Source organism: Barbus barbus (genome assembly GCF_936440315.1).
Source record: "Barbus barbus genome assembly, chromosome: 21".
Classification (NCBI taxonomy): Eukaryota; Metazoa; Chordata; class Actinopteri; order Cypriniformes; family Cyprinidae; genus Barbus; species Barbus barbus.
In genome coordinates, this window is record NC_136749.1 from 12516562 (window position 1) to 12660740 (window position 144179).

At 37.1% G+C, this 144179-nt stretch overlaps 9 protein-coding genes across 20 annotated transcripts; 5 read left to right on the plus strand and 4 right to left on the minus strand.

Moving 5' to 3' along the window:
- The first annotated feature begins 916 nt into the window (after nucleotides 1-916).
- On the plus strand, nucleotides 917-6198 carry LOC306887019 (cellular retinoic acid-binding protein 2-like). The gene is made up of 4 exons (XM_079444477.1): nucleotides 917-1282; nucleotides 3562-3740; nucleotides 4053-4169; nucleotides 4301-6198. The coding sequence occupies exons 1-4, from the start codon at nucleotides 1201-1203 to the stop codon at nucleotides 4349-4351; spliced, it is 429 nt and encodes a 142-aa protein (XP_079300603.1). The 5' UTR covers nucleotides 917-1200; the 3' UTR covers nucleotides 4352-6198.
- An 8077-nt stretch (nucleotides 6199-14275) lies between these two features.
- LOC306887501 (integrin alpha-10-like) lies at nucleotides 14276-52812 on the plus strand. Its single transcript, XM_079445264.1, has 31 exons — nucleotides 14276-14641; nucleotides 15204-15386; nucleotides 19929-20040; nucleotides 20280-20389; nucleotides 20490-20578; nucleotides 26987-27101; nucleotides 27192-27319; nucleotides 29673-29821; nucleotides 35116-35266; nucleotides 40457-40622; nucleotides 41646-41719; nucleotides 42311-42455; nucleotides 42562-42710; nucleotides 43643-43786; nucleotides 43981-44184; nucleotides 46792-46922; nucleotides 47093-47259; nucleotides 47348-47490; nucleotides 47678-47788; nucleotides 47894-47979; nucleotides 48190-48331; nucleotides 48983-49075; nucleotides 49183-49259; nucleotides 49445-49534; nucleotides 49628-49712; nucleotides 49799-49912; nucleotides 50001-50108; nucleotides 50810-50923; nucleotides 51019-51114; nucleotides 51806-51919; nucleotides 52037-52812. Exons 2-31 carry the CDS (start codon nucleotides 15335-15337, stop codon nucleotides 52091-52093), a joined length of 3516 nt encoding a protein of 1171 aa, XP_079301390.1. The 5' UTR covers nucleotides 14276-14641; nucleotides 15204-15334; the 3' UTR covers nucleotides 52094-52812.
- Nucleotides 52325-59164, minus strand: LOC306887503 (DNA-directed RNA polymerase III subunit RPC3-like). Its single transcript, XM_079445267.1, has 15 exons — nucleotides 59041-59164; nucleotides 57807-57953; nucleotides 57421-57685; nucleotides 56467-56670; nucleotides 55477-55559; nucleotides 55281-55382; nucleotides 54981-55073; nucleotides 54712-54792; nucleotides 54544-54595; nucleotides 53957-54017; nucleotides 53731-53881; nucleotides 53522-53623; nucleotides 53390-53439; nucleotides 53159-53308; nucleotides 52325-53057 (listed from the first exon to the last, which is right to left on the minus strand). The coding sequence occupies exons 2-15, from the start codon at nucleotides 57951-57953 to the stop codon at nucleotides 52976-52978; spliced, it is 1623 nt and encodes a 540-aa protein (XP_079301393.1). The 5' UTR covers nucleotides 59041-59164; the 3' UTR covers nucleotides 52325-52975.
- A 474-nt stretch (nucleotides 59165-59638) lies between these two features.
- LOC306887505 (E3 ubiquitin-protein ligase RNF115-like) lies at nucleotides 59639-72026 on the plus strand. Its single transcript, XM_079445269.1, has 9 exons — nucleotides 59639-59764; nucleotides 60813-60871; nucleotides 62899-62953; nucleotides 63092-63360; nucleotides 64375-64443; nucleotides 68857-68929; nucleotides 69015-69108; nucleotides 69348-69463; nucleotides 70678-72026. Exons 1-9 carry the CDS (start codon nucleotides 59687-59689, stop codon nucleotides 70795-70797), a joined length of 933 nt encoding a protein of 310 aa, XP_079301395.1. The 5' UTR covers nucleotides 59639-59686; the 3' UTR covers nucleotides 70798-72026.
- A 12-nt stretch (nucleotides 72027-72038) lies between these two features.
- Nucleotides 72039-78880, minus strand: LOC306887504 (lysosomal acid glucosylceramidase-like). The gene is made up of 11 exons (XM_079445268.1): nucleotides 78698-78880; nucleotides 78437-78595; nucleotides 77149-77172; nucleotides 76382-76528; nucleotides 76162-76295; nucleotides 75012-75184; nucleotides 74652-74889; nucleotides 74318-74542; nucleotides 72655-72818; nucleotides 72240-72356; nucleotides 72039-72160 (listed from the first exon to the last, which is right to left on the minus strand). Exons 1-11 carry the CDS (start codon nucleotides 78750-78752, stop codon nucleotides 72070-72072), a joined length of 1527 nt encoding a protein of 508 aa, XP_079301394.1. The 5' UTR covers nucleotides 78753-78880; the 3' UTR covers nucleotides 72039-72069.
- A 217-nt stretch (nucleotides 78881-79097) lies between these two features.
- On the minus strand, nucleotides 79098-84270 carry LOC306887329 (small ribosomal subunit protein mS29-like). Its single transcript, XM_079444981.1, has 13 exons — nucleotides 84099-84270; nucleotides 83762-83803; nucleotides 83524-83649; nucleotides 82746-82847; nucleotides 82491-82599; nucleotides 82311-82403; nucleotides 82105-82235; nucleotides 81676-81756; nucleotides 81026-81199; nucleotides 80835-80894; nucleotides 79973-80062; nucleotides 79630-79747; nucleotides 79098-79267 (listed from the first exon to the last, which is right to left on the minus strand). Exons 2-13 carry the CDS (start codon nucleotides 83798-83800, stop codon nucleotides 79182-79184), a joined length of 1209 nt encoding a protein of 402 aa, XP_079301107.1. The 5' UTR covers nucleotides 83801-83803; nucleotides 84099-84270; the 3' UTR covers nucleotides 79098-79181.
- Nucleotides 84271-87298: 3028 nt separating this feature from the next.
- On the plus strand, nucleotides 87299-111584 carry LOC306887617 (histone-lysine N-methyltransferase ASH1L-like). Of its 9 annotated transcripts, none has more exons than XM_079445496.1 (16): nucleotides 87299-87795; nucleotides 91887-92585; nucleotides 93312-96801; nucleotides 101394-102084; nucleotides 102209-102303; nucleotides 103096-103169; nucleotides 103604-103649; nucleotides 104220-104322; nucleotides 104481-104583; nucleotides 104703-104770; nucleotides 104940-105145; nucleotides 107032-107160; nucleotides 107262-107316; nucleotides 108966-109080; nucleotides 109473-109721; nucleotides 110435-111584. In XM_079445496.1, exons 2-15 carry the CDS (start codon nucleotides 92079-92081, stop codon nucleotides 109578-109580), a joined length of 5790 nt encoding a protein of 1929 aa, XP_079301622.1. In that variant the 5' UTR covers nucleotides 87299-87795; nucleotides 91887-92078; the 3' UTR covers nucleotides 109581-109721; nucleotides 110435-111584. The 9 variants fall into 9 exon arrangements, with proteins under 9 accessions (XP_079301622.1, XP_079301623.1, XP_079301624.1 ...); XM_079445497.1 differs by having other exon boundaries at nucleotides 104940-105118; XM_079445498.1 differs by having other exon boundaries at nucleotides 104940-105113; nucleotides 110435-111578.
- Nucleotides 111585-114841: 3257 nt separating this feature from the next.
- trim109 (tripartite motif containing 109) lies at nucleotides 114842-121325 on the plus strand (the record flags this gene model as incomplete). Its single annotated transcript, XM_079444610.1, has 6 exons — nucleotides 114842-115288; nucleotides 118265-118360; nucleotides 118463-118696; nucleotides 119569-119660; nucleotides 119751-119866; nucleotides 120820-121325. The coding sequence occupies 6 exons, from the start codon at nucleotides 114842-114844 to the stop codon at nucleotides 121323-121325; spliced, it is 1491 nt and encodes a 496-aa protein (XP_079300736.1).
- Nucleotides 121326-138025: 16700 nt separating this feature from the next.
- LOC306887328 (farnesyl pyrophosphate synthase-like) lies at nucleotides 138026-143827 on the minus strand. Of its 4 annotated transcripts, none has more exons than XM_079444980.1 (11): nucleotides 143701-143769; nucleotides 143440-143493; nucleotides 143159-143314; nucleotides 142831-142971; nucleotides 142046-142126; nucleotides 139892-140014; nucleotides 139618-139706; nucleotides 139437-139509; nucleotides 139271-139348; nucleotides 139036-139170; nucleotides 138026-138950 (listed from the first exon to the last, which is right to left on the minus strand). In XM_079444980.1, the coding sequence occupies exons 3-11, from the start codon at nucleotides 143270-143272 to the stop codon at nucleotides 138750-138752; spliced, it is 1035 nt and encodes a 344-aa protein (XP_079301106.1). In that variant the 5' UTR covers nucleotides 143273-143314; nucleotides 143440-143493; nucleotides 143701-143769; the 3' UTR covers nucleotides 138026-138749. The 4 variants fall into 4 exon arrangements, with proteins under 4 accessions (XP_079301106.1, XP_079301104.1, XP_079301105.1 ...); XM_079444979.1 differs by having other exon boundaries at nucleotides 138032-138968; nucleotides 143701-143745; XM_079444978.1 differs by lacking the exon at nucleotides 143440-143493 and having other exon boundaries at nucleotides 143701-143827.
- Nucleotides 143828-144179: the final 352 nt, after the last annotated feature.

Sequence of the window (144179 nt, forward strand, 5' to 3'; positions counted from 1 at the left end):
CGCTCCCGTCGGGATCTCTGGAAGCACCGCAGAAGACCCTCTGTGTATCCCTCAGTCCCAAACCTGGAAGAGGATAACCACAGCGGAGACAGATCCAGTTACAATAGTTCTGAGTGTGCTGTGATTTGTACAAGAGAGAAGAGACTGAACTTGACAGAGCTCTGTTTTAGCTAGCCTAACAAATTGTCCTGATAGTTTTATGATCATATTCACATTTGTGTGTCCAACAATTACCGGCACACACTTGTTTATTTGTCACAGAGAGTGAGACGTGTAAAATACATCCCATCTTGTTGAATGTCTATTCTATTCTATTCTTTCATTTTCCTGTTGCTGTTTTTATGATGTTTTTTGTTTTTAATAGTGTATGTAAAACATATAGGTTTACATCCCAGTTAACACATCAGAGATTTGATTAGCGTCACATTTTTATATTAGCCTATAGATTTTTATTAGCCTATAGGCTATATAAGAGATTCCTGTATATGCCATATTTGTATGTAGCCTAAACAATTACATTGTCATTTTTTATTTCCTCTTTAATTTCGTATATTTCCTTACTGTATAACCTACCCTTTGACAATATTGTAGGCTAAATCATGTGTGTTTAAGTAGCTATATATATGAATAAAAAAACATTCTAGCAATATCTTGCTATGTACTTTAAGAAACAAAGTCTTATTCCTTGAAATCTTTCGGGGAGACCGTGCAAATAAATAAATTCATACATAAAACTGAGTGCTGGGCGTTTTCAAACGCGCACATGTTTTAAGATGGGCGTGGTGTGGGCGGGGCAAGACAATCATCTCGAAGTATCATTGGCCCCTTGATTTGACAGAGCAAATAGGGGGTGGAGTTTGTCGCAAAAGGGGTGTGTGCGCTCACGGATTAAACGTGATAACTGGCCCAAATTTTCGGTTCAACCTATTCACCACAGGCTATAACGTTCGGACGAGCTGAATGAAAGTCTGAGACGGGAAAAAAAAGCCTTGACATCTTAAGTTTCTCTTGCCAAGGCAGAGAGAGCGTTAGAAGGGTAAAGGAAAGAGGAAAATCAGATAGGCATTATCAGAGAACACTGCTTTCAGAATCAAAGTTGCAGGTACTTTTAAAGGGTGTCAGGTTCAAGGACTGTCACTCAGCCGCGCACCAGAGAGAATAATAGTGGGACACATATTCCAAGGAACGACAGAACGCACGATGGATGCCAAAATCCCCGATTTTTCTGGTACTTGGAAAATGAAAAGCTCCGAGAACTTCGAAGAGCTTCTCAAAGCACTGGGTAAGTTAATCATGATGCACGCGCCCGCAGAGAGAGCGCAAAGTTGACTATCAATGCACGGCCATGGATTGCTAGACCAACAAATTCACCACCTTTATTGTGCGCCTATGCAAAACCGTTTTAATATTGCTTCCATATAAATAGACCTGTTCTTATGTTACTACTATTTATTTATTTTACTATCAACTAGCCTATATATCCAGATAGTTAGGCTAAAGTATTTATCCCCGCTTTACAATTTAGCCTATTAGATGCAAATAACTATTTTTGGTGTACTAGTTTTAATTAAACCCAGCAAAAAGCAATTGGCACAGCTTTTAGACTGGGCAGGCTTGAGCTTATTTCGCTTAATTTCCTTGAGCAATTATCCTGACTGGAGCTTTAAGGATTCATTCGTCCACAGTAGCTACCTAATTTGTGTTTGGACATAAAAAAAAAAATTAATGCATGATTTCAGCAGTCTGTGTCGAACAAAAGAAGCAGATTCCCAGAGAAGGAAGAGTAGGTCCTTCATTTCACCAATCAAAAGAATGATGAAATGAAGCAGACAGGTTAAAGAGGGCGGAGAAGAAGCACAATGGAGAGAAAAAGCCCTGCTGTTTCTGACATGGGAACATGATGTATTATATGAATGCCCCAAATTGTAGGAGATGAGATCTAAATCCACACGAACCCCTCTGAGGACAAATGTCGTCGTAAAAACGAAGGGGGCGTGGCTACATGTGAGGAATGTGCATGATTGACAGATAGGTTGATTGAGGAATGAACTTTACGACTTGCTTTAATGTTTTGTACAGACACACATGCACATTCATATGTACGCACTCTTAATATGTAACTCTTAAATTCACACACTTTCAGCAACAGGACATTAAAATTCTATTCGCCACACAAATATTTCAGTGCACAGATGGGCCCGACCTGTCACCACACCCTGTCATCCACCCTCCTCCCTCCTGTGTCCTCATCGCCATCCCTCTATTCTGAAATACTTCCTTTGACCTTTAACCTATGACACTGACCCTGACCGTCTGACTCTTCTGACATCTTTTCTTGGTTAGTTTTCTTGGGGGTTTGAAGCAGTGCTTGATCTGACAGGAGTCCGTTTAACTTTATTAGCTAATGTTTTTAACAAGGTTCTGCCTGGATTACACTCTCAGAGTGTGGATGCCTTGTAAATGATTTGTGTGTGTGTGTGTGTGTTTATTGCACAAATAATGCATAGGTTTATGTGTGCCAAAGCTAAAATTGATTGGCGTAATTGACAATTTGTTTACGCGTCTCTCCCTGAACGTGCGTCTAAATTTTGGCCCCCGCTTGTCTGCCTTCATGTGTATATATTTACCCTTGGTGACAGGTGGGAATGTGTGTGAAATTCTACTCGATGCACAGAGGCTCACTCTCTCTCCCTCACACACACACACAGAGAGACTGGCCTTTAGCTGTCTCTTTCCACACTTGAGTATCATTTTTCTATGTCTCTGCTGTCGTTCTTGCTCCTTTGTTCTTCTCTTGTCAGTCATCTCACCCTCCCTCGACTGTGCCATGCTTTTTTCGTTGTTGCCTCTGCCCTTCCCTACTTCTAAACTGCGCTCTATCCATTTCCTGCCAGGAAGGTTTAATAGATTACAGCATCCCCTGTGGCTGGTTGAATAACTTCCCCTTACAATGCATTCATCCACCTACACTCACACACACACACACACACACACACACACAGCATGACTTCATTTGACATGTAGTATTTGTGGGTTTTAGACGTTTTATGTGTGTAGAACACAAATTATGTATTGACTAAATTAGTGTGTGTAATGGATTGACCAATAATTGGTTTGACCAATAATTTACCTTTTTTTTTTTTTTTACATTTATGCATTTACATGGCTGCTGTTTGTTTAATATTGGGCTTATTGATAAATCACCATTTGGTGGGTCTTTAATGAACAGCGCCAACAACATGACTACATGTCAATACTTTTTTGCATTCATTTTATTGTTTGCATGATTATTTATTTATCAAACTCATTCTCAAGTGATATACATGCAGCAAAACAAGACAAAAAATAGTACTAGTATTAGTAACTATTGTAATAGCAAATATACTAAAAGTAAATATAATGTTATAAATTGTAATATGTATTATATAACAGAAAATATTCATAATTATGTGGTATTATTCTTATTATTATTATATTTTTTTATTAATATTATGTATTGTTGCCAGAGTACTCACTGTTCTTCAGGAGATTGTTCTGATGTGCATGTGTGTGTTTTGTTAGGTGTGAACGTGATGCTGCGTAAGATTGCGGTCGCAGCCGCGTCAAAGCCATCCGTGGAGATTACGCAGGATGAAGAAACCCTGTCAATCAAGACCGCCACCTCTGTAAGGACCACCCATGTCACCTTCACAGTTGGACAGGAGTTTAATGAGGCCACTGTGGATGGACGTCCCTGCACGGTACATACACACCCACAGAAAAACACTTCAGTCATCCTACTGTACATATGTCTGTCTGTGACAAATATTCCTTTTCCAAAACATTCAAAAGAGCAAGAACCTATGAAATGTGTGTTTCTGCAATCCTGATCTCTGATGTGGATTCAATCACACCCTCCATCTCAGAGGAGCTATCAAACTGGACACACACCCATTCCTTCAACCTCCATCTCTGGCTTTCACATTCTCATGGGCACTGATCTGTTTCTCACTCTTTCCATCTCCAAAGAAAAACACTGCCTTCACATATTTGTCTGTCTCTGTTTCTCTCAGAGCTTTCCTCGCTGGGAAACAGACAGCAAGATTAGTTGCGAACAGACTTTGCAGAAGGGTGAGGGTCCTAAAACCTCATGGACCAGGGAGATAACCAATGACGGCGAACTGATTCTGGTAAGATTTATTCCTGCTATTATGTGTTATCCTTATGATTCCTACACACAAGGAATCATATTTTGGATCATATATAGGATCTTTGATCATATTTTTTCTTCTAATAGTCTTTTTCCTGCTTTTTTTGGCAGACCATGACTGCAGACGATGTGGTGTGCACAAGAGTTTATGTCAGAGAGTGAAAGTATGAGGAAACAGGAAGAATATCCATCCAGATCACTCTCTTTCCTCTTTAACCACAATGACTGTGATTTTATATAATCTCTTTCCTTTCTCCCACATCTCTTCTTTCATTTTTTGTTGAAAGTGTATTTGAATAATACATCAGAGAGCCATGCAAATAATTCATGTGAGGTTCCAGATTTTGGGGTCCTGATATGTCATTTAACAAATACATCATTTTGGGCTCAAAAGCACTTTTAAGGGTTGGTCTTCACATTGATGAAGACTTGGAAATCTGAAGCTTGGAAACCAGACTTTGGTGAAACACTTCATAATCATCACTGAAACATATCCGTAAAGGTGTGGTCACATTTACTATTGCAAATTTTCACTGGTGATATCCAGTCATTTTAATAGTTATCTCTATTAATGGGAATTTTGTGTAAGGGTGAAAGATTTCCCCTCTCAGATTTCAGAAAAGGTTCAAGTTGGGTTGAAATGACTTCTGTGTAAAGCTGTGCTTCATACATCACTACGCTAATGACAATAGACAATTGACCTGTTTTAAAGGGATAGTTAGCCCAAAAATGACAATTCTGTCATTATTTACTCACTCTCATGTCATTCCAAACCTGTAAGACCTTCATTCAGCTTTTGATGAAGATATTTTTGATGAAGTCCGAGAGCTTTCTGACCCTTCATAGACAGCGACGCAACTACCACATTTAAGGCCCAGAAAGGTAGTAAGGGCATCTTTAAAATAGTCCATGTGACATCAGTGGTTCAACCGCAATGTTATGAAGCTACGAACATACTTTTTTGTGCAAAGAAATAAACAATAATGACATTATTCAACACATGACTTTATACAATGAGGGTGAGTAAATAATGACAGAATAAAAATTTTGGGTGAACTATCCCTATAAGAATGTAAGCCTATGTACAATATGCTGTCAGAACATGTTATGTTTGTACTTTATTCCGTCATTATTTTTAATTTTTTTTAAAATCTTCTCAGTTGACCCTTCGCTAAGCTCCGCCATAAATTGTAACTGACCAATCCTACTTTAGCAACTGTTGCCCTCCTCCATTTTTTCAGACAGACTTTTGCCCTTTCCAGTGTAACTCTGTGGAGGACCTGTGTGTTTGGATAGTTTTTAAAGGTGCTGTGTCTAATTTTTTGACTGTACCAACAGATAAAATCACCATAATACATTCAGAGGTATTTAGGACAGTTCACATACCTGTTTCTCCAAAAAACAATGCTAAAAGCCAGTTATTCTATTTTGAAAATGAGCATTCCGTGTTGGAATGGTTTGTGTGATTCAGCCAGTTTAACCAATAGTATTTCGACACCCTGGGTTGCCAGTTGGTGGAAAACAGAATTTGGAAGCAATGGAAGGCAGCGAACAAACTGGCTCGGTGATTGCACATTCTACCCGACCTAAAAAGCCTCGACATCAATTTAAAAAGCTGGATATTGTCAATTGTGCTCACAGTTGGACTGCAGTACCAAAGCACCTTTAAATTCAAATTTATAGTTATTTTACAGCCAATTTTACTATATTCAGTTGACTGTGAGATTGAAATCTCCAATTCATTCCTATGTGAGGCTCTGTATTGTCTGATGTAGCAACAGTATAAAGGGGGTGGAGCTAAGCAAAGGTTCAGTTGTAATTAGAACCCCATGAAGCTCCAAACCCAGCCTTCTCTTTTCATCTGTTTTTTTTTTTTGTATATATTTTAATAAAACCTGAATCTGAAGTTTCTTTTCATTATGTTTTTTATACAAACAATTTCAGCAGTCATTACTTATTTCTGTGCATGGACAATAAAGGTTACTGCCAAGAGTGTGTGCTTTTCTGTCATTCAGTGCCATTTATCCACACAGAAGCTTACTGGCATTTCCATGATATTAATGGAACGAATGTCAGTTGATTTTATTTCAAAATAATAAGAAATTAACGAAACTGCCTTGACCTTTTTAACAAGCCCACGCTCCTTCTCACTCTCTTTTCTCACTCAGACACGCTGGTAGGTTCACGTCTTATTTTAGTATTTCTGCCAGCTGGCTGTAACTAGAATAACTTGTCTGTCCCTCTCCACCCCTCCGTCTCTCCCTGATTTTTCCATCTCAGTCTTTCTTTCTCATCACTATCCCCCTCTGTGTGTTTCTGGTTCCTGTCTTTCAGCTCACAGTTTTACAAAACTCTACGCTTTTAATGCACTGATCGTCATTGAAATGAATGGAATGTAAATGTATTGTAACATAAAAATGGATGGAAAACACTCATAAGTCATCAAAGAAATTTCCCCAGTAACCTGATCTTCCACTCAAAACATTAACATTTCTTTTTGCTATGCCAACAGCATATGATGTGCAGAACAGTGTCGACTGTGAGTCATTTAGATGCTGAACTAGCCAATGGGATAAAGCTGTTAAATAAAATAGATCCAGGCATACAAGTCAACTGTCCAGTCCAGGCAGGAAATGCCAGTTGGATTACAAGGTGAAGATGATTGACAGCAGATGTGCTTAACAAGGAGCAGGGAATGGAAACTCAGGGTCAAAATGAAATGAGGACCAACATACAGTGCACTCATATACATAATCATATATACTGTACATATATCTCTCATACACAGTACGCCATCACATCCAGGAGTGTATATACAGATTAATAGACATATTCAAGTGTATTTACACTTAAAAAAAGAAAATAACAAAGGTAGAGTGGAGGTGATGGTGGAATGTGGAGAGGTTTGGGGGTGATGCCTGCAGCTGTACTTGGTTACTGAGTGACCCTAATAAAACCAACCCCTCTCTACCTCCTGCCCCTATAAAAGACCCCAAATAACTGCCTCTCTTTCCTCCTTTATTACCCCCTGGGGCAGTAAAAGGCAGCTGTCTCTCTCCTTTCAAAAACCACCCGCACATTTGCACACATATCAAACCAAACATGCACATTCTTTTGAATCTTCACATGTACCATCAAACACTTTGGCCACTGTGAGCACAGACCATAAAACCTACACGCACTCACACACATTCCAGTGCCCACAGCTAGTAATGGGCCCTAATGTGGCAGAAACACTTGCATATTTGGTCATTAACTTCAAAGAAACACTGATTTATATCACCAAACTCATACACTGATTTTGCCCAGCTATGTGCAGGGCAGGTAAATCTGGAATTGCAATCTCTGGTTGGCAGGCAATTTGACAAGCAGATAAGCATTTACGCAGCAGAACAAACACACACACACACACACTCACACACATACATGCGCACACAAAGCCACTGTTGCAATTACAAACATAAAAATGACATTCAGCATAACTCAGTAGTGAAGTAATTAATTCCAAAATCACCCATAATCAGACTTTCAGTCCTACACTATGAACATTTCACAATAATATGAATTATCACATTTAAAATGATGTTTTTATCTACAAAAAAGTAAATTAAATATAAAGCAAATATGTTTTGTGTGAAAATGATTTATATCAGTTTTTTAGCATACAACTGTGGTGTTATTTCACCCACACTGAACAATTTTGCCCTTAATGTTTTTAGAAATATTATATTATATTATTAAAGCATAAAATAAAAGTTTAATATATTATTTCAACCACAGTTTTCACAACATAACAGAGGCACAGAGAATGAAAATGACATTTATTTGATTAAAAGCAGTACTTTTCATATAATATTATTTTTATATATTTTATATCATATCACAATTTTAAAAAATTTAAAGTTTTCTAATGTAATATATTTAAAAATGGTAGTATTTCAGTGATGGCAAAGATGAATTTTCCAGTCCTTAGTGTCACTTGATCCTTCAGAAATCATTTTAATACTGATTTGGAGCTCAAGAAACAATTCTTATTACTATGCCGAAAACAGATTTCTGCTTAATTTTTTTTTTTTTTTTTTTTTTTGGTGGAAACCGTGTTTCATTTTTTTCAGGATTCTTTGATGAGCAGTCTTTTTGATCAATCAATTTCTTTAAAAGATAGATAGATAGATAGATAGATAGATAGATAGATAGATAGATAGATAGATAGATAGATAGATAGATAGATAGATAGATAGATAGATAGATAGATAGATAGATAGATAGATAGATAGATAGATAGATAGATAGATAGATAGATTCTTATGGACTCCGATCCCAAATGGTATTTCCATTCCATAAAAAAATTCCTAAAACAACCTTTTAAAACTGACTCTAATCTCTTATCTCACATTTTTATGGAAGAAAGATTTGTAGCTGTAAATCATTTTGTGCGCGGCATAGACAAATCACTCATGGGATGAGCTGGCTTCAATAATCTTCGTTATTGAAAGATAACAGATATATCAGATCCATGTTAAATCTGACAGCACGGTGTGATTTGGGATCAGATATACGGACAGTCAGTTGGGTAATGATAATATTTAGTGCCCTGCAGCAAAGAATGCTGTGATAGAAAGATTTATGAGACTGTCTCTGTGTGTGTGTGTGTGTGTTTTAGCAAAAACCACTTTGTCAGGGACACTGAGTGGCAACAGAGAGGAAAACTGAAGCAGAGGGTGTGTGTGCAGAAACTGTGTGGGCACAGAGTTTTCCAAACATGACATGTACAAGCGTGTGTGTGTGTGTGTGTGTCAAACAGTTAACGGTGAGAAACATCCCACAGACAACACACTCCTAAAGGCCCTGTGGGCTTATTGCAAAGCATTATGGGGCAAACAAACCATTGTCACCTTACAGCTGATTGGTGGATTACAGCTGGCCCTGATCCATGCACCTCGAGGGCAGTCTGTGAGATACTTACGCACAAAAGTAAACAGGGCTAAGATCGACGATCAGTGTTTCTCACACTCATCAATCTACACGTTTCGCTTGCACACTAATAAAGACGTGATTCATCCACAACTCCGCACATGCACTCGGGCATCTACTTCCAGCAGAAAAAGACAAACAGTCTAAAACATTTCTCACAGTGGTGCTGACTCAAAGTGAGCTGGTGGTGAGGATTCCAAGATTCCAGACATGCGGAAAGAACGAGTCCTGCACCGAGGTGTGGAGAGAATCACACGGAAACAGTCGCATCTCATGGTCAGGGTTCTAGGTCAACTGTCAAGTTTAGACGAATATTGTGGGTTCAGGACAAGTTTAGTTCAATCGACAGCATTCCTCATTCACTTCCATTGCACACTAACCTCCTTTTTGCATTTTTAAAGAAAACGTGGGATGAGTCAAACTTATTTTTTGTGGTAGGACTAATCAACATAATGCCACAAAACCTGGAATAATCCTTTAGGCCTCAGTCTGGTTCATGGATAATAAAGAGAGGACATGTGCATCAGTTTAGCAGAGTGACACATTTTGATGAGACCATGTCCTTCCTGAAATTAGAATCAGATCCCTTGCAGTATTTGCAGCAAGAATAACGTTAGGGAAAATTACAGATGCCTGAAAGGGTAGATGAGATCAGCATTCATTAGACTACCAAAAGATCACAGCGTTGACCCCAATGACTCACTGTGGTTTTTATAGGGTAAGATATCATTACATGGAACTCAATGCATGAAGGGGGAGAGTGTATAGACATAATAATAAAGCAACATTTAGGCTATGTTCACACAGTCAGCATTTGGGATTGACAGCTATATTTAATAACAACTGTGTCTCTTAGAAACTGTCCTGCTCACACAACAGTTTACACACAGTAGCCTATTCGATTTGAGTCATCACTCTATGAATGAGTATTTGATGTCTGCTCTCTTTTTTTGTTCATGTGCTAGCCTATCTATAAACACTGTAAGAGCGAACATAAAAGATGGTGACGTCAGTATCACTGGACAAGTGACAGCGGTGTTTATACCATTTCAGCCGCATGTAAACTACAAAAATCAATGGCAGCAGTTTCAGTGGAAAAAATTACTGGATCTAAAACTTCACCCAGAAATGAAAATTCTGTCATTAATTACTCACCCTAAAATCTGAGAGCTTTCTGACCCAGCATAGACAGCAACGTAACTATCACATTGAAGGCCCAGAAACGTAGAGAGGACATCGTTAAAATAGTCCATGTGACATCAGTGGTTCAACCGTAATTTTATGAAGCTACGAGAATAAGCTACTTTTTGTGCTGTCTGGTCAGAAAGCTCTCGGATTTCATCAAAAAGGTCTTAATTTGTGTTGAGAAGATGAACGAAGGTCTTACGGGTTTGGTAAGTAATGACAGAATTTTCATTTTTGGGTGAACTATCCCTTTAAGATGACACATCTTCATTTTTGTAAGTTAAGCAAAACCACACATGAAAACATGAAACACACACCAATCAAGTTGTTCAAACAGTTGTGCAAATTCACAGGTGTGAATTCTTAGAATGCAGTTATGACATTCATAAATAACCAAACTTTATGTAAACGTAACCATATTAAGCACTCAAATATAGGACAGACTGCTGCTATGTAAACAAGGCTTCTCTCTTTTTTCTTCACACACACATCCACCCATTATCTCTCACATGCTGTACTCAATGGAGTCCCCATTTACAGATTTCATGCAATGCTGCATTGTACCATATCTACGGGAAGCCATATTGCTAGTAACAGCAGGCAGCTGCTGAGGTCAGGTGACTGCTGAGTTCTGATTAGTTCAGAGAATTGAGGCAGAAGACAAAAAACGGTCAAAACGCAGTTTCCCAACATCTGTCCCTTTGTTACAGTATGTTTTGGCCTCAATGGAGTGTGTACTTAGAGATGATTAACACCCTGATTATTATTTTTTTTATTATTATTATTACAGTGTGAGTCAGAAGGAAAACCCTGCTAGTCCAAGTCAAGTCAAGTCAAGTCACCTTTATTTATATAGCGCTTTTTACAATGCAAATTGTGTCAAAGCACTGCACAATATCAAAAAAGGAAAATAGTCCAGTTAATAACATTTGATTTGAATTGTAGCTTTTGCATGTACATGACTAGTGTTTGCGGGTATTTGTGTCCGTGGTGACATAATTTGTGTTTTAAGACCAGATTAATCTGCCAAAAATATGACAGTATTACAAATACAACCGTTTACTGCAATTATCTTTGTGTTTAAAGAACATATTTCACATTTAGCACAAGCTGTTTGCATAAACTTTTGCATAATCTTTCTGTATGACAGAGAGTGTGTGAGAGAGAGACGTTAATAACAGGGAGAATTTTCATTCGTTTCCACTCCCACATAACTGTTACCTGTATGACATTTCTTAACGTGACATAAGGTGCACAACCCCCAAAGGAGAATTACACAATTTTCTGCGGTTACAAATATTTAGATTTGTTGTGAAACTTAACACCCTTGGAAACGCTTAGTGCAAAAGGTCAACATACAACAAAGTTGATCATCAAGAAATACGTTCAGAAGAAAGTCATCACCTGGAACACAGCGCCGGAGGGCTCGGATGGGAAACGAATAGGGAAATTGCGTCCCCTTGAGGATCCTTGCTGAAATGTCAGAAGAAATTACGTGTTTCAAAATGATTTACTCTGTCGTCCTCTGTTGGATGAATATTGCAGGTGCATGACTGAAATTCATTCCATAGGCCTCTGCAGTCAACAACCAAAGGCAAAAATTGCACATAATAGTGATATTATGGTTAGAAATAACAGAATTTTAAACTCTTTGGCATGAAATATTTAATCAGAGTTGTTATTCAATAACTGCACTCAGAATACTTTGTTTACCAAGGCGACAACATTGTCAGTGAAGAGCATACTCAGATTTAAAATATGCCACATGATTTGTGAAGAAAACAAATAAAAATCAAGGTTTTCAAAAATCAAGGTCAGATTTTGTCGTTCATTGTTTTAATAGCTTTACTTTTGTCATGAATGCAAAAAAGTAAAAATGTTATTTAAAGATATATTTCATCAAAAATATGTCATCATTTAACTCGCTCTCATGATATTTTGACAAATGTTGGTAGAAAACAAACAGTTTTGGTTCCTGTTGACTTCTGTAGTTTTTTTTAATTTATTTATTTTTATTTTATTTTACTTTTAAAAAACAATTACAGTGGGAACTGTAACTTCTTAGTCACCAACAAAATATCTTCTTTTGTGTTCTGCAAAAAAAAAGGCAAAAAAAAAAGAGAAGGTCATACACACACATGCACACACACAGATACGTATATATGCATATATATATATATATATATATATATATATATATATTAGTGCTGTCAAATGATTATTTGCGATTTATCGCATCCAAAATAAAAGCTTTTATTTACCTAATATATATATATATATATATATATATATATATATGTGTGTGTACTGTATTTATTATGTATATATAAATACACACATGCAGTATATATTTTGAAAATATTTACATGTATTTGCATGTATATATTTATATTAATATAATTTATGTTATATATAAATATATTTAATTTAGAAACTTAACATATTTTTCTTATATATACATGCATGGGTGTGTATTTATATATACATGATACATATACACAGTACACATATATTATGTGAACAAAAACTTTTATTTTGGATGTGATTAATCATATGACAGCACTAGATAGATAGATAGATAGTGTCACGAATCCTGACCATGCACTTCCGTTCACTAGCCACCAGAGGTCACTCGTTCACCACATGGACTCATACACAGCTGTTCACAATGATCACGCCCACACCTGAGAACCATCTCGCAATCACCATCACCCAAACACACACTATATAAACCATGGACTTCCTCAGCATCGGGGCCGAGTATTGTTAGCGTATATCACTTGCATAGCGATAGCAACTCTACAGAGCCATTATCATAGTCTTAGTCTTGTCTTGCCTTGTTTATCTTGCCGTGTCTGACCCTGCCTTTGTTTCCTGGATTTACCCCTTTGCCTTGCCGTTTGGACTCTGGTCGCTCCCCGTTTGGATTATTGCTCTCGTCTCTGGATTCTCTCTCTGCCTTGCCCCTTTGGATACTGTTCGCTCATCGTTGACCCACGCTTGCTCCACGGATTGCTCTGTCTTGCCCTTGCCATACCTGTTTGCCCCTGTCTAACCCTGCCTGTTTTCTGACCATGTTTAGTAATAAAGCCTTGCATATGGATCCGCACGTCTCACGTCTCGTCAGCCCCGTAACAGATAGATAGATAGATAAGATAGATAAGATAGATAGATAGATAGATAGAATAAAATGCTGTTCCAAACGTAAACAGAATTTCCATCTCCTTCACAAAATGTGAAATGACAGTGTGACAGAAATTTGGTGATGGAGGAGAATGAACAGGCATATATATTTATAACCATATAATAAATGAAACAGAAATATGATATAGACTAATTGTTGTGTTTTTCAATGCTCTATTCCAGCAAAACTAAATGAGTTTACTGGGTTGTGGTGAACCCAGACATGACCCAAGGCCCTACAGTGTTTTGACAAAGTCTTAACATAACAGAGCTGATAATATCTGTGGCATGACTGTGGAGAGAGAAAGAACAATCTACCAAATCTGGCTTTTTAAAGAGAAGGTCAGTCTGCATTTCATGTTTATGATGATCTCTAAGACTTTATAATAGCTTATGACAAATTGGTGCATTGGATAAGAGCCAAAAACAAAGACAACACGATTCTGTCATAAAAATAAATGGTTTATTTATAGGGAAAAGCAAACTAATAGGTATCCGTTATCGCAACCAGAATCTGCATGGAGTTGCCAAATCCATAATATATCGGTTGGAAACTGTAATACTATTTTCTTTTCCCCTCACATCTTTCCAACAAAACCGCATCTGATGTACTAACTTCGCGTAAGATGAGAGTAAAATAGTGTTTTACAGACACACACACACACAGAGAGAGAGAGAGAGAGAGAGAGCGAGAGAGCGAGAGAGAGAGAGAGAGGATTTGTGGGCCAGGCTCAGAAAGAGGGTCCAGTTGACTGAGGGAGACGAAGGTGTTGCTACAGAATCAAGGCGCTCTTTCATTTGCTTGTAAATATTTTGGAGACTTGGAGACACGTTGCGGTCGAAAGAAAGCTGCTATGAATGCAATGAAATACATTTCAATTAATATTTAAGATATTTTCCATATTTCATATGCAAGGGATAAATGTTTCTTCTCTAAAAGCATTGACATATAATTCCGGGAAATAATTTTGACAGTTGTATTTATTTTGGGAACCGCTCGTTTGCAGAAGCTGGACTAAATTTACGCGCGCGCTCTTTTAACAACAGCAGGTGTCGGAGTCCCGCAAAACTGGATTTTTAATTTACGCTGTTTATGTGGAGAACAAGGCGGTAAGTTAACCTTTTTTTAATTTGTTGGTGTGTCAAGTTTTGCCAATAGCTACCGTTAAACTGCGAAATTTAGTCAAAAAATGTAAAAGTGATAAAATAATTCTCTAATTTCTCACCCTTTTCTTTAGTGAGACACAAAATGAGATGTTAAGACAGTTTGAGTCAGCATTCACTTTCTTTATATGAAAAGATAGGCTACTGTAAGTTCCTAATATTTTGCCTGCGTCTCCATTTCTTTTACACGAAAGAAAAACATGGGTTTGGATAAAAGTGAATCAGTAAAATGGCATTTTTGGGGTCAAATGTCATTGTAATCTGCCTTTATTTATCATTTTGTAATTATTAGCAACTCAGACTGAAAGTCGTTGTTGTTGTTGTTGTTGTTGTTGTTGTTATGAATTACACCTAAACATAGTGACCTGTGTGTAGCCTATAGTGTAGTGTTACTAATTTGAAACATGGACAAATATCTGAAACTATTTTTAGTACTTTTACTAAAACAAAAAGCGTAAAAAGTTGCGTCCAGGCCAAAAGACTATACAGTAATGTCTTTTATGCCCAGGGAATGTGAGAACAGGCTGCACTATGAGCGCGTGAGTGGAGGGTTCACGCGCGTGCGCGAGCTGTATTGACAACCACTGCTGAGAATTATAAATTGAAGGAGAAAAAGAAACTCATTCACCAAACTGAGTAATGGAGATTCACAAGTACCTGCTGCTGTTGAAGATCACTGTTCTTCTCAAAGGTGAATTTAACTAGTTTGTTTATGTGTTTAATTGCATTCATTTGTGCTGTATGCTTTGTCGTGTTATGTCATGTGATTATTTGACTTAGTTACACCTAAAAAACAATGCAAGTCATGCAATTTAAAGCTGTCATTTTGTAAAACAAGTTGTTGACTGTGACCCCAAAGATATTATTTATTTGTTCAACTGAAGTCCTTTTCTACGACAGATTTATGTTATAGGCTACCATGCAATAATTAGTGAAGTTTAATAGTGTAATGCATGAAAATCTTCTTTATCTAATCATAACTACATCACTTTCCTTGCAGTAGACATTTTACTGGAATTACTTACATTATAGAGTTACAGTAGCCTACTGTACAGTACGTATATCTTCTATTATCTGACTTCATCAAGACATGGAGATTGTGAGGGAGACTTTTGTTTAAATTCAACACTGGAAGAAACTAAGATTTTAGATAAAGTAACCTACTTATCATGGTACTATTAGGTATACGACATCACATATCTGGACAAATAGATAGAAATACTGCTTTAATGGACCACTGCATTTGCAGTCAAGATTAATGCCACTAGCCATTTTGTACACACCATACTATGTTTATACACGTTGTGTCGCCTAGACAGCATACTGTAGGTGTTGGTGTCTGTTTTTGAGCATATATGCTGTGGCCGCTGATGGGTTCTGCAGATGCTCTGTGATGAGCAAGCTCTCTTATGTTCAGCTATGTTCTTCTATGCTTTAGATGGAGAACACAGGTGTGGACTCTGGGAATTCCACCCCCTTGTCCCCTCCATTTCTCCTTGCATTTCTCACTCTAAAACCATCCACCCCCACCACTTACAGGAGAGTGGATTGAGACATAACATGAAAAATAAAAACAACATAAAGCAGAAAAGAAAAACACTTGATAGGAGCAATCCACTGAAAAGGTTTTCAATGGATGCAGTACATTAAATCTGTTTGAAAAGAAGTCCGATTTAAAGACAGAAATTGATGTGAGAATTTTTGGAATTTGCTTTACACAACATTGCAGAAAGCCAGGGTGAATGTGTGTCCGCTTGAAGGATGACATTCATTTTTGTTCTATATAATAATTTAAAAATAAACTAAATGCAATTTGTACAATTAGTTGAAAGGCATCTTGTATGATGAGCATGTTTGTAATTTCATAAGTGAAATTCAGTAAGCCTTTTAAAATATATACAATTTGATCTTTTTATGACAATTTAAGGTTAGTTCAGATTGTAAAATTGCATGTGCAGTGAATCCCCAAAATCCTAATAATATTTATTAAAATTAATTAATTTATATAATTAATATATTTATGTTAAGTAATAATTCATCATATTCGTAAAAAATATATACATTTAAAACAGTTTTTTGAGAATAATTATAATGTGTACACTCACATGTACTCAAGGCATGAGGAAAATGTTATTTATTTAATTTTTTACTCAATGGATTCATCCAACCCGATCTGATGTGAAAATGTCTTTTTTACGCATTGGTGAATTGGTGGCAAATTCATATCTTTTGAGTCGTATGAAAACTTATGAAACAAATAAAAATGAAACATGAAAGTCTACTCCTAAGCTGATCCCTAAACCTATCTCTCAATGGGCCGTAAGCATATACTGTATGAATGAGATTGTACAAATTCATACAAAATTAGCCACCAATTCGCCAAATCATAAAATATTAACACAAATTGTCTTGAGTTTACTTTGGTTACATCAATTTTAGTCATCTTAGGGTCTTTCAAAACTTCTTGAAAATAGTATAAATGTTCTTCAGAACTATTCATACATTTCTAAGAACCTGTGTTTTACACTGATTTTTACAAATCCTTTTCTGTATTGTAGACTTATATTTCACTGACCCAAAAATAGCTGACAAAAACAAGAGAGCTTGTGGAAAAGAGAGTTGGAATAACTAAACTGCACTGTTTTTAACATGGATAAAATTGTGTCCCATTTGAGTGTGTTTCTTAGTAACATGTTCTCTTTCAGTAATGTGTCCCATATGTGTTCACATATTAGTCATGCTGGCATGACTGAACTGTACATTTGCATTTCTAATAAGACTCATTCAAAGTGACGTCCATCCAGTGGTGGGTGAGAATGTCTATGAGACATAGAATGTGGTGTAGGATAGAATCTGGACTGCTTATCCAGACTGTTCACCACCAAGGTATATAAATGTTTACAGTTGTCATGACAGAGCCCTGGAGGCATGGACCAAGAAAACCCACAGAATTGAAACAGAGGACTAAAGATACTTTACATCTCTTTCACACATATAAAAACAAACATTGACGATTAAGAGCACAACAAGTGTAATTGAGAAGAGGGGAGTATTAGATAGTTTGGAAAAGATAAAAGCCACTTTTGAACTCTGAAATCACACTTAAACATGTTTGAATGTCAATGGATCTGATGATTGAACAGAACTAGCTTCACTTTTCCTACACATGTTTTCATCTTAGTGTCGTTTAAATTGATATATGAAGTCAGTTCACCTCAAGTTCGCACAATTGTTCTTCAGAGCAACCATTGGCCCCTGAAGGGCCCCCATTGCCCAACACAATGTTTAAAGGCCCCTCATACTAGTTAGAATATTTCCTCTTCTTTTTTCTGCTGTAATTAAGACAATGCTGTTTGTTCTCTTTATAATTATTTTAAAAATACAAGAGTGTTGAAAATAATTTATCATAATTAATTTTCTGATTCCAGAAGATTAGGTATGTTCTGCAATAAATAAATGCGGGATAAAATAGGGGGAAAATAATTCAGTGTATTTATCTTGAGTTTTTGGTAGTTTTTAAATGTCTTTAGTATTTTAATTAAGTTAAATATATATTAGTTATTATTAATTTGCACTGGCTACCGATAGCTGTTCGCATAAAATTTAAGGCACTGATGTTTGCCTACAAAACAACCACTGGTTCTGCACCCCTTTACCTAAATTCACTACTTCAGACTTATGTGCCATCCAGAAGCTTGCAATCGGCAATTGAACGGTGCATTATAAACCTTATTATAAAAACCTTACCCTTTAAAACTAACACTCCCTATTATTTTTTATTTCTCTATTCTGTTTTATTCTATTACATTTCCTTTTATTTATTAAAAACATGACCCTAGCACTCTCTATACTATTTCTATTCTATCTTGTTTTCTTTTTATTTATTAAAAAAAATATTAACCCCCTAACACTAGCACTAGCACATTCTATCTACTTATTTTCTATTTATTTATTAAAAATGTTCCTCTAAGACTAGCGCTTTCTATTCTTTTTCTATTCTGTCAACTTTTTTACTTATTATTTATTATAAAAAATGTGCTACGTGTACTGAGTTTAACTGGGTTCTGTCACAGCACTTACCTATTATTGCTCTTTTGTTGGTTTGATTGCTTCTATTCTCATCATTTGTAAGTCACTTTGGATATAAGTGTCTGCTAAATGACAAAATATAAATATTTTATGTAGAAAGCTTTGCGCTTAAATGTTACAATAAATAGCCATTTTTAGATTTTTTTGTTACATGACACAAAGACATTCATAAGTGTGACTTATTGTAGCTTCAACATAAAGGTCATGGGTTCGATTCCCTGGGAATACACAAACTGATCCAGCGTATACATTGAAAACAATGTATGTCGCTTTGGATAGAGTGCAAAACAGGGAAAAGAAGAAATAGGAGCACAAGAGAATTGTGGGAAGACAAGTTAGGTTTTGTGAACATTTTAGGGGGGTAACAAGCATGAATTACAGATCTTGTCCCATGTGTTCTTTGATCCATATGGATCCCCCTCCATGTTCTCATTCCATTGGAAAGAGAGAAACGCAGACACCCGGTTTGAGGTCTGTGGAGCTTGGTTCTCTGCCTGCCTCCTTTGTGAAAGCCTCCCCCTCTGCTTTCTGGGTAAACAATCCTAAGAAATCCACTCAAGAGCACAACTTCATCCGCAGTGAATGAGACCTCAGTGTACGTGTGGGTCAAAACCCATATCACACAAAACAGAGAAATCCCCTCAGATAGGTTTCAAGGTTGGTATTATGCTGGGAGTGTGATTGACTGGTCATCTTTGTTCCACAAGTCTGTTTTGGCCAATAAGGTTGTTTTGAGTTACATTTACATGAGCTACAAATCCACCGGTGAACTTCTGCTTTAGCCTCTCTCTCTCTCTCTCTCTCTCTCTCTCTCTCTTTCTTTCAGTCATATAAAAGCCAGGTCTGTATGTCATAATAGGGAACCACTATGTTCAGTAGTTATTACAACCAACGCCCTTCCCTCTCTTCCCTTCTCTCTTTTGCAAACTCTTTTTCTCTGGCCTTTTCCTTTCTGTCTGTCTGTCACTTTTAATTTTTGGTTTAATTATCCTTTTAAATGATCCCATTAAATAAATTCTGTTCATTTGAACTTTCGATTGCTCAAACATTCTCTAAAAAATGTGCCATAAATACATTAAGCAGCACAGTTTTATTTATGGTAACTACAGTGTGCATTATTTTACTCTATATTTCTCTCTTTTAGGGCTGTGTGAGTGTTTTAATATTGATGTGAAGAGGCCACGGATCTTCAATGGGCCTGAGGATGCTCTTTTCGGCTTCTCTGTGTTACAGCATGAGAACAATGGAGAGAAATCGTGAGTACTTTCAATACTTTTTGGTTTTTACTCACATTTAGAAGCTCCTGATAATAAATACCATTTGGATATTACATATGGACCCTGACAAGGTTTTAGTATATTAAGATATCATCAGGTGATCACAAACTGTAGCAAAACTTAAACTTATGAATATAAATAAATGTTTTGCAGTCCTCACAAAGTCTCATTTGTAAAGATTTTTTGATATTCTGAGTGACTCATTGTTTTATGAACAGAATTCTGGTTGGTGCTCCATGGGATGGACCACAAAATAACAGGAAGGGGGATATTTACAAGTGCGTTGTGAGCGATGAAATAAATTCCAATTGTTCAAAAGTTAACCTAGGTATTGGATCAACTCTCTGGCTATGAAAATTTACATTCAATGACTGTGTTGTTCATGGAGTAGTAGTTTACAACATGTTTTTGTGTTATGCCCTGTATAGGTGAAAATGCATTTCAGAACGTGTCTCGAAATCTTAAAAACTCTCATTTGGGGATGACGCTAACCCCTGCTGCTTCAGATGGCTTCCTGGTGAGATAATATTTGAAATTCTGTAATTTAGAGTCCAAAAACATCTCATGTTTGAGCACTGACATCACAGCAATATTTGGATTAAACAGTCATTTTGTGTTTTTCTATATATGTGAGTAGGCATGAGTGTGTACGTATTAGTGGTATGGCATGTAGAATGAATGGTTATGAAATCCCCTCCTCTGTCTCACCCAACCACCACCATCTGTCATGACCACCATCTGTGTGCATGTGACCACTTGCAAAACAGTGGCCACTATAGGAATGACACATTATAGAGTCAGTGTTTGACTAGATGGGTGTGTATTCTTAAAAAGATACATATGATTTTCTTTCTTGTGTGGAATACAAAATTAGAAATTTAACAGAATGAGGTCAGTCACCCGGTTCCATGCAATTACTTTGAATGGAGACTGCAGCCTGGAGCTTTCAAGCTTCAGAGAAGCACAGCATGATAAATTTGGCTGGAAATTTACTCACCCTCAGGCCATCCAAGATGTGAGTTTCTTTCTTAATCAGATTTAGAGAAATTTAGCATTACACCAATGATAAAAAAAAAATCTGATAAAAAAGCTGATAAAAATCTAATCTAATACAGTAATCCACAAGTAATGTACATAGGTACATATCATCACACAAAACAGTATATATATAAATATGAGAAAAGTCGTCTTGTCTGAAACGGGAGAGAAATATGCACAGAATAATGCACCATAAAGCAGTGGTAGGCAAAACAGTCTAAAACAGTTCTAAACAAATATGTCAGTGGAATTTGATTGAGGGGACAACAGGGGGTGGGCGTTTTCCACTGGGGAAGCATTATTATGGATTATTTTCTCGCATTTTAACCAAAATCTAATTATATTTAGGGGTGCTCCGATCAGGATTTTTGAGGCCGATCACCGATACCGATCTTTTTAAAGCCATCTTTTTATCATGTAGAATTATTTATAGTGATACTCCAATCAGTATTTGTAGACGTTTATTCAATGCCTGAATTTAATTTTTGAAAATGGGGGGGAATTCCCCTCTTTTTAGGCATTTTTTAGACATTTAAAAAAAAATATACATTTATCTCACCTAAGTGTTTGATCATCCAGTGCATTTTTGTTTTTACAATTGTGCAATTGTTGCAGAAAAGCTTACACACAGCACAAGTCTGATTTCACACAGGAGTCAACTACTGATCCATCTGTTTACCACAAACACAACATTTATCCATTATTTTGATTTCAAATCCAAACATTGTTACTGAAAATGCTTTTTCATTGTGATTCTTTTTTCTTTTACAGTAATACAATCTTTATAGACATGTTTAAATGCAGTAAATATAAGAAAAACATTATTCAGTGTTTTCTACTTTTGCATTTAGGCTACTTCTAGATTTATATATTAAGTTGCTCAAGCAAGTGGCAAAAAACAACTTTCATAAATTTGACAACACACGCTGCAAATGCTCACAACAAAACCAAACAAAGAAACGCACTGCAAATAAAATGTATTTGGTTGTGTTTTGAGCATTTGCAGCGTGTTTCTTTATTTGTTTGTTTTTCACCACCTGCTGTCAAACTGATGAAGATGTTTTCTTGATTTGCTGGTGCTTTTTCTATTTGCATGTGTTTTCTGAAGTTGCAGCGCGTTGAGCTCTCTCGGCCACGGTACTTTTCCTTTAAACCTCACCAAAAAGTCACATGTGATGACTCTGAAACACAGTAGACTTTAATTATATGCATTTTGTAGTGTAATTACTAAATTTTCGTGTCAATCCATGTTCATATTTACCGCAAACAATGCCCTGTCACTTTAATTCAGTGCGTGCGCAGCAAAGATAGACTCGGTGCGGAAACTATCTCTGCACTGCTGCAGACGCACCGTTCCTGGAACGCACTACCGGACCGCAACCGTGTGCAGTGTTAACGCTCTGACCCGTTAACATGAGCGTGGAAAAATACGCACCATACGCACTGCAAACGGAGTAATGTGAACCTGGCATTATGTGTGTGCGTTGCGAATGTGCATGAACGCACGGTCTCCACCCAGACAGCAAGCAGTGTCGGCCCAGATCCGGTCCACATCTGGCCCGCATGGATTTCACACGAGCCAGATGTGGGCCGGATCTGGGCCAACACTATGTTGCTGTCTGGGCAGGAGAGCGCGCGAGGGCTGAATGGTTAAACACTGGCAAGAATTAACAAGAAAAGCAATTTATAAACTTTAGTAACGATGTGACACTGCCTCTATTGTGCAAGTGACAATTCCTGTGTCAATTATGCAGCGTGCAGCTCGCTTATAATGCAGACGCGATGTGATTGAAGCCATTTGCACATTTTGAGACGGAAAGCGAGCGCGGTGATTCACACAGGCTGTTTATGAAATGATGTCTCACAGAAAGTTTCAAATTACTTTACATTTATTTATATTTATATTAATTAATTTATATTTATTTAAGGCGAGACACTGCAGGTGAATAGGGTAAAAACAATAACTAATAGTTATCACCTTACTTACCTAGTTGATTGATTACATTGATAATTGCAAACATTTTTTGTATTACAAGCTTTCTAAAATGTTAGGTTTAAATATGCAAATGAGGCATTATTTAATGAAATATGGGCTAATTTGCATAATTTCTAGAACAAAAATCTAAACACTGGATGAAGTTGGTTTCAAAATTCTTAATTTTATTGACATATTAGAGTCAAACGTTTTTACTGAGGGAATTTTGGCTATATCATTTTGTTACTCCATAATTCAGAAAAAACTTAGAACAGGCAGAAAACAATACATTTTCACAATTTTTGGGGGAATAAAATGTTGTATATAATCAAGCAAATTATATATGAACAAATCCCTCTGTAAAAACCTTCAGGATATAGACAGGAATAAAAATGTAAAGTTTGGTGTGTGTAAGTGCTACTGAAGTGGAGATATATGGCTCAATGTAGGAGAGAAAACTCATTTTGAGAAAACGGCTTTTAAAAATATGTATTGTAATTGAAATCTATTGACACAAATAGATATTTTTGGATGTTTTCTTTCCACTAGTCTGAAAAAATACTTTATGAAAAACCAAAAAGCCCAAAATCTCAAATTTGACAGGTGCATGAAAAAAAAATGTGTTTTTGCCTGTAGTGTCTCCCCTTAATGAATAAATATGAATTGTACCTCACCTTCAGCATTATAATTTTATCACCCGCGCCAGACAGAGACTGAGACTGAGACGGTGCCGCTGCATGTCATGCCAAACCTCTCACAGCAGGCAGGTCTAGAGATCGTTTTTTTGAGATCGGCCTTTCTAGAGACAGCCGATCAAACAAACCAAAGTGATTATCGGCCGATAATAATCGGTACCCGATCAATCGGATCACCCCTAATTATATCAAATTTTAAATGCCTTAATTATGGATTTGTTTCTTACAAACATGCAGCTTTTCACTTCACAAGACTGGATGGACTGGAGTCGTATCAATTACTTGTGGATTATTGTGTATATTGATAGGAAAGGATGAAGAATACGAAAAAACAAAAATGAAAAAACGCATACGAAAATTTCGGACTCAGTGTACAAGGACCTTTAGTGTGATGTAATGCTAAATTTCTTCAAATCTGTTCCGATGAAGATACAAACTACATCTACATCTAGTATGATCTGAAAGGGAGTACATTTTCAATAAATTTAAATTTTTTGTTAAGCTAAGACCCAATCTTCTGAAGAGCCAAGTTCAAGTTATATGTTGAGCAAGTTTTGATTCATCAAACTCAAACAGAACAAACAGTTTGATTCATATGGATTACTTTTGCAATCTCCTTTTGTATTTTTTTCTATGAATAGAATCATTGTTTTAGTAAGTTAAACAAGAGAACCACATCAATTTGTAAATGAATCATTCAGACTACTTTCATTGAAAAGATCTATTTCAGAACAATGCGTCATTCATAAACTGGACACTACTACTTCTCTTATCAATGTGCCCAGGAGAACTAGGTCGGATATCAGGATTTCTAATGAATAATGTAATTTTTTATCTGCTTCTCTATCAAAGCTATCATATGACCTTAGTAGTAGTTTTAAGGAAGTACAACGTCCTGATTTGCATAGAAGGAAAAGAAAGTCATGTGGATTTGGAACACCGTAGAAGATGACAGTTTTCCTTTTTGAGTGAAATATTTCTTTAAGACATATGGAAGTATGGATTGACAGATGGAGCGGAAGAGAGAGAGACAAAAACAAGCTAAAACCTCACCTGACCCAAAACTCGACCAGAACAGTCAGTCTTCCTCTTAATATTCATGGTTTCAGCCTCTAAATATCTTTTACCCGCACACACACTCTCTCTTCCAAATACACAAGGCTTTTTGTGTCGGGCAGAACGCAGTGAACCAGATCAGTCCAGTTCTGGAGCCGCTCTGCTGTGGCTTTGGTGGAATTGCTGGGTGGCTTTCGGCAGTAGTCAGACGTTTTATGAGAGCGAGCGAATGAGTCAGGCTATGTGTGTTCAAACAAAAATATGTTTTTGTGTGTGTTTGTATAACAGAGGGTTAAACGGAGAGCAAGTGAGTACAGCTTCTGGGATGGAGTCACACATAGTTCAAAGTGGCGTATGCCAACTTAAACTAGCACTCACAGCATGGATGTAATGAGCCCCACATTGCAGATTCAAGTATCACTAACCAAAGCGTTTAATTGAATGTACCTGTTTAGGGATTTGTGAGTCTGTGTTTGTTCCTTTGTTCAGTGCTATAACAGGATAGGAATGTGACTCAAGCCCTTTGTAATGACAGGCCGTGGAAAAGCCATAGCACCTCTCATCCTCATCACCATTTCAGTTCTGTCTCTCGCACTCATCTCCATCCTCCCATCCCTCTCTTACAGGCCTTCATAATAACAGGGTGGGGAGTTGGGAGAACATTTACCCCCCTTCAGTCTAACCAGTCCTTCCAAACACTTTTTCTTTTGTCTCATTCGCCGTCTTTCAACTCTTGGTATGTCTTCTTTCTCCATTCTTTGCCTCACCAATCCTCACAATGGTTTTTCAGGCAAATAAATGGCACGCTTTGAAGACGTACTATTTTTATGTATTTTTTTGCCCTTCTCCCCCAATTCCCTCCAAGTACGTTTAAATTGCTTCATTGCAGGAGCAGCCGCCAACTCTGTTAAAGCATTTATGACAATATCAACAGCTCTCCATATCGCTCCTTCTAATTTTTTCTTTCCCTTCTCAGTCTTCTTTTTCTAACCCATTTTGGTGATTATTTCCCATAACAAAACAAAATCACAAATCTTCAAAATCTCATTCTTTCTCTCTCTAAAGAGAAAGAGACCCAAATAATTCCACTTTTAAGTTTCAGAAGAGATCTCAACAATACTTGAACGCTGTTCAGACTAATATAATTTCAATATGAATCCAGATATTTCTTATCAAATTATTCCAAAATTATTTATTGTTTTCTTTATTCTTTTAAGAGAATCGTTTGAGACAAAGTTCAGAGAAGTCAATGGCACTACCGTTCAAAAGTTTGAGGTTGATAAGATTGTTAAATGATAGAGGTCTCGTATGCTCATCAAGGCTGCATTTATTTGGTCAAAAATACAGTAAACAGTAATATTTTGAAATGTTATAATTTAAAACAACTGATTTCTATTTTAATTCATTTTAAAATTTTATTTATTCCTGTGGTGGTAAATCTGAATTTTAAGCAGCAATTCCTCCAGTCTTCAGTGTCGCATGATCTTTCAGAAATCATTCTAATGCTGATTTGGTGCATATGAAACATTGATATGGTGCAATGAAACATTTCTTGTTATCATCAATGTTGAAAACATAATTTTTCAGCATTCTTTGAGAAATGGAAAGTTCAAAAGAACATCATTTGAAAAAGAATTTTTGTGTAGCATTATAAATGTCTTTAATGTCACCTTTAAAATTTATATTAATATTAATTTCTTTAGAATAATCTTACTGACCACAAACTTTCGAAGGGTAGTGTAAGTGTTCTGCCTGAGCAATAAAAGAGAAACTTCTGAGCAATAAAATATTCCTCTGTTCTTTTTCATGACCACTTTCTCTTTGCTTCTCTTTTTTTCTGTTTCCCTCACCTACTTTCCCTGGTTCATTTCACTTCAGTAGATTTTATTGGTCTGACCAGCACATGGCGCTTCCCACTTTTTAAACAGAAGACATTTGTCAGAAAAAGGCCCAAATACCAGACTTAACATTTACAAAGAGAATTTAACATACAATGCTAACAAAATCCTGAATTTGTGCACATTATCAGCCACAGGTTCTGTGATAATACTGTTTGACATAAGTCTGTAAGGTACCAGTAGTGTTAAAAAATTGTGTAAAGCATGGTGCTACAGATGCTGAACTTTAACTGTAATACAGACTTTCTATGTGTAATCTTTAGGCCTGCGCTCCACTATGGTCCCAGGAATGCGGTACATCTCTGTTCAGCACAGGAATCTGTGCGTCTGTCACCAATGACATGGAGCCCAAGGACGTCATTGCACCCACTGCCCAGAGTGAGATAAACATCCTCTGTCCATCTGACCTGTTGGACTGAATGAAACAACTGCATTTAACTGAACTCCTTTTGTGTTTGTTTTTCACAGGATGCACCACATACATGGATATAGTGATTGTTTTAGATGGTTCTAATAGTATCTACCCTTGGTACGAAGTGCAGAACTTTCTTAGCAAAATTCTCAGCAAGTTCCACATAAGCCCTGAACAAATGCAGGTATGTTTTTTAATAATAATAAATTGTGTAGTTTGTTTGTAGATTTTTTTGTGATAATATATTTTAAAAAATTCACTTCAAAATATGTTTTTTTCCAGATTTGGCTCTTTGGCTTAGATCTGCACTTTAGTAAACATTAGTTTTGAATAAGTAACTCATCATAGCTTGACAGTTAGATGTATTCAGTCCTCAAAAAAATTATTTCAAGACTTTGTAGCCATAAGAAGGATTCCCATTGTTCCTGGAAAAAAAATAATATATATCAGCATTCAAATGTGTGTTTTGCAGGTCTGAAAAAGTCATGACAATTAGTAAAAGCTGAAAAGGTTATAGAAAATACTGTCATTATGATCAATTTTTCTATTTATTTACAGTTATGAAGTTTTGCTTAAGTGAGAAATGACTCTTTGCGAGTGCAAAAATATTTTTTAAAAACCTCTTTTATTTCCTATCCAGTCATTATAAGCAATTGGACAAGTTATGGAAAAATCATGAAAATTAATTGGACAGGATGCATGCATAAACATTCAGCAAAATGAGTAAGCAAAATCATTACTCTCCAACTGTGTGCTTTTAGGTATAAGAGACCTGGCTGAGGTTTTGACAGATATGTAGAACTGCCTTTTTACTTTAAATACTGTCATCAGCAGCTCCAACACCAATCTTTGATGCACTGAGCCAATATGAGTGACTGTGAGGAACAGAACCACAAGCCAGTCCGCAGAGAGAAAGGAGCCCAAACAGAAACAGTGTTGGCAGGCTGGAGAAAATAAATAACTATATTAATGTGAACAGACAGAAGTTGTGGTTTCTAGAGAAAAAGGACAAAGGGTACAGAGTTAGAAATGTATGAATGTATGCTAGAGAAACCAGAAAATGATAAAGAGAAGATGGACTGATGGATGCGTGGATAGATGGATGGATTAAGAGAGAGAGATGGATATGTGTGTATCTACGTTCCTGGCGTGTGTTTTTTGTATGCGAGTTAAGGCGGTAGGCAGGCTGGGGGCAACAAGAGGTAAAAGGAAATTCCTAAGTAAAAGCATTTCTTGCTCTGACAGATTTAAGCCTTCATGTTGGTGGAGCAGAGCACATAGTGGAGATGCCAATCTCATCTACATCTTATTCTAGAGTTATCCATTCCGCAGAAATTACTGCTGCTGTGTGTTTTACAGCAAATTACCTCCAACAACTGCTAGACTATTTTTTTCTTCTTTCTTTTTAATGGTAGGGACCCCCAAATATCACCATATGAAGGACCCTCTATTTACAAATGGCACAACCCTTACAGTAGATTCAGACTATTGGTTAAGACAATGTTACTATGTTGGGGTACTTAGGATGCTCGAACAAACACATCAATGTTATGAAAGCACCACAGAAATGTCACTATAATGTTTTTATTAATATGTTTCTTAGGTGAGGGTGATATACCGGTAGACATGATTAACCGGTAGAAATGTGTCAGACAGTAGAGATTTTGGCATTCGGTAGAGATCTTCTCTATCGCGGTTACACGTTCACGTGACATTGCTGTGTTATGTGGTCATGAAATGAATAGTTTGCATGCATTTTTAAGCATTGCAGTTTAAAAACAAGTGTTTTTAAGACCTTGAAACTCAATCAGGCGCGCACGTGAAGACTATTGAACAGAGATATTTTTGCCGACTTATAGGTCTTGAACAGTTAAATACACACACTTTTATGTGTCAAAATGCCTGTCTTTGCAAGTATCTACATAAACACAGTAATTTTGAAGCAAACAGCTGAGAAAGAAAGCACATGTGTAACAGTATATTGGATCTGGGCAGCTCTTAAAGTGACAGCAGTCTTATATTCTTGCTGTCTGTCATTCAGGTTAATCAGATAACAACAGAGAGAAAATCTCTCACTGCTCTTGACTAAATCACTTTTGTAACTTTAATATTTAGAAATATATATTTAATTTACACAGTGAAGAATACGTAGTGTTTTTATACATTTGATTACTTCATACAATGTATGTAGAATTTCTTATTTATTTGTTCTGCTGTAGTTATTTTGTCCTAATGTTTGTAGTTAGTTTCGTATTCCTATTTAATTGCTGACTGTTTACTTGTCTTCAGTGAGCTATAGCTTTTAATTTAGGCTAGGAGTAGTTTTTTGTGATATTGACACTGGTGACAAGAATTTTAATTTTAGTCAAAAATTTTATGCCATAAAGACCTTATGTAAAGCAAAAGTAACTATATTGTGTTATTGTTACCGTGAAATAAAATGACTCATATCATGATATAAGGTGTTGGTCACCCCTAATATTTTTGCATATAAACTGAGATGGGAGATTTTAAATACTGTTTGTGAATATTTGTAGGTAGGTGTCCTGCAGTACGGGGAGATCTCGGTCCATGAGTGGTCTCTCAGGGACTATCAGACAACACAGGATGTGGTTGAAGCCGCCAAGAACATCAGTCGTCAAGAGGGACGGGAGACTCGCACCGCGTACGCCATCCAAATGGCCTGGTATGGTGACCCACTGCTCATTCAAAACAAATGTAGCACGGCCCTCTCTATTATTCCTTTTTGAAAGGTATTGCATTGTGTACATTCTGACCTTTCCATGATCCCCCACCACATCCAGAGATCATGTAAAGTATGTAGCATAGTTTAGTCTATCTGGTCAATAGTGCCTTTGTTTTTTTTGTTGATGTTTTTAAAGGTGGCTCCTCCCCACACGGAAATAACCTATATAAACATATATGTTTTAATATAGGTTTTGATATATGTTTTTAATATATGTGACATATATAAAATTGGCCGTTTTCCTATAATATATGTACATATATGTACATATATGCACATATATGTACACATATACGTGCATACATGTACCTATATAGGTACATATATGCATGTATATATATATGTGTGCATATATGCACCTATATGTTTACCTATATATTAGTAAAATTATTAAAATCCATAGCTGCTAGACAACATAAATAAAAGCCCAAAATGTCGAAATTTACATTTACATGTACATATAGGGCTTATATGTGGATATAAAGAAGCAATACAGGAGACCTATATGGCCTTTATATGCACATATATGCACCTCAATTTTGCCTATATGTGGCATATATACGCATATATGCAGCATATATGTTATCATATATGTGCATATATACTGCATATAGGTTTCATATATGCGCATATATCCTCATATAGGTTCTTTCCATGTGGGTCAGAACTATAATTCCATTCCTTCCCCTGAGACTCTCATGCACAAGCAAAGATTTTTTTAAAGAGATTCCCATTTGTTACACTCTGAATCCCATTCACACTCTCTCCATTCCTGTATGTCTGCTTCTGTCATTCTTCTTTATTGGTATCCCAATACCGAATCCCTCCAACACACACATATACACACACATGTAGAACACTAACCATAGCTGGCACTTGGTGACCACAAAAGCAAAGGCTCACAAAATGAAACTCGTCTGCTGGGAAGGAACTTTCTACTGTCTGAAAATGAGATTTGAACAATCCAGTGTAGTCAAGCTATGCATTTTAAAAGGGCCATATCAAGGAAAATAGAATGTTACTTGATTATTTAAATGAATTAATAACACAGAACTCTGTACTCAATACAATTATTGCCATGGGAATATTGCATTAGCATTTTACTAGTATTGGAAACCAAGAAATTTTTCAGAACCAGGTGTATTTAAAAAAAATGGTGGAACCAATTTTAAATGAATTAGAACACCGCTACTGAATCTACAACGTGAACAAATAATTCTCATGAGTCACTGTTTTTTAGCAAATAAAAAAACTAATTGCATGACTAGTGTAGTCTGACTCCTGAACAAATAATGTTTGTGAGTCAGATATTTTAGTGAATCAAAAACAAACAGTGCAATCAGTGTAGATTGAGTCCCGAACAAAAAAACTTTCATGAGTCGCTTCTTTTTAGTGAATCAAAAAGTCTTTTTAGTCTGATTCCTGAACAAATAATTTTTATGAGTCACTGCATTTTAGCAAAAAATAAATAAAACAATAGCGTGACCAGTGTAGTTTGATTCCAGAACAAAAAACTCTTATGAGTCGGTTCTTTTTAGTGAATCGACAACATACAAGTGCAGTCTAACCAGTGTAGTCTGATTTCCTTGATTGGTTCTTATGAGCTGATTCTTTTTAGAAAATCGGAAACACAGAATACAAACTATGTAGTCTGATTTCAGAATGAATGGCTCTTGTGAGCAAATCTATTTAGTAAATAATAACATACAGCACAAATGTGCAACCAGTGCCCCATTCATGAACAAATGACTCTTATGAGCTTTTTTTTTTAGTAAATCAGAAACGTACAGTAAACAGTGTATTCTGATTCCAGATCAAATGACTCTTATGAACCAGTTCTTTTTAGTGAATCAAAAACTTAGAACACAACCAGTACAGTTTAAACCCAGAACTAATGAATTTTGTAAGCCATTTTGTTTTAGTGAATAAAATACACAGCTTACAACTTAATGACTTGCAATGAGTATTTAACACTGAAACTGTAACATGGATGTTCAGGAATCTAGTCTAAAATCTGTCAGTGCTAAACACAATCCTTCATTTTGTCTTGCACAGAATTCATGGACCTTTTTTTTGTTTATACCAGGTTCTTCAGCTCTCTTACTGTGTGAGAGTTTGTTTATGTGTTTCTTTGTGTTTCTACACAATTAAAGACTCATTTAAGACTTTCCACTCTCTGTAAGGCACACACTGGACAGACACACTCTCTCACGGTTGATGAAGTGATAGCAGTAGTTGGCTGAGGTGAAGAAGGTTGTCATAACATTTAGGTTTGCTGATGGAGAAGGAGAGCTGGCTCAGCAGAGCTGCAGGTGTGGTCACCATCCAGTAGACGCAGCCTTCACTCGTGCAGCTGTTCAAACACACATGACCATGTTCATACAGTGGATTCACACACACACACACACACAGACATGAACGTGAGAGAATTCAAATATAGTCATTAATTCTCACAGTAAAATGAAAGAGAGTGTGAGTTAAAAGCCACATAAGTCCAGATGTAGCACTCAATAAAGCACAGCAGCCTTTAAATAACACCAACCCCAGCAATTAACAGACTTATTTGCTCAAATCACTTTCCCTGCAACTTTCTATCTTTTTCTTTCTTTCTTTTTCTTTGGTTCTTTCTTTCTTGCTTGCTTGTTTGCTTTCAAAAGAAATACACTCTATCTTTAGACAGATAGTTTAGAAAGACTCTCTTACTAGAAGGATAGTTTAAACATTCTGAAGTGCAAATTGAATGTAACGTTTTCTGACTCTTAATAGAAGAGTCATGTCAAAAGTATGGACAAGCATTAATGGTAAACTAATATATATATATATATATATATATATATACACACATACATACAGTGGGGGGGGGGGGGGTATTTGATCACTTGCTGGTTTTGTACGTTTACCCACTGACTTAGAAATTATCATTTTAATGGTAGATTTATTTGAACAGTGAGAGACAGAATAACATAAAAGTTATACATTGATTTGCATTTTAGTGAGTGAAATAAGTATTTGATCCCCTATCAGTCAGAGAGATTGATACAATTATACAAGTAACGAGCTGAGATTAGGAGCACTCTTTTAAAGGGAGTGCTCCTAATCTCAGTTTGTTACCTGTACCACACCTGTCAACATTCGCATTTTTCGTGGGAGTCTTCCGTATTTCTCACCCATCTCCCGCTCCCCTCCTGTTTTGTTATTTCTCCCGGGAAACTCCCGTAATTTGTATAGCAAAATCTAGTTATATGAATAATCACATCAATATTTTATTCCAAGGTTGTTGCCAGATCTTGTATGAAACGCATCCTCCCAACACATCACCTCACACAATCGACACAATACACAAATTTCAAACCATTTGTGATCTCAACCTAGCAACCTACAACCCAGTTGCGCTGTAGATTTCTGCGCTAGTAGTAGACGTGGGAAGTTGAATCTACTATCAGTGGTAGAAATGGAAGGAGAAGAGTCAGGTGGTGCTCCGGCAAAGAAAGAACATATTTGTGTAAATTTAACAACAGCTGGATGGAAGAATTTAATTTCTTGTCTCGAAGCCATGTAAACAATGCCCACACCTTTTGCAAAGTGTGTCGCACTAATTTTAATATCGGACATGGTGGGAAAAACGACATATCTCATTTGTGCAGCCGAGGCACAGAAGGGGCAACACATACTATAAACACACAATGTTAATGTTATGTACAATGTAACAATGTAATGTAATGTACTTTGTTCCACGGTGATTTCTAAAAAAAAAAAAAATGTATATATATATATATATATATATATATATATATATATATATATATGTAGTAGATCTAATATTTATAAATATAATATTTATTTTTATTAATAATGCTCTATTATGTATTTACATTTTTAAATCAATTTTTCTGGATTTTTTTGTTGTTATTCTGTCTTTCACTGTTCAAATAAACCAACCATGATAATTATAGACTGATAATTTCTTTGTCAGTGGGGAAACGTACAAAATCAGCAGGGGATCAAATACTTTTTCCCCCATTGTATATCTGCACATTCAATACAATTAAGCACACTTTGTTTTCACAGGGGTTCTTGCTTGCCTTCTTCCTAAATCCCTTTTAAAATGTCTTCATAATCACTAAAATCCCACTGAAACATCTGCATAACAAATTCTGTATCTTTCTTATATTCAAGAATTTTTTCAAGATTTGGTCAAGATTTTCTCCCTCATAACATCCTGTGTATAAATATCTTCATGGAACAAACATTCTTCTCCACCATTAAAACCTGCCCTCTATTTTTCACATACCACATCAAAACAGCTCCATGCTCTTTTGTCAGTTCTCCTGTCGTACCTCTGTGTGGAAAATTAGAGTGTGATTTTCTTTCTCACATGATTTTGATTCCATCTCAAGCACAGATATATATATATATATATATATTATATTATATATATATATTATATATATTCAAAGTTACTATTTTTTGTGTTTCCACTATTGTTTGCTCTCCTATCCTGCTTTCCCTGGATGTGATTAGGCATAAAGCTGCTGGTTGTTTTTAAACTCTGCACTCTTGCGGGCAGCCACATAGTTATATTTAGCTAGAGTCTGGACGACCGCCTGAAAATCACTAAGTTGACTAACACTGGCTGGGCCACAAAACTTACATCTTGCAAAATGCATGTCACCCTCACACAATCAGCACAGAAACCTGCTGCATTAATCGCTGCTTCAAACATATAAGTTATCTGCATTAGTTTGTGTTTGTATATGGACAGTTTTCATACTGATATAGGTCTTGAAATTACAGGAATTATACAGGGTCACAAAATATAAGCTTAAAACTTAAGCCACACTTAAAATGTATATAATATTTTGCTATTTAACAAAACTATGAAATCATATGGCATTGTATTTTTACATGGTTTTCTATTTTAAATATATTTTAAAATGTCATTTATTCCTGTGATATTCAGCAGGCATTACTCCAGTCATCCTTGATAAATAAAGTGTTGATTTGATCAATAAATATTTCTTATTATTATCAATGTTGAAAACAGGTGTACTGAAAACTGTAATACCATTTTTAGAATCCTTTGATAAATATAAAGTTAAAGGATGTGTGTTTATTGTTACTCTTTTAGTAACATTATAAATTATAACTTTCTCTTGCTTTTGATCAATTGTGCCTTTAACTATGAAAAAAACACTCAGACGTTTAACTGTTTCCTTTTTCTCACCCATGTCTAGCACTGAGGCCTTTAGTCCAGACAGAGGAGCGAGGGAAGGGGCCACTAAAGTGATGATAGTCGTGACAGATGGAGAGTCCCATGATAGCGGAGACCTTCCTGATTCCTTGGCTGAATGTGAGAAACGTAACATCACCAGATATGCCATTGCTGTAAGTACAAATACACATTCCTACCATAATTAAACCTGACCCTTGGAAAAACCTACAACCCCTCCTAAGAAAACCAGCGAGCAGCAGAGTGTATGCCTGAATATCAGATCTCCACTTAAACTGACCATAATTGGCACTGCTCTATTTTCAGTGTCTCTGCTCAGCTCCACCCGGTTCTCTCGCAGAGATGTCTGCGTTTGAATGATAAAACGGTCTTCCCTAATTCTTTAAACAATCATAACCACATTATTGCATTATTCACATTATTACAGAAATAGACTTAAACGGGGTTCCTTGCCATCAGAGGAATGCACCACACCCTAAAACCTCTCGACACTGACACCCTGCCCCTCTTCTTCACTGCCACCCTAAACCACAACAGCGCAAGAAAAAAACTAAGTGAAGCTGCCACCATCAGAGCCTGGGGTGTCAGTGTAGACAAAATGGCTTTCCAACTAGACTGTCTAGCTGCTTGTATCTTGAAAAAAAGATGTAAATTTTCACTCTGAAATTGCTAGTAAATATCACAAATAATTACAAAGAAACATTCAATTAAATTAAACATTTTGAACAGAAAGTTCAAATACTGAAATAGTATTTTCTTGTAAAACTTACTTCGATTGTCTTTGTTGTATTTACAATGTTTTTATAGTGTACTATACTACAAATAAAAAAGCAGTATATTTGTTTTATTGTAATTCAAATTTGAGCGTAAAGTGCCCAAAAGCTGACATCAACACTTATGTCATATAGAGCTACGGGTTGGATTTACATCGTATTCGTGTCGGCTCAATCAATGAAGTAAATTTGATGTAGGTCGAACTGCCTGTCTAACCAATGGAAGATGGTTATTTTTAAGCTTGAAACTTGGAAACTTGAAAGCTGGCTTTATTTTAGCTTTTCTGTTTGGTGCCTCTAGTGGCGCAGAAGTTTTGTTACACCCTTCACCTTTAAAATATTCTGACAGTGGAACTGAGTATGAACTCTTCATCAGATATAGTTTCCGTTCATCAGGCTATTCATGATTACAGTCATATCTCATAATGTCTGAAGGCAAACAAGTTTTTTTGGTCCTATAATCTGAGACCAACAGTTTTTACTCAGGAGGAAAGCTGATAGCATGCTCTAATTCATGGAGCATTCAGAGAGAGCTCTTGCATATTTTAATTCTGGTATTTGTAATAAGACTGTGGTAACCACAGGTAAAACCATCCATGACCCTCATTACCATGACTGGATATGGCTATGTTTTCTATTAAACAAACTATGACATTTGTTATTAAAAGTAGCGTAGACGTTGAGAAACTACAAATACTGCTGCCAATAAAAACAAATTCTGTTCTATTATTCATATACTATTATAGTATGTGCTCTTGTCACTTTATTGTTTTTAATCATTTTATTTAGCTTTAATTTATTTTAGTAATAATTTATTTATTTTAGTAGTTTTAGTACTTCAACTTATACTTATTTTACTTCAGTGAGATTCCAATGCAACATTTCTAATTTTCTATTTTTCATGTTCATTTTAATTTCAGCTTTATTTCACTTAAAGACAGGGTAAGCGATTTCTGGAAGCCAATGTTGATATTTGAAATCACCAAAACAAACATCCCCTATACCCCAAAAGGGTCTTGCCCCTATTTTGATAGCCCTATTCCCGCCCCACATATACGTAGCCTACGCAACTCAGGCAACGATTAGTTCTGTGAAACATAAGCCGCTTTTCCACTGAAATTACCTGGAACAATATGTCCCAGGAACTTTTTCCCCCCAGACCTGTTGCTGTCTGCGTTTCCATCACGGTCTAAAGTACCGAGAAGATTAGGCAAATAGTCTGGTGACATAACGTTAGGTCTGCACGCGTTTCTCAATACCAAGTATGCAAATTTCGGCCTTAGTCCTGAACTCCCGCGGACGGAACGACGCAAGTCCGGTAATTCTGCAAAGAGCAGCGTACTTGATAACGTCAGTCAGCTCGCCTTAGCTGCTGCAATCTTCCTCACTGTATTTACAGACGAAATATATCAAACACCACTGCCTCTTTTCGTTTTCATTTAAAAATATTAAGAGCCGCAGAAATGTAGTTCAGGGAACGTACATACATTAAAATGAAACAAAATATTATATCAAACATTGCTTGATTTTTTTTTTATTTTAACATATTAATAGAACAATAGAATAAAGACCAAAGATTACCTGTTAGATTTACCCAAAACGAATTATATCTCATATCCCACCTTTAACAAAAAATTAATAGTTTTAGTTTTAGTTAAAAATACTGATTATTACGAACTTGTATTCCCTTAATTCTGTATTAAATTATATATAATTAAACATTTTTATATTAAGATTATAACAGTATTTAGTTAGCCTTTTAACATTGACTGTTTGGCAGTGCAGGTAGAGGGTTAGTGCTGTTTTGGTTTTTCCCATAAGCAGCAGAGACTGACAGCGCATAATCAAAAAGAGTGGTGCAATTTAACATTTTCCCCAGTGCAATCGCTAACAAAATTTAATATAAGCCCATTGGTTATACAGTGCAGCTTAACCACAAGAAAGAGTCCAAAGAATAAAAAAGAATCAGAATAAATGTCAAACCATCTGAAAGTAATTTACTTTTCAATTTTGACTGCCTCTCACTGCTGTCTTGGGTGATTTGACATTTCTACTGTACTCCACTCATTGGAACGGAGGACTGCGTGTAAACCTGCTCTTGAATGAGCCCATGTTGTGCTCTATTAGATAAACAGTGCCAGAATGGTGTCCGGATTTGCTGAGTCATCTGGGTAATATGTCTCTCTGCGTTTCCTCTGGGGAACTGTGGAATAAAATTATGACAGCTGGTTTTAATGTCCCGCCAGCTAAAGCATAGCTTTCATGTTTTGATGTTTTATGTTCTCCCTCTCTCCTTTCTCGTTCTCTTCCTCCTGTACAGAACTAGGGAACGGATGGAAAAGTAAAACATTCGCGGGAGAGAAGAGAAACAACCTCAGATGAATTTGTGTATTGGTCGTGTGGCGCTGCCAGGATATGTTTTAGACATTACAGGATAGAGATGCTGGGAATGTGAACACGGTGGGTGGGGAAGTGGGTGTTCAGAGCAAGATACTAGGAATGTGCAACAATTACCACTGTAAATTATGGCAGATATGAACTAAAATAGATTGAATATTGTAGATTCTATTGTTTAATTATTGCTTTTGAACTCAAAAACCCTCCTGTGTGTGACTACCTTGCAACTAGTTGGGAACATGCTTGGAAAGTTTCCAGTTGCTCTCTGATTGTTTTTGAGAGCCGAAATCCATCCCAGTCTCAGATGAGACCTAGTAAGAAATCCTTAGTTCTCCATCCAGGGTGCCAAGCCATCATCTCATGATAGCATGAACACAACTCACACCCAAGGAGAACAGGACAGGATAGATAATTGACAGGAGGCAACACAAGAGAGAAGGGAGCAGGATCAGGATTCAGGAAAGGACCACAAATCAGGACTCGACCATAGCACTTTCCATGAGGCTGTGGGCTCTGACCAATATACAGTAAATGTGGCAGATTATTTTGAGAGCTCTTAAAACTGTAAACTGCAATAGATAAAGTCACATTGCAAGTTATTTTTTCACATTTTGAGATGTAAAGTCATATTGTAAGATTTGGGGCCTGATTTACTAACAACGTTCACCAGTGCAAAGCCGCTTTAGGCATTAAAAAACTACTGTCAGGAAAGACACGCAGTCAAAATAGCAATGAAAAGATGTGGACAAAGGTGCGCATATGTAGGAGTGTCCCTTACAGGCACAAAATTTATGGGAGGAAAATGTATCATACAAGGTGATTTACTAAGGTCTCTGGAAATCAGTTTACTGGTATTTTCACCATTATTTAACGCCCCCAAAAAGCATGTCCTAAACCAATTGTATATATGTTGTTAGTAGATTATATGCACCTGATTATCATAACCTTTGCTTGTTTGCACTGCTCTTGATAGATTGCATTCATTATTAAGAAAATGCAATGGCTTTGCTTGTGTTCTTTCATTTGTGCATTTTTAGTAGATCACGTGGAGAACGTTCCACTCCCATTGCTTTTAAGCCCAAGACACAGCATGATTTTCGGCTGTCCCAGATTGGCATCGTGAAACAATAATGGTGATTTCTGTGATCGTGGCTCCTAATCGGTGGTCCTGTGTCGTACAGTGAGAGAGGTTCAAAGACGGCCGTTGTCACGGTCTTGCGACCAAAGATAAAACCTATGATAATTTTCTGACAGTGTCAGAAATTCAGCATGATCATTGCAGAGTGTGTTTGCTGCTATGACCTACGTTTACTGACCAACCAATAAAAATGCGATATGAAATCAACATGAAATGGCACTAAAACATATAGCTGCTTACCTCAAGCTCTTATCCCTTCCTCTTTCACCGCACACATTAAAACTACAACTGCTAAAGTGTGAGTCATCTTGCTCTTTTTGTTTAGCACTAGCACACGGTAATGACGTTTTATTCTTAATAGAAACGTGCATCATAATGTACGAGTCAATAGGTGTCATCATCATACAGTCTACATGTATGTCGGACCCATGTTTATTAGATCCATGTTGCACAGTGTGATTTGCAATGATCTTATAGGAAAGCTAAAATCGTGCAGTCTGTAGAAGGCTTTAAGTGATTGTGGATCCATATCTTCTTAAATTCAAAAGATGAGGACAAATAACTATGACTGGACAAAAATTTGGACCTGTATTTCTCATGTTGACTGGATATAGTTTATCCAGTCATCATATCCAACCAGCTGAAGTCTGGGAAAGTTTAGGGACATAGGTGCATGTCAGTGGAGAGTGAACTCATGACCTGGCACCGATGGTTTTCAGGGCTTGTCATTAGTGGTGTGTTGCCAGTGACTAGGAGTGATATTCTCTCTGTTTCCTCTGCGTAGGTGTTTCTAGGATGAGTTTCCTCTGAGTCCTGTATCCCGTTATTAATTGATCTATCAGATTATCTGCTTTCACTCTAAAGGAATGGAGGAGGTGTTGGCAATATGGATGAGAGAATCTATGTTGTTGTTGTTCTTCATCTACTATCTGACTTGTTTCAAACAAGACTAGTGAACAAAAGCCTGAGAAATCAGCATTTCCGATTAATTTTCGATCAGTGTATACTTGAAACAATTTGCTCTCTCTCTTTCACAGGTATTAGGTTACTACATCCGCAAACAGCAAGATCCAGAGACCTTTATCAATGAGATTAAGTACATTGCCAGTGACCCCGATGAGAAATACTTCTTCAATGTGACGGATGAAGCCGCTCTAAATGACATTGTAGATGCATTGGGGGATCGCATTTTTAGTCTAGAGGGTAAGAGGAAGAACATTCATCCTTAATGACCATAGGAAAACAAATGTGTGTGCTTCTTTCACCTAAAAAGAACAGAAAATCAGATTTGCCTTTTATTGAGGATGTTGATGATGTTTTTTTGGACACTTGAACCAAACTTGAAAATGTATGAAAATACAAAACATGCCAGACCAAAATTAATTAATATATATATAATTAAATTAATATATAATATGAATGATACTTTTTAGATATAAAGTGCCAATTAAACTTTTATTTTAGGAATAAGTATGTTTCAAGACGAGCAACATTTTACCCAAAAATGCATGGACATCATGATCATTACCGTAAGAACAGGGTGTGAGGCTTGTGCCATCTTGATTCTGAGGAAAGCCAGGCAGGAAGGATGGAAGGGAGGGGATGGATGACCTTAAAGTGGGAACAGCTGTGCATTCACAAGATACATAGGTTAGAAGCACAGAAAGAAATATGATTAGCCAATGCTGTGGACTAACTGGAATTCACTTTTTATGTATCCTACTGTGCAGTCAAATATGTCGTACTGCCATTGATAATGATAACTGATCCTGTTCTATACATTTTTCACTTTTCAGGATATGTTTTATTTTTATTTAGATTTGGTACAGTAAGAAAGGTGCATTGGTGAACCAAGATATAAAGAGTGTACTTTTCCTTGAACTTTAATGCTCCAGCTCAGCAGATTTCTATACAATTGCATGAAGTGTGGGGCTGGTAAGATGTTTTTGAAAGAAGTCTCTTATGCTCACCAAGGCTGCATTTATATTGATTAAAAATGCAGTAATGCATTTATTTAAAACAGAAATATTTTGTAACATTATAAATGTCTTGTTTTCTTTTTTGAGCAAATTTAATGTGCCCTTAAATTCTGACCCCAAACATTTGAAGGGTAGTGGGAAAGGTTTATTGATATAAATGACATTTGCATTGTAATTTGATTGCAGCACTTGTATGTGTGTTCATTTACAGTGTGTAATGCAATGTTAATGAGGTCTGCTGTTGCAGGGACCCTGGGATACAATGAAAGTGCCTTTCTCATGGAGATGTCTCAGATTGGTTTTTCGACACACATTTTGGATGTGAGTTTCAATGTATTTTATGTCCACATGTAGTTGCGCCTATTTAAATATTTGTAATTATAAACTGAGAAATACTGTACTCCAAAAGTTTGGAAACGCTCTAGAAAAGTGGGGTTTTGGACAATATTGACATGAATCCTTTTTCATTTGTGATAATTTTGCACTGATAAGGGACAACTCAAACTACGAAAACATATTTTATTGCATAAACAGTTTATACATAGAAAAAAACTGAAATTTTCCATTCATCAAAATAATTGGCAATCAATTGTTGAAGCTATTAAGGTGTGCTGACCCAAAAATCTTTTAAAAACCTGGGCCAAGTTTAAACCAGTAACCAGGCATCACATCTGGCAAAGGGGCATGTCTCATTTTGACGTGTATATATTGCCATTATTATGTTTTATTGCTGGTCTTCAATGATAATGTCAAGCTACTTTAATGTATTTGCACCAAAAAATGATAAGGATTTATGCTGATATCATCCAAAACTTTGCCAGGGGTGTTTCCAAACTTTTGGAGGGCAGTGTAGATGGCATAAAACATGCAATCATGCTATAATGAGCTATATTATTTTGGGCCATACTGTAGGATGGCATCTTGTTTGGCATGGTGGGTGCATATGACTGGCAGGGAGGCGTCCTGAAGGAGAGCAAAGAAGGGCAGCTCAAGCCCTCAAGAGAGGCCTTCGAGAAAGAGTTCCCATTGGAGCTGAAGAATCATGCAGCCTACCTTGGTAACATTTTACTTTGTGAAACCAACCACCAAATAAACAATTCTTCAAGTTTGTATGTTAACATTTACAGCTATTTATTAAGATGTGGACGTGTGAACTTCTGCAGGTTACACAGTGTCATCAGTGATTGTAGGTGACTGGAGGAGGTTGTATGTTGCTGGTGCACCTAGATTCAAGCACAAAGGAAAGGTCATCTTGTTTGTCCTCACCCTTGAAGGCGATGTCATAATCACACAAGCCCTAAATGGAGAACAGGTGGCTATTTCGTCTTCGTTCTTATATTTATTTATACTGAGACCCTCTACTTTCACACACTCTGTCTCTGGTCCACAAATGAGATCTCCATCAAACCCTTGTGTGATGTCCAATTCTTTGAGTTTTGTATTATCCTTCTTTTCTCAGGTGATTTTTTTATTGCTTTTCTTCTCTCAGTCCTTCTTTCACACCACATTCCTGCTCTCTTGCAATTAATGAGTTTATTTTCTTATTAAACAAAAGCAAACAAGGTTCATTTTCTCAGACCACTCCTAAAATCAAAGTGATACTTAGAACAAAATCCAGAGGTTCGGGGTTCCCACAGTCATGGAAAACCTGAATAAATCAGGGGATTTTTTAATTGCTTTTCTAGGCCAGGAATATTCACAGAAATTAATACAATCTTAAACATTTTTATAATGAATGTAAATTTTTCTAGTCATGATCTGCCCTAAAATATGTAGTCAGCTAGGTATTGCTTTTGTAGAGTAAAACATGCTTGCATGCTTCGTTTTGTAAAAGACTTGTCGTTCTGAGTCAGTTCTTTTCACTGAATCATTCAAATGCATTCACACAGGCCTATCGGTTTGAATGATTCACTATAGAATCAGTCTAAAAAAGGGATTATTTTTCATTCTTAACATAGACAGTGTATTTGTTCTTATTTATCAGTATTGACCCATACTGTGTATATTTATGTATGTATGTATGTATATATATATATATATATATATATATATTTGTATGGATATCTATGTGCATATATATATACTTACTGACTGACTTTTGAACGGATTGGTGTATATTTTTCAGCAATGGTCATTTATCAGCCATAACATCAAATTTATAGTTTTATTTCCCTAATTGAAACACATTGGTTAAAATGCGTGGGAACCTTCAGATTGCTTAACATCTTTATTCTCTCTCTGCAGATTGGATCATATTTTGGCAGTGAGGTGTGCGTGGTGGATGTGGATCAGGACGGAATAACAGACATCCTGCTCATAGCTGCTCCCATGTTCCTGGGAGCAGGAAACAAAGAAACAGGCAAAGTCTATGTCTACTGTCTGGATGGGGTGAGAATCACAGTGGCAGTACTGTTTGTGTGATGTGCATGTGAGAGACAGAGATAGATTCATTCTATCACACTAAACAACATATTCCTCTAGACATAAATGTATGCCATTTCAGTAAATGAATGTTTAATTGTATGAACATTTTATCTGAAAATGTTATTTTCTGACTCTATATCTGTCTGTCTCTCTACCAGGATGGTTTTGTTCCTAACGGTACGCTACATTCTCAGAAGAAAGCACAGGATGCACGGTTTGGTTATGCTATGGCTGTAGCCCCTGACCTAAACCATGACGGATACACTGACCTGCTCGTGGGAGCTCCGCTAGAGGATGACCACCAGGGAGCTCTTTACATCTACCACGGCGACGAATACTACATTATACCTCAGTATAAACAAGTAAATATATCACTGGTTCATGTGTGCAACCAACCACAAGTGTGAGACCACCGAGACCAGACAATCTGTAGACATCACAAAAAAAGAAATGTAAAAAAAAACGTATATTTATATATATACACACACACACACAGTGGTGTGAAAAAGTGTTTATTAAGTGTATTTTTTGCATGTTTGTCACACTTTAATGTTTCAGATCAAACAAATTTAAATATTAATCAAAGATAACACAAGTAAACACAACATGCAGTTTTTAAATGAAGGGTTTTTTTTTATGAAGGGAAAACAAAATCCAAACCCTCGTGGCCCTGTGTGAAAAAGTGTTTTAATCTAGATTTAAACAGATAGAGCGTGTCTGAACCCCGAACGTTATCAGGAAGGCTATTCCAGAGTTTTTTCAGTGTCAGTGTTCATGACTCCACCATAAAAAAGAGACTGGGCAAAAATGGCCTGAATGGCAGAGTTCCATTTACATTTATGCATTTAGTAGACGCTTTTATCCAAAGCAACTTACATTGCATTCAAGTTACAGTTTTTTTTTACATTTTATCAGCTCTTGCTTTCCCTGGGAATCGAACCCATGACCTTGGCATTGCTAGCGCCATGCTCTACTATTTGAGCTACAGGAAAGGCTCATCTCAGTTTTGCCAGAAAACATCTTGATGATCCCCAAGACTTTTGGGAAAATACTCTGTGGACTGACGAGACAAAAGTTGAACTTTTTGGAAGGTGTGTGTCCCATTACATCTGGCGTAAAAGTAACACAGCATTTCAGAAAAAGAACATCATACCAACAGTAAAATGTGGTGGTAGTGTGATGGTCTGGGGCTGTTTTGCTGCTTCAGGACCTGGAAGACTTGCTGTGATAAATGGAACCATGAATTCAGCTGTCTACCAAAAAATCCTGAAGGACAATGTCCGGCCATCTGTTCGTGACCTCAAGCTGAAGCGAACTTGGGGTTCTGCAGCAGGACAATTATCCAAAACACACCAGCAAATCCATCTCTGAATGGCTGAAGAAAAACAAAATGAAGACTTCGGAGTGGCCTAGTCAAAGTCCTGACCTGAATCCTATTGAGATGCTGTGGCATGACCTTAAAAAGGCGGTTCATGCTCAAACTCTCCAATGTGGCTGAATTACAACAATTCTGCCAAGATGAGTGGGCCAAAATTCCTCCACAGCGCTGTAACGGACTCATTGCAAATTATTGCAAACACTTGATTGCAGTTGTTGCTGCTAAGGGTGGCCCAACCAGTTATTAGGTTTAGGGGGCAAGCACCTTTTCACACAGGGCCATGTGGGTTTGGATTTTGTTTTCCCTTCATAATAAAAAACTTCATTCAAAAACTGCATGTTGTGTTTACTTGTGTTATCTTTGATTAATATTTAAATTTGTTTGATGATCTGAAACATTAAAGTGTGACAAACATGCAAAAAAAAAAAAAATCAGGAAGGGGGCCAACACTTTTTCACACCACTGTATGTAAATATATATATATATATATATACATACATATATATAACATGTATTAAAATTAGTGCTGTCAAAATTAGCGCGTTAACGCAGGCGATTAATTTTTTCAGTTTAATGCGTTAAAATTATTTAACGCCGTTAAAGCAGGGGCGTAAAATATATTTGTGAACAGATTATTAATAATAAACATGGTCTAAACATTCTTAGATGTGTAGTATTCATCATGTTGTAGTTTGGGAACAACCCAACTAGTAATGTGTTCAAGTTTATGTCACAATAACACGTTAACTAATGCAGAAAAGAAACATTACTTACTCATCAGATCGATCAGCAGCCTTTACTCAGCGCGTCTTCTTCCAGAAACTAACAGTATAGCAGCGATGAACAGTCTCCGTGTTTATGTTGGGCGTCTCCACGCGTGCGTGGGTCACGTGGTTATTTACATGTGAACGCGAGGGGGCGGGATCTCATTAGAAATAATGAGTTAGACGGGACAGACTGAACATCGTGCTGGTTTCATACGGATTACTTCATCACAGAATATTTGTTTTCGATATGACATTTCATTTGAAAGAAGACACTTGAAGCTTTCTATAGAGATAACTCTCATGTTTCTGTGTTGAGTATTCGCTGAGTTACACTTCATTTTAGTGACGCATTTCTGAAAACAGATCGCGGAGACGGAGAAGACAGACAGAGCGCACCCTGATTGTTTTCTTTATTCTTCAAAAGCACAAAGTTTAGTTGTTATTATGAGTGTATACAAATAAAAGTAGAGCCCTTACAGATTCGAATGGTGTATTGCTCTTATCTGAACAATCAAGAATGGCAGAGTAATTCAAGCTCATTTCTGCCTTATCAGGAAAATCTGCCCCAAAACGCTTATTCGCGTTTGTCGGGCTCAGAGGGTTAAAACACATTTTAGGCTTAATATTAAGAAATGTGCATTGTGCACAAGTAGTACTCCAAATAAAGTTTAATTATAATAGTTTTGAGACTATACTTAGTATTTTAAATATATTACATTTATACTAGGGTGACCACTTTTTTGATGGTCTTTAACTTTTAGACCTCATTATACCTGTAATTTATACTTCACATACTAATAAAGCTCTCTTTTTCTCTTTTGTAGCGTATCCCAGGCTCCTCTCTCTCTGCAGGGCTGCAGTATTTTGGCCGTAGCCTGAGTGCTTTGCTGGATCTGGATGGAGATGAGCTACTGGATCTTGCTGTGGGAGCACAGGGCACTGCTGTCCTACTGAAGTACTCTATGCCTCATTACAGTCTTGTGTTTTTATGCATCATCTAAACACTGCCATCATAGACACCAATTCATCACTTTAAATTGTGTGTCAAACAGTAGTAAAGTCACGTTTTGAATGACCCGTGGTAACAACTTTGCTCGATTCCTGACCTCTCTCTGTTCTCTACAGGTCACGTAGTATAGTGCAGATCAACGTCAGCCTGTCCTTCCAGCCACACTCCATAAATGTGATACAGAAGAACTGCAACAGGGCTGGACGGGGCTCCGCATGCCTTAACGCCACAGTTTGCTTTCTGGCCCTGTCTCGCTCTCCTGGCTCTTATGGCACATATTTTGGTAAAGTGTCATGTAACCAAAAAGCTTTCTTCTATTGCTGTACTACATACACTTCCTAAACTACCAGCACATCTGCTTATTTGTATAGTTATGCAGATGGGGGCCATGTTGGATGACAGAAAGATCTTGGCTCGTGCTCTGTTTGACTACAACTCCCAGCGGCAGACTCTAATGGGCGTCACTGTTCGTGTAGGGCAGACCATGTGCTACACGCTACCATTTCACGTCTTTGTAAGTCTAAACGGCTTAAAAATCAATGAAGTAAAGGATAATGTACATTTAACCGGTCGATATCGCAAAAAGGGGTTGTTTTGCCCTAATGGCCGACAGACTGTACATTATCCTACATGAGAACTTACTGATTGTTTTCGAGGTAAAGTGTTCTTCTCTCTGTTTCTGTTTTCCTTTATATATCTAGGATACAGCTGATTACATCCGACCAATCAGCTTCACTTTGCGCTTCAAAATCAATGACACAGAGAGCGGCCCGGTACTAGATGAGGGCTGGCCGACAACATTCAAGAAGTCTGTGAGTGCTATTCAGTTGACCTATTCCTTTGAAAAATATAAATGGATGGTGTTTCCCTTCATATTGCTGGCTAATGCAAAGTTTGATCTCTTTTATGACCTTTAGATCCCATTCTTCAAAGACTGTGGGGAGGATGATGTGTGTGTAACTGATCTGGTTTTACAGGCCCATATGGACATTTCTGGAACAAGGTAACAGAGAAATTGTCCTCCTGCTGTTGGCATGTTTAGAAAAAGCACACCTAATGATCCACAACTAGTCCAAACATGTTGACCATTGGCAGAACTAGTTGCTTTAACCCCTAGTGCTATGTTAATAGTTAAAATATTTAGAGTAACATTTTTGAAATAGCACATGTTATGATAATGTAACGTCAATCTTGCTCTTATCTGTTCTTGCAGGCAGCAACCGTATGTTATACGCAGCCCTCGGCGACGACTTGCAGTAGAAGTGCAGCTACAAAACCGGCTAGAAAACGCCTATAACTCTAGTCTCACTCTTCATTACTCTAAAAACCTGCACTTCAGCAGTCTGAGTATACGGGTACCAGCACAATCTCTCCTCTGAAAACATTAAAGCATATTAGTACAAACACACCAGCATGTGTTAAATATGGCAGTTTGATTGTTTTATGCCAAATGAGTAATATAGTAGATACTTTACTAATAAATGTCACAATTATGTGTACAAAATATACACATTTTGAGGTCAAATCTTTCAAATAAATGCTGTTCTTCTGAAAGTTCTATTTATCAAAGAATTCTGAAAAAATGTATAATGGTTTCCACTAAAATATTAAGCAGCACAACTAATTTCAATATTGATAATAATAATAAAAAAATGTTTCTTGAGCACCAAATCAGCATATTAGAATAATTTCTGAAGGTTCATGTGACACTGAAGACTGGAGTAATGACTCCTGAATATTCAGCTTTGACAAATACATTTTAAAATATAAAAAGTTATTTTAAATTGTAATAATATTTCACTATTACTTTTTCCTGTATTTTTGATCAAATAAATGCATCCTTGATGAGCATTAGACTTTTTTTTTAAAACCTTAGCGTCCCCCAACTTTAGAATGGTAGTGTAAGTATTTAAAGAAAAGTATTCTTATTTATACACAGAATTTATACAAAAGTATAGTATATTCCACTGTTTCATGTCTCTTTGTTTCTCTCTATCTGTCTATAGGAAGACGCTCAGTTTAAGATTGAATGCACGGCTCTAAGCTCAAATAGTCACTCCTGTAATGTCAGTTACCCAGTGTTCCGCTCTCAGTCGAAGGTAAGCCTCTGAAAGATGAAGGTTTGTCATCATGATTCATTGAAACAGTCACTGAACCGTTTTGGTTCATTGATCAGTGATTCTCCCAACTGCCTCATTTTTCTCAGGTGAACTTCATGTTGGAATTTGAGTTCAGTTGTACGTCTCTCATCAGTAAGGTCCAGATGAAGCTTGTTGCTTCAAGGTACACACACACACACACACACACAACTTAAACCATTAGCAAATGGTAAATGTCATGGACATTTATTTTAAATAATTAAATTTTTTGGAAGATGCATTTAAAATCATTTTAACCTAACAAAACAAGTAAATAAATGTGTTATCTTAAAATGTATATTAAATGTGTGTATGTATGTGTTGCCACAGTGACAGTGTGGAGAGTGAAGGCACACTTTCGGACAACAGTGTACAGTTACAGAGTATTGTACAGTATGAACCAGATCTCTTCATCACAAGGTTAGTTCCCAACATCATTTTCCCTTTTACAACCTTAAAATGCATGCATGTTCAGTGTACAGTATGCATATGTGGTTGTTCAATTCACTACAGTGACTCCAACCTAAACCGTTATGAGGTCCACCCAACCAGAACCGTGTCTGAGAGGACAGGTCCCGAGTTCTACACACATTTCAGGGTGGGTCAAAGTAAACCTGATGGCCTCGTTGGTTTATGTTTAAAAAATCAGAAAGCTTATGAGTACATGTATGTTTTTGATATCAGGTGCAGAATCTGGGCTGTTACGCCGTCAGTAATCTGGACCTGAGTGTTAATTTGCCCGCCGTGGCTTCAGGAGACAGAGTTTTCGCGACTGTGGTTGATGCATTCTCTCATAATGTTAGTATCATGTGTATGCGTTTATACAGTCTTACTGTAATTCATATGCATCTTTGTGTTCATATAGTTTTTTTCTGTTTATTTGTAGTCTTCAGGTATGAACTGCAATATAGTCAGTGATATTTCCAAGTTAAAGTCCAACCAGAGAGATGTGCGTCCACTTCACCCAGAAGACATGAAGAAAACGGAACTATTGGTGAGAATACAGATGTTATGTTCACTGAAGGGAAATTGACAACTGCATTCTGTAACTGAAATAAATCCATTAAGTTAAACTGAATTTTGATTTGTTGATTTAATTTGATTAATTTGGAACACGGTTGCAATTAACAACTTGTTGTCTCTGCATAGACATTATTCTTTGCCGTCAAATCGTCATCAAATTCTAGAGCTGTCAACCTCTTTTTGTCTTGTTGAAAAGTAGGACAAAATTCCTGTTAAGTATTTGGGTGGAGTAGATAATAAAATAAAAACAAACCGGAATGAATCAGAGTTTTGGCTGCATATCTATGAGAATGAAAGCAGCAGAAGAGGCCCAAAATAGAGAGGGATACCGATACTAAAATCTATATAGTTTTTTTTTGTAAAGACCCAATTTATGAAAAATAAATATTATAAATATGTTAGATTTTATTTGTAATTATTTATTTATTTTAATTTTATTTTATTAACTCATGTGTTCAATTATTTTAATGTATTTTTCTTTAATCATATTTATTTAATTTAATATTACTTTTATTGTTGAATTATTTATTTTTTAACTTTTTAATAGCTTTTCTCCAAACATTTTCACAGACTCCCTAGCACTTCCATGTAAACACTAGTTTGAAAACCCCTGACCCAAAGTACTGCTGTAAATGATCTTATATTATAATATCATTTTGTTTTCATATTTAGAACTGCACTTCCTCATGGTGTGTGGAGGTCGTGTGTCACATCCAACAGCTATTGAAAGGACAGACAGCCTTGGTCCGCATTACCAGGAGGATACATGACAACTTCTTCAGACAGGTGACTCAAGCAAATGACTACTGAAGTCAGAGGTATTTACAGGGATGTGTTTGTGTTTCAGTCTCTAACCTCTAACTACTGTGTGCTTCTGTCAGGCCAAGTTTAAAGCAGTGACAATAGTGGGCTCTTACCAGCTGTCTGCTCGGGAGTCCAATCTGATTACAATGGGAAATGCTGCCCTCTTGAGGGAGGTGAGAAAACTGACAGGACACAAACTCATAAACCAGGGATGTCCAAATGTGTTCCTGGAGGGCCACTGTCTGGCAAAAGTTAGGTCCAACCCTAATTAAACACACCTGAACCAGCCAATCAAGGTCTTCAGACTCACTAGAAACCAGAGATTGCCTTACTATTGAGAGATGAGAGGGTCTGCACTATCAATGCCTAAACATATCGCATAATGAATCTGAGGTGGTCAGGTAGTACAAGTTGTAGCTCTCAGAAATGTCCCAGTTCACAAGTTCTAATTATGAGTTCTATGAGGACATGAATGCTTTTTACAAGTTGGTATCTCATAATTACGGTAATTACGGTATGGCATGAATGCACCTTTACTGTTGGAGAAAGCATAAAGGTCAACTTGGATCAAGTGTGCCTTGATAACCAATCACATTATAGCCTTGTCCTCATTGAATTTCAGTCAGAGTTGTGTGACAGATACCATAGGAATAAATGAGAAGTGTTGTAAGCTGAATCCCACCTGTTGTAAAAAGACAGTGACTTTTCCTATAAATCGAATAGTTTAATCAAAAACTATTGTTTAGTGTAAAACATGTTGAAGATTAGCTGACAGGCTGTCATCAAACTTTAAATGACTTGAAACCTTTCCTACAAATCCAGAGTTTTGTACTATAAACTTTCTTTCTGTCTCTGTATGTATAGACGGTTTTGGAAGTGCTGAAGGGGCGTTCGATTCCAATCTCTCTCTGGATTCTGATTGGCAGCATCATTGGAGGACTGCTGCTTCTTGCACTCTTAGTATTCATCCTTTGGAAGGTACTGAACACAACACATATGCAGGTGTACTGCAGCTACATCTGAAGCGCATTACTACCCAAAACACTACTACTAGCACTCAGCAGTCTTAAACCATGTGTTGATGTTTCTTCACAGCTGGGGTTTTTCACAAGGAAACAGAGGAAGGATGAGGATGAGAATGATGACAACTGACACTGCAGAGCAGACTGAACAGAGTTTCCTTTACAACCAGGAAATATGCCTTTTGTAGCCATTACTTCCCCTTTGAGACATGACACTTCTGCTCCAGGACCACAAACAATCCATTATCAGGTCCAGGTGGAATCTACAGACTTATTCTTCATTTTCTTTGCTGATTTTTGGGGGGGAAATCTGCAGAATGGATTTAAACCTGATAAAATATTTCACATGGAGCTGAGAGTGCTAAAATGTGCCAAAATATTTAATACATGAACATGCAAAGGGATGCACAATGTGTAAAACTTTGTAAACGACGGCTGTATCAGTTCTTGCAGGTCAGTCGAGTACGTTATTTAGTTATAAGGGTCTCACACCTAAAATGTTATCTGGATTCTGTTGTGTCATCAAAAAGCACAAGAATCCAATTGTGTCGCAAAAGGATGAGAAAGAAGGTTAATGTGGGAGACTCTCTGGCTTCACAGAGCCAGATCCTTTACAATTGCATTACAAATGCACTATTTGTGAAAAAGAAAATAATGCAATTTTTATTTAAGTTGAAAACATATGGTATAATACCAAGCAGTCTATTTAATTTTTTTCTTAACAGAAATAATGTCGTTTCAGTCTTCATGTTCAATTCATAGGTTTGTAAATTGTATTTGCTTTTTTGACATTTAGACAAATTATTAAATAAAAAAATTTAAACCATTAAATAAAAGAATTACATCTTTATTTTATCCTGTGGAAAATAAAATTGTTCACGGCTACACAAAATACTCACACTATTAAATATAAATCAGTCACTCCTTGTTGCAAAAGAAATAAACATATCTTCTTTAGCCACCTATTTTTTTTAACAATTCTCTAAACTAGCCTAAAGTTTTATAAAAACTGTCAGCGAGTGGCCTGTGTAGAGTTAATGTAGGATTCCAGAAGAAATATGGTCTCATCCACCTGGTTTTCACTGGAATCCAACCTGCCACCATAAGCACAAAGAGAAGAGACGAGATTAATGATTGGCCGAACGTGAATCATGTGACTGATTCATGTGTAGAGAGGGACTGGTTTGTGTAGTACTTGTTAATGTGGTGTCGTAGGGATTCGAGCTGCTGTCTTTCTGGAGCTGTGATCATCTCCTCCACCTCCGTCAGCTGGGCCGCCTCGGCTCCTGTGGTCTGCAAGGATGCCAGGATGGCCTCAATTCGCTGAGACTTTTCCAAAAGTCGCCTGTCAAAATCAATTAACAAACATTATTGAGGACTAATACTTAGATTAAATGTTTTCACTGACAAAAGAGAAGGGACTTGCTTGTTCTCTTTGGTCTCATACAGCCGCCTCTCGATCAGGTTCCCAACAGTCTGTATGGGGTTTGCATACAAATGTCAAAACATTATAAAAAGCATTAAACAGATTCCAGGGATGTTCATATGAGCTGTGTACCTTGTAGCAGTGTTGCAGAAGTAGTCTGGCGGTGGGCAGCTGGTTAACTGTGTACAGGTAAAAGGTGCGAGAAGGGGCGTAGTCTGGCGTTTTGGGGATTTCCTGCACATATAGTACAAAGAGTGCTATGAAGCATGATCTAGGGTTATTACAGTTAACTAAAATGAAGTCTTATCTGTTTATATAAACAGAACCTGTGAGAGTGTTACCTGTAGCTGGACCAGGTTCTCAGACAGGAGTGTGTACAGCATGTCTTTGGCCTCTTTGGCAGGAACCATGGCAAAATCCTCCACCTGCTTCTGTTCTAGGTGCCGTTTTCGCAGTAAGAGACGAAAGATTCGAGCTGAGCGGGAACCAAACCTTGAAATAAAACACACCCACATCATGAAACTAAGAACAAAACCAAAAGCGCTACAGCGCTACGACTGTACTAACCTCTCTTGGACCACAGACTCTAGGGTAGCTCTGGCCAGGTTAGCCAGTGCACGATGTAAATCTGACCACAGGGTCAAGGGTCAACCAATGTAAATACTATGTTGCTGAGAAATTAGATACATAATGCAAAATAATTCACAACTTCTCAGTTTAAATGTTTTTGAAAGACGTCTCTTATGTTCACCAATGCTGCATTTAATTAATCAAAAATACAGCAAAATCAATAATAACAGTGAATTACTAATATTTCAATTTTAAAATATTCTAATATTTATTTCTGGGATGCCAAAACATACCTCAGAATCCAGCCAAAACATTATTCTAATATGCTGATGTGGTGCCTAAGAAACATTTCTTCTTATATAAAATTTTGAAAACAGTTGTGCTGCTGATTATTTTTGTGGAAACCATGATACAATTTTTTTGAATTCCTTAATGAATAGAAAAGTCAAAAGAACAGCATTTATTTAAAACAGAAAAAAAATCTTACTAACCCCAAACTTTTGATAAATAAATAAATAAATACGGTGTGCAATCAGACATGGAAAATGTCCTTTTTTCTTTCAGGTGGTGTTTTAAAGGGATACTGACGACATACATTCCTCCTCCACTGTCACCCGTCTTCCCCACAAATTCCATCTAGTAGAACAAAATACATATTAATTTTTAAGTCATTTCAAACATTTGGAAGTCATTTAATTCTTGTATAAATAGCAACTATATAGTAGTGTGTATCTGTGTATGCATTGCTTTACCGGATCATCCACCAGGAGAGTGAGGTATTGGTCTAAAATTGGTCTGGCGATGTTGTAACTGGATGGAAGAGCTCGGAAAATCTGATGGAAAACAATAAGGCTTTGATCAAACTACACCAATCTGGTTTGGTTTTCTAAGCTGATCTGTAGGACCGACTGTTCACACTGCCTTTGACATTTTAAACTCCAATGAACTAATTAGACCTGTCTCTTTAAATGTTTTTCAGTAAGGGCCTTATCAACCAAAAATAAGCATGTCCGTCCATTACCTCATTGGCTGAAAGGGCTTGTGTGAAAGCAGCGTGAGCTGGCGTTGTAACTTCACTCATCCGCAACATGGTTCTAACAATCTCACTGCTAGTCTACAGGGGGAGAAACAGAGAGAAATTTAGCTGATAAAGTCCTACATTCTACCGACTTATTATTTCCCTGGAGGAGAAAGTCTAAATGTGAGAATCCAGAACATTCTGTCTCAGATACAGCCGTGAAAGAATATTCAGTCCACAACCTAATTATATCTCACAGCACATCTTAGATTATTTGATATAAAGACTGGTGGTTATTGTTACCTGATCAAGTTTACAGGAAACGGCACTAACAATGGCCTGATCCCTGAAGTGCAGGTGAAAGCGTTGAAAATTCACCTGCCAATAGATCCCTTCATCACCACACTGGAGAAAGAGGGACAAAACACATGTACAATGCAGGGAAAAACTCAGCTAATGAGCATGTGGATGAGTGATGTCATCATCTCAATGGTAATACCTCACTATTGTCTGTTTTGGCTTTCTTTGCTGCACGCTGGTCAGCTTCACCATCCTCACTTGAGCGTCTGCGTTTTCCTTGACCTGAATGAACACAATTCAACCACCTCAGTTCATATGAAAATATATTTATATGGTGAACAATAAGATCTATATTCAAAACTTTTACCTGTTGTATTTTCCAATGAACACTAAAATAATTAAGCTTTTATGCATAAGCTAAATTTTCACTGGTACTGTATATACACTATATTGCCAAAAGTATTGGGTCACCCCCTTCTAATGAACATGTTTGACTACTTTAGTAATTTCTATGAGTACAAATCTGAATGTTAAAGCATATAATGATATTCTAGGGAACTGTGTGCTTCTAATTTTATAGCAACAGTTTGGACAGGACCCTTTTCTAGTCTAACATGACAGTGCCTCTGTGTATAACACAGACACGGTTCAAAAAGACATGATTGATTCAGTCAGTGTGGAAGAACTTGACAGGTCTGCAGAAAGCCAAGTCCTAATCCCAGCTGAACACCTCTGGTGTGACTTTGTATGCAGACCTTGAGCCAAAAACTCATCACCAAACACCAATGACTTGTACATATGGGTACAGTCATTTTAGACACGTCCAAAACTGTTGCAACAGAGATGGAAATACAATTTTTAAATACATGAATTATGATTCCATCTTTGTTGCCACAGTTTTGGTAGTGCCTTCTTCTGTTCTAAAGAAGGGGATGTCCCAATACTTTTGTCCTTATAGTGTCTATACAAATCATTGGTGTTTGGTGATGAGTTTTTGGCTCAAGGTCTGCATATAAAGTCACACCAGAGGTGTTCAGCTGGGACCAGGACTTGGCTTTCTGCAGACCAGTCAAGTTCTTCCACACTGACTGAATCAATCATGTCTTTTTGAACCGTGCCTTATACACAGAAGCACTGTCATGTTAGACTAGAAAAGGGTCCTGTCCAAACTGTTGCTTAAGTAACTGACCGGTGAGATTGATATAGGGTAGTTTGTAGCATTCTGAGTGGTCCTCTGGTTCCGTGGGCTGTTTTACATCCGGTAGGGGAGTGTTGACTGCTTCTGAGCTTGATGATCCTGCTGAGGCCATAGGAGGACAGCGCTGCAGGAAATGAGTCTCCACCAACCGGGAAAAAGCGGAGACAACCTCACTGTAGTCCATACTCTGGCCCTCTGGTGCAAAAAGAGTTTCAATAGGTACATTTCAAATAAAAGTCAAGACATAAGAAAGTGGATGGAACATATTTCAGATGGAATTTTAGTTCTCTTTCTTTTTGTACCATATTTGTCTGGTCCTCTTTAAAAACACACACACACACACACACACACTTGGACAAATCCAAATGAATGAAGAACTTGGTTCTGTTTACATTTACACTGAGTTTTTAAAATCAGTCTGCTTTTCATGTGCTATTTTTGTGAAACCCAGCCAATTTTAATATTAATATAATATATTACTATTGAGAATGATAATTATTAATGGTCCACCGATATTGTTTTTTTAAAATCTGATACCGATATCTTAGTGGCTGATGGATGATAGATAGATAGATAGATAGATAGATAGATAGATAGATAGATAGATAGATAGATAGATAGATAGATAGATAGATAGATAGATAGATAGATAGATAGATAGATAGATTAATTTTTATTTATTTTTATGAAAATTTAAGAAATTTGGAATAATTTGAAAATTAATTAAAATATAACTGCGTCAAATAAACATATTTATACTTTAGATGACAACTTCTTGAATCTGTAATCTTAAAGGAGCTGAGCTCACTTTAAAGTTTGTTTGGAGCAATCTCTGCAGCCAATTCTGCAGCCAAAATCCTTACAAAAAATAAAAATAAAAACCCTGGATTTTCAAATCTTGTTTCATTTATGAATTAGCCCTTCAGTCTTCTTATAGTTTCTCACCTGGCATATTGTGGGTCAGCCGGTCTGCTACAGTCTTGACTGTGCTGCTCATAGTCATCTGCCCTCTCTGCAGTATCTCCTCAACAATGAGCTCGCCTGTGTCTCCATAAAGACTCTTGGCGGTGTAGATGTAGCGCGGATAACGAAGCATGTGTAGGATGCGCTCACAGATGATGCGATATTCCACAGGTCCCACTGGACCACGACGCCCAGCACCGAACGAACTCATCCCATGCTGCATCAGCACACAAAGAGACTTCTTGACCTAACAGGAGAAGAGTGTGTTAAAGAGATTATGATGAATTTACTGGCTCGGCAAAAGGAAGACAGAAAGAATGGAAAGAGATGGATGTGATAACAGGGAAAGCTTAAGTACATGACATTACCAGGTCAAGAGGAAGTTTGGTCTCATGGGCAAGCGCTCGCAAGGTCAGAACTCCACTGCGGATCAGACGAGTGCCCACTTTCTCCACCACATCTCCAAAGTGCTCCTGCAGCAGCAGCCCACACAGACGCACCTCCTGCGCTGTCATCTGCAGGAAAGAGAGGAACAACCAATCACTTAACAAACACCTGATGAAATAACATGGTTTTATAAACACTGAAGCCGAATTTTGCTGGATTTGACAATGGAGCTTATAATAAAGAGCTTTCAAGACACAGCATAAGCTCTGAAGCCCAGAGTCATTGTAGTTTCAATTTAATTGTTTTAGCTCATCTTTACTGATGAATCACTGTTACTAAAGAAACAAAAAAATTAAGCATTAAAAACATTAAGCAAATCATTAAGCATTGTGAATAACATAATCAATGCATCTCTTCACTCCCAAAGTATCGGTATGTATTTTAAAATTTTACAATAAATTAGTTAAAAATAATAATATGTAATAAAATGTAAATAAATACAACTAAATAAACTTTAATAAAATATAGTTCTTATAAATATGATCAATGTCTGTGAGTCCAAAATCTATATTGCATTTTATTGCATCATTTGTGAAGCTTCGTGGGATGAGAAGCAAATTGTTTTTATTTATTATTTATTTTTTTGTTTATATATATAAACAAATCATTGCAGAGCTGTTTAGTTTAAATCTTTGAATTATTTAATGTAGACTTTATTAAAAATAAAATAAAAATAAAAACAGGGAGAAAATTAATGGGAAAAAATATGTCTGGAAGCATGGGGGTCAGTGTTGATCTATTGTCAAAAATACTACTACATAACCATCACAGATAAACAAAAACTATTGTTGTGATATATGCAACTTCTTCTAATGTCTAATAATAACACACAACACATTCTCTGTTGTATCTGTAACCATCACCACAAAAACATGAACATTCTGACCAGAACACTAACACTTTTTAACATGCTGTCACATTACAGTGTTGTAAACTGTACCTAAAAGCAGCATTTAAAAGCACTAAAAGAGCATCCTGTTCAACATGTACAGTTATAATAATTTAATATTTAGGTTCTAAGTGATACTCATTACACAAACTAACACATGAAAGCAGCATTAGCTGCTGTCTAGCGTTTCTACAAACCAAACATCTCATTTAACCTAACACTGCACAAAAACACACAATCATACACATGTACAAAAATGAACCTACCTCTAAAAAGTATCTAGCTGTACGTGTTTCGAATTTTAATCTCTCTTTTTAATCTCTCTTTCACATGTGTTGTTCAGGCGGTGTGTAATGACGAATTTCCGTGGTCATGTAGAGTTCCAGTGTGATGCCTGATCAGCGAACGAATCGTTGCAATGAACTGATTCTTTTAATGATTCAGAAGAGCCGAATGTGAATCACTCGACTACATGAACTATGTTTTTAAAGTAAAACAATGAGACGAATAAACATAAACATAATAATGTGCATCAGTGTTTACATCAAATTATTGAGTTCGTTAGATTGAGACAGGAACACTTTTGAGCGACAAATTTCATCAGGTGTATTATGGATTATTTGATTTAATAATGTACTATTGTTGTACATTAATCACTCCCTTTATTTTAACTTTATTTTTACAGGCTTGTAAAAAGCACATTTCACTGCCGCTGTAAGGATGTGTAACAAATAAACGAAACACTGAATCAGTGTATTGCTTTGACCGGTTCTTTAAAAGAACCGTCCGAGTGAATCGACTCGCTGAATTGAATCGGAGCTCCGAGCTCATGTCAGAGCGCCTCCCTCTGCAGTGGGCGGACCGACGGCCAGCGCTGCTGCTGTTTGGGACACAGACAGTCTCGCGGAAAACATGGCGGAGGCTGCGGCGGTTCCTCCGCATCGCTTCTTCTGTCACTGTTGTAAGGGTGAAGTGAGCCCCAAACTGCCGGTGAGTCCGCGTCGCTTGAAACGCACAGCCGGTTCATCTTCGTCGGTTTCTGTAATGCCGCTGTCGCTCTCACAGGTTCCGCTGTTGTGCTAAAGTTAGCATAGTAGCAGTGTATCAACCTGATGTGGGCGAAAGGCCTGTGTGCCTTGTTGTTTGTACATACACACTAAAACAAACGTATTTATCAATAACCGGTATTTTTAAGCGTAAAACTGATACTCGTGTACGAACAAAACTGACGTATTTTATCTTTAGCACAAATGCTACACTCAAATCTTAGTGTGTTTGTTATATTTTCGTACTATCTTACTGTACAAGTAGTGACTTTTTCGCATTTTAGGACATGTTAGGCTTTAATAAGCGTTCAGTTCAAGCTGTTACCGTTTAGAGATTTTCAAAAAAGCCTTTAAATGGGATCAATCCTGAACTCTCTTCAAAAGCGAAACCGGAATACCAAGTATTTCAGTTTCTGTTGTAAGTTACTTATTTGAAATATTATGACATTTGACGTGCATCGCAAATTTGTCAATGACTGTTTAATTTAAGCACTTGTTGGTTAGTGTGTTAGTAAGTCAATCCATCATGATCTGTTCCGGTGAGGATGAGTTGTGTAATCCCTTGTTTACTACCCATTTAACTTAGTAAACGACTGTACACAGAAGATGAATCATAACTGGCTCATGTTTAGTGTATATAGTGTGAATAAGGCAGAATAGTGTCCCGAGTTGTGCAGCATGTCAAGATAAGCAGCCACTGTCCTACTTTTGTTGGAGACCCACAGGATGACCTGTCTTGACCTGTTCGAATCAGAGAAAAAAAATAGGGAAGCAGCCGCTTGAATCAGCCAGCAATTGTCGTGACACACATTGCAGGGAGTGTCTCTCCTCATACAGGACCATTTGTTTTAAATTCAAATGAGTGTGTATTGTAGTGTTATGCAAATGTGTGTGTCCTCACAAAACCACAGATTTTTTTTGGTTTGTTTGTTGTTGGTCAACAATGTGATTTTCCGATATTGTATTCTAATTGTGATTTTGCTTGTGTTCAGGAGTATATCTGTCCCAGATGTGACTCGGGCTTCATCGAGGAGGTTACAGAAGACTCCAGGTGAGCACTTTTCAATGGCTGCACTTCCTCATTCGTTGCCTCCGGTGGCATGTTGCAACTCCTGCACTGCTAGATTAACATGGCAGCTCTTTCAGTACCTTTTGAGTATTTAAAGAAGTCGATTGTGTCACCTGGATTCGTAGCACCACCCAATGCGCATGAGAAGTAAAAGATGTGAACACAGAGCTGTTTTTTAATATTGAGAAATTAAGCAGAGTTGAACATCATTCATAGTTGTGCCACCATTCTGCCAGAGGAATATGAAGGATTCAGTTGAATTGTGTTTAATTCCAGCTCAGTTTAGTTTTATTGGGGAAAGGGTTTAGATCAGTGGTTCTTAATCCTGGTCTTAGATTTCCAGCGTACTGCACATTGTGGATGTCTTCTCTTTTATTTATAAGATTAGGTGTTTAGTAGACCTGTGATGCATCTGAAATCATTATATTCAGTGCCTACTGTGAAAGTACTTGAAGAGCCTCTCGACTGTTGATTGAAGAACTTTTGAATGCTGTGAATACATTGCTGAGCATTAAATTAATAAAACAAAAGAACACCTTTTTTTAGGTGCAAGACTAAATGAAGAAAAATATAACTTTTAAGTACTGTTTATTTGTTACCAACATTTCGGCCAAACAAGTAGCCTTTGTCAAGGTATGATTTATTTTTTATTTTTTTTACATATAACTTGCTTATAAGTTATGTAAATATGAAGAGGCTGGTAACAAATTTATTCTTTTGCTTATGATGTACTAGGCTAGCAGTAACCTTGACTAAATAAGTTACTTGAGTAGTATTAAACTAGTAATTTAAAATAACTTGTCAGTGATTTTGTGGTTTGTGAAATGTTTTTTGCGGATATATTCATATATTTAAAATACATAAGGAATGGAATTTATACAAAGTGATTTGGAAAAATTATATGATATTAGACCTTGCAGACTCTAATGACTGTGTGTGCTAAGTATTAAAATGTCTCTTAAAATATATGATAATTTTGATCATATTATGATACAGCAAGTTTAGTTCAAGTTGTGGAATGTGGTGCAACCCTTTGAAAAGCTTATGTAATATTACAATATTTACAATTCATAATATTTGCTCAAAATAAAATAGAAGATGTGAGCATTTCATTTTTTCAAGGTGTAAAGAAAATGTGCCTTTTTCTTGATGGTTACAACATTAGACATTTTAGTGTCTTAAATTGAAACTTTTCTTGAAAATTTTATAAAAGTTTTTCAACCCCATGAATGAGTTCTCTTCTAAGAGCTTTGCACGCATTAACTAGATTTATAAAATAATGATTTTTTTATTTTTATTTCTTTATCTTGGACACTCTTATTTGTCATTGACCTACTTACACTAGAAAAGAGTTGCTCAACTCACAGCTCTCTCAACTTTTCAAATCTAATGACTCCTCGGCTGCTTTGGCATTGTAAGATAGCAAAGTGTCCATTGGTTGAATGCAATCTCAGCTGATGCAGTCAGTTATTTGGGTAATGTTCACTTATGTTTTACATTTTATATAGTCCTTTTTGCGTACTATGTAGTAGGGTAGTGTTGGTCATCTTTTGAAGGCAGCATAGATGCCTGTGGTATCCCACCATCCTGCTTGTGTAGTTCAGCTGTTGAATCTGGTATACATAAAAAACAAAATGAATTCACAAATGTTCACATTTTTTAAATTCTTTTTATGCATGTCACCATTTGTAACAAACAATAAACATTGCAGTCATTAAATATTTGCTTGGTTATGACTAAAGCTCACATGAAAACAGACGTAACCAGTTTTCTTAGGAGGTGCCTTATCACTAAAATTGCCTTATCACTAAAATGGGCAGCGAGGCAGCAGTCTTAGCCTTTAAATGAGTGAGACATCCAAATTGTGCAGTTCTGGATTGAGAAGCACTGGTTTAGATCGATGACTCCCTCGCTGTGACAGTCAGCTGTACTGCAGTGTATGTTGCCAAGTTCCATGAAACAGCAGTATGTAGCCAGGTCTGACGTGAATGTGATTGTTTCATCCTTAGTCTTCTGGACAGTAGTTCAAATAGCCTTGATGACACAGCTTCACAGTTTGCCGAGGTATGTTGACCCCTTCCTCCCACAACGTCTTTCCTGTCTGAGATACAGATTGTGTAGCTGTTGTTGATGAGGATTTTTTGAATAAGTTTGAGCGAGGTAGATTGCACTACTCATTCATAACTATCTCTTTCACTATAGCTATGGCAGCTGTTGTTTGTGGAGAGGCCGTTCAGTCTGGATCTAGACAGTCCTGACTCTGAGCGGGTCCCGGGAGGGGGCAGCGGGTCCGGGAGTCTCGGAACAGGGCCATTCGGCGGTTCTGTCCCAGGTGGGCTTGGTGGGTCCCTGGGTGGCCCTCTAGGTGGAGGAGAGCACTGGGGACCTGGTCGTCCTCCACGCCTGCACACGCAGAGGAGGTACCGATCCAGAGGAAGCAGTCGACCGGATCACTCTCCCGCTGTTGAGGGGTAAGTTAAATATCTCTGCTTTTCATTTTGGTCATGTTCTGTATCCCAAATCAGTGGATTTGTTTTCATTCTCTTTTCTCTGAGGTTGCCCTTTCATCTGTCATAGTTTCTTTTTTGAATTTTAACTGAATCTCCGCTGAAGGCCTGTTCACACCAAAAGCTAGACGAGCATGAATATTTGGCATGCTTAATAAAGATCAAATTGTCTCAGCAAAGTGACAGTTTGCAGATTAATCAAGCTGATGTGATGCATTTTAAGGAATATCGAATCATTTTGTTTGCAAGGAAAGTACAGTGTTTCATCAATCGACCTCTGTCTGGTATATATATATATATATGCACATATTATAGGTTACTTTACATGGCTGCTTTTTAATGCAAAGATACTGTAATACAAGGTAGCGTTATATAATAATGAAATATAAATTAAATCATGAACATGAAGAAAAAGCACTAGGTAAAAATAATTTCCAATAAATAATAAGCATCCGCACATTAAATAATATCAATGATAATAATAAAAATAAAGTATAATTTTTTTTAAATTATTCATAGTTGGTGTGAATATGGCATGTGATATTGTATATTTCTGAATGCCAGGACATTTAGATTTCTTTAAAAACAATGAAGTAAACTTAACAAACTGAATATAGGAATAATGAGTAGCAAATAAAGGTTAAAAAATTGTCATAAATAACCCCATAACTTTAGGTCTGCCATAGTATTACAGTAGGTAGTAAACCTCTTTTGCAGAAAGGTTCATGTCCCAGCTTAGTAACATGAATGAGGCAGTTCTTCTCAACTAAGAGGTGTAAAACAGCTTTGTTCCACAAAAAAATGTGGCGAACAAAACCTGTAGGCTTTGTTACTGGCAATATTTATATGTACTACATGTAGGTCAGATGACTGATTAAAAGAGCTCATGAGATGTCAATAAAAAAAAATGAAGGAAGTTGGCAGAATTCCCCCCACACCAATATCAGTTCCTCACTGATGTCTCCTCTCTCCTTCTAGAATAGTACAGCAGTTTCTCACAGGCCTTTTTGCCAATTCAGGAGTACCAGGCTCTCCTCCACTCTCATGGTAAAGAAAACATTTTACTCATTTTACATTTTACTGCAACTATGTAATTTGGGCAATCAGTGTATATAGATAGATAAATGTATTTATTTTATGTTTGGTTCTTTTTATAATAAAGTTTTAATTAAAGTAAATTATGACAATGACAGATGTCTTCTAGATGTCACTTCTAGTGGATTTCACTGAATTGTGGCATACAAAGACTCATGTTACTACTTAACATCTTTTTATATATGTATGTATGTATGTATATGTTTTTTGTAGTGATTGCTTCTTAAAGGGGCCATGAACTGCCTGTTTTTTATTTTGTACTGAGGTCCACTTACAATGTTATGAAGGTTTTTACATTAAAACACATCATAATTTAGAAGTTGTAGGTTATTTTCTGTTCTGATTTTGACCCCCCTCTTCAAAACGCTCTTTTTGAATTGGTGTGGCGGATTGTAGCCTCGGAAGTAAACACCTAGTGCTATGCTTGGCTAACAGTTGTGTATGTTTGACAGTCTACCTCCTTCACAGATGGACGCCGCTGTGATTTTGGTTATAGGGGTCATCGGATGCGACATGCACTTTTACAAGTTGTTTGAACTGAAATGTGTTGGCAGTGTGTGTACACAACCACTCTATAGTTATAAAGATCTACCTAGTGTTTTTTTAATCTCGTTAAATCATTTCCCCTTTCTCAAATCGAGTCAATCTCAGATGCCTGTCTGTGTAACGTCACACAGACCCTCCCACGATTGTTTGATTGACAGTAGCGTTTCAGCACAGACTGGACTGGTGTCTTATCTTAGACCCGCCCTGAGTGAGCTGTCATCAGTCCGCCATTTTCACCGCCGGAGCAGATGTAGACAAGAATGTCTCCATAGCAATTGAGGTGTTCTGTTGTTGGATGTAATAATCCTGACATCTGAGCTGCTGAAGACGCAGTGGATTACATTGGTTTCTGAAGGGAATGCACCCCCGATCTACCTAAATGCGTCTATCTTAGCTCGAATCATTCGCGATCCAGCTTCACCTCCAGAAGAAGTGAGTGTAAGTTTTTTTTAATGATTCTTTGCTAATTGCCTTTCCAAATAATGTGCTAGTTAGCAAGTTTCACGATGAATGCGGCTAAAGTTTACATCTCTCAGAGAGCAGCTCGGAACAGAGGGGTGGTAAGACATGCGATAAATCAACCACTGCGGTAATGCGTGTAACGTCTCACACTCATAATAACAAGCATAAAATACAAAGTTTTGTATACAAGTGCAATAATAGTAACAGTTGCAATAGAACTCGGTATTTATAGCATATACCATTTAGCTGTAAATTGTTGATTGACTGTTAATTCACAAAATTCACCAATTACCTCAAACGCCATACATGGCATTTCCTTTACACCCTGTCTACACCGAACGCGAGAGGTGTTGCGTGGCATGACAAAATACATTATAATCAGTGATGCTGTCTACACTGGATGCGGTGCGGCACGACAAATCCCGGACAGTAAACTGAACTGGGGGGGGGTAAGTCCGCAGATTTTGGCTGAGCTGCTTGGGATGTTTAATTATGAGGCCTTTTACGTAATCACTTTGTGCAGCTTCCCGGGATCGCAAAAATTCAGACAGCAGAGGAAAGCACTCGGTGGAGTTTGTATTGATCCAGTTAGCCCAGAAGACTAGCTTTTTAATAAGTGCTTCAACTTTGTCTTGGGTGTTAAAAATGGTAGTACTAAGGCCCTGCAGACTTAAATTAAGTTCATTAAGAGTAGAAAATATGTCTGCCAGATATGCCAGCTTCTGAAGCCAGATGTCATCTTGCAAGAATGAAGACAAATGAAATGGGTTATGAACAAAAAATTCCTGCACTTCACATCTGAGCTCAACAATTCTTGACAAGACCTTTCCACGCGATAACCAGCGGACTTCTGTGTGCAGCAGAAGTGTTTCATGCTCGCTGCCCATTTCGTTGCATATTGTGCGGAAAATACGTGAATTTAATGGACAAGCTTTTATGAAGTTGACGATTTTCACAACGTCATTAAGTACAGACAAAAGTTCATCTGGCATGTTTTTTGTCGCTAGAGCTTCTCGGTGGATGCTGCAGTGTACCCAGGAAACTGATGGTGCAACTTTTCGGATGAGAGCTACTGCTCCTTTGTGCCTCCCTGTCATTGATTTCGCCCCGTCTGTACAAATTTCAACGCAGCGCGCCCAGTCAATTTCGTTTACTCTGAAAAAGCTATCCATCAAATTAAAAATATCTTCCCCTGTTGAACTAGTGGTAAGGGGACGGCAAAACAAAAAATCTTCATGCATTGTGTTCTCAAATAAATAACGGACATACACCAGAAGATTAGATAGATTGGCTACGTCAGTGGAGTCATCGACTTGCAGTGAGAAAAATTAGCTGTTTTTTATTCTGCTTATTAGCTGGCTGAGGATGTCAGAAAATATTGAATCAATGCGACGAGCCACAGTATTGTTGGAGAGAGGGATTTTGTCCAGCGTCTTTGCAGTTTTCTCTCCGAGCATACAGTTTACCATATCTTTGGCAACAGGTAAGCACAGATTTTCTCCAATTGTGTGGGGCATGCCTCTTTTAGCTATGTGGTAACTCGCCAGATATGAATCGCTCTGTGCATTTTTGGAAACCCCTAAGCCTGAATGGGAGTGGATAATTTTTTTCTTCTTCTGCAGTTCCTCCAATTTCCCTTGAAAAAAACTTGCAGGCATGTCTTGTAAGTGCCTGTGTCTTGTTTGTAAGTGCCGGACCATATGAGGGCTTGAGACTGCTATTTGCTAAAACTTCACCACAGACTACACATTGCGGATTTGGATTTTCTGCATCTCCAATCCGTGTAAACCCAAAACCAATGCAACTGTTGCAATATTTGTGTTTCTTACTTGGCATTTTCTCACTCTCTAGCGTAGGCCTAATTCTCTTCATCAGCACATCTCTGCTGGATTTCTCTGTTCCCACCTCCTCTTCTCGTTCGTTCTCCTCCGAGTCCGCTCGATGGGGTTTCTCCATATATTCAAGGCCGGTGCACATCTCCATAGAAGAGGCCGATGTAGATGGCTCATCCCTACTGTCCCTTGATTTTTTAAAAGTGCCAGTTTTTAACCAGGTGTCCATTTTGATGAATATAGTAAGTTAAAAAAAAAAAAAAAAAATTAACCGCGATATGAAATCGTGAATAATTTATAGGTTGCAAATTATAACTTGTAATGTGATTTTTAATGTTTTTTTTTTTTCTCTCTCTCTCTCTCAATAAAAATACATGTGAAGTTTATCCAAGGTAAATACATAAAAATAATAAAAAGACATTACAAACATTCTCTCACGCACCCCTGGTGGTCAGTCTGCGCACCCCAGTTTGGGAACCGCTGGTTTAAACGAAGACCCACTGCGTTAACTTAGTGGTGTGGGATTTTCAGGTTCTTTTCGAAACTGTCTGCTTGCTTATCTCTGCATGCCTGTGACTTCAGTTCCTGCCGAGTGCGGTGCAGAATCGCCTCTAGTCCAGTCTTTCGCCAGACCACGTTAACATTTTAAATTCACTGAACAAATGCGCATGGTCTGAGTAAGTAAAACGAGGATTGTTTTGTTTTTAGACAATATAGCCAACATGAAGTACTTTTTAATGCCGTTTTAATGCTATTCCTTGATGAACTTTCCTATTGTTTTTGACTTGTGTTTTAATATGTTGGCTAACGTTATATGAAAATGAAGAGTTCTGTCAGTCTATTGATTGATTTTCCATTTCTGCATTGCTTCAGCCGATCTGAATAAATAAGCTATTTATAAGCTTTTTCCACAACTTGGCACTGCACAGCGTTTGGTTGTTTTCAGAGCCATCTTTATCGCTTGGTTTCTGCATAGACCTGCGCGTTCGCCTCTCTCATAAACACTAGGCCACATGCGGGAATCAGTGGGCGGGGCTAAACAAACAGTGATGTCGTTCCTCTGCGGAGGCGGCGCTTATCCACACTATTACATCATAGAGTAGAACATTCCAAAAGGTGTCGTTTTGGCAGACTGACTTTAATATAAGCTGTTTTTAGAGTAATTACAAAGTTTTCAGTTCTGAAACTTACTGGATGTTTTTATAGTACAGTGACCTCTCTTATATGTCAAAAGATCAAGGGAATTTTGGTTTCTCAGTTCATGACCCCTTTAATAAAAGTTTATATTATTGTAAATGATGTATTGAAATGATACTGTTAATCCATTATATTGCCATGAATATAGCCATTGTTACTGATATTGCGTTGAAACATGAATGAATAAATAAATAGGTTGTATAATTAAGTTAGACCTATATAATATAAATTAGTTTTATAAATGGCAAGTGTGTATTTTTTTGTTTTGTTTCTCCAATTTCTGTTTAAATATGGTAAAACTGGTCATCTTTGTGTGTGTGTGTGTTAGGACGGGCATGCTGCATTCAAACCCTGGGGACTACGCCTGGGGACAGGGGGGTCTGGATGCAGTCATCACACAGGTAGTTGAGCAGGGGTTGTGTGTGCATGTTACCTGATCCGTGGCTCTGTGCAAACAAGCTGATCATCTGAATCTTTCTCACACAGTTATTGGGTCAGTTTGAGAACACCGGTCCTCCTCCTGCTGAGAAAGAGAAAATTTCCTCCCTCCCCACTGTTATCATCACTCAGGAACACACTGGTTAGTCTCTCCTCTCTCTTCCCTTTTCTTTGAAGCCCTTGTTGTTTTTTCTTCTAGTCTGTCAGAGGCACAGTGTGTCATTTCAGTTATGATTTAAGGCTTTCAGACTCAGTAGGGGTCATTGACCTACCAGTATGAGTCTTGTGTGGTGATTAATTATAAGTCCTATTTAAGGCAGCTCTCGTCTACTGAAATCTCATTATTCTGACCCCTTGTCTCTCTCTCTTTGCGTTTCCTAGACTGCAATATGGAGTGCCCTGTATGTAAGGAAGACTACACGGTCGGTGAGCCAGTCAGGCTGCTGCCCTGTAACCACATCTTCCATAGTGACTGCATCGTGCCCTGGCTTGAAATGGTGAGTGAAACAATAGGGAGGAAGGAACCAGAGAATGGGGAAAAGACATAGGAAAAAGGTCATGAACGCATTTAGATGTAAGAAAAAATTATGAATGATAATGGAAATATATTCCAGAAATATATTCTGTAAGCATTTTATTTTATTTGTGTATAAACCTCTGATAAATATCTGGAGTTTTTTTTTTTTCCCAACACACATTTTAAGTGATTTGCACGGATGGAATTAACTAAATGTGACCAAGGATGATTCACAATGTATTTTCCAAATGTATTCAATGTTGACTACTGTTCAAACGTTTGGGGTGGGTAAGAGTTTAATTATTTGTTTTTGTCTTAAAGAACTCTGACCGATTCTGTATTTGCTTGATCATAAATATACTAAAACAATCATGTCAAATAATATTACAATTTAAATAGTTTAAAATTTTAATACATTTAAAAATTTATTATTTTCTTGTGATTTACAAAGCTGAATTTTATGCATGCATTACTCTAATCTTCAGTGTCACATGATCCTTCAGAAATTATTCTAATAGGCTGATTTGCTGCTCTAGAAACCTTTCTTATGATCAATGTTGAAAATGTGTTGCTTAATATTTTTGTGGAAAGTCATTTTTTTCAGGATTCTTTGATAAAGCAAAATAAAAACAAAAACAAAAAAAACAGTATTTATTTGAAATAGTAAAGACATTTACAAAGTTTTTATTCTGTTCTCACTGAATAAAAGTATTGATTTTTTTAAGTACTTACCTCAAACTTTTGAACTGTAGTGTAAGTGTGTTATTAAAGAAAGCGTTGTTTGTTAAATTCAATAATTTGATTATATATTGTTCTGAAGCAAAGACAAATTAAACATTATCTGGAAAATATTTACTTTTGTATTAAGTTGACTGATGGTGCACGTGTGTTCCAGATGCAAAGGATGTTATAAGCAGTAAACAGAGAAATTATGCAGCCTTATAAAAAGTTTCTCATCATATGTATTCTTTAAGAATAAGTGTTAGGAATTCACTGAGGAATTCACAGCAGACAGCGTCATGGGTGAACAGTAACTATATTTTGTTCAGAACTGGACCGTTTGCATTTTTGTGCTTATTAGATCCAGTCATGCTCAGATTTTAGTCACTTATGAAGTTCAGTTTCAGTTTGCACTATATTTCCAAGGTCACGAATTGTCACTGACATACCTTTTTCTCTTCTTCCTCCCTGAAGCACGACACGTGTCCTGTGTGCAGGAAGAGCCTCAATGGAGATGAAAGCGGCACTCAGTCCTCATCAGAGCCTTCCTCTCTAAACACTGATCCTCGCACACCGGAGAGATGGTCCTTCTGAAACACACGCACACACGTCCGCCCGTCTCATCTGAGCTCTTTGTCTTAACCCAAGCTTATTTGTCTCTTTGCGCTTTTTTTTTTCGTCTATTCTCTTGTGTTCATCCCACCATGCTGGTGTATTTTTACTATGATTTGTTTACTTCTGTTCTCTAACACCGTCCTTCTCAGTTGTGTCTATCCTAATGTTTCTGTATCTTTCAGATGTATCTGATCTCCTCCAGAGTTTTCCACACTGAATTTCGCCTAGTTTACCCTTTCCCTTTTTCCTTCCCAAGTGAACAAACAAACAAACAGTGCAGGATGAGGGGAGGGTAGGGACGGGCACATATTGTTGCTGTAGCAGCACAACTCCCAACCCACATTTAGATGGTATAGTGTTTGGTTTCCCAGAGACGAGCTGTACTCCCTGCCTCTTATCGTTCAATGTGAATTCTCATTGGGATGGGGTGCCGTGTCTTTGCGGTTTATGAATGTTGCTTTACTTCCCCAGGCCTTTTGTTGTTCTTGCATCCTTTTTGTTGTCCTGGACATCATGAAGTTTTGTCTTTCTCTCCTTTTTGATTCCAGCTCTGGTGTGTATATATCGCAAACCCATCAATGTCATTGTTTAATTTGATTGTTCTTTTCACTCTCATTTCTATTACAGTTTCTTCTAATGTAAATAATTTTAGTTGGAAAACTCATTTAAGGAAGACAAAAAAAAAGAACTGATGAAAATGACGATGAATTGCTAAATATTAAAGTATATAAATATATATTATATGATGTGTATGACCATGATGTATTAATAATAAAACTGAATAAAAACAAGGCAACATGTTGATCTTATGATACAGACAAACAACAAATGCATTCAGATCTTCCTATTTGAATTTTGTTGACATAAATATGCATTCTCAGAAGAGATGGCTGTGAGAAATTGCGTTTATTGCGTCTTTTTGATTCTTAGTGTGTTCAGTGCAAGGAATTTTATACATCAAGTTTTTCCAGGAATGTTAGCATTACTTGTTAAAACATGACTCAATAAAAATTTTTCTTTATTGCCTTTAAAATTGATAATAGTCCCATAAATCATCTTTTGACTGCCACGCACCAAAACGGCTTATGCGAGATGAATAGATTAAAAACCACCATAGAATCTAGTGAAGTGATTTCTTTGTGGTTGCTGCAGTCATTTGAAATGTTACTGACTTACAGCTTGACTGAAATGGTTTGAGTTACTCATTAAGGTGCGTATGTTGCTTATTGACACTGTGTTTGGGACAGCCATTCAGCGTGTGAGGATGGAGTGAGGTGGAGCACTTCCTGGCAGAAAGCCCAGCGTTTGATCCCAAACTTCAAACTGCACCTCTTCTTCAGACCTGCAATTTCATAACATGTTATATACACCTGAACTGATATAACAACACCAGTTGAGCATAAATGATCACATTCTTTTACCTGTTGAGAATGATTAGCATGGCTGAGGCATCAGGTCTGATGTAGGCAGAAATGTCCAGGCTGGTGTGCTGATTGAAGGACACCCCCACTCTCTGTGACCCCTCCCACAGGAACTTGCTGTCAGGTACAAAAAGTTACTAAGATGCTCAGCTAAGACACAGATCTACATATTGTATTGAAGAATGCTGTATTTGGATTATATAACTAAGATGTATAAAATAATGTGTAGTTTTACACAACCCAAGTATGATGGAAAAAAAAAGTAAAGTTTATACCATGTTTACAATTAAATTACAGTAATAGCTGTTTAGCAGTAAACACGTATGCTAGTGAAAGCTATATTTAATCTTTAGAAACCATTTTTGTCCAAGAGCCGAATCTTGTCACTGTTAACAGTGCCTTGAACGAGTTTTATCTGAAGTGGGCCATGATGTAGAAGGTGGGCTGCTTGTAGAAGACGTCTTTACTTGAGTCCACAATAATGGGGCTGTCCACAAAGTTCTTTACCCAATTTGGCCCTCCATCCTGATTAAGGGCCAAGTTCCAGTCTGTCCAGCCAGTCACATAGTTATTCATGTCCTAAATAAAGAGAAGGTACATTATATTATAATTTTTAAATAATTACATAAAACATTTTCTATACATTATATTGCAACCACTTTGTATATTAGTGGCAGTGCACAAAAATATAGTATATATATTAGTGGCCCCAATTTTGCCTGAAACATTTTCTAAAAATATATTTTATAATCCTTTTAAGGGGAAACAAAAGAGAAAAAGGCATGAATATATATACATATTTAATATTAAATATAGTAATTATATTTAATAAACCCCACATGTAACCATTTATTAAATAATCATAATATATTTAATACATATAATTTTATATTTCCTTCTGAATCTAAACCCTTAAAATTAACACCATCATATATATATATACACACACAACATAATATTATTGATTGATCTGTCATTTGGAGGTGTGTTATTTCCTAATAGCAACACTGAATAACATACTGCTCATGCAGGTATCACGGACTCACTCTCTCGTTTCAATTAAATGCAGCTGCTGCCATTTCACATCTCTGTTATTGTCATCAATTGTAATAACATAATAAATAGCTTATATTTTAAAACAGTTACAAATCGGTATCTCTTGTCCCCATAATTATTTATTTGGTAATAATTTAGCTGTGTAATAAGTGGTATGACTATACCTTATCCCTTAAATGTTTGTCTAGTTTGAACTTGTTCATTTCTCTTGGAAAAAAAAGCCACTTACTACCAACTGGTTTCTTCACTGAAGCTTTGTGTTTCATTTCAAATCAAATGAATATTTTGTGTCCAATTATTTAGCAGTAGTGGTGTAATAAGTGGGAAAATGTACATCCACCTGGGTGTTATTGCAAACTAAACCCCTTCAGGGCGATACAAGATCACCTTGTCTGGGTCTATTCTGCAATAACAACTGGCTAGATGTACATTATCCCTTAAATGTTATATTTTATTTACATATATTGTTATTATACAGTAGTGTCCAAAATTGTTAGAACACCTGACAGATCTGAAAATATTGACCTCTTTTTGTCTCCAAAACATGTTTCATTTCATAATGTTCATGAAACATGCAGATGGTTGCTCTGAGCACAACAAGTATCAGATGAAGTGAACTTTTTTTATTTGGCATGTCCACCTGTTGCAGCACATCTCTCTGGCATAGTGTCAATATATTTCCTGAGAACTTCAACACTAATGTTATCCCATGCCTTCTGCAACTCAAGCCAAAGGCTTTCCTTTCAATGTACAATAGATCTGTAACCGTTTATTTTCCAACTCGCCCCAAATTTGCTTGATGGGGTTGAGGTCCGGACTTTGAGGGGGCCAGTCTATCATTTTCAATGTTCCAGCAGATTCCTTCCATCGCAGGTAGTTCCGGCAAGTTCGTTATATGGGTATTGTAATGGCCAATTCAACAAAAACAACTGAAATTACTTAAATATGGCAAATGTTCTAACAGTTTTGGCCACCACTGTATAAAGTAATAATAATTTTTACATTTCAAATACACCGTGCACCTGTATGATGTCATGTGCATAGTCTTCTGCTCTGTCCCAGCTGCCCAGACGCACCCCACGATCCAGCGGACTCCACCCAGCACACGCCTCGGTTGCAAACAAGAAGTACTCTGGGTAGAGGTGGTGCGTGGTTATCAGGGTGATGTCAGGTGACGCAATGTTGTTCAGATACCAGTGAAAACCAATCCCGTGGATATAGCGTGCCGCTTGTACGTCACTCAGAACCTACAACAGGGAAGAGAGGTGGAAAGACAGAGATGAATTGAGTTTTTCCACCACCTGCATCTTCATGAACATCCTCCCATACTTCTTTTAGTCCACTCTCCTCACTTACCACTTTGGCCCAGTGTGGAAGCAGAAGTCGGTTGTCATCTAGGATCATAAGGCGGGTCTGGGGAAAGGATGAGAAATGGAGTCCTGGACCCAGATCCAGGGCAATCCAGTCGCTCTGTGTCTCTGGAGTAAAACCCAAAGCCTGAAAACTGTAATTTGTCATTTCACCTGCAGTGGGCTCGTTTCCTGATGTTAACCCCCAGAAAGAAAGATTATATTTCCCATATTCCTCTAGAAATCTGAATAGGACAGGTAAAAGGCTTTATTAAAAGGTTAAAAAAGGCTGGAAATGTATTTCTTTTGTAGCTAGTTGTAGTTAAGATACTGGTATTTAAATACAGTTTTAGGTTCCTTTATGCACCTAATGTAGTACTGGGCCCAGGTCTTATGCTCTTTGCCTCCTGGCTTGCCTTTGAGGGAGCCTTTGCCAATCAGTGCACCATTGGTCTTCAGCCAGGGGGGGGCACTCCAGGCACTGGCAAACAGATTGAGAGGCTGAGCAGAGAGAGCCTTTGCCCGCTGCAGCAGGGGAATCTGGGAGAGAAAGATGACATGAATCAGAGTATGTGATTATGGGTGTGCAAAATGCATTGTCTACGAAAATATTGTAATTCTTCTTTTAACAATGTGTGAGCAGATATGGAGTATGTTGCTTACTTTTCAAAAACCAAACAAAATCACGTCTTGAGAGTCCAAGCATTGACTGTGGTGTAGCCTATTAGAATGCACTTAGAATGCCAATGAAAACAGTTCCAAACAAAGCTGGAGCAAAACTGTTGCATATCACAGCAGTGTTCATTACTGAATGAATCTGTGTTTGAATCTGTGAATCGGTTGAGTAAACGATTCAATGGCCATTCATAAAAAGCCACTGGCTTCTGAATTAATCAGCCGTTATCACTCATGCTGCCATATACTGACAGTTTTAGTTTCATATTTAAAAATAAAAATATATTTTTTAATCATTTCAATTTTCATATTTCATATTAATTTCATTTTAATCATATTTCAATTTTCAAAGTTTTGAACTATCTCTCTTATTATTCTATATTGTTTTATTATTCTGATTGAATTTATTGATTAAATGTAAGAATCTGACAAAAGATATGCCACAACCACTTGGAGGTTTAAATTTCATATCACTATTTTTTAGATTATTTCATATTTTAGAACACTATAGAGTCTTATTGTACTGATTGAATTTGATTAATTAAACATTTAATACCTTTAGAAATAAATTGCCCTTCCAAAGATAAAAGTGCCCCTGAAAATTTTAAATGGCACCTTAATGGAAAAGTTTTTTTTCTGTCACTTAGATGTTGCTGTGAACAAACCAATGTGCAGAATAAAAATAATATGAAAACCTTCAGGAGGTCAACGGTCTAAAACAGGCCTAAACCAGCAAAAGTTCCAGTACAAACACACAAAATCCTCCAAAATATCAAGACACAATTTTTGTTAAAATCGCACACCTGTAACTGTGATGGTGTGCTTTTGTTTGTGTATGATACCTTCATGTGAATATCCTCTTCAGCCAGGGTGAAGTTCTGGAGATCGTAGTCTTCTGGAGTGTCAGCGTACGTGTAGAGGCGAGTTGAGAAATCACAACTGGCCATTGGCACTCTCACGAAACGGTACTCTATACCTGTATCAGACAGGGATGTGCACCATTCAGAACTCAGATTGCTGAACCTATTTTCTTTTCTGTTTCCCAATCTCTGTCCCTCTCACCATCTGGGGAGAAGTACTGTCTGAGCAGCTGGTCCTGAGCTCCAGAGGACAGGGACAGAATATTCATAGCTGCTGCATCTGTCATGGCTCCCCCGAATCCTTTAATGCGCTGATACTTCTGACTGGGATCCAGTGTGATTCTGAGAGCTGAGATTGAGGAGATAAAAAGAGAGCTGCTCAGGGGTTTGACTGGATACTAAATATATACAATTATATGTAATATGTCTTTCTCTACTTTTCTTCCCACTTTGCATAAAAGGACTAATGACAAAATGTAAAATTACACAATTCTGATGTCATGCCTTAATAAAAAAATACACATACTGTACATTAGCTGTCACAAGTTTGGAATAATTAAGCTTTTTTAATGTTTGTGAAAGAAGTCTCATGCTCACTAAGGCTGCATCAAAAAAGTAAAAAGTAATATTGTGAACTAATATTACAATTTAAAATAACTGTTTTCTCATTTATTTATTCCTGTGATGGCAAAGCTGAATTTTACTTCAGAATTCATTCTAATATGCTGATTTGGCACTCAATTATCATCAGTTGTTATTATCAATGTTGAAAACAGTTTTTGCTGCTTAACTTTTTTTGGTGAAACTGTTATCCTTTTTTCACAATCCTTTCATGTATAAAAAAAGCTTTGGTGTTTACCATATTTTACAAGTGACTATACCAGTATGTGAACCCTAAATTAAATTGTTTATCATAAAGCTACCCCTTTAAGAATTTTAGACACATGCTGATATTTGTTAAACACTCACCTGCGCTGTTCATCTGGAACTGGCCTTGACTTAGGGGTGGGCGATATGGGAAAAATATCATATCACGATTTTTTATAGAAATATCACGATTCACGATTTTTATCCCGATTCTTTGTTAGTTTTACTATTTTGGTTTTACAAGTTGTCTGAGCATTACAGCCAAACTAGAAAGACAAAGATGCATGGCAGATATTTAGGCCAAAGTGGGTGAAGATAAAAAATCTGTCATTATTTTATTTTTCTTATTAAAAAATAAGAACAAAGATACACATTACAAATACACATAATATACAAATAAAACAAACAGTGCTTTATTTCCAGGTACAATAGGTGTATTTAGCAGAGCATTCAATGAAATTGAATGAACAAATATAAAAATAAAACACTAGATATACTGATTCCTAAAGCAACTGTATTAAAGTTTTTCAGTCAAGAATAGTGAGTGATTTTTCTCTTTGTGTTTTGTTGTTTTGTTAACGTTAAATGAATAGTTTCCCCACAAATTAATATTCTGTCATCTGTCTGTCAATTCTGTCATAATGTTGTATTTTTATATCATCATTTACTCAAAAGTTGTTTTAAACCGGAATGAGTTTCTTTCTTCTGCTGAACATAAATGCCATTTTGAAGAAGGTGGAAAACCAAACAGTTGCTGGTCCTCAGTGACTTCCATAGGATTTTTCTTTCCTACTATCAAAGTCAATGTAGACCAGCAACTGTTTGGTTTTCCACTGAGTAAATAATGACAGAAATTCAATTTTAGGGTGAACTATCCCTTTAATGACAGTCGACAGCATGTTTAGTGTCCTGTCCCTTTAAGAGCTGCACGCATCTAATATACAGGCACGCATCCGTTTCTCTCTTAACTATTTACTTTCATTTTAGAGATAACCAACTCAGTCTGTATGTAAACCTTGTGTGTTTTGACAGTATTAGCGCAAAAGATAAGTTAGTTGAGTAATCAGGCGCTGTTACAGGCTTTTTAGCGCGCGTGCTTCAGGTGTATGAGCTCAGAACAAGCGCACGTAAGACCAGCGCGCGAATTAAACATTTAACCAGCAAGGCTTGTATGCAAATAATGTACTTTTGCGATCGCGAATAAGTGCAGTGTCCTGTCTGAGTAACTCTACTGCTGTATGTCGTGTTGTACAGTACATAGAGACGGCGGCGCCAGAACTGTATTTGACAATGTGCGCGGTAGCGCGATACTACGATATTTCTTCAAAAGCAGATCGTGGAGACATTTTTATCGTCCACGATCAAAAATCGTCATATCGCACACCCCTACCTTGACTCTTCACGAGTCTGCTGCCAGTTTTAGTGCTAACATATGACAAGAACTGACCGGGATCTGGCAACCCAGTCCGGCCCACCGAGTCGCAGTATGTGGCATTGCACGCGCACACAACCGAACCATGACCGAAATTCAGTGCTTCACAGTCGTCAGCTGGTCCGAAGTGACACAAACAAGCAGACAGATACAAATAAAACAGCAACTCAACATATCTCCTATATTATTTATCTGATTGCATTGACTCAATAAACACACCTCTTGCTATAGTGATTACTCGAGTCAACAGAATGAAAAGAAGCGTTTCTCTCATTATGTCAGAGATGTTGCATGTAAACAACGCTCTGTCAGATATTAAACGAGCTCTCACTACTTATTCCTAGCAGACAAACGCTTCTGTGTACTTAACGTTCATCCCACGCCTAAAAACGGAAATACCGATATCATTACTGTCCTCTAAATGTTGTCTTAAAGAAGCATTTTCATCTTCGGCACAGTTTCTGGCATGCACCATGCGACTGAATTCCGGGTGAGACTGCGACCACATGACCCCCTCATTCACCACGTGACATCCAACAACAATGTTTTTAAGAGAAATACAGTTCTATTAATAAAGTTAAATAATCAAATCACAGCTTAAAAAGGCGGTAGACATTTTCCACGTTTTTCTAAATGATTTTATTATGAAAAAAGCTGCGTTGAATTCACACGATATACAGTTGCAAGAGTAAGGAAATGTGCATTAGGAGAAGGCACACAATCGTTCCAGGATGGACGGGTTTTTGTTGCTGAGAAAAATAAGCTCTTTCTTTCCTTCTTCAGATCGACCTGTTGGTAAAAGACACATAATATAAATCAGTATTTAGTAGCATGGAAGATTATTCTGTATTTTTTCTACTCTTTGTAGTACTGTATTTACTCTGTTGTTTACCTATTTATTTTGTATTCATTTAATTTTTAATTCATTTATTTTTACACTTCCATTGACACCCTAGCAACTCCTTCAACCATGGCTTCCATTTGATCCAAAATCACTTGAATGGACAATTTGACATTAAATAATTTTGAATTGTAAACTTTTTTTGTAAACAGAAACTTCCTACATTTTATATAGCCTCATTATTCTCTTTACACACAGCACTGACAATTGCCACTGCTCAGACTCCAGGCAAATAAATACACAAACTTACTGTGTGGATGCTGAAGCCATTTGCGGTCTAAATAGTACAGATAACAGCTCTCAAACTCCTTCTCATTGTAGCTGGAGACAGAAACTGGCACAAAAGGTTCCATATCATCAAACCCCTCCTGAAAGACAGACAGCATGAGAGAAAGAAAGAGAAAGAGTGCAAATATATTGAGCCATTTTAACAAATCTATACAACACACACAACATATCATATCAAGTGCCTCTAAACACTATTGTGCTAATTCTTCAAAGTCTATTGTCAATGTAAAATGGAAAACTAAACTGCTAACTTAAGGCATTTATGAAAAGAGGCATAATGTGTTTTGTGTGTGAGGGCTACTGACCTCTCCTAGTAGCTCACTGGGAAGGTAAGCAGACCGTGGCTTGAACAGAGAGCCAGTCTGAGACAAAGCTGTGAGAATGGCACCTCCACTCTAGGACAGAGAGCAATGTAAAGTAAATAGAGAGTGAACAACTCACTGGGAGTTAAATCTGTATTATAATATTATAGTAATGTTTTACACAAAAACACACATTTGCTTAAAATGTATTCACCCTCAGGGCATCAAAGATGTAGAAGACTTTGTTTCTTCATCTGAACAGATTTGGAGAAATTTAGCATTACATCACTTGCTCACCAATAGATCCTCTGCAGTGAATGGGTGCCGCAAGAATGAGTCCAAACAGCTGAGAAAAACACTGCAATAATTCACATGACTCCAGTCCATCAATGAATGTCGCTTATGGCTAAAATACCAGTCCAAAATCCATTTTTTTTTAACTGTTTTGGACGGGGGTTTTTTTTGGATTCTGTTTTCATTCCAATTGTAAACTGTACTTCTGCATATTTCTCACCTGATTCAGACGAGATGACTTTTTCACTGAAGAAAGCAATAATATGGATAAAGGACTCGTATTTTAACTGGAAGCAACAGTTAAGGTAAAAATGTCTTGATATATTTATTTATTACAAACATAGCTTTTCACTTCACAAGATGTAAACTGATGTACTGGAGTCGATTACTGGATTGTTTTATCAGATGAACTCTTATTCTGGCGGCACCCATTCACTGCAGAGGATCCATTGGTGAGCAAGAGATGTAAGGCTAAATTTCTCCAAATCGGTTTCAATATGAAAAAACTCATCTACATCTTTGGAGGCCTGAGGGTGAGTGCATTTTAGTAAGAGTTTTTTTTTTTTTTTACCCAATTGTTTTTTATAATCTTCCTCAGATTATGAATCAAAGTCAGTTCCTCTGGCTCACACTACATAAAAAAAAGAAAAGAAAGCAGGATGTCAAACAAACGCACAAATTATTTTATGGGATTAGTAGAATTATGTAATAAATGTTTTTAAATTCCTATTCATTTATTCTGGCTGATTTACACCAACATACCATAGTTCTGTCCTCCTTTTTAAGAGATGTTTTGCCCCATAGAGCATTTACTCCATCCACAGCCACGGCCAGTTTAAAGGCCCCCTCGCCCTCTGTGGCACCCCCTGCCTGCAGCCTCAGCTCTCGCAGCACTGCGCCCACCACATCACTGCTGCTCTTCATGCGATTCACACCCTGTTCAATTTAAATTAAATGATTAAAAATACAATCAACATTTATTACAATAAAAAAAATGCTCTGATTTGCCTGCTGACCCAGTGCATTGTGATTGGCCAAACACCACAAGCACGCATCGGAAATGTAACACCCCTTACCATAATCGTGAGCTTCAGCTTTCAAAGTAAATATAAAGAGAGTTAATAATGTCCTTAGTTTTACCATCAGTTCAAGCCCGAGAGGGGAAGAAAGTCACGTGACAGACACAGTGATGATGCTCATATGTATTTGCAGTACACAAGCCGTGGTTAAGACAGCTGACTTAGCCTAGGATTATAGGAATCTTTTAGGATTTTCAAAATTAGTCTCAGATGACCAAATCATGGCCAAAATCACACAGTGTGTGCTGGGCTTTAGGCAAGTTAGAATATAGTCACTTTGAGGTAGTGTAATGGGGAATGTTTAATATGATAATGATGATGAATAAAACTCACCTGATCAACAAGCTCCCCTAAAGGCTGCCCCTTTTCAGTACTTTCTCTCTTTGTCCACACATACCGTTGTGTTGTCTTTATCTATCAATTGATCAGATTAACATCAGAGCAGCTTAATAAATGATAAAACTTACCAAAATAATAAGTAAGTGATAAATAAATAACATTTCGCATACACAAGAATGGAGCTAGTGGAGTGTATATTGTGAAATTTTAATTTCTACAGTTTTACAATAAAAAAAATTTTTTAGACAACTTAAGCAAACATATTTTGAATTTTGTTTTTTTATAAAAATTAATCAATGAATAAAAAACTATTAATTTATGTGTGCTAAACAATGAGATAAGGTTATTTACACACAAAAAACTACCACTTGCATAAATAAACTCACATAAATCCTACAATACAATAAACACATCAAGTTGTACCTTGGATAAAAAGCGTTCATTGGTGATTTTGAAGTTCTTCAACCATTGGGATGCCTGGATTGGCTGGTCGAAGCGTGAGGGCCGGGAAGAAGATGGTAGCAGCTCTTTACAGTTCTTGACCCACAGATGAGCTACAGAGAAAACATCATAGCATCATCAGACACCAAACTTCATATCACCTTACATTTTGATTGAACGAGTGTTACCATCGGGTATGTGCACGATCAGCCAGCCCTGAGTGTAACAGTAGTGCAGGGCATGACTCAAACACATGGTCTTTCCAGTGCCAATATCTCCATCTAAAGCACATTGTCAAGGAATCAATGTGGAAAAATATGCACAAAGTAAAACAGCTCACTGGATTGGAATTTTATGTTTGAGGATACAGAGTATATAACGCAGCGGAGGCTTGCTGTAATCAGCCTTTTTAAGAAATGAGATAAGCTCCAGCGCCGGCGGCCTCACCATCACGCAGCCTTCATTAAACGTTTTAATCTGAAACAAGAGCACAAACATGCATTAGTCATCCAGGCAATTTCAACCACAAATCATAGCAATGGCATTTCTGTTTGGACTATATTAAATCAACGCTAATGTTCTCCACACACACACATACACATACTGCAGTACTGTTTCCAAACCTGCAACTGGAAGCGTGGAGGCAGTCCATGAGGGAAGAGTTTTTGGATGTGAGCCGGGGGGAGCGTGTAGTACTGCCCAGTATGTCTTTCTGAATGGTACGTCTGAGAATGGAAAGGGCAAGAAATATTGAATGTAAAAGAATGTAGTAAGATTTCCATAACATATTTTACATGCAGTTTCAAGGCGCAGTTAAACAAGTAAATATTTAAGTAAAACATAAATTACCAAGTAAAGCAAAAAGATAAGATGCTCCGATCTAACATTTATAGAAAAATTTATAGCAAACAATGTGCTGCACAACAGAGGTTTAGAGTTTAAACTAAAAATTTTATATATTTCTTAACAAATGTTGAATTTTTTTTAATAAGCTATTAATATTGTCAGTTAATTTTATTTATTTATTTTTAGCAAAAGTCTGCTCAATTATGCAAAACGCTTCATTTTGCGTGAACCGGTGGACTTTTGACATCTCCCGGGCTTTTGTTAAATCTACAGATCAAACTTCCACAGAACGGTGTTGCCAAAATTAAATTAAAAAATGCATTATGTAACACCCAAGTTTATTGGAAAAGGGGAACCCCACAGACCCCTTTTTTGTTTTCTCTAGTCATGTACATCTGATTATCTCATGGTCATACTGCATAGAGAGCCAAAATAAAAATAAACAATAGCCAGTGGTGATTTATCCCTTTATCATCAGCTTCATGCATAAATATATTTGAAAGCTACTGATAAATGTCTATATGAGACACAGTTTGTTTGTTTTTTTGGACGTACAGGATCCTGCTCTGAGGTTCTGAAGACTGACAGTGAATTTGATTCAGCTGATTCTGTTTCCACAGCAACTGCCTCCAGCTGATGCCCACTGCTTTGGATGTGGAGATGCCTAAACATCTGTGTTACCTGATAATGACATGCGGGTTATGAGTGATATATCCTGTAAAATGTTCTTAATTTAAATAAACTTCATTAATAATAAATATAAAACCATAAATGAAAGGTGAATGACACTTACTGTGGGGCACAGTCGCGAGGACAGTTTGTGCAGATTCATGTTCTGAAACAAAAGCAAAGCAATTGTACATTTGGCCAAAGAGGTGCTCTTAATGTAATCAGGGTTACCCAACTATGCTCATATTAAAACTGTTAAACAAATAGCTGGTTATGCAAGTGCCTGTTTATGGAGAGTGATATAATTCCTAAATGAAAGTAAATTCCTTTTTTATAATGTAAATCTCAGAGAGAGTGTCTGGGATCATGATGTCTGTCACCTTGCGAGAGATATGCTGGCTAAAAGCATGAAGAGGCATGATGCTGCTACAACATGATGCACAAAAACGCCAATAACTCACCTCTAGAAAGAGAGTCGACAGGTGAGAAGAAAACAACTTGCCGATCAATTATTACATGTAACGCGATAACCACGGATTGCTGGTTGATGTGAACGGTCGTACTGTCACGGGCCACGGCCGATGGAGGTCGCCATCATTGTTTCACAAGACGTCGGAAGTTACGTCATCACGTAAAAGACGGAGACGTATGACCATGAGGTCAAGGTTTGGCTGGTAAGCGTCAGATATGAATTATGTGAATTAAATTAATACGGAATACGTAATATCTGTCATTACCATGACCTGTTAGCCTCTTCTGGTTGATAAGTATACCGTTATGCTTCATCTTTCTCCACTGACGACCGTTCAAAAGTAGCTGTGTAAAGTTCTGAGGAAATACACATTTTTGCATCTTTTACTATTATTTTCTTTTTGTGATATAGCGTGACAACAACTTTTTTTTAAGTGCCTTTGTAAGCTTCGATACTTTTTTTCTTTATTGTCGTACCTAAGTTAGACCCATTCAATTAAATTAAGTTACAAACAACTTATTACATAATTAAAACTACGAGGAACTTAGTAATTTATTATCATTTATTATCATTTATTATTTATTATATTAAAGATATAAATAAACCATTTCCAGCTTTGCCCCATTATGTTGTTCGAAACTGAAATAGAAAGCCTTTATTGTCATTGATTATATACAACGAAATTTGGAAAGATGCTCCTGTTGGTGTTAAAGATACAAACGTATAGCAATTTACAAAGTAAAAAAAAAAAAACAATTAAGGATAAAAAGTAAAAAATAAAAAAAAGTCGGAGTGCAAATGCTCCCCTGAGGTACATTTCAATATTGCACTAGTTGACTGACAACAGTGTATAAAATACAATTTCATTCTGAATAATTTACAATTTTTTTTTTTTTGTCAATTTGTGCTTTAGTGTTGCAGTTTAGTGAGCCTTTCTTTAGTTAGGCTTATAGTTACACCAGTCTTTTTGTGCATTATGAATGAGCCATTGTTTCATTATTTCAACTGATTCATCCAGAAACACTGATTTATTCAGGAAGGAAACATTGTGTGTTGCTCAGAGACCAGCAAAGTGATTTTAGGAGTATTTTCGGAGCAAAGATGGTACCCTCCAAATACAGCAGGTAAACGACTTCCTCAAGAGTTCATTTGTTGTTCAGAAATCAATGAACCTCAACCAAAGAAATCAACCTATCAACACTTTTACTTTACTCAAATGAAGTCGACATTTGAAACAAAGGAGTATATTATTGATCTGTTTTTTAATAGGAAAATGTAATATTTGTCAGAGCAAGTGTAACTCAAAACCCCATTTCCTCTCATTTCCTATTTTTATATATTATCCATATATATACACTATATTGCCAAAAGTATTTTCTACAATTAGAAAAGTATTGGGTCATCCCCTTCTAATGAACATGTTTGACTACTTTAGTAATTTCCATGAGTACAAATCTTAATGTTAAAGCATATAATGATATTCTAGGGAACTGTGTGCTTCTAGTTTTATAGCAACAGTTTGGACAGGACCCTTTTCTAGTCTAACATGACAGTGCCTCTGTGTATAAGACACGGTTCAAAAAGACATGATTGATTCAGTCAGTGTGGAAGAACTCGACTGGTCTGCAGAAAGCCAAGTCCTAATCCCAGCTGAACACCTCTGGTGTGACTTTATATGCAGACCTTGAGCCAAAAACTCATCACCAAACACCAATGATTTGTACATAAGGGTACTGTCATTTTAGACACGTCCAAAACTGTTGCAACAGAGATGGAAATACAGTTTTTAAATACATGAATTATGATTCCATCATTGTTGCCACAGTTTTGGTAATGCCTTCTTCTGTTCTAAAGAAGGGGGTGTCCCAACACTTTTGTCCTTATAGTGTCTATTCAAGTCATTGGTGTTTGGTGATGAGTTTTTGGCTCAAGGTCCGCATATAAAGTCACACCAGAGGTGTTCAGCTGGGATTAGGACTTGGCTTTCTGCAGACCAGTCAAGTTCTTCCACACTGACTGAATCAATCATGTCTTTTTGAACCTTGCCTTCTACACAGAGGCATTGTCATGTTAGAATAGAAAAGGGTCCTGTCCAAACTGTTGCTATAAAATTAGAAGCACACAATTCCCTAGAATATCATTATATGCTTAAACATTAAGATTTGTACTCATGGAAATTACTAAAGTAGTCAAACCTGTTCATTAGAAGGGGGTGACCCAATACTTTTGGCAATATAGTGTGTGTGTCTGTGTGTATATATATATATATATATATATATATATATATATATATATATATATATATATATATATGTATATATATGAAATATATTCTTTTTCAAAAAGAAATTTTTTTTTTAATATGTTTGTGATTCCAATTAATTTAATTTTTATGTAGTTACCTTATTTGTGTTTATTTGTTAAATGTCATGAGAACTTTGTTTTGTATTTTTGGAATTCAATAAAATATAGGATTGAGATGAATGGGAATGCTAACAGATGGCATATCCAAGTATTGTAGACTCCCAAATAGAGAAATGACAAATATAATTCACAACATGGTTGTAGTCTAAATATAGCACCCTCTGTAAATCATTTTTCCTCTGAAACATGAAATGCTTTCTACTTTCAGTTTCGGCTGAGACTTACCCAAACCTGGCTAATAATTAAGAATTTGTTGATACATAAAGTATAAATTGAACCTGCTGTTATTGTATGCTCTTGATTGAAAATCCATTTCAGATTTAGTAGATCATTGTTGTGTATTATGAATTTAATTCCTACCTCTTAGTCTAAAATATACGTTACATAACTTTAAGATTCGTTTACGGCTTGTCAGTATAGGTATGTACTGTAATGTTTGCACCGTCCACCACCTATAGGTCACTCGTAGTAAGAGCGCAGTTTATCATGTTGTAATACAACCTAATGCAAGTAGCCTAAAGAGAAAAAAATAGGTGTTGCCAACGGATCGCATCAGTAATTTAAGAACTAAACGTCTAGGCATGAAATTTCCAGATAGTGATGATTTGCGTGCATAATATTAAATAAAATGTAAATGATCGGTAAATGACAAAATATGAACATCTCGATAAATAATAACGTATTAACTTTAAATCGAACTACGCAGGTTGGCCCATAATTCAGTTACATCATTGCTCATCATTTCAAAGTCGGCCATCTCGGGTTAGATTATTCAATATCATTTTCTAACACACACATGTAATGATTGTAATGATTATTTCTGCGTTGATAGTGTCGATAAATCAGCATCCGCTAGGGTGATAAATGCGCGAGTCTGTTTACATTTCTCTTTTCTCGCGTTATTGGTGGGTAAATGTAGCTCAAGTTGCAGGCATCAGCTCAGTAACCGAACATGCACAGCATGCTCAGTCCTCTCCTCCGTCTCCCCTCATCGGTGAACTTGGGTTGTGGCTATTGGGTACACAATGTACGACCATGCTTTTGATGTAAAACAACTGCGCAAGAGACGGATAGAAACAGGGGGGGCGAAGAGAAGAAGAAGAAGGGGGGACGTGAGTATCGTGTGGTATTGCACAATGTTCATCTTCATGGGTCCTTTGCTTCGCGCCGTGGACACGCAACATCCCTCCATTTATCGTTTCAAGCTCGTTGCGCACACTTGTAAATTAGCTGCTCCTTTTCGCGTCCTCTTTGCAGCTCGGGTAAGTCATTTTTCATTTCGTGAAGCAGTTTGTAAATGCTTGTTGTTGTTTTCTTAAATCTCCGACGAGTTTTACAGCACATTATCGGAGTGTACTTCTCCCGTTGCTTAATAAAAATGTAATTTGAAACGGGACATTCATCTGTTAGGCCCTCGCGCATGAATACGCAGGACACTTTTTATCGTAAACATACGCGCGTGCAGTATCGCTTATACTATTTGAGCTATTCACATAATACAAGTAAACATCTCAAAATAGGCGATAATAGATTGGAAACCTGGGTCGCGGTCTCCCTATTCTATTTTTGCCACTTTCCCGACAACTTTATATCGATTCTGCCTTTGCTGTAGATAACAGGATCGTATTGACATTTCACTGGAAAAACTATTTCTTCAAATTCTATCTATAGCGAGGGGAACTGTAACTTATTGCATCCTACTTGTTATGTCCCATCAATCAAGTCGTATTCACTCTCCATTGACATGAAAACGACATTGTTTGCTCGAACCAACTAAAACATTATTGTCATAGACTCCTAATTATTCGCCCATATCTCTGTCATATTTTCATATAATGCTCTCATTTTCTGCTATTTTTGGAGCACCCGGCTATATCTAGGTCACAGAGGAGCCTGTAGAATTGAAACAGCTTCATCTCTTTGTATTTTCACATTTGGCAGATAGATTTGCGGGCAAATCACAGTCAATTCTCTGAGTTTGCCCAGAGAACCCTTAAATCTTGTCAGGGAGAAAAGCTTTGCTGAATGAAGGGCAGTGCTCAGTGATGTCATCTTGTTTTGCTACTCAAATGCACTTCAGACTACTGTATGCTACTTTCACATTGCACCGATTAACAATATTTGACTGAATCTGCTTGACAAGTGAAACAGAGGAATAGCTTAACACGTCTGCTTAACTGACAAAAGCTGGTGTTAACCTGCGTATTGTTGTCTCGACGTGCATAAGAGGACAGAAGACCCCATTGGGTTGAACAGTATAAGATAACCGTTTGTAATGAGATATCATACACAAACTGAAACATAGTGAAACCTAATAACTTCCTGGAGACTGGTTGCACTTGACACTGAAGGGTTGGATTGAGAATACTTTGGGTAAAGATCAGTAAAACTGACACTGAAGAAAATTTGGGGAAAGGAAAATGCTAATTATTTCTAGATGACGGGAACAGGCGTTTTCTTTTAGTAGAATTTCGCGTGTTTGCAGAGATTTGTATCAGCAACACCAAAACAGATTTTTAAGGAAGAGCATATGGCTTTGATTTACAGGGAAACAGTGACTTATTTAACCGCTCAGTGTGGTCTGCTTTGAAAATGCTTTAGAGATATATTGTAAACGAGAGAGCTAATTATATACCGAAAGGAAAAATTATGAAAAGTAAATGAAATGGAAGGACAGGAAAAAGAATGAGGGGATAAAAAAACCTGCGGATGGAGCGAACATAGAAGCAGTACAAGAAAATGAATAATTATGGTAACTGTTGAAAAGTAGGCTTGTGTCCCAGGGAGAGAAAGACCCTCAAACGTCCTTCTCACTTTGCGTCTGAACTGTGCTACTAATAGCCACAGAGCTCCCTCTTCTGCTCTCCACACACACACACACACATCATTGTACTTTGCTCTCTCTCCTCTCCTCAGGCCATTTTTCTTTTCAGGTGTTCCATTGGGATTGTTTTCTTAGCACCAAATCCTAAAGGAGGATCTGAGAAGATTGCGCTCAGCAAGTGAAACGCTGCTGGATTTGGTCTTCTTTATAAGAATTAGCAAAGACTGAAACAGCCTGCAATGGGTGTTACTTTTACTTGCTAGAAACAGTCGCTAAACCACTTCACAAAATGATTCAAGACAGGAGGTCAGGGTGGGAAACTTTACCTTACGGTTAGGCGAGGTTGTACGAGTGGATAGAAAGTTTGATATTGGAAGTGCTTTGACAGAATCCAGTCAACAACCCTCAGATAGCTCGGGCTACCGATGCTGGGCTTTATTAATGTGTTCCTCCCTGCAGCCTGGAGGTCAGCCGCTGGATTTTATGGGTCCCCTTTGCAAGTTAACGCACTGAGGTCATTGTGCAGAATCTTCCATAGAATGACCTCACTCTGTGTGGGAAAGCACCTGCCTTTCAGACAACTCAAAACAGAGTTTCAGCCAGCTTTTCGCAGTTGCTGGGGATTTTTATGTGGGTATGTCCCGAGGGAACTGGTCTATAGGAGATTAAGATGTATCATGCTCTTCATGTACCATATCATGTAGGTTAAAAAGATTTGTGTTGTAGATTAAGAGTTAACTTGAAAGCAGACACTACCTGGCTAACCTACTTCTCTTCACAGATACAGTAACGCTTTCTTTAGAGTTTAAATTGTAATTGATTCTGTATATTAAAGAACTAAACTTTGTTAGATAAAGCTATCTGGATTTTTTAAAGATGAAGTCTTCATCTCACAATGACGCATGAGACCATGCTGAACTTCCATTACACCAAATTTGGAAATATTCTGAACTGTTCCGACAGGGCACCAAATGGAGAAACCACAATCAAGCTGAAAATGTGCATATCTTTGGGGAGCCGAGAGATTATTGCATTTCGACTGAGTTAAAAGTAGTAACAAGACATTCCTTCCTTCTACATTAAAAATAAAAGGTTTCCTCTTCAGGTTCTAGTTGAAAAGTATTGTCAAAGTTGTAGCAGTAGGTTAGCTGATGCATAAAATCTCATTTTTATTAACTGCATGGTTTTAACAACTAGAGCAGTCATTTCCTTTTAAGATTGTTACCATTTCCATGTATTATTTTCATTTAATCTAATGATTAACCATACATCCAATGCCTCCAATTGGCCACAACAATATTAGAATGCCAGCGACTTCTAGTTTCTGTAAATTAAATGGCAGGGTTTAAAATGTTTTAGTAGCCCTGGATATTCTTCAGAGATTGTACTCTTTTTAACCATTGAATTTGTATGACTTTTCCAGTTTATATTTTACTGGATAAAGATAAAAGATAACCTAATCACAACTGATAAAATATTTCAGAGCTTGAAATTATTTTTAAAAAAAAATCGATAGTCTATTCATAATAAAAATGCCCCTAGAGTTTTATGATTTAATTAATTGATATGACCTTTCCAGGTCTAGAAATGTCATGTATCCAGGATTTTCAAGAACCCTGATTCTTCAAAGAAAATTGTCACTGGCCTCACTGTTTTAATTGATCCAGCTATCCAGCCGCTGGATTAAATTAAAATAAGAAAACCTTTTTGTAATATTTCAGTTGTTTTAGCTTATTTTAATTCTTGTTTTGTCTTATTTTAAATAGATTTGTCATCCTGCTGCCTCCTTACAAGTTTTCTGAAGGCCCCTAGTGGGCCCTGACCCTGGTTGAGAACAAGTGCTCCAGACTATAAAGCTGTTAACATTGTAAGATGTCTGGCAGTAATGATAATTAAATAGATTTAGTGTCATTTTGTCCTAAATCATAGTTCAATGCTAAATTTGCAAATATTTATTATACATATTTTACATAACAATATACATTTTTGTATTTGTACATGCTAAACAGACTAATCCAAAATAATTTTTCTATTTCTATATTCTATATTTTTTTTTTTTTTAGTTTCGTAAACTTGCATTGCGACAAATGAATTTCATGTTTTAAAGACAGTATAACATGTCACACTACAGGAAGTCTACTTTTTAAAAGTATTTCATGTTGTCAGCTACTCAATAACAGATTCCATTAGCATCTGAATCTGCATGTTCAGAACCAGCTGCACATGCTTTGATAATCCATGCCTCTACATTGAGCACTAAGTATTTGAACTAGTCAGTCACAGCAAAAGCTCAGCTAACTGGACAGTTGAGTGTAAAGTTGCAGTCTTTTTGAACAAGATATGTGTTATGATCTGGGTAAATGTTAAAATGTGTAACATTTTCTGTTGTACTGTCTGCATATCTAATCTTCTCACTATGTGGTGAGGTTTTCCTATGAAAATATTTTGATGATGTGTCATATCATGTGATGCACCATGAGTAAACTGTGACTAATGTTCTTCTCTTTCCTGTTTTTACTTTTTTTATAGCCCCTTCCATGGTACCAATACCTTATTACTCTCTCAAGTTACTCTCTCAAGTCAAGTGAGATGGTAGAAGAGTATTAAATAAGACTGAAAAACATAACATTACCTTTTCTCATAAGTTGAAAATTAGTTATTGACAAAACTTTGACCGTCAAAGTACTTCTCCCATTCCCATCTGCTACTCTGAAAGTTCAAATGGATAAGAAAAGACAAAAGACAACACCGAGACTGGAGAAAGAAGAACAAAATGAGAAGACAGAAGACAGGAAGAGGATAAGAAAAACCAAAGGGGCTGAACCAGAAGCTTCCTCAAAGAGTATTACCAGTGAAGTTAAGCACCAGCAGCAGCCTAGTCCGGGGGAGTTAACAGATACAAAGCCTGACCAGTCAGATGGAAATTTAAGAATGAAAATAGGGGTTGGAGCGAAACGGACAAAGAAGCCCCCAAAGAGCCTTGAGAACTTCATATGCAGGCCCACAATCAGAATCTCTCAGAGGCTTGCACATGGGGAAGGTCATAGTTCATGTGGAGGTGAAGTGTCTAGTCCTGAGATCAGAGTAGCCAAGCCGTCATATCGTGAGAGTCAGAAAAAAGATAGGAACGATTGCATTTCTCCAAAAGCATCCACAAGGCTGAGAATCCCACTTCCCACTTCATCCAAAAAAGCTGACTGTACACCAATCATTACAGCCTCTAAAAAGGTAAGACTTTCTAAGTTCCTTCCTGTATTGCTTTTATTTTTTGTTTCTTTATTTCTATTTTAAAAATATAGTTACAAAGGCTTGTTACTATTTCTGTCTGTATCTTGCCATTTATAGCCACCAGCGGTTTGACATTTTTATCTATTTTTACATCCCTTCATTTTATCCCATGTGTTCTCTGTCTTTTTTCAGATCTTATGTTCTCTGTTACTGTCATTCTCACAATCTTTTTGTCTCCCTCTTCAGTACACTGAAAAATATGTAGTTAGAAGTCCTTCATCTTCACGTTATTAATTTTTGTTAGTTCTTATGACCAGCAAACAGTTACTGGAAAGCCTAAAGCTAAATATATTCCTCCCATTTGTTTTAATTGTGCTCAAATGTCATGTGCCATGTCCTTCTGTCTCATTCGCCCAGATTCTTCTAAAATCCTTGGATCATAGAACCATGGACTGGTTACACAAAAAGAGTTATATAAAAAAAAATAAAAAAAAACGTATTTTCCATGACTCTTAGTGATGTGTTTTTATAAAATGTCAGTGTAATTAAGTCAAAGCCTGTCAGAGTCATCAGCTAATGAAACCTGTCAGATTTCCTCAAATTTATAGCTACTCCAGACTGCCTTTGATTTAATTTTACCGGATATCCTTGAGTGACCTGAATGACTGAATATCTTCAAACATTTCCTGATGAATTCTGGTCAGCACATGTCCTCTCTTCCAACAGGCTCCATCAAAGCACATGAGGAAGACTGACTCAAAGTCATTATTGACATCAGATGGACCTCCGTATGCAGTTCAACCACAGACAGATAGCAAAGTACCACTTTCAGATAGGATAACCTCCTCTACCTTGCTGAAGCAGACATATTCACCTCCAGCTGCCCCTTCTCCACCTTCCTCATTACAACAGAACTCCTGTCCACAAGACAGCACCCAAGTTTTAAATGCTCAAAAAGAGAAGGGTGAAGATTGCCCAGCTGGAGAAGCAATCACCTCCTCCCTCAGTTCACATGGTTCAAATGATATAACACTAAATGCTCAGACATCTCAGCAGTCTTCTTCCAGAATTGAAAATGACAGTGAAAGCACATCGTTTCCAATATCGTGTAGTGAGAATTTAGTAAAGCAAACTCCTTTCCCTCCAAAAAAGAGTAGAATCATGGAAAGTAATGTTGTCAAGGTTTTAAATGCAACAGAGACAGAAGATGGAGATTCTGCATTTTCCAAAAACATGAGTAACACCATAACTAACAGTAGGAGTAAGGAAAATGGTTTATTGCATCAGCAAAGTCCCTCTATCAAGACACCATTGCTCCTTACTGCTTCGGATAAATCTGCCGAATCAGCAACTCCTGAGAACAGCACTTGTACGCTAGAGTTACTGGAGAGCAGAGGAAGGAATAAGAAGTACACTGAAAGTGAAGTCATAGATGACACCAGAAAGATGACTGTGGAACCTGCCCAAGCTGTTGCTGTCCAGCCAAAAGATGGCAGCAGGGTGGGGCATATCTTTGACAAGAATAAGAAAAGAGCTAGGCATAGTTCAAACCAGGACGAAGATGTGCAGTGTTCCTCGCAATCCCCTAGGTGTGCAGATTCTCAGTTTAACAGTTCTGTTCCAAGTGATGAGCCACCTTCACATCTCAAACAAAACATCATGTCACAGAAGAAACAAAAAGCTGTTCAGATGACTAAGATGGAAAATACAGGTGAGAAGATGGATCTGGTGAAAACCGCTAATGTTAGTTCCACTGCCTGTAAAAAGATTCCACATAAATCAAACCTTAAAAAAATTCATTCCATTAAGTCATCAAAGCAGGGTAAATCAAGACAAGTTGGACAACCTCCTAAATCTAAACAACTGCAAAATTCATCACCCAGATCCGAAACCTTTTCCTTTGAGCCCCCTCCCAAGAAAAGGGGTCGTCCAAAAATGGCCAGGTTGGAAGAGACTCCTCAGGAAAGTGAGTCTCAAAAGTCCTTTACAAAATTCCCCATACTTGAACATGCAAACGTTCCTGATCCAAAGAATGGCCTGAAACTGCAAAAGCCAACTCCTGAAACCCTAGGTCAACCTAAATGTTCCTCCTCTGTCCAGAAAAAGAGATCTAAATCACTAGACTCAGTGTCTAGGAAGAAGGGTGCTGAAGGAAAACTCAAACCCTCCTTGTCTAAAGCTAAAAATGCTCAAATCAGCCGTAAACAAAATAGATTGATAATGAAGACAATTATCACAAATATCAATAAGATGAGAGTGAAGAAGAAGGATAAGGTACTCACACAGTTCCTTTCAGGGCAAAGCCAAAGTTACAAATCTGATTTTGCTCAGAAAGACAGTGAAGGTGATGCAGATGGAACACACTCTTTATCCTCTCTCGTTACCTCTTTTGGGGGAAAATCTGGTCCACAAATTAATATCAGCAAACGTGGGACTATCTACATAGGAAAAAGGAGAGGTCGTAAACCTAAAGCTCAAAGAGAAAGTTCTGGTCAAGACTCTGCGCAAGTTCTGGGTCAAAAGTCTCAGCAAGTCTTGACAGAGTCTTCTAATCAGTTAAACTCTTGGTCCACCTCTGGTGAACATAGCCATTCATTTGATGGCCAGTCTCCTTTGTGCAGCTCTCCCTATTCATTTAAACATCTTGAGACCCCTTTGCCCACTCTTAGTACTTTCAGAAGAAATCTTCATCTTGGCAACCGTGAATATGATCAACATTCTGCTCCAAAGGTAACCAGTTCCCAAAAGGTTAAAGCAATGCACGAAGAGAAATCGAAACCTCCTTCCTCCTCACAATCTGCACCATGCCCTTCAGCTGCATCCCAGTTAGGCTCTGTAAGGATTCAAGACCGCAGAACTACACACCTTGGACGATCAGTAATGATGGAGCAAGAAAGACTCGAATACAAGTGCCATAGAAAAGGTCATAATTGCTTCAGCCATGACAGGATTAGGAGACATAAACACAAATGTAAGAAAAAGTATCTTCAACTCAGGGCCAAAAGGAAAGACCCAGCCTTCCTGGCAGAGATTGAGGAGTTAGTGGTCAGACTTGGTGAAATTCGTATTGTGCATCATATGTCATCACGAGGGTGTGGGGATGAAGCAAAATCTGGAAGGAAGAGTGGGAAAGGAAAAGCTCACCCTCACGTTCTTCAGTGTCTACCACAAAACCTTCATCATCCAACAATGTTTCAAATCAACTTCAGCGGTTACTACTCCCCTCAGTCAGAATTGTCTCGTGACTCTCTGCATTATGTTGGAATGGCAGATTTTAAGAGGAACAGTGGGTGTCCCTCTCAACCAGGTGAACATATTGTCACACATTGCCCGGTAGTGCACAAACTTGGCTTCCCACTGTCAGGAGGCGGCTGTTACCATCCACCATACAAAATGCCACCCTCTACCACTTCATTTGGTTTTGGACTTTATAGAGGATACCCTCCATCTGCAACTATATACCCTTCCTCACCCTTTTTGCCCTCCTATATGCACCCCTACTCCAAAAATCCCATTTTAAGCCCATCAAAGTTCCATAAAAGGAAACACAAGTTTCTGAGACGTGACTCTCTACTTTGTGGTGGGAAGCCACAGGGGACATATGCTAATGTAACATCTCATTCCCCTAGTGACTGGTTCAGTAGAAATAGCTGGCAAAGAGAGGACAACAGAGAGCAGACTAGAGATAAAAGGTTTGTGGATGATAGGCTTAGAGAAAGAGAAGAAATAGACTGTTTACTAGGACAAAGTAAGCTCAGAAAAGACCATTTCAGAAGGGGTACACCTTCAGATCCCCCCTGCTCTTCCTCAACACCCTCAAAACAAGCAGACAAACACAAAACTTCACCACTTTCATATATAGGACCTGCACATCTGAGACCAATATCAAAAGTTAGGTGGGCAGAACATCAGCAGCCATGGAGGTGGAGAGAGAGCACTCAGGTAGAGCCAGGGAACAGGGTTTTAAACCAAGAGGCTCGGTCAGGGTACCAGGAGGACGATGATGAAGGTGATGAAGACCTACCATCACCTCCCCTAGCAGACAGAGCCATCCACCATCATTCATTCCTGAGGAATCCCAACCTTGCTAGTAGTGTGTACAGTCAAATGGCAGCTCAAAGGAGGATTGGTGAAGTTCAGTCTGTTTCAAAGAACTTAATGAGACCTGGAAGCTCATTGATGAAGGACTGCTCAGCTGGAGGAATAAGAACATCAGGTGAGATGGCATGAGATTATTTTTTTGTTTGCATGTAACAAACAACTGCCACTGCTCAGATGACATTCTACAGAAGATATTATTTTTAAGGGTACAATCCAAAAGTAATTTTCAATGTTTGGCATTTAAAGGTTCAGTTGTAACATTCAGTATCCTTTTGTTCCTATTAACTAGGTGAGAAAATGCTTGGAATGCTTGTACAAATAACTACAGACTTTGAACAGTGAAATAAGACTGTTTTATTACAGGATTGAGAGTCTATGGTCTTATTTGTCTCCCACTGTTTTACTAGTTAGGTACCAAAATGGAGCTTGATTTTGCTCTGCGTGTAAATGGCTACATAGATTTTCCTTGGCAGGGAATCTGTTTAGAAGTCCACTGAGAGGTATACGCTCTCTCTTGTGTGTAAATATTGTTACACATTAGCTGTACGCATTATGCGGTATTCTGGCATTAATGTTGCTGTCATTATGTTCTTGTTTTGTCTTATGTACCCTTAGATAAAACCTGTGCATGTTTTTATGTATGTTATCTCATACTATCATGTGACTGTCACAGTAGCACCAGTGGAATATGTGATTTATTGCCAAGTTGAATAGAATTTGATATTTGTTTATACCACAGATATTTGTATTTTGGCTCTTTGACATGAAACCAAGTGTGAATCAATGCTTAAGTCTTTTTCTCTGTAAACACACACATTTAGAATCAAAAGACATGCATATTTGGCTAATTAGCATTGCTGAAACCATATGGTAAGAAATAAACACCAGCATGCAAAGAACTTCTCACAGCAGGAAGACAGGGACATTTGGTGTTGCGTAGTGTGTGGTGTCTGCTTGTCTTTGTGCATGCAGCTTTTACTGTTTATTAAGTACACCTGCCCATCAGGGGTCCTTTCTCAGAGGAAGAGGCCGACACAAAAAAATTGTTAGAGAAAGTAGCATTCATTTTCCTAAAGCAACATTTTCCAACAGCCTTCAGAGTGCAACAGTCCTTGTTCGCATCATTGAGGTGTTGTGAACGTGCAAAATACAGGCAAAATGTCCCATGAGGAAGCGATGCCTTCATGTCACTGTGATTGACTGATAAACTTGTCAATTGGATGATTCCTACTTACCATTATCATTATCATGACTATGATTGGCTTATTACCCTGTATATGCAATAGTGCCCGCTTATCTTGTTCACATCCAGTCTGGACTCAATGCGTCAAACTAATGCAGATTGATGAGCTAATTACAAAGTTAAAAGCTCATTTACTTGGACATCTCCACTCTTGGTCACATCCGAATCGAAGTTAACTTGAAATGATGGTCTGTGAGTAACAAGTGTTATGTTACTGGTTGCTTGAAGATAGTTCCTAAAGGAAATATGAATTGGAATCATGAATTTCCATAGTACTAAAAACCCAAACCGAGAGAGGGGTTTTCCTTCTCATTTCAGAAGTCCATGCCACTCCTGCCTGTTAATTCTCAACAAATGAAATATTTGTTTTTGCTGATTTCCTTAAGGAAATTCCAGTTCTTGGAAGGAAGTAAAAGAATAGTGTTAACATTTCCATAAACATGATCTTAGATTTTAGGTTTAGGGAATGAAATGCCTCATTAGAACCACTTTGCTTTTGTTTAAAAGGTTTGACTCACTAGTCTAGCACACAAAATCAACAGTCAACTTTGTGGATATAAATGCCTAAACAAGTACTACAGGTATTTCCATGTCTGTATAACTGAGCAGTAGTTCACACTAGTTCTTTTTCTGTCATGTTTACTCTGTATTTTCAGTGGGCATGGATTCAGATAGGGTATCAAAATTGCTTTTACATTTCAGTGAGGTATGAAAGTGCTTATTTATAAGTAAACACATGCTTTAATCTTAGTAGTTGACATTTGAGTATTTCTGTAAATGGGAACCACCCAGATGTCTGCTATACATTTAACCATTATGAATTATATGCTTATTCTGTCATGTTCCTGCCAAAGAATTTCCATTTAAGACTCTGCCATAGAGCTTCTGTCAGCCTGTGGCCAAAACGCTCTGTTTGATTTGGAAAGGGTGAATGAGAAAAAGCAGGCATTCAGCAGCGGTAAGGAAATGTGGTGATGCTAGTGGAAAGGATGAAATCTGAGCATGGAAATGTACAAGTGAAATGTGAAAAATGATTGACAGAAAGAATAGGGGAAAGGAAGGAATGTTTTTGTAAGCGAAAGCAAATGTATGGCAATAACACGTTTTGTAATCAGAGCCAGATGTGCTTTAAATATGCCACTCTTGTGTATTTACTCTGCCTAAAAATGTTATTAAAACTGAGTATATCTGATATATCAGACGTTAATGTGTCCTCACACTTCCATTTAAAGCTGATGGACGTTTTTTGTAGTCTAGGTTTGGCTGTCATCCAGAGACCAGAAATAGCTCCTTTGTAGATGCTTGAGGATACAACTACATAGGCCATTTTCTTTCTCCCTTATCTTTTTTTGACTTTATTTCTTCCTTTCCGTCTCTCTGAAAGTTTTTAGAGGAATAACAGGAATGTGATGTTAATTGTATTATACGGCCTTTATTCTCACTGCCTGTCCTTATATACTGTCAAATGTGAGATTTTATCGCTCTAGTAAAGTCTGTTCAAGCACACACCCTGTCTTCATCTCACGATTGCTGTGCTGGGGACTCAGGGTATGTCTCGCTGTGGAATGCACTCCAGTGGAGCTCTGTGAAATTGATTTAGTGTTGTATCTAAACTAGCAGTACTGGTGGAAGAGAATGGAATTTGCAGTAAAGGAGTGAATACTGGCAGTATAATTCCCACGGTCAAGATTACAGTAGTTCTCAGAAACATCAGCTGTTTCGTGAGCAATAGTGCTGTCTCACAGGTTCTCCATGTTTTAGTATTGGATTAGTTAGAACGATGCTTCATGATGATGACTTAGTTTTGCTCTTCTTTAGAAACGGGAAAGAAACTTTCCTTCCTTTCATTCCATCACTGTAATTGTCATTTGTACCAACAGTAATTGCAATCATTGTGGTATAATTGTAATTATAGTTCCTGGTAGGCTGTGTTAAGACGGTGTCCAAGGTGGTTCAAACTTTCTTGCTTGGTATCGCAATGGAAATATCATTTTGCTGTGGGGGTGTGGGCAGACTGGACGAAATCTGAACTTGATTGAACACTGGGGGGTGAATGCACTAAATTAGTGGCTCCCAAACTGTGACTGTGACCTATGTGCACCATAACCGAGGACAGTAACACAATTAAAAAAAGAAAGATATTCATTGTATTGAAATCCCTTAAATCTGACACCTTAACCCACCCTTAAACCTACCCATACCCCCAAACCTGTCTCTAACCCTACCCGCATCCCACCTCAGTAGCAGAAAAAGTGTTTTGCAATATAGTATGAACACAATAAGTACATTGTACATATTTTTTTATGTAAGGCCACCTAATATTAAGTGAGACCAGTTAATTTTATGTTTTATGTTTAATGTCTGATTACTTTATTATTATACATATATATGCTATAAAATATATATATATATATATATATATATATATATATATATATATATATATATATATATATATATATACACTATCTGTGAGTCCAAGTGGATGGAACCCTCAAATGTTAAAAACCATTCAAAACAAACAGTAATCTATACGACCCCAGTTGATGAATCAATATCTTCTGAATCTAAACGATAGGTGCGTGTGTGTGGCATACTAATATTTTTTTATTTTTTTATTATAAAACATTTCTTCCAGCCAACTGTCATGTTATGCTCATGTGAGAAGTGACGATTTACTTTACAATGTGTTGACATTTATTGTGAACTCATAAATGCATGCATGACAGTTGGCCAGACAGTTGACAGTTTAAAAAAGTTTAAAATATTAGTATTTGTCGCACACACACCAGTTGTTTTAATAATCAGTCTAATTCTATGAGAATAGGAAAGTCCATACCATAGCTATAATGTTAATGAAACAAAGGAATGATATAGGCCTAGTTGGAATTACTTGCACAGATGAAGAACGATAAAAATGTTGACAGCCGTTCAGAATGCACCCAACTTTAAAGAGTGCAAGAATTTAAAGTGAATGACCCTTAATGAATAAAAAAATGTGCTGGTGTGGACGCAAATGCAGTTATCATAGTTATCTTTATAGTGTCTATGGGTCTTTATTCGATTACCATCCATAATTCAATTTGGCCAGGCACATATTACCTTTTTTCCCTGCACAGGACCTCCTTTCTACGTAAATGGCTCTCATTTGAGATGTTACGTGCAAAATTCTGCCGGCTTTAAAGAGCCGAATCAGTGATGCTGTACATTCCCTGTGAAATTTGCCAGATTGTAGTGTGATGCATCCATCACAACTTAGCACTCAGAAATCCTAGGGAATTGCATCATGGAAGTTCAGAACAGCTTTTTTGGTCATTTGGGTATTACCTGATTTGCATAATTCCTTTGGTGAAACTGGTTCTAAAACAACACAGACATTGTGTGCAAATTAAAGTAGCCATCAGTGGGTGCAGCTCATCCTTTTCCCCCAGGTGATTGCTCACATCTTTACCTTTCTGTTTCAGAGAGCTTCCAGCCTGGCGGTTCACTCTTCTCTGAGCACTTCTCTGCCAGTCCCGCTCTTAATGAACGTCAAGAGAGAGGAGGAAGAGAGAAAAGACCCAACATCAGCAAAACACACTTTCAGACCAACGATATCAGGCCTTTTTCCTCTTTTACCACCTCCAAAATCAGCCTTTCTCATTTAAATAATTCTAATAATACAACGCCAAAAAAGAGTAAACTGAAGCATGTCAAAAAACCTCTCAAGAAAAAGAATCCCAAAGGTCAAGAGGTCACAGGAAGTGAGGTGAAGAGAAGAGGACGAGGTCGACCAAGAAAAAACCCTGCACCATGCTTTTCTCCACCTTTACCTGCCACACCTTTACATCATGAAGCCACAGAGTCTCCTGCGAAACGTAAAAAAGGTGAAAGAGTTGACTACACAGTACTCTATGCGATTGAGTCCATGGCTCAACATGAGAAAAGGAAAAGAAGGAAAGAAAGAGATGAAACGAGGAGCAGTGAAGCGCAGGTAGATGAAGGAAAAGCCACAGGTCTGAGCCAAGAGCCATCACAGTCGTACATCGACACATCCTCACCTTCCCAGGATCCATCAGTGTCTGTAAGCAGCCAATCAGAGAAGAGGTCTGACATGGCAGCTGAAAAGAAATATGAGTGTGCGGGGCTTTTCTCGGATGTGTATAAAAGCGAGAAGTGAGTGAGCTCTTATATATTTATAAACGAGTATTAAGAATATTTGTTTAAATGCAGCCTTTATTTAGAGAGCTCTCGACAAAGAGCTTGACAAATCCTCTGTCTGTTTGTTTACTCTGCACAGCTCCACGAGTCTGTCCTCTCCAGTACACACAGACTGCCTTGACTATGATCCTGAAGAACATGAGCATGGTCTACTTCCTGCACCTATACACGTAGGTGAGTTTCTGTATGTGTGTGTGTTTATTGGGGTCATTTGGAGGTCATAATAAAAGTTGAAAGAGGAACAAATCATTTTTGTCAGTCAATAATGAGCTGGAATTAAGTCGAAACTTGATTTATATTGATTAAAAGAATCTAGTGTGACTCATGACTGCCATTTGAAGTGGGAGGGGCCACTGGCAAGCTCGTTATGATGTCAAGGCATGGCAATGACATTGCTAATGAATAATAAGTTTTTATCAATGAATAATAATCAGTTATTATTAATTGAGCTGACATTTCTAGATAACCTTACATTCAGGTTACCTAATTATTAGTGAGCTCAGCCTTCATCATAGTATAATTAATCCAAACAATTATGATTAAAAAAGCAAAAATGGAAATGATCTAATTTGTCAGTTTTCAACACTGGTAATAAAAAGAAATGTTACTTTATTATCAAATCAGTATAATAGAATCAATGATTTCTGAAGGATTTTGTGACACTAGAGTAAGTGCTGCTTAAAATTGGACTTTGCCATCACAGAAATGAATTTCATTTTAATAATACCTTGAAATAATATTTCAAGGTATTATTATTTTTACTGTATTTTTGATCAAATTAATGCAGCCTTGGTGAGCATTAGAGACTACTTTCAAACACATTTCAGTTGTGCAGATATGTGTGTCATAAGTTATTGTGAACTTAATTTTTACTCCTCTCAGAATAGTTTAAAATAGAGGGAGTGATAAAGGAATCACAGTAGTGACTGAATTTCAATACATTCATAACCCATGTGTGTGTGACAGGAAAGTATCTGAGGCTGAAACGGATTGACTTTCAGTTGCCCTATGACATATATCGACTCTGTGCAAAGGAAAAGGTATTTTTAGATTACTTTAAAAAACATAAATGAATGGTCTGTCATTGTTGGCCCTCATGTCATTCCAAACCTTCATTGTCCATATTCTGCAATAGAAAAGATGACATTTTTAACCCTTTTCCTGTAATACACCTTATTTAGACCAAATCTACCTAAGATATGATGTGCGATAACTTTGTCTAAATTATTTGCTGAAAATCCTTCAGTGCGGGTCTTGGATTTCATTCGCTATTCTGCACATTCAAAAATGATCTGTCACAATTGGTAACAAGACATGTGAGAACCAATGATCATTTGGTCAAGGGTCATTGGTTGTTAAAGGTTTTGAATGACATGAGGATTAGTAAATGATGAATTTTAGTGAATCATCCCTTCTAATATTTCCATTTTATCACTGTCATACAATAATTGTGACAATCTCTGTTCCAATACAGCGTTCTAAAAGATCACGAAAAACCCCAAGAAACACGGCCCCATCCAGTGAGTAGACTTACCTGCCAATTTGTGTAAGCTTGTTTGTTTGTATTTGCATGTGTTTGTTTGTGTATGTAAGGCCTAATCAACTCTGTGGAATAAACTATCAATTTCAGTCACACATTTAGTCTGTATGGATGCCCATTTGTGCCACATAATAAAAATAAAAACATGCTATGGTAAATTCTGGTTGGTGTAAAAAGCCAAAATTATGAAATACTAAACCATAATTATGAGATTAGAAGTCATTATTATGACATTAAAGTTAACAAAGAAGTATTAGCATTTTATCTCATAATTTTGATTCCTTTTTATGTCATAATGATTTTCTAAAGTATGTTTTTTGTCATACATGGCACAAATGGTCTTCCATACGTCTGGAACACTACAAACACAATTAGTCAATACAAACTGTAAAACGCTTGAACTGCCATTTGGCCAATCAAATTTGATTACTGGTACTGACTACTGTGTAATATTACATTTAAAATGGCTTTGTTCTCTGAAGTAAGTGTGTAGAAGCGGTTAATATTGTGTAAACATATTCTTCTTTGTCTCTTGCTCTGTCTCTTTGAGATGGATCTGTTGATGTAATGTCTCGCACTCAGACCGAAGACGATTCCTGTAAGCATCAGAAGCTCAGTGTGACTCACGACTGCGTTTCTGACAGCCTTAATAGGTAAATAAACACACACATACACAAGCTCATTCACCATCTATTGCTGAATTTAAAGTGGAGGCTCTCATTCTCTCAGGCTGTTTGCCCACATGGTTTCAATTGTTCAGTATGAACCACTGATTTTATCCTGTCCCATGACCTTTTTTTTCCAAATTTAGGAATGTCAGCCCTAAACCTAATACAGAAGAGATTGGAAAAGAAATTAGTGAAACAGACATTGAAAACAATCTTTCCAATCAACCTGACCCTCCCAAACAGCAGGTATGACGCATATTTTGATACAACTTCACTTCTAATTGCATTACAACATGCCTGAAAGTGACTGCATCATTTAAAGTGCATGGTCAATTTGGTCACTTTGCGAATGACTTTATTTCCAGGAGAAAGGCAATGATGCTGAAAATATCCCCTCCACTCTCCTGATGATGCCCTTGTCTTGTGAGGAGAGGCAAGAGCACACATAAACACCAACTATAGCATTTCTACCCATTGCTCACGCTCTTTATATTTTTGATTCATTTTATGCTCCTCTTTTACTTGTATAGTCATACTTTTCATTGTCTTATACTTCTTACGTTTGTACTTACATCTTTGATTTGCTTTTATTCCTCTGGTAGGAGCTTCGTCTTGGAACATGGCATTTTTCTGGTGAGAAACTATGAGAAAATGAGAGACAAACAAGCATTGCTCCTGAGGGAGGAGGTGACAGAGCGAGAGGAAGAAAACAAAGAAGATAGAGGGAGCAGCCAGAAGGGGGATCAGAAAGGGGAACTCGAAGTCACCAGCACTAAGTCAGGTCCAGCAGTGTGTATAGCTGTAAAATGTGTGTGTGTGTGTTGTCGCATTGTTCTTAGCTCTTATGGGATAGATGACCTGAAAAATGATTTTTGTCAATATTTATAAACATTTTCAGTTTACTTCAACTCTTATTAATTGTGCAGGCTGCTGTGCCTTTAAGACTCTTCACATCTGCAATGACATACAGTGCTTTGCTGCCATTTTTACTCACAAACTGCGGGTTTGTTGTCCAACATAGTTCCCTTGTGAAAAAAGAGTGTGCTTAATTGTATCGAGTGTGCACTTGTAGTATACTTCAGCTTTAAAATTTTACTTTGAAGTACTCAATACATAACTCACTGTTTTAATAATCTTCTGTTATGCTTTAAAGAAGTACACTTATTTTGATGTGCTGACTGACATAAGGCACATTTAAAGTACTCGATTATAATTGTAACTGTAGTGTATTTGATATTACAATTATATATTCTTAAAATTTACTGTCTGGCAACTTCATCATTACAAATAGAAATGACATTAAAGTTATTTTAGTTTAACATATGCATATTCATTCAGCAGTGCACTTTAACCGTATTTCATAGAAAGTAGAATTGTGAAATTACATATAAACATGTACTTAAGTCTTATATACTTGGGACAAAAAGCACTCTAAAGTTAAATTTAACACATTAAATACATTAAAACTATAAAATATTTGGTTACACTTTATTTTATGGTGTCCTTGAGTAATATTTAACTACATGTACTTACTATATTGTTAGGGTTTGGCTTAAGGTTACTTGCATGTAATTATGCGAGTTTGTTATTATAATAGTAAGTACATGTAACGTGTAACAGGAACACTTTAAAATAAAGTGAATTTTCATTTAATTGAAATTAACATGCAATTAAGTGTTTGAAAACCTCGCATTCACTTTGAACTTATTATAAAGTATATTTCTTTAAATTTCTGTAATATGTACTCTTAAATTAAAGAAGTGTACTTCTTTCTCTCAAGGGTTCCCTTCATCTTTCAGTAACAGTTTCTGTGTGAAACATGCATTACATCAAGTCAATTTGTGCTGAAATGTCCCACAAAAACTGTTCAGATCAGACTTAGAAAAATAAGTATATATCCAGATTTGTCCTTAATATGGGCCAAGTTTCTGAATACCAAATAGGTAAAACTTGGCATCATGTCCATATGTCTAAGGTGTTTCCCTGCCTGTGGCCTTAGATGCTTGCCAACATCTTTGGAAAATGGATGGATGGTCGTTACGTATTCAAGTTGCAACAGTACAAAACAAACCTTTTTAGCTTAATTTTTAATTACAGATTTTTAATTATTCCGAATGTAGCATGATTTAATATTATACATTCTAAGTTTTTTGCTGAAGTGTGTTTGTTTGTCAGCAAGGCTCACCTATATGTACTATACTAGTGCTACCAAGGTACATTTACATTAAGTGGGACAGTCTGTTTATAGCACTTTTTGTGACCTGAGGTGGGTTTTTTTTTTTATGAAGAACATGGCATCAGCTATTCCTCCTCTTCTCCTCTCCCTCCTTCACGCTCAGCAGGCTGTAGCTCTGGAGCAGCTCCCAAAACCACCTCAATTCTATTTCCACTCAGCATTAGTCAAAAGAGCCAGAAGAGGACATGTGGTTAATGGCTAGCGCAGCTGGCACTTACAAGCTACCGTGTCCCGTTGAGTTCATGGAAAAAGTGTATTTAAGTGCATTCCGATTATTGCACTTAAAAGAAAGATGATAGAGTATGAGGGAGTTCAGATTACAGTTCTTTACAGAATATGCATTGAATAGTCTCTGAGTTGACAGCTGCACGTTTATCAAATGTGGCGTGGTGTATCATGTACATGTAAAAAGACAATATTCGGTGTGTGTAAGAGGATGTGTGTTCTGCACATTGCAGACCAGTGCCTGACTCACTCGAGCCCACAGTCTGAAAACAGAGAGGGAGACGAGGAGGGGAGAAGTGTACAGAGCAAAAACCTCACGCAAACACTCCAGGGGATCTATGACGTCATTGTCAGTCACAAGGGTACGTCTGTTGATTTTATTAATAGAGACGTGTCGCAAAAGACCCCGTGTCGCAAATTACCAGCACAGCTGATCACTCTTTCTGTCATTTGTGTTTTTTAGGGTCATCTGGACAAACCCTCGCCGCTCCTCTGCTGAACCTGTGCTCCAGAAAGAGGTTTGTGTGTGTGTGTGTGTGTGTGCTTTTCCACTCACTAGTGTTGTTTGCTCAGTGACTCCCCTGCTGTTCTTTTCACAGTCTCCAGATGATTAGGGATTCAGGGAACCTGGGAGTTAAAACCTCTTGCCACTGACAGCTACAGTAGATTTGTTATTTGGAACTTTAAAGTCAACTTATTACACAGCAGGAATTTATCTGTTTTTATTCAATGCCTGCTTCTGGTTGTTCAAAAGCGCATGTGTTATCTATCTATCTATCTATCTATCTATATATATCTATATATATATATATATTTCATGTTGAAATGTAATTTATTATGATGGCAAAGCTTAATTTTCAGTGGCATTACTCCATTCTTCAGCAGTGTTGGGGGTAATGTATTAGTATTTTTTTAAAGTAACTAGTAAAGTAGCGCATCACTTTTAAAGTTACAATGAAAAATCTGAGTTACTTTTACAAATAAGTAACACAAGTTACTTTGTTTTCCCATTTATTTAATGGCACGTCTCCTGCCCCCGTGTTCAGAAAAACTGAGAGTGAGGTGCAGAAAAATTTCCTTCAGCCTGAGGCTTATTAATTTAACTTTTGGTGTAAAACAGCCTTTACAGTTACCAAAAATATAACTTTTAGTTTTTTTGTTATTAAAAGTAAAAAAGTAAACATCTCAGGTGACAAAAATTAATGCAAATATAACATACTGCCTTACTTTCCATAAAGAGTAACTAAATAACACAGCTAGTTACTTTGGTCACATTTTATATTAAGTAGCCTTAACTACTATGTACTTGCATCAAAAATAAGTACAATGTACTTATTGTGGTCTCATTGTATTGCAAAACAGGTTTGCTGCTATTGAGGTGGGTTTGGTAGGTATGGGTAGGTTTAAGGGTGGGTTAAGGTGTAAGGGATGGGTCAGCAGTGTAACTAGAAATGTAATTACATATAGGTATTTTTAAAAATATAAGTACAATGTAAAAGCATATATGTACACAATAAGTGCATTGTACCAAATTATTAATTTAAATGAAAGTACATAGTAGTTAACGCCACCTAGTATAAAGTAGGACCGTTACTTTTTTATGGAGTTGCATAGTATTGTAATGCATTACTTTTAAAAGTAACTTTCCCCAACACTCTTCTTAAGTGTCACATGATCCTTCAGAAATCATTCTAAAACCACAATTTGGTGCTTAAGAAACATTTATTATTCTCAATGTTGAAGACAGTTGGCCTGTCTAACATTTTTGAAACCATCAGTCTTTTTTTTTTTTTTTCAAGATTTCTTGAAGAATAGAAAGCTCAAAAGAACAATTTATTTGAAATAAAAATCTTTTGTGACATCATAAATATCTTTACTGTCACTTTTGATTAATTTAATGCTTCCTTACTGCATAAAAAATTTAAAAAATCCTTCTGACCCAAATTTTTTGAATGATAGAGTATGTATAATGTGGAGGTAGGGGATGTTCACAGAGCATTTTATTGGACAAAAATTTGTATTGTACAAGATAAGTCACCAACATTTTAGTCAGTACACTAGAATATAGATGCCTCAAAGCTACCAGACATGAATTAAAATCACAAAACTCATTGGGTTTTTTTATATATTTCAAAGATAATTAATTTGTCTGTGTTTTCTCTTCCAGATCAGGATCGGCTCCTGTCGATCTCAGTATGTTGCAGAGGCAGCTCCTCTCAGGCCACTATGAGAGTCTGGACAGCTTTCATTCAGACATGCTGAAGGTGTTCCACTGCGCCGAGGTCAGTTTCACAGAGGGTTCATGGACTCACATGATGTTTGATGTTGTTCTGCACCTGTCATGAGCTTTTGAGCCGTCTGAGTCATACCTCAGACTGACCATCAAACAATCTTCACAAAAGAATGGAATAGCTTTTTTTATTGCTGCACATCCAGAGTATTTCCCTGTAATGTTACCATAGAACAGCACCCTGAATTTATTACAGAGACGGTCTCTCTGGAGCAGCCTGAGGTTCAGTGTCTTGCTCGAGGGCACAATGATAATGTCTCATGCCTCGCTTCTTTAGGAGATCAATTCTTTCAGAGCCCAATCGTAATATCTGCGTCGGCAAAATAGAGTTTAGAAATGCACTGTTAATATTTTATGCTCTCATTATGTTTTCAATCTTATCAGAAATACTACGGTTGTGAGTCACCGGTGGGTCATAACGTGAGGCAGCTGAGGGAAGTGTACCACAGTGCTCATCAGGAGGCCTTAACTCAGACTGGCAGTTTCCTGTGAGTGACAGAAAACCACATCAGCAACCTCTATCAGGGCGTTGCTGTGACCAAACCCAGAGGCATGATGGGCCTTCCAGAAGGCAGATAATGCTCTCCGATACAAAGACCTGCTGTATGTTGCACTCACAGATGCACTGCACAGGTAAAAGGTTTGCCATTTATACACAACTGAGCCATGAAAAAGTGAATACATTTAGAAAAATCAATTCAGTTATAAACATCACTGCTAGAGATGCACAAAATGTGGGTAACACATTGGTAATTACTCCAAATTAGAGTTGAAGTAACAGTCATGTTAGATATATGGTCCATCAGTGGATATTTAATTGTGAATGCTCATTTTCTGTATTTTTACATTTAGATTACATTTGTTGTCATTTAATGCTCAATTAAACTTGATTTTTAAAAACACTTATTTAATAACACTAATTTAATCTTTGGCAAATATCAAAATGAACATAATTTTTTAATACTGTACATAACATATTATTAACATATAACAATACGTTATACCTGAATTCACTTTTAGCATTTAAAACAATTGATTTTTGTTCTTAATATTTCAATTTTACTTATTGTAATTATAAAAACGAAACTTTTTTTAGATTCAAATAGTATAAAATTGTAACGATAGCCATTTATCCGTTATTTTTATTATTTATTTTTAAATATTTTATTTTCAATTAATTTTAACTATAAAAATAAAGCATTATCTTTTAATTTATTTGGATTTAAATAGTATAGAACTTTAAAATGTAATCAGTTATTAGTTATTAGCCATGAATTAATGTTTAATCTTTTATTTTGAATGAATTAATTAATTTAAACACTTTCTCCTGTTCTTTGTCCTCGTAGGTTAAGACAGCACTCCTGGAAATGCCATTTGTGAGCAAGGACACGGCTGATGCTTGACAACATGATTAGTTGAAAGCAGCTCAGCCTTTCTTTCTCTCAGGGAAAAGAAAGTCAAGTGAAGGAACAGGAGACAGAGCACTAATCAGCATCTGAGACTCCAGATGATTTCATATACCCCAACAACATGCATTTCTTTCATTTTGAGATGTAACACTGAACACTCAAGTTGAATGGGATGCCATGCGAACAGGACGTGGTTCTGTTTCGTTTTGAAGGAATGAACATCCACCGACTGTTTTAAATAATCAACACTACATCAGTATACCTACAAGAAAATGGACTTCACTACTCTTAAGAGGCTTCGCTGACTGAACAGAATTGAGTGGTGTGAACAGAATTGTGGTCCACAGCCTTTTTAGTGTTTCGTGTTGAAGGTTATACCTATAAAGTAAGCAATAATGCATGAAAGGTTCAATAACACAGCCTTAATGTAAGCAAATGTTTGTTTATAGTCACTTTAGACCTGTAATTTTTATTTTAAAGGGAATTTACTACCACTTTGTCCAGAGCTGTCTTGTGCTAGTGATGTTTTTTAAAACATTGATTTGAAGCAGTAATCTTTATAGCTTTGAGACATAGAAATATTTTATACGTTGTACAGTATATTGTAAATAATGTATATTTAGCAAAATGATGTTTTAGTATGGTTCAAGAAACACTATTTACTGTCTTAAATTGTTGTGGGAATTAATCTGTTTTCCGTTGATTATTAATATTTTTATAGATTGTTTTTAAGGTGTCTCGATGCATGTCTAATTTGAAACAGGACATTCAGTGTCTGTAAAACATCAGATTTTCATAGTCGTATTTATGCATGGCATACTTCATGTTGCTTACTGATGTATTATAATAGCTGTGTATACATATGCAACAAATTATATGTCTATGCTGAACTAAGAAATTAATCGTTGGAAGCTTATTAAAAAGCAGAATAAACGAATTAACCCAGTAAGTCGATACTTGGACCATTGTGTGTTTTAGATTTAATAGGTTTTATTGTTTATAGATAACAGTGCGTGAAGAAAGTTGTAACCAATTACTTGTGGTAAGAAAAAGGTACAAATAAACCCACAGAAAGAGCTGCAGATCTATTTTTATCTTTTAATTTGGCCATAAAATTATTAGTGCTTCATAAGCCAAAGGTTCATTACTTTAGCTTTGTCTATATACAATTAAATGTGTGTCAGTGGACCTACATTAGGTTATTGCATCATATGAATCATTAAATATTATCTCTCCTTGCGGCCTTAGCACATTATACTCAAACTGTATTCAAGTTAAAAGCAGGTCACAGTGTCAAATAGTTTAACTGTAAAGCCCTGTGTTGATGGAAAATTGTAGATAAGTTTGTTTCCAGCTCTCTTGTTATATAACAAGGTGATAAGAATAGATTCTGGTGTGACTGTCATGCATATATATTCTGCACAGGGTCTTCGCAAACAAGACTGCAAGGGAAAAACAGGATCTTACAGACTAATTGTGTCGAAATACTCAAATTTATAGATTGTGTACCTGCCTATGGCTTTATTAGTTATTATTTCACTTGTTAAGGGTTCTAGAAGGGAATATGGCACTCTATAGTGGTAATAATAGCCTCCTAACACTTAAGATACTAATATAGATGCAGATCTGAATGTGCTACAGTAGTTCACTGAAAACTCACTCAAAATCAAACGTTAAAATAACTTTATTTAATGAATAATTGGCTTTGTTATGGTAAGACATTTGTCCAATGGCATCCTGGTTAGCAGTTTCGTGTTCCTTGTTTTCCTAAACATTCAAAATGACTAACATATTTTCTTTCAAAGTTATAAGTTTCGTCTCGGTAGCTTAAGAAGGCAGCAGGCTAAGAGCATACTTGAGATGAAATATCACATTTGACGACAAAGAAAATCCAGGTAAATTTCACAACGTGTGATAATATTTGCTATATACAATGTTGCATCATTATAATGTCATTTACTCTGAGATGGAAAAGCTGCTAAAAAAACACAAAAAACAATAGAAACTATCACAGAAATTCCAATGAACCATTAGCTTTTTCCAGTAAAACCATTACAAAATTCCTTTTTGTAGTGTGTTTTGGGCATTTTTCCAATAGGATTTAACATCCCACCAATATAATTCATCTCATACCAGTAGACACCATTATAGTTTCCATTGAAACCAATACAATTCCACACATGATCGCTTAGAAATCATTTTAATATACCGCTATGATGCTCAATTATAGTTATAATGATGGTTATCAGTGTTATTTGTTTTTTTAGGATTTTAATTAATAGAAAGTTTAAACGACAGCATTTATTTGAAATAGAAATATTTTGTAACATTATACATGCCTTCACTGTGACTTTTGATCAATTTAATGCATCCTTGCTAAATAAATATTTGTATTATTATTATTTATAAAAAAAAAAAAAAAAAAAATGGTAGTTCATGAGTCATGACGGTTTCCACAAATTATTAAGCAACAAAAACTGTTTTCGAAGTATCACGTAACTTTGAAGACTAATGGCTGTTTTATGGATTGAATTTTAACATGGATACATTTTCCGTGGGACGGTGGGAGTGGAGGTGAATTACACTTGCATAATATCTCCATCTAGTGGATTCGGTAGATCAGTGAAGGGCATATATGTGCTAAAAAAAATTATATTCTCATATTCACCTTGGTGGGATTAGGAGGAAAACAGTTGTTGTATGGAGGAAAAATACATGTAGTAGCTCAGCATTTAAATTAAGTTTATTAAATATTTTTTTATTTTCAAAAATCATGTTTTTTATTATGTTATCATTTAACCTAATCAAAATAACCCAACTGCAGTTTGATTGTGATCAACTGGAATGCACAATGAAAAAAACATGATTTTTTAAAATTCAGATAGATAGATAGATAGATAGATATGTTCATAATTCAGACACTAAGAAAAATAAGAATCTTTGTAATTTTTTTAGCACATCTTTTTTTATGCTAAAAATGTGTGATTATTCCTGTGTTTTGTCATTTACTTTAACATGTTTGACGGTATAAACATGCTATCTTTTATCATGATGTGCGAATACAGCAGTGAAGGGCCTGGATATACAGTAACTGGACCTCTGCTGTAGGACAGATTTCTTTGTGATATCTGATTGTAGCTGATTTTACATGGTTTCCAGCTGAACCCGACTGGTGATTTATGGTCTTTAGCTGATGGCTGATGCAAGCGTTTAGATGAAGGGTCAGCTGGACTGCCAACTGGTAGGGCTGCCTGAGATCAATTTGTTAGTAGTCAAGCTTTTTAGATCTAGAAGTGGAACTTGGACCAGTACAGAAATGCACAAGATATCTTAAGACAATGTGATTTTATTTATTTATTTTGCTGTATTTTAGCACTCAGCTCTGGATAACTTTTGACCCTTGACTCTGATTATACTTTATATACTTTATATTAATCCCAATATGCACTACTGTTCAAACATTTGGTATCTGTGACTGTAATCATCAAAGAATCCTGGGAAAAAAACGGAAAAAATTCAACATTGATAATAGTAATAAAAGTTTCTTGAGCAGCAAATCAGTAAATTAGAATGATTTCTCAAGGATCCTGTGACACTGAAGACTTGAGGAATGGCTGATGATAATAAGTTTATTTTAAAATACATTACAATAGAAAAGTGTTTCTTAATTGTAATAATATTTCACAGTATTTCTGTTTTTACTGTATTTTTGATAGAATAAATTCTATCATATTATATCAAATTATCATTCTATCAATTATATCAAAATATAAAAGCCACAAAAACTATTTCAGTAAATGAATAAAAATAATATAGGGGGTTTACAGTGTTGACCATTACAGTAACTAAGACACAGTAACTAATTATAGTGAGGACAACAGTATGGCTGAGCTGCCCCTGCTTATATTATGCACATGTGATCATCCAACCACCTGTTGATTCCTTCCATATCAGACAGAAGGTCAAATCTGACTTTGGTAATATGAGCTACCATTTGTTTGATTCTAAATGAACAAGTACTGTTGGTAGAAATCAGTCAGCCTGTAATTTAAATGTGTTTGGGGGCAGGGATACGATTTATAGAGGGAAGTTTATCTGTGCAGGGAGTCATATGGCTCCCTTTATTTAGCACACTAGGACAAACATGTGTTAGTCAAGTAAGGGCAGAGGAAGATCTCCCAAACACACTCCTGCCCCTGCACATGTGGTTGACATGTGTTGTCATTCGTCTCCGCAGCTGCTGGGACAACACCTCATATCTAAACCCCCGTGCCAGTGAGTGTTTGGGACATTTAAGGGACACAAGCATTTTGTCAGCCAACGTGTTTCAAGCAAGTAGTTGTGATGGATTCTCGGCTGTCGAAACAGATCCAGTGTTCGGTGTGTTTGGGGGACTTCACAGATCCAGTGAGCCTGCTGTGCGACCACACGTTCTGCCGACAGTGTATCAGCAATCATTCCCAAAGCTGCCGCCTGAAACAGTGTCCGGAATGCAGGCGACCCTATACCATGTGGGACCTCCGGTCCAACCGAGTGCTGCGGAATATGGTGACTGCCGTGAGGGAACACTTGAGCGAGCAGCAGGCCCTCAGGGACGGGAATGTAGCGGCTTGTGGAGCAGCAGTGAGAGTGTTTGAGGAACCTGAGAAGCTGGTGTGTTCAGATCATCAGGAGAGACTCAAGCTGTTTTGTGAGACGGATCAGAAACTGGTGTGTCTGATCTGTAGGGATGGTGAGAGACATCAGGGACACACGTTCAAACCTGTGGAGGAGGCAGCGGAGCCCAGAAAGGTCAGTGAGGACTGAAACTTCTAACTGTAGATACCTTTATAAGCCTTACTGTATGTTTTGAGTTTGACGCTGCTCCAATTTCAGGTCATATCCAGGTCAGCCATACGAAAGCAGAAGTTCATTTGGTTTCTATTTTGGATGTATCTAATTCCACATACCGACTGGGGTTCTGTTTGGGGTCATTTCTGTTCAACATTGAAGCATCACATTACTTCTTCATGACTTTTGACAATCCTAAGGCTGGAACAGGGCTGGACTGGGACAAAAAAAGGGCCCTGGCATTTTTGCTCAGACCGGCCCACCACAATCGGTCGGACACAACCAACAAGTACACCATCCTTGTGGTCCCTGTAGATATGCATATCTACTGTTCCATTCCCAAAAACCCCTACAAAGCTGAGAACTAAATGCCATGGACCAGTGTACTCACTCTCTCTTTACTCCCTGGTGGTGATCAAAGGTGACAGTGGAGTAGGGCCTACACAAAGTGAGGGCATCCTGAGAGAGAGAGAGCGAGAGAGGGACAAGAATGATAACTGAATGAGTAAAATGATCACCATACAAGTATCTTTAATATATAACAATGTAGAGAGATGGTTGCACATATTTTATACTTACTTAGTGGAAATGGCTCCATGGTGCTCTGAACATCCTCAAAAACAATGAACTTCAAAAGTGAGGACATCCTAAAAGAGAGAGAGAGAGAGAGAGAGAGGGAGGGAGGGAGAGGGAGATAGGGGAATAATGAGTCACATTTTCAGTCTACAATATTATGAATATTTTTTTTAATAATAATATCAATAATCTCATCTCACCTTACAATAGCAGCAGTTTCCTCAGTAGCTTGCTCTTCTCTGCAACTCTGTCTATTACAGAGAGATTATTTAATAATTAAAATAATCAAATGGCATCATCTAAGTTTTTCTAGAGAAGGGCATTCGACGGCCGTTATGGGTTTTAAAGGGTTAACATTAGAATAGTCATCCGAAGTTGCAATTGAATAAGTTAACTCTGCTAACCTAGCTACAAAAACAATGCAAAATAGCTTATGCTGTGTTATTTGACTTTAGCTGACTGAGTAGCTAGTGCAGTAGGTGACAATCTGACAGACTTTATAATAGCGACAACGATTATGTTGTCTTATTATAATATTCATTAATTTAGGTAAATCATCATCATCTTCGTCGTGGCCCAGCTAGGCCCACACACACTATCCTCCTGCATCCGCCCTGATTAACACTCCCTCCCTGTTAAATCATGTAGCTACCATGCTTACCGTTTCAATTACACTCTCCTGCTCACTCTGTCCCTCCTTGACTTCACTGTCAGACACCTGCTCCTCTGCCTGGGTGCCGCCGGCGCCGCCATGGCTAGTCACCTCTCCTCCATGTGCTATGTTCACCAGTTTTTGCAAAGTGTCGTCAGGTACTGTTGGCTTGGAAACTAAAGCTACAGCACTAAACATGTCGGTTATTTTTGCACATGTTGAGGCATCAACCCCTAGAATTTTTATTTTTTTGGCCGCAACTTCTCCGCACCCCCCTTGCCCTTGCGCTTTTGCTTCTCCATCCTAAATCCACTGATTTCTGGCTCTGAGCCACTGACTGCATCTGACACAAGAAACAGAGGGGGAGGGGTGGAGCTTGCTAAGAGATGATTGGGCCAGCCCAGTGTCAGTATGGAAAATGAACCAATGGGCCGCTGCCCCTGCTTTATGGGCCGGTCGTTGGCCAATTAAAAAAAAAAAAAAAACATATTATATGGACCGGCCCCCAAGTGCGTCGGCCCACCGGGCATTTACCCGGTATGCCAGATTACCAGTCCAGCCCTGGGCTGGAATATGCAACTTTTGCAGATTTTGGCCTCAGTTTGCAGTCTGGACAAATCCACAATAGTTGCTAAAGGTCAGGGCCACCATACAGATTTGAGATGAATGATTTCACAGAAAATCACATCGTGTATGATAGACACTGACTCCGATTTTTTTCGTTTCAGACTGTGATTTCGTCCAGTCAGAGGATATCAGACATGATCGATATTTTTAGCTGATTTTAAACACATTTTGTTTTCATTTTCATTTGTTTTCATGATTCTGCGTGCTTCTGTGTGAATTTGTTTGTTTCTCAGTCGATTAGTGTGTGATGCCAAGTTTTTCATCTTAAATCATTTACAAAGTTGGCAAGTAGGATGCCTATAGGGTTTTAAAATCTGTACAAATTAGTGGTAAGTCTGTTCAGTCATGAAGTGTACATTCCAGGCTTAATTAGAAGAATTGGTCAAACTAAACTGAACTTGGTAACATTCTTGAAACATACTTAAGACATGTTACATTTTATGTTTCAGAGATTTTAAATATGAAACTTTAATAATGAACTGGGTATCTGAACACAAAAGAAGATATTTTGAAGAATGTTGGGAACCAAACAGTTGGTGGTCTCCTTTGACTTCCATATGAAAAAATACAATAGGGGCCAAAAACAGCACTTTTGATCAATTTAAAACATCCTTGCTAAATAAAAATGTTAATTTCTATAATTAAAAAAAATTTTTTTGAACAGCAAATCAGCATATTAGAATGATTTCTGAAGGATCATGTGACTGGAGTAAAAATTTAGTTTTAATCACAGCAATAACTTACATTTTAAAATATATTCAAATAGAAAGCCATTATTTTAAATAGTAAAAATATTTAACAATATTACTGCTTTTGCTGTATTTTGGATCAAATAAATGCAGGCTTGGTGAGCAGAAGATAATTCTTTAAAAAAACATTAAACATCTTACTGGTCAAAAACGTTTGACTGGTAGTGTATCAAAATGCATATTTGTATATTTAATATTTAAAGTCAGAAGTGCTCTTTATGCTCCTCTGCAGGATGCTGCAGATCACTAGGAGCAGGACTGAGCACCGCTGCCTTAAGGTAATATCTGAAATATTCATGTCAAACGCCCACCAGTCTGTCCTGTGTGTTGTAGAATTTATTGTTAGAGCCTCTGAGCTTCCTGTCGAAGGAGAATGAAGAGATGCAGGCTCTTATCAAGAAACAGACGAATGAGATCTCTAAAACTGAGGTGAAAAATAAAACAGTCAAACAGATCACACCATCCATTTAAAGACTATATAAAGGAGCACCGCAGGGTTCATTACTAGCTACTATCTATTTTGTTTCTCAGGAAAGATCTCGGCAGCTCTCTGCTCAGATCTCTGCTCAGTTTGAGGAGATGCACCAGTTTCTGAAGAAAAAGGAAGAGGAAGTGAAGAAAACGCTGGAGAAAGAAGAGAAGGATATGATAGAAAAGATGAACAGAAACAGAGCAGAAATAGAAGAGAAGCTGAATGATGGAAGAGAGAAGGAAGGGATTCTACGTTCAGTCTTTGAGACTGATCAGCCAGTCGGCTTTCTACAGGTTCAAACAAACAATTGCAGTTTGTCCAGTTAACTGTGTCCAACATATAGACATAATTGCAGTAGGCTACAATGAGGTTAAAACCCCCAAAAAGAAAATGTGTTTCTGATACCAAAATATTTTTATTTTAAAATTTGTAAAAACTATTATTAAAAAAATGAAATAGATGAAGAAACATAATTTAATTATACTTATTTCAAAGAAATGGTAAGTGACATTAATGTTGTTGTTGTTGTTTTAATTCAAAATCTTGCAGCTGGTCAACATGGGAACTCTTCACCCCAAATATAGTCCTTTCACTAGAATAAGAATCTATTGATTTAATTACCATAAACAAAACATACAATCATAAACAAGACATTTGTTTCAAAATGAAATGCGTGCATATTAGTTACATATAAATGTAAATAATATTATATATAAAACTGTATTATTATTTTTTAAAAATCATATAAATATTATTTTTTTAAATTACTATTTATTTCCCAGCATATAGAACATTTGGAAAATTTAAAAAAATATATCATGTGTAATTCAATCTTTAGTAATTGCATGCAATAACCTCAACACAGTAAGAAACAAAAATGTGAAAAAAGTACCTTTAGAGGTACAACTTGCCACTGCGAGTGCCCTTAAAGGGACACCTTTGTACCTTAATTTGTACTCTTAAAGGTGTTTATGAATATCTTAGAAGAAGAATATTTACTACTAGTATGAACATTGAATACTGAGAATGAAAAAGCAAGTTTAGGAATGTGATTTTTGGGAGTATGCAGAAAAAACAATGTACATAATTGTTGCATGTATGTAACACTGGGCTATTCATAGCTGTGGTTCTCAAAATAATAACAATTATCTGGTTCTACTTCTAGTGGTGGACTGAGAAAGGGCTGGACTTTGTCAAGGAGATGAAAGAGAAAGAAAGCTGCTGTGAAAATAATGACATTGCTTCTCAAACAACCAAGTAGGACAATATACTGTTCTGCTTCACATAAACATAACCGGCACTGTACAGTAAATATCCCATCAGTTACATTCATCTCTTGCATTGTAGGTTCAAATCAGCAGTCAAAAGCGTGAATTTGACACCTAATTCTCTGTTCCTTGGACTTCATGAGACTCACTTGCAGTTTATTGTGTGGAAGGAGATGCTGAGCTTTATCAACCCAGGTGAGGACATCAGATATCTATATGTGGACCATGTATTAAAATTAATGCAAAAGTATATAAATGTCTATTATGAAAATTAACATTTTGCAAATTTACAATATCAATATTTATACACTCAAAAGTTTGGAATAATTGTGTTTTTATGTTTTTGAAAGAAGTATCATATGGTCACCAAGGCATTACAATTTAAATGTTATTTATTCCTGTGATAGTGCAGCTGAATTTTCATTAGCCATTACTTCAGCGTCACACGATCCCTCAGAAATGATTCTAATATGCTGATTTATTTCTCAGTTTTTAATAATGCTTTTTGTTGCTTTATATTTTTGTGGAAACTGTGAGTATTTTAAGTGCTCAGTTATTAATGATAGTTCTTATCAACAATGTACAAAACGGTTTTTGCTGTTTAATATTTTTGTGGCAACTGTCATGCATGCTGGATTCTTTGATGAATAGAAAGTTGAACAGCATTTATTAGAATTTTTGTAACATTAGAAATATCTTTACTGTCGCTTTTGATCAATTTAATGCATCTTTGCTGAATAAAAGTATTAATTTCCTTGAAAAATATTTTTAATTTATTACAGTTTCCACATTTTGTATTATGATAATAATAAAATATGAGATAATAATGAGCAGATCAGCATATTAGAATGATTTCTGAAGGATCATGTGACACTGAAGACTGGAGTAATGGCTGCTGAAAATGCAGCTTTACCATCACAGGAATAAATCACTAGAAATTAGGAATGAATGAGGAATACATTTTTATATATTAATAGTACAACAGAAAACATATATTTTAAATTATATTAATCTTACACAATATGACTGCTATTTTACTATTTTTTTTTATAAAATAAATGCAACTTTGGAGAGACTTGTTTTGAAAACTTTTAACTAGTGTATGATAAACTAAGCTGTGTTTATCTTTCACGCTTTGTCTTTCTTAGTCCCTGATCGTAATGTAATACATGGCTGTCATGACCCATACCTGAGGGTCTCCTCTGACGGACGCAGTGTCATCCGCACATCCAAAAAGGGCATTTTCTTGCGTCACAAAGACTACAGGCCTCTGGCCAGGACCCACAAGACCTTCCAGTCAGGACAGCACTACTGGGAGGTGGACGTAGGAGCAAAGATAGACTGGAGCGTGGGCTTTGATGGTGGATGCATAAGCAACTTAAACAAGGACATTGGGCTTCACCTTAAGCATGACCAAGGCTACTGCATCAAAGAGTATGAGACAGTGACAGAGATAGATCTGACGGTGAAACCACACAGGTTAGGGCTGTACCTGGACTGCGACCGGTGTCAGGTGTGCTTCTATAACGCCGACGACATGACTCTACTGCACACCTCCACATACCCTTCATCCATCCCTTACTCCCTCAGCCTCTCTCCAGGAGCTTATCTGGGAGGGAAGAATGCTGATCCGCTCACAGTGACCTGGAACTGATCTGTCCGGGAAATAATGGCACACTTTAGTAAGTTAGCTATAAAGAAATGGTCCATTTATGGTTTTTGAGGTCATGTAATAGTGCTTGAGAGAGTAGTTTTTGGCTGCCATTTCAGCTACTTTAGAAGAAGAAAAATAATTATTTGGAGAACTATAATTACTTTAACATACCTTCAAAATTTTGTATAACATACCTTCAGAAATGACTAAGTCATAATTATATACTATAAGATATAAAGTCAAAATGATGACAGAATTATGTCAAAATGATGACATAGCCATAATTATGAGTAAAAGGTATTATGATTCTTACGTACACTGTAAAACGTGATGCTGACTTAACTTAAAAAAATTGAGGAAACCCCTTGCCTTAAAATTATTAAGTAAATAATAAAAAATAAAAAAAAATAAAAAAAAAAAAATTAAGTGACAATTGACAATTCACTTAACTTATACTTTTTTATTATTAATTACTTTATCATTTTAAGGCAACGGTTTTCCTCAATTTTTTTTTTTTTACAGTGATAAGAAGCCTATTTATGAAATATTGTGTGTCATCAAGCAGAGACTCTCAACCAGAGTAAGACAAGCAAACTTTCACAAAAGTAAAACATTTCATTGTGTTTGTGGCAAATATCTACACTCCTTGAATGTCTAATTTGGGGGATGTAGCTAACTGCTGTAATCACTGTAAAAACAATGTTTCAAAAAATTTCTAGTTTAGTCAACTAAAATATTCCAGTTGTCCTTTAAATTAGAGTATCTTAAAATTTCAAGTTGACTAAACTAAAAATTTTAAGTCAGCAGGGTAACAAATTATTTTAAGTTGAAACAACTTTTTGAAACATTTTTTTGTACAGTATAATAATTATCACTTTTTATCTCAATTTCAACTTTTTTATAATGTCACTTGACATTTTATACCATAATTATGACTTTATGCCAAAACTGTTATGACATGACCGTTTGTCATAATGACTGTTTATTTCATAATTATGACTGTTTTGTCATTATTAAGTTATGTCATAATGATTGTCATAACTATGACTCAGTAATTTAAAATTGTCAATTTTTAGAATATTAATTATTATGACTATGATTATGTTTTAGTTTTCTTCTAATAATTGCCTAGGCTATGTGACTTTTTCTCTTGTAAACTGTGTAAACTGGCCTTCGTAGGTAATAGTCTAGACTCTAGATGCAGCAACCATAATTATAAAGTCACCTTTATTCTTTCAACATTATAGTAAAAAGAATAATATATACGTTATGGACTATTGGTTTGTTTGAAATTATATGCCATAAGAGGGCAGCGTTATAAATGTACAGTGAGAACACAGGGACTGGCTCTAGAAATCATGGCGTGGGATCAAAATATATTAATAATGAAAATTAGATATGTCTCTATGAATCACAAACTCTCAAAAAACGGGTTTGATATTATATCCCAAAGTGTGTATAAGAAGTGAATGCACTTAATGCATGTGCAAATGTGGAGTATAGGAATATTATCAGTACTGCAATATGGTCTTGAGGTTTAATCGGAACTCATTTTAACTTTTTTTATAAGTTGCTTGTTCTGAAGTTGACGTCTCATTAAAAACACAACAGCCGTATCAGTGCAGGAGTTGTCTTACATTTGTCCTTTCAAGAGCTTTTGTTCATTTAGTGATATCTTGGTGTGATCTGTGGTATTGCAGCGGACATAAACACCGTACATTTGTGGCCACCACAACATCAAACGTCTTCAGCATCACACTCTTTGCAGGTTGTTTCTTTTATTATTTTATTGGGTATATTTACAAACACCAACATGCATAGAGCTGATTCACAGGGAATTACAGAACTCAAGAGTTGGTACAGTACATAATATGCTTTAAGTGTGCTACCAGCGATGGGCATTACCACACAGAGCTACGCAACTCATTACCACACAAAGGTACACACACAGGAGATAGATAGAGAGATAGACAAGAGGACTAAATAAAAAGCAGATCAATAGCATGGTATATTAACCACAAACAATAAGCACACTATATTTATAATGCAACATAGCGGTTTCTTTCTCCAAAACATATTAATGAAATTCAAATGTCACAATTATAAATGCACAGTCATAATAAAAATGCTAACTACAAGAACTAAAAATAATGATATAATCGTAAAAAAAAATCATGCATCATTGCAGTTTGCCCTGTGAGGTAAGACTATTACACTAAATATGATTTTCTTTTTCTTTTTTTACCAAACCCCTTCTGCTTGCTTTCTTCTCAAACCATAAGATTTTATTTTTTTTAACCAGGGACATTAAAGCTCAAGCCAGTTAGAAAGCTAACTTCTCAAGGAGCTAAGTTTCAGACTTTGTTTTCTCCTAAACTATATCCTAAAAACTATCAACTGTCCCTTGACATACTCAAACATACATAAATTCCATACATTAATTTTACTTATATATACATCAATGTGAACTGGTTACTGCTACTAGCCCACTGCTTTTTTGCTATTGGTTGGAATAATCCAGAAGGCATATCATTAAATGGTGTGATAGGCAAAGCTGTGTTCCATGCGGACTGGCACGCTAACATGACCGGGTTATTCTTTCATTTTTCAGAATAGATTTATGATTAGCAGTGTCAGAGGTGTGACAAAAATTCATACATGTGGGAAACACAGAGGGCCGTTTAATGAACAACAGTAAGCAAGCTCTATTTAAAATCACCTTTCCCTCTACAGCCACTAAAATCCTGGCCTATTCCTTTAGCATTTGTAGTCTGAGTGAAAGAAGTATTGATGAATACCTGACATTTGCTACACACATTCATGCAGGTTTAGTATGTAAACCCCTGATTCAAAGCGTTATACGGATGCAGAATATCAATTCAAAAGAAAATCATGAATGCTATCAATCATATACGGTTTCTCCAGCAACAAGCCTCATAAACAGTACAGTACAGAGTATGCATAGTCACTAATCAAGCTCATGGTGATACAGATCTTACCACAGTAGCCATCACACTGTAAGAAATAGAAAAGAATCATCTACACACTACCACTCTAATACGTATATCTGACTGTTACCATTGAGAGTTACAATAATAACGATAAGAGAATAAGAATGTCGGTGTTCAAACAGAACATTTTTTCTTGGTAAGTGAGATAATAAAAGGGTGTATAATATATAAGGGCATCTTCAGGCAATACCAAGAGTTCATCTATTAATTGTTGGTGTACAAATTAGGACAACTAAGTATTGATATTATGAGGATTTATTTTTTTTATTATTTAAATTGTCAAGCAGTTAGTTTTTAGACTGATAGACCAATAATTTCGTATTAAATAGCTCAATTAAAATAAAACATTAATTTTATAATAACTTAAAAAGTTAACGAGTAAATCTGTCATTTATGTACTAATGCAGCCCCAAAATAACCAAAACTCATGCCTTTGCAATAATGAAGACGTGCTTGCCTTTGGGCTGATGATATGGTAAGAAATTGAAGGGGTTTTACACACAGTTTTGGATGAAAATTGGTCGAATATGCATATTGGTTGTTTATTAGACTTAAAATTATAATGAAATGCTGTTTTATGAATATATGTAACTTTATGCTGAACTTTTTAAGTAAAATTCCGGACGAGCTGTTTGCTATTGCAACACCTAATAATAAAAACACTATGATGGTTTTATTTTTGTTAAACTTGATTCTTATTCATTACCCATTTCTATTTCTTGTTTATCTGTCTATCTATCTTTGTAAAATCTAAATATATATTTATGATTTATACAGTTTTCTATATATCACAGAAAATATTCCAGACATCACAAACCAGACAACGAGGGTCCGAGATAAACAGATAAACACATAACACGGCTACTAATAACTACATCTATATATGATCTTTTTCCTTATACATTATCCCCTGATATTCTTTCACACAAACATACAGGCAAAATTAAAGATAAGTCACATGATAAGTGAAGCATAACCAATGGGAACAAGACCTTCCTCGTGACCTTGACGACAACGAATCCAGTCGTGGTCCACGCCTCCCAACAGGACAAGCTCCTCCCCCTTCCTGAAGCTCAGCTCTGTTCCAGTGCCTGTGTGGTCACACAGAGTTCTGACCATCCTGATGAATCAGAACACAAGACTCAGCGTATTGTTCATAGTAAAAGCTTCAGAGACTCGTTTCAGAGACTGCTTTATGGGTCAACATATTAAACGGTCATAGATGAATCTAACAATGTAAATGTGGTAAAAGGTCATTTTTACCTTTTACACCTTGAATATTTGTGAGTGTACACATCTCATTAATTAATTAAAAACAACTAAATGTAAATATTACAATAAAATAGTTTTAGTAATCTCATGAATTATTCATGTATAAAAATATTATTACATTTTTGACACCACATTTTACAATGTTAACTAACCTTGTCTTGTCATTAAAAAAAAAAAGTTTAAATGATCTGATATTTTAAGAGACTTACTGACCTTGACTCACAGCAGGGTGATATTATGATATTATTTTAATGATTTTTTCCCTTTTTTTTTTAAATGTTTGTTGGCTTACATGACTTCAAGTTTACCAAATATTATAAGCCATAAAGCAGTTCTGTTAAAATATTTTTTTCTATGAAATGCTAAAAATTGAAATTACTACATATGATTTTCTTCTCAATAAAGTCATTTTTTAATGAGGCTTTTTTCCTTCAATTTGACATAAGGACTGCTGCTTTATTCCCTAAAGAATATTTATGAATTTTAATTCAGAAATTTATGTTTTGCAAATAAATGAATGAATAAATACATTTCAATAAAAATATACAAGTCTATTTAAGCCATTACATGTATGATTTTCATTTTTTATTTTAGTATTTCTGAATAAATGAATAGACAAAAATGAACATTGTGTCATTGACCTAAATAACCACAAGACCTTCAAAAGCACTTTATTCTTTTACCATAAAAGGTCTAAGCTTATCTCATAAAATGCATAAATGTAAATTTAAACATGTAAAACTTTACCTCAGGGGCTTTGGCTGATCTCTGGTTTCATTAATCTCTTCCTTCTCATCTTCCTCCTTATCTTTGCTTCTCTGGGTCTCTCCCTTCTCAGGCGGAGAACCCTGGCCAAGATTCACTATGCGGGAAAGGACAGATACGCCTGGGGAGAGCCACTGAGATGGGCGCCTACAATATGAAAGAAGATAAAAAGATAACACATAAATAAATCTGACAAATCTAAAATATACTAAACTGACATTTAAAAAAGCAACATCAAACCTGCTTGCTGGTGGGTTGTTGGGGCTCATAGAAGCTCCAAAGAGCCGTCCCAGACCCCAGGGAACAGCAGCTCCACTATCCTTCAAGGAAAGGTTGTCTCTTGGTTGCTGCCTGTTTTCATCTGCACTTTTTGGATTCAGCGAGAAGCCAGTATTGAAGTCAACTGGTGAGTTTGGACCTTTATCATCCTCTGTGGTGGTAGCCAAACCAAGGTTCTGCCCTAAACGCTCCCCAAAACGCATTACTGCACCCCAGCCTTGCTGAAGAGCCTGGCCTGCCTGCTGGGAGAGGCTTCCAGCATTAAGAGGTATGGAGATCTCATTCCCTTTAAACCATGATAATGGCGGACTGGCTTCCTCCTCGGTGACGCCTGACGACAGCGAAATTGGATTGCGATAGGCTGACAGATCAAGAATGTGACTCGTGAGACCTGAATTAGGATTGGTGTCTAAACCCAAACTGCCATGGTCTTGCTCTAACACACTTCCAAGATGATGGCCACTTCCTTGGAAAAGCCCCTTGGGAGACAAGTGGAAGCTGAAGTCTTCATTTGGTGGGCTATTTATCTCAGATGTGTGACTGGCTGGGGTGAGAGTTGGGGAGGAGGGGTCAAGGTGGTGATGCTGAAACAGCAGGTCGAGGTTAAAGGTCAGAAGAGAGAGAGGCTGCAGTAGGAGGAGAAGCTCCTCGAAAAGAGGCTGGCAAGAAGTTAGTGAGAGACGCATGAAGGAAGTGGGGCGGTAATATGTCTCCAACACATCTGTGAGAGTGAGGAAAAAATTATGATTAAAAAAAAATGTATATATATTTTAATTGTAAAAACATCACTGATTAAAATAGATCTACTTCTATGACACTTAATAAATTCTATTCATTATGGGTTATCAAATAAATGTATATAATTAAATTTTAGTGAATACTAAAAAATGCCATTTTGGTAATTATGTTTTGAAACATGGTAGCTAATCTAACCTTGTCATTAGCAGTTTAAAGCTGGTTGAATCTTGCTTGATCACCTAAAGCTGGTTATATAAGTCAGTAATTGGTTTGTTGGCAGTCCAAGATGGTCCACTAGCTGCCATTGTTCCAAAAACTAGCTTGAGATGGATTTTCCAGCAAGGGCAACTGGAGAAGAACAACAGGAAATATGAACACTTACCACTGCAGGACTGCAGATGTGAAAGCCAGTAATCCAGGAGCTTGACACTTCATGACAAATTAGAAGAAGAAAAGAATAAATCAATGGAGGATAAAAAGAAGAGAGACACAATCAATATCTTGTCAATAAAGTAATCTTTTAGACAGATCGAGGAGGGTTCTGGCTTACTTGAGAAGGCCAAACAGGAATGCGTTGAACTTGTGTCTGCTCTGCTTTAGCTGGGGAAGCCCTGCTACTTTAGTCTGAAGGTTGTGCAAAGCCTGTGTGCTTGGGCCTAAAAAAAACATAATAAATGACCATTTTTAAAAGATACATGCAAGTTATCACAAGCAAACCATTGATTATGAAATACTTGGAAAGGCAACAGAATGAATGTGTACCATGGTGAACAAAGTATCGAAATCCTGCTAATGCTACAGAAAACATAAGACAATGAATATGAGCAGCAAAAAGAAAGAATACTGAGGGAGAAAACCAAGGAATATTTAAAGACTGGAAGTATGACAGATGGGTGAGTCAATACTGCAGGGATTCATGGTGCCAGAAAATAAGAGAACGAAACAAGTGTGAGGATGAGAGATGGAGAGAGAGAAAAATGAAGGTAACTGTCTAGTATGCCAGGTCCAGATGTCTTATACCTGGTTTGGTGGAGGCCTGAACCAATCCCCAGGGTGAATTTGGCCTTCTGCCTGCAATAAGGTCACTCTGGTGGGGCTTGAGTCCAACAGAAAGCAGGTTGCGCAGGGCTGGGCAAAGGCACTGCAATACCAGACGACCCAGACAGGGATTTACACTGCTGTCTCCAGAAAGGGTCTGTCAACAGAGGTCAAAAAAGGGCAATGGAAGATAGGCAGACAAGAGGGGGAGAGAGACGGAGAGAACGAATAAAAAAAAATATGCAAAGCAATGGAGAAAAAAAGATATAGGATATATAATGTGTTTAAAATAAATAAAAGAGGTAGAGAGAGGGAATATGAAAATAGGAGAGAGAGGTGAAAGGTACATGAGGTTAGTGTGAAAATAAGTTATTCACAAAGCTCATGTTTATGAGCTTTGAAGTACCTTATCTACTGAGTGAAACTGAAGAAAGAAAAAGGAAGAGATAAGCCAAGTGCATGGAAGTGGCATGGAGAGAGAGGAAAAAACAGGTACGGTTTACTAATTCTATTAATGTTCAATTTTACTTTTCTGTGGGAATGTTTATCTTAAGCTAACGTGGAGTTTAAGATGCCAAGTTTGAGAACAAACGTTTGCGCAAAACTGACCTTCTGTACAACAGTCCTGGATGAACTGAACTGAGCCAAAATGGCTTCCACTGCCACACTGACTGAATTGACAAGAGCTGACAAGAGACAGAACACATAAAATGTCAACAATTATTTGCAAAAGCAAAATAAAGACAAATACGCACCAAATGTTTCTGAGGTGTACTATACTGTATTACTTTTCTTTTCTTGCAGGCAGGCAGAGGACAGCCCTTCAGCACTCAGTGAGGGCCTCACATCTTCTCCCATCCAGGCCGCGTTCTTCTGCTCAGAGCCGGCAAATGAGAAGCTGCGAACAGCTATTAAGAGGAAAAGACAGCAGGGTGGGATTAGAAACTCGATTAACGGAAGATAATGTATTACAGTTGATCTTGAGCCAATCCAGTGCAATAAATGACAGCAGCTCGTGAGGAACGTTTATAGATCTGATACAAATATTAATGAATAAATTATGAAAGATATTTATTCATTTCAGTCATATTTGGACTTGATTTGACATATCTGGGTTTGTCACATGCAAAAGCAAAACATGCTGAGCAGCATAAAAAATAAACACCAATGCCTTTAAAATCAACAAAAATATATGGTAAATGTCAGGGGTAACAAATAAAATAAAAAGCATATAAAATAATTACAATTTTTAAAACAAATATTTAAATATTGTACAGCCGTAAACAAAAACAATTTTCAAAAAAAGTTTAAATGAGAGCAATAAGTATATTTATATAAAATAATTAATTTACTTAATTTTTAATCAAATGTTCCAAGCAAACAAAAAATAAACACTAACAGTTGACTAGCAAAAAAACTAAACAAAAAAATAAGCCACATATTATCATTTTTAAGGTTCTGATGCCATCATGCAACAGACAACCACATATTTGACACGGTCACAGACACAGACAGTGCTACAATATCCACAGGATATGAATGGAGACACAGCGACAAACAGACATGGTGCTTTTACAATCGAAGAAAGTGGAAAGAAGTGGAGGAAAGTGAGAGAAATGAGAATGCACTGATCTCTTACTCAAAGTGAGCGGTGGTGGACTCTGCTGAGAGTGAAGTATGGGGACCGATGGCTCCCGCAGAGGGGCTTGAGCAGGGGGTGTGTACAAATAAGGGTAGTAAAGGGGGGCGGCAAGGGCAGGAAGGGTGTGACTGCGGGGGAACAGGGGTGAACAGAGACGGGCAACATCTGTGCCTGGAACTGGAGGCCCGGACCTGTGGGGAGGCGAGATTGCTCCTACGGGGGAAAGCCGTGGGGGGGCGCCTTTATGCAAGGGGCAGTTTTTGGGGTGATAAAGGTAGTAAGCAGGGAAAGATACAAGCTGCTGTTTGTTCAGTGTTGCGTTTTCATTGCTGTTGTGGTCAAAAAATGGGTTTATTGGTGGTTTTGAGTCATCAGTGTTGTCTGAGTTCAAATCAAACAGCGAGTCGACATCTTTATAACTGTTTTTGTTTGCATAGCTCCGATTTTTGAGGTTTCGCATAGTTATGTAAGTCTGCATGTCAATGTTTTTGTACGGGGTTATGTCGCTCTCAGTGAGGGTGTTAATGTCAGTTGGTGATTCAGGGTCAGTGAACAGCTTCAGGCTGCTTCTTGTGTATCTGGCATCACTGTAAAGTGAATCATCATTTCTGATTGAATCGACTCCACTGTTATGTGGACAGAAGCTGTTTTTTGTGCTGTCAAAATCATGCCCACAGATGTATAAAGAGTCTAGGAAGCTGTCAGCATGATTACAGCGGTGGCACAGAGAATCCATGTTACCATTGAGATCATTTTCTTGTTTACTGAACAAAAACGTATTGTTTTCTGGGTCAGCCCAGTACAGGGAGTCAGTATAGTCATCTTTGCTGCAGTTAAAAGTGGAATTTATGCACGGGTTTGAGATGTTCATAGAACCCTCACAATGTGTCACGGCACGATCCCTGTTAGTGTCAGTGTAGTAAAATTGGGACAGGGGAGCAGAGTGCAGGTAATAAGGTGAGGTCAGGGAGAGGGACAAGGGAGGTGAGGACACTTTTACAGTTATTATGGGTGAAGAATTATGAGAGTATAACAATGGAGGAGATTCAGAATCAAAAGGATGGGCAGAATGGTAAAACAGCAAACAGTGAAGAAAGAGGGAGAAAAAGAGAGAATGAAAAAATGTTAGTGTCATTTAGAAGAAGAGAGAATGCACTTATGATGAAACAGATGAAAGAGAACTCCTTCAAACATTCAATATGCTGTATGTAAAGAGTATTTTCTGTGTTACAATAATCATACAAACATTTGTACACAGCACAACATGCCATAGTGCATGGGGAAATATGTATATAACTCATTGTCTAAAGATGCGAAAATTTATATAATAATTTTTTTATCTGGACTTCACATCTTATGCCGCTCATAGTGTTTCACAGGTAAGAGCATTAAAAAATATTTTAGACCCAAGCAAAAAATATAATAGTAAATGCAAATTCATAAATGCTAATTAGTCAAGTACTCCAAATTTCCTTTTTATAACTGCACAGAGTGCAGAGTCCACACTTTTGTATCTTTTCTTTGCTGTTCTTTCACTAAAACAAACACACACACACACGTTGGTTTTTGTGGTTTATGGGGACTCTCCATAGGCGTAATGGTTTTTATACTGAACAAACTGTGTGTGCTATTGCCCTACACCAACCCTACACCTAAACTTAGCCCTCACAGGAGACTTTGTGCATTTTTAGATTTTCAAAAAAACACCATTTAGTATGTTTTTTAAGCCTTTTGAATTACGGGGACATAGGCAGTGTCCTCATAAACCACCTTCATATTGTAATACCTCTGTCATACCCATGTCATTATACAAATTTGTGTCCTCATAAACCACACACACACACACACACACACACACACACACACACACACACACACACACACAAACTACAATTTTCAGCATATAGTATGCAAAGCCTAACAGCACTTTATCTGATCTCTAAACATTCGACCACGTACAGGAAAGCAGTCTCTATCTAAGATCTCACTGGGATCACATTTCACCTGCAATGGCAACTTTGCCTTGAAAGACACGCTACAAAGCCTAACTGTCTTGAAAATAAGCTCTTTCAGATCTAGAACGCCTTCCGATTCATATCAGCAGTTTGCATGTTGTATTTCAATGGATTATGATGTTTGTGTTATAAAATCGAACCATCCAATTCCTAGTCAGTCAAAAAAATTACATTTTCATCATACAGTACATAGCACTAGAGAATTATGATTTATACACATAAAAACATTCTACTTTACCTTAACTTGCCAGATATCTCCCTCTCTCAAAAGAAGTCAGTTTGACTCAGCACTTCCTGTTTCCCTGTTGCTGTATTGTGATTGGTGTAAAGGTTTGAGCCACACCTTTTCTACACTTAAAGGCATAAGGTCATGTTCTTGAGCTGACTGACACAGCCAGAAATAAAAGCCGTGAAGGATGTAAAGATTCAATAAACAGTGATTTGCTAACACAAAATGAAACAAATGTACACACGTTGAAGAACTAAACACCAAAGCTAAATTCATGAATTCACTACTATCCATGAATAAGATGAATAGTGCTTATATTGCCAAAGCATGGGTTAGCAGAGTTGTATGATGTGCTAACCTTGTAAACCAAAATGAGGGCTCCCTCAAATGTATGCTCAAATGCTAATCAATTTACAGGCACATTAGAGGCCATTTATATCTGAAGTCAAAAGTGAGGTAACCTGATCCAAGCAAATTAGCCTTTTCCATTTGGCAGATAAACAATACAGAAAGGAGAAGAGCAAAAGAGAAATGGCAAACTGAAAATAATGTAATGAGAGAATAACAAGCACAGGAGTATCAATTTAATAATAGGAGACAACAAGGCATGTCAGGAAAATGACAAAGCAAGGTTGAGGAGAGAGGCAGAGGTGTGGGGTGTGCATCATGAATTGCATGAGACAATATTTGTGATAGTATTATCATTTCAAGTTTTGAAATGCCAATTTGTTTGACTTTAGCTCAGCTAAAATAGAAACCACTGACTGAAAAATAGGAAGGTTGACAGAGGAAAGTATGATACATAATGTGTGCCAGCCAGGGGAAAGGAAGAGAGGATGAGAGAAAAAAGGTATTAGCCTGCTGAGGAGGATGAATAATTAAAAGCTTTGTGACATCATGAGAAACAACACAGCATTAAGCCTGCTGCATTCTGAAATTCCCTCCAGTCTTGCTCTGCTGATTCATCTACCATCTGCCTGCGTGGCTCTCATCTTGGCTCACCACTTGCCATGACATCAGTTCTTTTACTTTCTCCTTAATATTCCTCTGAATTTGCACTGTTTTATTTTATTTGTTAAACATTAAATATATTTATGAAATGCAACTTTACCTGATGTTCTGGTTTCCAAAGTCCATGCTCCATCTGCCATTCCCCTAACTTCCACTTTATCTTCATCATCCATCTTCTTGGTGTGAACAGCTTTATCTCTTTCATCCCAAATAGTCCTAAGGCTGCCTTCACTTACTGAACAGCCAATTTGTTGGGACACTTTGGGTTCTGCTGGGCAATGTTCTTGTATATTCAGGCGGCACATTTCCCTAAAGAGGGACAATGAGGCAGGAGTGGGTGGCGGCTGAAGAAATGAGGCTTGTGCTTGGGAAGTATATTCCCAGCCATCCCCATCAATCTTCTCTCTTCTCCATTTGAGGTTGTACAGGAAATCAGGGTCTGGGGTGATAACAGTTGGATCAGGTTCTAGTTGAACAGGAGCTGGCAGGGAGCTCTGTTTGCTTCTGTTGCGTAATTCTTTAAAGGTTGTGACTCTTGAGCCTGAAGTTGAAGCTGGGCCTTTTTGCAACATGCCATCGTTCAACGATTTTCGCATCTCAAGATGTGGCGACTCTATATCTGGGGTGAAGGCTATCAGCCAGTCAAACCTATCTGGGCGAGATGCATTGGCAGGCAGAGTGCAAGGCTTGAGAGGAGGAAGTTCAGGAGGATTGGAGGAAATTGGTGGACAAGGGGGCAATGGTCGTGGAGGTGGAGGAGGAGGGGTATCTGAAATCACTGAAGTATAATCAAAACTTCCAAAGCTAACATTCGGGATGTTTGTATTGCTAAGATCAGTGCTGTAATATGAGTTGGGAGATAGGCTAACACTGGATCCAAAACCACAGCTGCAGCTATGATTACAGTGTCCACCATTTCTCTTACGCCGTCTTGCCATTTCTGTGAAGGATGTTGTCCTGTTTGCTTCCTTCTGTTCATCTTTACAAACTTCCTTTTCACTGAGAGTATCTAATTCATTTACACCTGTAGACCTGTCTTTCCCAAATCTGGATCCTTCTCTCAATCTGGAATGCAACCCCTTATCTAGACCTTCTTCCTTGTGTGTCCTGTTTACACTGATTTCTCCAATCTGAGAGACATCAGACATTGGCTGTTGCTCATTCTCCAGGACAATATCTACACAGACACCCAACTCGGGACTAAGTTTAAGCAATTCAGCTTGGGTGAGGCCTGCTAGTGCAAGCAACTTTCGGATTTCCACATCCAGAGGATGAAAAGATGGAGGCGGCGGGAGTGATGGTGGAGGTGGAATAGCTGGAGACAAGGACATCGCAGGTGGAGGTGGCAATGGAGGAGGTCTGGACGTTGGCGGTGGAAGGGACAGAGGAGTCTTTTCTTTTTCAAGCTCAGCAAGTCTCAGAGCCTCTAGACGGGCTTTATGACGTCTTCTCGGAGGAGGAATGGGTGGTGTGAGGGAGGTGAGAGCAGGTCTGTCTGTATTTAGGGTGAAGTAGGGCACAGGCTGTGATGGAGGAGGAGGAAGGGCAGGAGGTTTCAAAGCTGGGGGTGAGGATGACAATGCAGGCAAGGTAGGAACAGGGGCACTTGTAGAGAAATTAGTAGCGTCATTGGTGGAAGAGACTGAGAAGACATGTCCGCTGATGTTCTCGTAAGTGTGTGATTCTGGGTGGGCACTCACATGCCTCGTTGGAGGTTTTGGGGGCCGAGGAGGAGGCTCCAACGGCGATGGAACAAGTGAATCAGATGCAGGGGTTTCATCAAGATCAGAGGGAGCTGTCATATCTACCCCTGCATCAGAAAATTCCTGGGATTCACTTGATTTGTTGCTTTTATACAATTTCCATGGGATGTCAATGTTGCCCATTTCATCCAAAACTCCAGTGATATCCTCATCGTCAAAGTCTAACCCTTCCTCCTGAAGTTTCACAAGATAAGCCAACTTCACCTCTTTGTTAACCCTCTGAAGCTTCTGCTGATGATCCAATCTATCTCTGACAATCAGCTGACCATCCAGTTCCCAGTGTGCCAGCCTAACAATGCGGTAGAACAGATCCACTTTTCCCAACTCTTCTATGGAGTCTAAAAAATGGAGGAGATCCACTTTAACACATTTTCCTTCTTCTGATCCCTTGCTATCTATGTAGTCAGAGGACGGAGAGCAAGGGGCTGAGGGATAGCCTTCATCAGAAGAGCAAGGTGATCTTGCAGAAGTGTTGAGATCCAGTGGTAAGACATTGGATTGAAAGGCAGGGCAGTTGGAAACCGGGGAATGAGATGATGGATAGCATTCAGTCGCCTCTTGGTCCTGGGATGACAATGAAAATGTATCAGGACAATCACACTCCAGATCTGAGCAGCTGCTGATGGATGTGGATGAAGATGAGGTAGAAGATGTAAGGGAGAAGTCCAGCATGGATTCAGGACAGTTGCAGCAAGAAGGGACAAGAGTATCATCATCTTCATCGTCGTCATCTTCATCATCTTTACCATCTTCACCATTACAATTGCCGTTGCCATTCTCATCAACATTAGCTTTCACATTCACACTACAGTCATCATTTTTGAGCTGACCACTCTCTTTTTCATCCACATTGCCATTGTCCTCCTTTCTCTCCTCCACTGGGATGACATGAGGTTGCTTTACCTCTGGCTTACTCTCATCTTCTTTGATGTCTTGTTTTGGAACTGCCAAATCCTTTTGTGGTGGTGGTGGTGGCAGCTTCATTTGTTGCCTGATGTTTACAGTGTTATTGTTGTTATGGTTGTGATTAAAAAGGCTGTTGCTATCCTGAGGTGAATGGCCATCACAACACAGACAAGGTAGGCTGGGCTCATTGCAGTTTGGATCCACAGCTGGAACTAGGTTTGATACTATGTGTCCACTTTTTGGTTTTGAGATTGCTGGTATTGCGTGAGCACCATTCTTCTGTTGCCGCACCAGTTTGGATTGAACCACTGGGGCTCGTGCACCTTGACCGGGGCCCTTCAACCTGGAAGACTCAGGTGGTCCCCGAGTGCCACGACGAGGGGATGAAGATGCCGTGTGCATGTTTTTATCATCCCTCTTAGCCCCTTGGCTTGGTTTTACCTCTGTGCGCCTACTGTCAAACCTGCGGGAACGTGGGGGCACAGAAGGACGAGAGGAAGGGTGCATGGTGGGATTGTTTTTATGCCCCGATTATTATTCTGGTGTTTTTCTAAGGAGTTTGTAAACATATGGGGTCACATCTTGGATCTAGCTAGTACCTGAAATATCAAGAAAGACAGATTTAGTTTAGAAACAAAAACTTACCACCTTTCTTGAGCAATGGGACAAAAAGTTTAGCATCACCTGGTAAATACCAAAGATAAAGTAGCACTTCTCTGTTGCTCCTGGACTAATATTGAACATAATATTATTTCCAATTTCTCAGAGCATAAAAATGTATACACTATTCTCTGTCACTGAAACATATACCATTGTACACACCAGCTTTGCAGAAACAGCTTGCATGCTCAGCACTAATATTCAATTGTTTAAAAAAATAATATAATTCTAATGACCATTTTAATAATAATTGCAATCATAATAATCATAATGCTATTTATAACAGTATTTCATTTAGGCATATTATATTAATATTATTGAAATAACACTATTTTTAATTTGAAAGAAAAATGCCTAGTTACATTAAAAGCTTGGTATCTTTTCAGTCTTTTATTGCATTAACCCAAGCCATGATGACCTCAGATAAGAACAAATTTGTATTCATTTGCGGAATTTGCACATTACTTGGAGAATACTCTAAATATATTCTCATGCCCATAAGAGAGCGAACAAAATCAGTATACCCAACATATAAGCTAACCAAAATGCCCTTATCATCTCTAGATATCTCTTTATGCTACAAAACAAAATATGTGCCTTATCTCTGCATGAGGCATGTGGAGCAGAAAATCAGAGCAATGACTAACGCTGTTTTTGCTCTTCATGAACACCGTGGGCAATGTCCTTGGATACAGAGGATGTAAATCTAGGCCTTGCGTTTGTTTAGTAAATAAACTCATGTTTGAAATAAATATAATACAATATCTTAACATCATGTAACCTAAGACGCCGTTGTCTATTATTTAATTGTTGGTAGCTAATATATTAAATATTTATAGAGTATTAAAATGATGTCTAATAAGATGTGATGACATACGAGTTGTGATGACACCTCCTCCATAGATATTAATAGTACTGTATGAATACAGGAGACTAACATTTAACAATAATAACGTATATGCTTATGATGTATCTTAAAATACCTTACCTTATAACCAAAACAACAGATTCATCAGCAAAACCCGGCAATAAAACAAAACGCACAAAACCCAGCAGACAATACAATACGAAAGAATTACCTCATTTCCAGAAGGATGTAAAGTACGCGTTCTTCTTGATCTCAATCTCTATTCCATCGCACAAGCCATGACTCTGAAATTATTAGACGCCGTTCTTCTCTTTCCTCCTGTCTATCGCTCCGTCATCTACCCTCCCTTCCCCTCCCCTCTCCTCCTCTCTCATCCCATCCTGAGACCACACCCCTCAGCAGCATCTCTGCTCTGCCTGGACCAAACCAAGAGCAGCCCATAAAACTTCGCTAGCACACACTCATTCAAAACACCTCCTCACACAGAAAAGTGCATGATAAAAGAATGTTGATAAGATTTCTTTATTAAAAGCACATTGCTCGTCTTTCTACAATCCAAATTTACAGCAATGATGGGGATTGATGAATGACCGGATACGCGAGACTGACATTCTGGTATAGTGTATAAATGTACAATACAACCTCACGTGACAGGTTTCACAAAAACAAAAAAAAATATAGAAGGATCCTGAAAGTGCCACTGTGTTCTGTGTGGGCAGATACTTTCTTTGCGAAGTTAACTTATTAAACATTTAATAAGTTAATTGTTTTAAGGAATATATATTTCTGTTCACTGCGATTGCATTTGATCAGCAGTTTGTTGGTTCTCATTCTCACAATGTCAATTTTCATTTGTAAATGTTTATTTGAATCTATACATCTGTTCCTTTTTTCTTTCTCATTTATCCAAAGTTGCTGAAAATACAATCCAAAAACCTGATGAAAATATATTGTTTATAAATTATATATATATATATACCCCAGGTGAAACACTGGCAGATGTTGTTTATGTGTGCTATTTGTGGTAGACCTCTGAATCAGCCTATTGTATTTCTAATGCAAGAATAAAATGGGGAAAACAAATATTTAAAGTGCAGATAAAACCTACCGTTTCCATATTTATTCATTTTCTAAAATACCTCACTGCATATTTACTTGTCCTAAGTCTGCGTGCCTAAAAATACTGAACTCCATTTGTGAAGTTCTTTTGTTTCTCTGAACCACACCTTATTTGTTTCTCTTATATATTTTCTTGGCAAAATTAAGAAACACAGCGTGAGGCAGATTCTTGGCATGAAGCTGGATGAGTTTTTGGAGACGGCGATAGCTCTCCTCCTCGTGTTGATGGTATCGGATAGGCATTTCCAGAGTATCATACAAAGCCTTGACCCGTTCAACACTTTCAGCATCACTACGTCCATAACATGCCTGAAAGAAAGAGAGAAACTTGACCACATTTGAATATTGCTTTCTGGAATTATTTCCTTTTAGAAACTGTCCCACATTTTCTCACCTCTAGTTGTGCCCTGTGTTCAGATGTCATGATGCCCAGTGCGGTCACCACCAGCCAGCTGCATTTGTTGTCCTGGATATCCGTGCCAATCTTTCCAGTCACTGCGGGGTCACCGTAACAATCCAAGTAGTCATCCTGTCAATGACAAATATGTACTGAATGTTTTGGTATATTATAACCAGAGAAGATTGATAGCTTTGAGGCTTCAAAAGTGTTGCTTTATTTTTACTAATACCTGTATCTGAAAGAACTCTCCCATCTCAAGTAAAATTGTTTTAGCATTGTTGTGTTCAGCCTCATTTTCAATCCCTGCCTGTAATCAATTAAAAAAGGTGTTTACAAAAATAATTCTGCATGAAAAAAAAATAACATAAAAGACAAGCACTGTATGCAAAGCCCACCATGTACATGGCTGCAGCCACAGGGAGATAAAAGGAGTAGAATGCAGTCTTGTATTTCACAATGGCTTTGTACCTGAAGCAAATAAACTGTGAATCAGTCAAGGAAAAAGTGAATTGGCAAATAATATTTTGTTTTAACAGGTTTCAGCAATAGAAATTACAGACACCCTCATCTTCTCACCTCTCCATGGTGAAGCGGTCAAGGTCAATTTTGTGTGGAGGTGCCGTCATCAGATCTAGAGCTTGACCCAGCTCTGTCTGGAAAGAGGTCTTGAAAAAAAAAAAATCAGGTTTAAAGACATCCCATACATATCAGTATTTATTAAACAATATGCAGTTAATCATGTGATAGAAGCTGCATAACAGTCTTGTGTACAAGCTGCCAGTAAGCAATAAGAAGTTAAAATGTGCGCACATTGCTGTAACAGAGTAATGAAGCTTTAGGATGCATTTACCTCAGTAAAAAGCTCGAGAAGATGGACATAGTAGCGCTGTCCTCTGCAATGTCTGCGAAGAAGGCGGTAGATCGCCCCCTCCAGGAGAAAAGCATCATTAATGGCATCCAGACCAATACCGTCCTGACAAATTAAAAAATAACAGATTAGCACAGATATTAAATACTGTACACAACTAATATACAATAGTATAATATAACACACACACATATACAGGTCCTTTTCAAAAAATTAGCATATTGTGATAAAGTTCATTATTTTCTGTAATGTACTGATAAACATTAGACTTTCATATATTTTAGATTCATTACAACACAACTGAAGTAGTTCAAGCCTTTTATTGTTTTAATATTGATGATTTTGGCATACAGCTCATGAAAACCCAAAATTCCTATCTCAAAAAATTAGCATATCATGAAAAGGTTCTCTAAACGAGCTATTAACCTAATCATCTGAATCAACTAATTAACTCTAAACACCTGCAAAAGATTCCTGAGGCTTTTAAAAACTCCCAGCCTGGTTCATTACTCAAAACCGCAATCATGGGTAAGACTGCCAACCTGACTGCTGTCCAGAAGGCCATCATTGACACCCTCAAGCAAGAGGGTAAGACACAGAAAGACATTTCTGAACGAATAGGCTGTTCCCAGAGTGCTGTATCAAGGCACCTCAGTGGGAAGTCTGTGGGAAGGAAAAAGTGTGGCAGAAAACGCAGCACAACGAGAAGAGGTGACCGGACCCTGAGGAAGATTGTGGAGAAGGACCGATTCCAGACCTTGGGGGACCTGCGGAAGCAGTGGACTGAGTCTGGAGTAGAAACATCCAGAGCCACCGTGTACAGGCGTGTGCAGGAAATGGGCTACAGGTGCCGCATTCCCCAGGTCAAGCCACTTTTGAACCAGAAACAGCGGCAGAAACGCCTGACCTGGGCTACAGAGAAGCAGCACTGGACTGTTGCTCAGTGGTCCAAAGTACTTTTTTCGGATGAAAGCTAATTTTGCATGTCATTCGGAAATCAAGGTGCCAGAGTCTGGAGGAAGACTGGGGAGAGGGAAATGCCAAAATGCCTGAAGTCCAGTGTCAAGTACCCACAGTCAGTGATGCAGGTGTTGGTCCACTGTGTTTTATCAAGGGCAGGGTCAATGCAGCTAGCCATCAGGAGATTTTGGAGCACTTCATGCTTCCATCTGCTGAAAAGCTTTATGGAGATGAAGATTTAATTTTTCAGCACGACCTGGCACCTGCTCACAGTGCCAAAATCACTGGTAAATGGTTTACTGACCATGGTATTACTGTGCTCAATTGGCCTGCCAACTCTCCTGACCTGAACCCCATAGAGAATCTGTGGGATATTGTGAAGAGAAAGTTGAGAGACGCAAGACCCAACACTCTGGATGAGCTTAAGGCCGCTATCGAAGCATCCTGGGCCTCCATAACACCTCAGCAGTGCCACAGGCTGATTGCCTCCATGCCACGCCGCATTGAAGCAGTCATTTCTGCAAAAGGATTCCCGACCAAGTATTGAGTGCATAACTGAACATAATTATTTGAAGGTTGACTTTTTTTTGTATTAAAAACACTTTTCTTTTATTGGTCGGATGAAATATGCTAATTTTTTGAGATAGGAATTTTGGGTTTTCATGAGCTGTATGCCAAAATCATCAATATTAAAACAATAAAAGGCTTGAACTACTTCAGTTGTGTTGTAATGAATCTAAAATATATGAAAGTCTAATGTTTATCAGTACATTATAGAAAATAATGAACTTTATCACAATATGCTAATTTTTTGAAAAGGACCTGTATATATAAAATGTAAATTACAAATATATATATATATTAGTAAATATGTGTTCTTGTGTGTGAAATTATTATATTTTTATTTTTGTGTCTATTATTATTGTGATTATCATCTAAGTTTAACATCAAGAGGACAAAATGTAACATAGTAGAAAATCACTATATTTTCATAATCTGTGATGGGATGACTAGAAACTAGTTTTTAAAAACGGTTCCCCTACAATGGATAAAACTAAATGGACTGGAATATAATTATAAGTTAACATATCCAAATTTATCAATATACACTCCTTGTAATGCAGTTTTACACCATCATCAGCATAATCTTAAACCAATCATAAATCAATCAATGACCTTCTTATACCAACAGGGTTGACCTCTTCTTGTCACGGATGCATCCATAATGTCATCAGCCACTAAGAAAAATGCCTGAAGCTAGAGAGAAAAGAAAAAGTTTTACACTGCACAATTTTCTCTCTTTTTTCGTTCACATTGCAATTGACCTTATGACAGATAAATGACTGACAGCCCAAATAGCCAATCAAATCACTGCACTGAGAAGCCTTTCTGAAGCCCATTTTGTCCATCAAGCTTTAAAGTCTATATACTAAGTATCCAGAGGGGCTATTTAATGGAGTTTTGTTTATTCGTTTGCTGAAATCAGCAAGTAATGTAGAATAATGCATGAGATGGATCAGACTTGACTTTCTTTATGACACTGACACCTTTATTCATTTTATACTTTCGTGATTCTGTGATTTTTTTTTCTCTCCATTAAATAAAAAGACTGTACAATTAAAGTAAGTTTGAGTTTTAATTATCACTAGATAATTTAGGTGATTACCTGGAACTTTATATGGCAATATGTTTCATTGTCAGAAAATTTAAGTTTGGTTTACTTCTGCTGTCAATTTCTACAGTTTCTACAGATACAAATGCATACTAAATGCAAACTGGCTTCATCCAAGATACTTCATGTAGAATATTTCATACTTATTTCTGACTTTTGCATGATTACAAACAGCAATAAAATTTGAAGTAATTTATTCCAAAATCATCTTGTTCACCAGTGAGTGACACTGTCATAAGGCCAATTATGTATCAATTCAATTCAATTCAAAAGTATCAATTTCACACACCAGTTCAATGCACCATCCAACCAGAAGCGCTCTGTGAACTTCATCAGGTGGCAGTTCAGAAGGTGAGACCAGCTCCCGTAGTGATCCAATCACTGACAAGCCTCTGTTTCTCTTGCCTCCAGGAGCATTGTACCGAAGCACCTAGAAAAAATTATACTTCAAAATACAAAAGAAAAGCCAAACTGACAAATAATAAAATAAATTCAATAGTGTGTTGTTTCAGAATGGTTTCAGATCTGTTTTAGAGTTTTAAACTTCAAATACATTGTGTGCCCGGGTCGGGTCTCAGGTCCTCTGTGAAGACCTCTAATCTAGAGGTTTACTCTACCTCTCTGAGTCTGTTGATGGCATCAGTGAGAACTGGATCAGTGAAGTCCTGCTCTGTAAGTTCAGACACCAACTTTTCAAACTCCAAATCAAAGAGCTGAGCATCTGACAACATCTTGCCTTTCTGCTGGACCCCGTTACTGGACCTGCTGTCACCCTAAAGTGACGGAGCACACATATATAATGTGATGACAGAGACATAAATCAGAAACAACATTAGACATACTGCTCTACTTGGAAAATAATATTATGTCCTAAATTGAAAATACACACTATACATACATACAAATCTGCAGATTAACATGGCAGCTTGATAATCCATTGGGTTAAAAGCTCCTTCATAAATTCATAATATTCAATTTTAGTAAGTAACGTTGACAAGAGGAATATTACTTAGCACAATCACACATAAGCAATGTAAACAAGATCGCATAAGCTTTGCTAGCTTCGCTAAGAGAGCAGCATTAACATTTATTATATAGTATTTGAGATTAACTGGGTCATAATACACTTTTATCAAGTAAGCGGTTTACTTTGACTTACCATCACGAATCTGTCCTTGCTCAGACTACTGTCACACATTTCTGTGTGCTTTTATTTCACCTGCGGTATGAAAAGTCAAGACGGCCCATAAAATCGAAGGCGTACCTCATATTGTAGTTTTCTTGTCAATTTGTTTCAGTCTGAGGGCTTCATTTTAAACTTCAAGTACCGAAATGCTTTGCGCATGACCTGTTGGTGCGTGCACTGAAAAGCTCATATGACATCACGAACGCCCATTGGTTGCAGTAATCGAACGAGGATGGGCTCCAGAGAAATCAGCCAATGAGAAGAGACTATCCACGACGCAATGGGTGGAGTGAATACAAGGGAACCTATCAGATCTCGTAGCGTGATATACGTGATATCCGATAGATTGACAATAAACAGTTATTTCTTCACTGTTGGACCCCAAAATATTCGTTACTTCGCTTGGTTGTAGTAGCTGTAACACAGTTTCTAAACTGCTTTTGGACAGTTTT

Coding starts and splice junctions, on each gene's coding strand:
- LOC306887019 (XM_079444477.1), top strand. CDS start 1,201: ATGGATGCCAAAATCCCCGATTTTTCTGGTACTTGGAAAATGAAAAGC. Junction 3,741..4,052: donor TGGATGGACGTCCCTGCACG/GTACATACACAC, acceptor TGTTTCTCTCAG/AGCTTTCCTCGCTGGGAAAC. Junction 4,170..4,300: donor ATGACGGCGAACTGATTCTG/GTAAGATTTATT, acceptor TTTTTTTGGCAG/ACCATGACTGCAGACGATGT.
- LOC306887501 (XM_079445264.1), top strand. CDS start 15,335: ATGGAGATTCACAAGTACCTGCTGCTGTTGAAGATCACTGTTCTTCTC. Junction 47,980..48,189: donor ATGGACATTTCTGGAACAAG/GTAACAGAGAAA, acceptor CTGTTCTTGCAG/GCAGCAACCGTATGTTATAC. Junction 48,332..48,982: donor TCAGCAGTCTGAGTATACGG/GTACCAGCACAA, acceptor ATCTGTCTATAG/GAAGACGCTCAGTTTAAGAT.
- LOC306887503 (XM_079445267.1), bottom strand. CDS start 57,953: ATGACAGCGCAGGAGGTGCGTCTGTGTGGGCTGCTGCTGCAGGAGCAC. Junction 55,074..55,280: donor TTTCCTGTAAACTTGATCAG/GTAACAATAACC, acceptor CTCCCCCTGTAG/ACTAGCAGTGAGATTGTTAG. Junction 54,018..54,543: donor AGGAGGAATGTATGTCGTCA/GTATCCCTTTAA, acceptor CCCTGTGGTCAG/ATTTACATCGTGCACTGGCT.
- LOC306887505 (XM_079445269.1), top strand. CDS start 59,687: ATGGCGGAGGCTGCGGCGGTTCCTCCGCATCGCTTCTTCTGTCACTGT. Junction 62,954..63,091: donor CAGCTTCACAGTTTGCCGAG/GTATGTTGACCC, acceptor CTTTCACTATAG/CTATGGCAGCTGTTGTTTGT. Junction 63,361..64,374: donor CACTCTCCCGCTGTTGAGGG/GTAAGTTAAATA, acceptor CTCTCCTTCTAG/AATAGTACAGCAGTTTCTCA.
- LOC306887504 (XM_079445268.1), bottom strand. CDS start 78,752: ATGAGAGAAACGCTTCTTTTCATTCTGTTGACTCGAGTAATCACTATA. Junction 78,596..78,697: donor AGTAATCACTATAGCAAGAG/GTGTGTTTATTG, acceptor ACTTCGGACCAG/CTGACGACTGTGAAGCACTG. Junction 72,819..74,317: donor ATGCACATGACATCATACAG/GTGCACGGTGTA, acceptor CTCTTTATTTAG/GACATGAATAACTATGTGAC.
- LOC306887329 (XM_079444981.1), bottom strand. CDS start 83,800: ATGAATCTGCACAAACTGTCCTCGCGACTGTGCCCCACA. Junction 81,200..81,675: donor TAGGGGAGCTTGTTGATCAG/GTGAGTTTTATT, acceptor TAAATTGAACAG/GGTGTGAATCGCATGAAGAG. Junction 79,268..79,629: donor ATGGCTTCAGCATCCACACA/GTAAGTTTGTGT, acceptor TTTTACCAACAG/GTCGATCTGAAGAAGGAAAG.
- LOC306887617 (XM_079445496.1), top strand. CDS start 92,079: ATGGATAAGAAAAGACAAAAGACAACACCGAGACTGGAGAAAGAAGAA. Junction 104,323..104,480: donor GTTTCTGACAGCCTTAATAG/GTAAATAAACAC, acceptor TTCCAAATTTAG/GAATGTCAGCCCTAAACCTA. Junction 104,584..104,702: donor CTGACCCTCCCAAACAGCAG/GTATGACGCATA, acceptor CTTTATTTCCAG/GAGAAAGGCAATGATGCTGA.
- LOC306887328 (XM_079444977.1), bottom strand. CDS start 143,739: ATGTGTGACAGTAGTCTGAGCAAGGACAGATTCGTGATG. Junction 142,972..143,158: donor CCATCAACAGACTCAGAGAG/GTAGAGTAAACC, acceptor AATTTTTTCTAG/GTGCTTCGGTACAATGCTCC. Junction 139,171..139,270: donor GAGAGTTCTTTCAGATACAG/GTATTAGTAAAA, acceptor TGTCATTGACAG/GATGACTACTTGGATTGTTA.